The sequence below is a fragment of the Nerophis ophidion genome, linkage group LG13 (assembly GCF_033978795.1).
Source record: "Nerophis ophidion isolate RoL-2023_Sa linkage group LG13, RoL_Noph_v1.0, whole genome shotgun sequence".
NCBI lineage: Eukaryota > Metazoa > Chordata > Actinopteri > Syngnathiformes > Syngnathidae > Nerophis > Nerophis ophidion.
The window spans coordinates 41,537,539-41,671,376 of NC_084623.1; the positions used below are offsets into that span (position 1 = coordinate 41,537,539).

At 39.5% G+C, this 133,838-nt stretch overlaps 3 protein-coding genes and 1 long non-coding RNA gene across 10 annotated transcripts in view; 2 read left to right on the top strand and 2 right to left on the bottom strand.

Moving 5' to 3' along the window:
- The first annotated feature begins 35,607 nt into the window (after positions 1 to 35,607).
- mpzl3 (myelin protein zero-like 3) lies at positions 35,608 to 67,136 on the top strand. Its single transcript, XM_061918973.1, has 6 exons — positions 35,608 to 35,856; positions 41,723 to 41,889; positions 58,481 to 58,694; positions 62,781 to 62,937; positions 65,964 to 66,033; positions 66,372 to 67,136. Exons 1-6 carry the CDS (start codon positions 35,784 to 35,786, stop codon positions 66,450 to 66,452), a joined length of 762 nt encoding a protein of 253 aa, XP_061774957.1. The 5' UTR covers positions 35,608 to 35,783; the 3' UTR covers positions 66,453 to 67,136.
- On the bottom strand, positions 38,342 to 107,459 carry LOC133564583 (uncharacterized). Of its 5 annotated transcripts, XR_009809306.1 has the most exons (7): positions 107,384 to 107,459; positions 107,216 to 107,305; positions 101,034 to 101,143; positions 98,236 to 98,309; positions 97,302 to 97,375; positions 93,867 to 93,922; positions 92,659 to 93,100 (listed from the first exon to the last, which is right to left on the bottom strand). It is a non-coding gene; the product is annotated as an uncharacterized LOC133564583 (long non-coding RNA). The 5 variants fall into 5 exon arrangements; XR_009809302.1 differs by lacking the exons at positions 92,659 to 93,100; positions 97,302 to 97,375 and adding an exon at positions 38,342 to 38,936; XR_009809305.1 differs by lacking the exons at positions 92,659 to 93,100; positions 97,302 to 97,375 and adding an exon at positions 38,342 to 38,936 and having other exon boundaries at positions 100,982 to 101,143.
- Positions 82,930 to 102,269, top strand: gap43 (growth associated protein 43). The gene is made up of 3 exons (XM_061918974.1): positions 82,930 to 83,212; positions 91,394 to 92,012; positions 101,048 to 102,269. The coding sequence occupies exons 1-3, from the start codon at positions 83,183 to 83,185 to the stop codon at positions 101,125 to 101,127; spliced, it is 729 nt and encodes a 242-aa protein (XP_061774958.1). The 5' UTR covers positions 82,930 to 83,182; the 3' UTR covers positions 101,128 to 102,269.
- Positions 107,460 to 120,819: 13,360 nt separating the features above from the next.
- Positions 120,820 to 133,838, bottom strand: part of lsamp (limbic system associated membrane protein) — a 946,135-nt gene continuing 933,116 nt past the window's right edge. For all 3 annotated transcript variants that reach the window (XM_061918977.1, XM_061918976.1, XM_061918975.1), the window contains one exon: positions 120,820 to 131,912. In XM_061918977.1, coding sequence (XP_061774961.1) covers positions 131,815 to 131,912 — 98 coding nt within the window. In that variant the 3' untranslated portion in view covers positions 120,820 to 131,814. The remainder of the gene's footprint in view (positions 131,913 to 133,838) is intronic.

Sequence of the window (133,838 nt, forward strand, 5' to 3'; positions counted from 1 at the left end):
GCACCACTCACGGCTAAAATTCGTCTCTTTTCATCGCATAATTACACGGTATTTTGGACATCTGTGTTGCTGAATCCTTTGCAATTTGTTCAATTAATAATGGAGACTATAAAGAAGAATGCTGTTGGTGGATTGCAGCTGCCGTTAGCAAAACAAACACAGCCGGTGTTTCTTTGTTGTGAAGCTTTACTATGGAGCAGAGCGGTCAAGCGAACATGTTTCTCTACCACATGTCAACCAGCAAGTTTTTGGATGAGAAAATTGTGATATTGAGTCAGATCTTACCGGAGACTTGAGCGGAGTTTGCGTCCTCCTGCAGCAGCTGTCAAAAAGGCAGCTGTGACTTTCTTGGCTCCTCCATGGCTTCCATCAGAGACACTGGCGGTCACCGCAGCCCTCCAACTTTCAGGTATGACTTTATAATCTCACTAAAACACTAGTAACACAATAAGTAGATAAGGGATTTTCCAGAATGATCCTAGTCAATGTGTCTAATAACATCTGAATCGCTCCCACTGCCGTCGCCTTTATTTATTTATTTTTTTCTAGTGCTTCACTCTAACTCTCCTCATCCACGAATCTTTCATCCTCGCTCCAATTAATGGGGAAATCGTCGCTTTCTCGGTCGGAATCACTCTAGCTGCTGGAGGCTATGATTGTAAACAATGTGAGGATGTGAGGAGCTCTACAACCAGTGACGTCACGCGCACATCGTCTGCTAATTCCGATAAAGGCAAGGCTTTTTTATTAGCGACCAAAAGTTGCGAACTTTATCGTTGATGTTCTCTACTAAATCTTTTCAGCAAAAATGTGGCAATATCGCGAAATGAAAGTATGACACATAGAATGGACCTGCTATCCCCGTTTAAATAAGAAAATCTCATTTCAGTAGACCTTTAACATGCTTTTATCAAATCCATCCATTCATTATGTAAGAGAGTCATCTATTTTCAAGCATGAAGTATGCATTATTATCTTTATTACAGTACCTCTGATTGTGTGCTCACGGCCTGCAGGACCCTCACTTGTTTACCCTGTTTAAACTCCTGCTGAAACTACAAATAAGTAACAGGTAAAATGTCAATATTTTGTGCGTGTCAGCATATCTGTGTGCATTGATCAAAGTCTGTGTGCAACTTTAGTTACTGTGTGACCAGACTGAAGAGTGTGTGAACGTGCGGGTTGATAAAAATGGTATCCAAACAACGATTCCCTTGCATGGATTAGAAAACAAGTCTGCAGCACTGATAAAACCAGACAAGGTCTCTAGGTGATGTTGCTTTGTTGCAGAGTCTTAATTGCTTTTTGCTGAGCTTCGATATTTGCTTGCCTGTAGTCCCATCTGAATTCTTAGGGCTTATTTGCAAATGAACAATTGCTAATTATACATGTTCGTTGGTATCGAGGATCGTTCTAGGGATTTTTTTACAAATGAACAATTGCTAATTATACATGTTCGGTGGTATCTAGGATCATCACAATATCAAAAGAAATTATGTCCGGTGTTATCAAGGATCATTCTAGGGAGTATTTACAAATGAACAATTGCTAATTATACATGTTCGGTGGTATCTAGGGTCATCACAATATCGAAAGAAATTCACAAAAATAATTGGTAATAGAGTTCAAATGGTACTATTTTCTTGTTGTACACCAAGGGTGTCAAAAGGCGGCCCAGGGGGCCATTTTTGAAAATACTATTACAAAAAAAATATACAAATGGGAATAAAAGAACAAGCAGGTGTAATGTAAAGAGAAAATGTTGCAATATTGACATTAAAAACACCAGGCAGTTTTTTTGCTTTAAAATTGATTGCAAAATATTTATACATATATATATATATATGTATATATATATATATACATATATATATGTATGTATATGTATATATATATATATATATATACAGTTGTGATCAAAATTATTCAACCCCCACACAATTTTGGTCTTTTAGCAAGTACGACATTTATCCCGTATTTTGTTTATAGTCATATCAAATAAAGATGCATTAAATAGACAAATGCAACTTGAATTACAACATTAGATTTGGTAACGTACCAAACAGTGTCATTTCTCTTAATATCTCATTGACAAAATTATTCAACCCCTTGAAGATCATAACTCTTAAGAACAGAATTTGAATAAGGTCTTTTCAATCAGGTGTTGAAAACACCTATAGATGTGATTAGAACCATAACGAGCAACAATTAAACTGATTGAAAAAGACTGTGACACTCAGCTTATTGTAGATGGTCAATGGTGTATTTGCAACATGGTGAAGTCCAGGGAGTGGTCAAAGAAGTCAAGAGAGGAGGTAATTTCTCTTTATAGGAAAGGATATGGATATAAGAAAATAGCCAAGACATTACACATTCCAAGAGACACAGTTGGGAACATAATTTCCAAGTTTAAAGCTAAAGGCACAGTGGAAACACTACCTGGGCCTGGTAGAAAGAGGATGCTGTCCGGTATTTGAAGCATACAGTGGTGAAAAACCCCCGGGTAACAGCTGAGGAACTACAACAGGACATTGCAGAGGGGGGAACGCAGGTTTCCTCCCAGACAATAAGGCACGCACTACGAGATGAAGGCCTCCATGCCAGAACTCCCAGGCGCAACCCACTTCTGACTACCAGGCACAAGAAAAATATACTCCAGTATGCCAAAAATCATCTGGACAAACCCCAAAGGTTATGGGAAACTCTTCTATGGAGTGATGAGACAAAACTGGAACTCTTTGGGCCTATGAATCAACGTTATGTCTGGAGGAGAAAAAATGAAGCTTACAAAGAGAAGAACACCTTGCCTACTGTTAAGCATGGTAGCGGGTTAATCATGCTCTGGGGCTGTTTCTCTGCCTCAGGTACCGGGAATCTCCAGCGCGTTCAAGGCATTATGAATTCTATTTCCTACCAGGATATATTAGCTGCAAATGTCATGAAGTCAGTGACGAAGCTGAGGCTTGGGAGACGTTGGACCTTCCAACAAGACAACGATCCCAAGCATACCTCCAAATCAACATCAGAGTGGTTGCAGAAGAAGAGCTGGAGACTCTGGAGTGGCCTTCACAGTCGCCAGACCTAAATCCTATAGAAAACCTGTGGTGGGACTTGAAGAAGGCAGTTGCAGCATGCAAGCCCAAGAATATGAATGAACTGGAGGCCTTTGCCCAAGAGGAATGGGCTAAAATACCTGTAGATGGTTGCAAGAAGCTTGTGTCTAGTTATGTATCACGTTTGAAGGATGTAATTACTGCCAAAGGGTGTTCTACTAAGTACTAAAGATGCATGTAACTGGGGGGTTGAATACTTTTGTCAATGAGATATTAAGAAAAATGTCAATTTTTGGTATTTTGTAAAATACTGTGTTACAATTTAAGTTGCATTTGTCTATTTGACACATCTTTATTTGATATGACTATAAACAAAATACGGAATAAATGTCCAACTTGCTAAAACACCAAAATTGTGTGGGGGTTGAATAATTTTGATCACAACTGTATATATATATATATATATATATATATATTTATATATATATATAAACTTATAATCGACGGATAGATCTTTAGTTGATCAAGAGATTCAAGTGTTAAAAGTACAAATAATATATATTGATATGGCCCTGCGATGAGGTGGCGACTTGTCCAGGGTGTAAGCGCCTTCCGCCCGAATGCAGCTGAGAGAGGCTCCAGCACCTCCCGCGACCCCAAAAGGGACAAGCGGTAAAAAATGGATGGATATGCCTTGTGTTTTACACTTCCATAAGTAAGGTCCTTTTATATCCTTGGGACCTTTAGTCTGATTTTAATTATTTTTTTTCAAACTCTATCCATCCATCCATTTTTCTACCGCTTGTCCCGGTCGGGATCGCTGGAGCCTATCTCAGCTGAATTCGGGCGGAAGGTGGTGTACACCCTGGACAAGTCGCCACTCATTGCAGGGCCAACACAGACAGACAGACACTCATTGTTCAAAAATCAATAATGTTCAAAAGCAATGTTTAACTTGTCCCTTCTTAGACTCAAAATGTCGCAAGATTGACATGAATAACACCGGGCAGTTTTTTATATAGATATATAAAACATGTATAATCATAAGAAAGGGCCTTTTAGATCCTTGGTACCTTTAGTTTAGACCTTTTTTCAAACTCATTGTTCAAAAATCAATAATGTTCAAAAGTAATGTTTACCTTGTCCCTTAGACTCAAAATACTTAACATCAAATCTCTAAAAAAACAAAAACAACTTCACATCAAAAAATGTTTTAGGAAAAATATGGCATACTTTGTTTTTGCAATTAAAAAACAGGGTTTTTTGTTAACAAAAGGGCATAAAACATGAAAAGATAAAAAGTTTATGGCGATGTATAGGTCTTAAATTGACTTGTAGATATTTAAGTGTTGAAAGTAAAAAAAAAGTATTAATATATGACTCACTCTTAACACTTTTTGACTGAGGCCTTTTTGGGTCCCAAGGACCTATAAAGGGGAACTTCACTTTTTTATTTTTTTCATTTTGCCTATCATTGACAATCCTTATAAGAGAGACCAGAAGACAAAACGTTTTTTTTCTTATTGCTCTCTAACATGTAAAATCTAATTTGTTCTTGCTGGCTAGCAATTAGGGCTGCGAATCTTTGGGTGTCCCACGATTCGATTCAATATCGATTCTTGGTGGGGTTTTTTTAATTCACAATTTTCGATTCAAAAACGATATTTTCCCGATTTAAAAGGATTCTCTATTCATTCAATACATAGGATTTCAGCAGGTAAATTTGTTTTAAACAAAAATATGACTTATTTTATCTTTGTGAAAACATTGGACACAGTGTGTGTCAAGCTTATGAGATGCGATGCAAGTGTAAGCCACTGTGACACTATTGTTCGTTTTATTATTTTTATAAATGTCTAATGATAATGTCAATGAGGGATTTTTAATCACTGCTATGCTGAAATTTTAACTAATATTGATACTGTTGTTGATAATATTCATTTTTGTTTCACTACTTTTGGTTTGTTCTGTGTCGTGTTTGTGTCTCCTCAATTGCTGTTTATTGCAGTTCAGAGCGTTGCTGGGTCAGGTTCGGTTTTGGAATTGGATTGCATTCTTATGGTATTGCTGTGTATTGTTTTGTTGAATTGATTAAAAAAAATTAGATTTAAAAAAAAAAAAGAGAATCGATTCTGAATCGCACAATGTGAGAATCGCGATTCAAATTCGAATCGATTTTTTCCCACACCCCTACAATTACCCATGTGGGACTCTCATGTTGACAACAGCAGACTTGATGAGTTGATCGACTTAAGACAGGTTGTCGCCATTAATAGGTTCGACTGTAATAGTGTAATGGATGCCAGCTAGTGTGGCTGTGTGATAGTACGTTGCATAAACCTATGGCTGGACAAATGAACAAAAACCGTTATCACGACTATTTTGATTGATATCAAAATCTTGATATTTGAAAACATGAGTATTTGTTAGGCTTCCAACAGACAAACTGCCCCCTTAACAGCGTAGCTGTCACCTCGATGATGTGTCACTGAGTGGCTTCAATATATGACCTCAGTTGGCCATTTTTTGAGCTCCCGCTTTTCTTTATAGTTTTTCTGTGTCGTGTTTGTGTCTCCTCTCAATTGCTCTGTTTATTGCAGTTCTGAGTGTTGCTGGGTCAGGATTGGTTTTGGAATTGGATTGCATTGTTATGTTATTGCTGTGTATTGTTTTGTGGGATTGATAAAAAAAAAAAAAAATAGATTTAAAAAAAAATGAGAATCGATTCCGAATCGCACAACGTGAGAATCGCGATTCAAATTGGAATCGATTTTTTCCCACACCCCTACTAGCAATGCAGCTAATGGGAGCAATTCATTTTACTTCTATATCAGTGGTCCCCAACCACCGGGCTGCGGCTCGATTGGTACCAGGCCGCAGAATAATTTATTAGGGGACGTCGTGGCGCGGTTGGGAGAGTGGCCGTGCCAGCAACCTGAGGGTTCCTGGTTCAATCCCCACCTTCTACCAACCTCGTCACGCCTGTTGTGTCCTTGAGCAAGACACTTCACCCTTGCTCCTGATGGTTCGTGGTTAGGGCCTTGCATGGCAGCTCCCGCCATCAGTGTGTGAATGTGTGTGTGTATGGGTGAATATGGAAATAGTGTCAAAGCGCTTTGAGTACCTTGAAGGTAGAAAAGCGCTATACAAGTATAACCCATTTATTTATTATTATTTAATAATATTTTTTTTCTTATTAAATCAACATAAAAAACACAAGATACACTTACAATTAGTGAAGATACACTTACAATTAGTGCACCAACCCAGAAAACCTCCCTTTTTCACGACAAAAAAAAAATAAAAAATCTCCCCCCACCCCGCCGGGCCACGGGACAAATTATCAAGCGTTGACCGGTCGCAGCTACAAAAAGGTTGGGGACCACTGCTCTATATCATTTTCGAAATGCATTCAAAAACTGCCGAAATATTGTAACCTGTATAATAACCAAACTGTAGTGACATTGTTATTGTAAGAGCAAACACTGAGAAACTATTTTTCTAGTGCGCTAACACATCAATGAGCTACGGTATTAGCCATAAAAACCAACGATGGAAACAGAAAAGCTAGCTTTTACAACAATACGAAACAAGTTTCAGTTCGTAATGCACAACACTGCAACAAGACACCAATCTGCACTGACTGAAAAAAATGGACAATCATATTACAGTATCTGTAAAGTATTGGCCCACATTTCATGTTTTGTTTGTGCACAGCGAGCCACATAGCATATGCTGTCTGTCATAATATCAATTTAAAGTGCGACTCACTTGATGGACAGTGGTCTGTTTGGTCCTGCCAACCGGGGACGTTTTTTCCCGTTTTATTTGGGTCAGCACTCCATTTATGTCGAAATAGCTTGGCTTCAAGTTCCACATTTTGCAGCTTCGATTCACTTTCACCTCACTGTCTTGGCTTCCGTCCGTCTAAAAACAGAAATCCATCCATCCACCGCTTATTCCCTTTGGGGTTGCGGGGGGCGCTGGTGCCTATCTGAGCTACAATCGGGCGGAAGGCGGTGTACACCCTCGACAAGTCGCCACTTCATCGCAGGGCCAACAGATTGACACACAACATTCACACTCACATTCACACACTAGGGCCAATTTAGTGTTGCCAATCAACCTATCCCCAGGTGCATGTTTTTGGAAGTGGGAGAAAGCCGTAGTACCCGGAGGGAACCCACGCAGTCACGGGGAGGACATGCAAACTCCACACAGAAAGATCCCGAGCCCGGGATTGAACCCTGACTACTCAGGACCTTCGTATTGTGAGGCAGACGCACTAACCCCTCTGCCACCGTGAAGCCCAGAAACAGAAATACATTTGCCAAATAATTATTCCTGGCAATATTTAAATGTACCATAATACGGTAAATATTAAACACATATGTGGTCCTCTCCAAGGTTTCTCATAGTCATCATTGTCGACGTCCCACTGGGGTGATTTTTTTCCCTGCCCTTATGTGGGCCCTACCGAGGATGTTGTTGTGGTTTGTGCAGCCCTTTGAGGCACTTGTGATTTAGGGCTATATAAATAAACATTGATTGATTGATTGATTGATTGAAGGCAGTGCCTTTAAGGAATGCCCCCAATATAATTGTCTGGGGGGAAATCGGGAGAATGGTTGTCCCGGGAGATTTTCGGGAGGGGCACTGAAATTTGGGAGTCTCCTGGAAAAATCGGGATGGTTGGCAAGTATGAGGTCTGAGGTCATGTCACTTTTGACAGCGTGTAGTTTTGTAGTGTGGTCATGTGACGGCCAGGCTCCGTTTGATTGGTGGAAGGCAATCAAAACTCAGTGGTGCTTACAATACCTTGGATTGGTGAAACAGAGTGATGTGACAGTAGCCCGCTGGAAGAAGCCTAATTAATATTCCTTTGCAAGCTGTGTTTAATAGATTTAATCGGGTTCCCTCCGGGTACTCCGTCTTCCTCCCACTTCCGAAGACATGCACCTGGGGATAGGTTGATTGGCAACACTAAATTGGCCCTAGTGTGTAAAACGTGAGTGTGAATGTTGTCTGTCTATCTGTGTTGGCACTGTGATGAGGTAGCGACTTGTCTAGGGTGTACCCCACCTTCCGCCCGAATGCAGCTGAGAGAAGCTCCAGCACCCCCACGACCCTGTAAGGGGCAAGCGGTAGAAAATGGATAGATGGATAAATATAATGAGTATAATGAATTGATTAACGTGGACCCCGACTTAAACAAGTTGAAAAACTTATTCGGGTGTTACCATTTAGTGGTCAATTGTACGGAATATGTACTGTACTGTGCAATCTACTAATAAAAGTATCAATCAATCAATCAATCAATGTAAATCACATTAGTAATTAGAAGGAAAATCAATGTACCAGAGTAAAAATAGTGTTTATCTATGTACAGAAATACTCAGGTTAAAGTAAGAAGTATGTTGTACTATGACAAGTACAATTTATCCAAATACCGTACTTTCTGGACTATAAGGCGCACTTCAAATCCTTTTTTTCCCTCAAAACTCGACAGTGCGCCTTATAACCCGGTGCGCCTAATGCAGTGGTCCCCAACCACCTCGATTGGTACCGGGCCGCAGAAGAATTTTATTTTCCATCCATCCATTTTCTACCGCTTATTCCCTTTCGGGGTCGCGGGGGGCGCTGGCGCCTATCTCAGCTACAATCCGGCGGAAGGCGGGGTACACCCTGGACAAGTTGCCACCTCATCGCAGGGCCAACACAGATAGACAGACAACATTCACACTCACATTCACACACTAGGGCCAATTTAGTGTTGCCAATCAACCTATCCCCAGGTGCATATTTTTGGAAGTGGGAAGAAGCCAGAGTACCCGGAGGGAACCCACGCATTCACGGGGAGAACATGCAAACTCCACACAGAAAGATCCCGAGCCTGGATTTGAACCCAAAACTGCAGGAACTTCGTATTGTGAGGCAGACGGAATAACCCTTTTTCCACCGTGAAGCCCGAATTTTTTTTTTTGAATTTTATTTATTTTTTAATTAAATCACCATAAAAAACACAATATACACTTACAATTAGTGCACCTACCCAGAAAACCTCCCTTTTTCATTACTAAAAAAAAAAAAACAACCACCATACCCCCACCCCCACCCCGCCGGGCCGCGGGACAAATGATCGAGCGTTGACCGGTCCGCAGCTAGAAAAAGGTTGGGAACAACTGGCCTAATGTACAGAATAATTCTGGTTTTGCTTACCGGCCTCGAAGCTATTTTATGTGGTACATGGTGTAATGATAAGTGTGACCAGGAGATGGCAGTCAAACATAGGAGATACGTGTAGACTGCAATATGATGGCAGTCACACACAGGAGATCTTAAAAATCTATCAAAATGTTTTAGTACGACTTTGGTAAGCTACGAAGCCACACCGCTTGGTGGATTGTACTGTGCTTCAACATATAAGTATTATTACGGCGTGTGTATAAGGTAAGACATATCTGGCGTTTTGTTTTGCAATATAATGCAAAAGCAACTTTTCTTACCTTTTGGTACATGCTGATCTGTATTTGGGGTCTGCATAAATTCTGAAAAATTGCGCACCTCCGCCTTTGTAGACCGTAGTCGATAAGCTTCTTATTTTTCTCTATCTTGTTATGTGACATTCATCCTCCGCTGTTGCCATTTCTAATATAAAGTAGTGTAAAGTTCTTACTTATATGTGTCAGTAAACTCGCCATGAAAGCGCTAAAACATACCGGTGTAGTGAGTTTACAATATTCACCCAAGGAACTTTAGTTATTACAGTTTCGGTCGGACCTTTTTTCACGAGACACATGTTGTTTTGTCACGTCTTTCACTCCCGTCCTTGTACGCTATACCGCTAACACAAAGATGACGGGGAGAAGACGCTGTTGAAGATGAGCCACGTAAATAAGACCGCCCACAAATCGGCGCTTCCTGGAGCGACTGTCAGAAAGCGGATTTAAGATGTTCTGTAAAACATAATCTATGCAACATTTGACCAAAGAACCACCATTACATGTTATGTAGACCACAAGGAAGTGTTTTCAATTAAAAAAAAAATAAAAAAATATGACTCCTTTAATGCACCCTGTAATCCGGTGCGCCTTATATATGAAATAAGATAGAAACAATAGACCTTTCATTAGCGGTGCGCCTTATAATCTGGTGCGCCCTATAGCCCGGAAAATACGGTCATTACTTCAGTAAATGTGTGCAGGGGTTTCCAAAATATATCCAGCGGGCCAAGTGTGGCCCACCGGCATCTTAAATTTGGCCTTGAAGATGTCAATGAGTTTCAAAAGGAATCTGGCCTGCGGGGTGTTATCCAATTGATTATAAATATATGACGATCCTCTTGCTAAAGATTTGTCACCATATTGTGAACAGTGATACAGGTTATTGACCCTGACTCATGCTTTGATGAGAACACAGCAGAGGATTCATTTTTTATGACCTAATCCAAACAACCTTCCCTATCATGGCTAAAAAAAAACCGCACACATGGTCACACATAAAAAACTTCCAAGCGCCACGATAAAATAAAAATTAAACCCATTTTCATCCATTGCAATGCTTGATGGGAAAATGCAAAACAATCTTTTTACACTTGTCCATGTTTAGCATATATATATATATATATATATATATATATATATATATATATATATATATATATATATATATATATATATATATATATATATATATGTATATATATATATATAGGGGCTTCACAGTGGCAGAGGGGTTAGTGCGTCTGCCTCACAATACGAACGTCCTGAGCAGTCAGGGTTCAATCCCGGGCTCGGGATCTTTCTGTATGGAGTTTGCATGTCCTCCCCGTGACTGCGTGGGTTTCCTCCGGGTACTCCGGCTTCCTCCCACTTCCAAAGACATGCACCTGAGGATAGGTTGATTGGCAACACTAAATTGGCCCTAGTGTGTGAATGTTGTCTGTCTATCTGTGTTGGCCCTGTGATGAGGGCGTGACTTGTCCAGAGTGTACGCCGCCTTCCGCCCGATTGTAGCTTAGATAGGCACCAGCGACCCCAAAGGGAATAAGCGGTAGAAAATGGATGGATATATATATATATATATATATATATATATATATATATATATATATATATATATATATATATATATCCATCCATCCAGGACAACTCAGGACCTTCGTATTGTGAGGCAGATGCACTAACCCCTCCTCCACCGTGCTGTCGGCCCTTGACCAATTTTTTTTCGCCCAATACTGCCCCCAAGTCAACATGTTTGGACACCCCTGTTGTAAAGATCCATCCATTTTCTACCGCCTCTCCCTTTCGTGCTGGAGCCTATCTCAGCTGCATTCGGGCGAAAGGCGGGGTACACCCTGGACAAGTCGCCACCTCATCGCAGGGCCAACACAGATAGACAGACAACATTCACACTCATTCACACACCATTTTAGTGTTGCCAATCAACTTATCCCCAGGTGCATGTCTTTGGAGGTGGGAGGAAGCAGTTTAAGAAAAATAGAAAAAAAAAAATGTTTTCATCTCTAAACCTGTACAGACATTGAACTACTCAAAACGTGTTTTGGCACATCTCAGGCATGCTTTATTTCATTATTGTGCAAAATGACTCATTTGAGAATGAAAGTAACAGAAGTGAGTTAATGGCATGAAAATAGCAAATAGCTCAGTATATGTTTGCCTGGTTTATTTGAACAACTCCCCCAAAACAGTGTAATATTAACATGCCTTTTGAAAAGAAAACAAACTTAAATCATGAATATTTTATTTAAAAAAAACCTAAACAATACAATAGAATGTAGTACAAAAACTACAGTGATTATATAAAGTAATGTAATAATAATGTACGACATTTACCTTGGAGAGTGGACTTCTATGATACCTCCTTCTGCGTCCAACACACCATCAGTAGCTTCTTCATATTTTCATGAATAAATGTCCACCATTTAGATATTAGATTTTAAGCGATAGACTCATTCTGCTTCAGTATACTACAGACTAGCAATGATACGCTCAAATTGTTCCACTAAGTACTTGGTCTTTCTTCTTTTTTTTAATGATTTACTTTTTAAATTCAATTAATATCATTTATTTCTTCTCAGCGCTGTCCTTTCTTTGTTCCTGCGGTTGGAAATTCTAATTCTAGCAAGTAAAATGACCTGAGGAGATTTGTTTGCTTTAATTTTTTAACACACATTTTATAAGTGAAACACATTTTTTGAATCAAACTTAAACTAAATTGTATGCATGTTCTGTACCAAAACAAGGAAACAAAGGAAACAAAACAATATTTTTGTTAAAAAACAAAACAAAACAAAAAAATACTGTCAAATTAAATACATACTGCATGTGTACAATAGCTACTTCAAATAACAATTTTAACAATATTAAAACATGCATTTTTTTCAGCTTTTTAACGCTTCTTTAAGTTCCCAGTACCACCACCCTTGGACTAACGGTGTAAGCCACGGGAGCCAGTGTGACATTAAAGAAAATTATGTCACTATATTTTAACCTATGATGGAGCAGGAAGTGGCTAGGAATACGTGTTTGTTGTAAAATTCAATGTGACGCGTTTTTTCATTTATTAATCGACATTTTACATAATTTTTATACTATTTATAGAATGAAAGATTGCTAATTTTCTCTATAGTCAACAAGCGAGACAGTCATATGGCCATCTCTTGTAGCAAGTCTTCAGATATTTTTTTCGTCTTAATAACCAAACTGCACAATAGTCCAGTAAAAAAAAGGCGCATAAAATCAAGCACTTAGGTATGGAGACTGTTTCTACAAACATTTGTGAAAGAATGGGCCGCTCTCAGGAGCTCAGTGATTTCCGGCGTGCAACTGTCATAGGATGCCACCTGTTCAACAAATCCATTCGTTAAATTTCCTCGCTCCTAAATACTACAAAGTCAACTGTCGGCTTTATTATAAGAAAATGGAAGCGTTTGGGAACGACAGCAACTCAGCCACAAAGTGGTAGGCCACGTAAACTGATGGAAAGGGGTCAGTGGATGCTGAAGCGCATAGTGCAAAGACTTTCTGCACAGTCAGTTGCTACAGAGCTCCAAACTTTATGTGACCTTACAGTCAGCCCACGTACAGTACGCAGAGAGCTTCATGGAATGGCTGCATCTAAGCCATACATCACCAAGTCCAATGCAAAGTATCAGATGCAGTGGTGTGAAACACATGTCCAATGGACTGTAGAGCAGTGGAGATGCCTTCTATGGAGGAATGAATCATGCTTGTCCATCTGGCAATCTGATGGATGAGTCTGGGGTTGGAGGTTGCCAGGCGAACGATACATTTCAGACTGCAGTGTGAAATTTGGTGGAGGAGGAATTATGGTGTGAGGTTGTTTCTCAGTGAAAGGAACTTTGAATGCTTCAGGATACCAAAACATTTATGTACAATTCCATGTTCCCAACCTTGTGGGAACAGTTTGGAGCATGCCCCTTCCTCTTCCAGCATGACTGTGCACCAGTGCACAAAGCAAGGTCCATGAAGACATAGACGACAGAGTCTGGTGTGGATGAACTTGACTGGCCTGCACAGAGTCCTGACCTGAACCCGATAGAACACCTTTAGGATAGATTAGAACGGAGATTGGGAGCCTTCTCGACCAACACAAAACTTCTGGAACAAAGTAATTTGGAGTGATGAGAACAAAATTGAACTTTTTGGCCACTTGACCATGCAGCCCATTTTTCTTAAAGTGCCTCCTTATTGTGCATCTTGAAACAGCCACACCATAATTTTTCAGAGTCCTGTATTTCAGCTTAAGTCTTTGCATCTCGAACAATTTTCCTCGCAGATCCTTTGCCAATTATTTTGCCTTCCCAATGACCCAGAATCCAGAAACATCTGTGCAGCACTAGATGAAAGATGCAATGGTCTGTCAGAAGCCCAGAAACTCACTGACCTTTAATACACAGACATTAATTACAAAGAAACGGGTCACAGGTGAGGATTGAAACCTTGATTAGCCATTCAAACCTGTGTGTGTCAACTTTTGTGCATGTTATCAGATCAAAGTAACTGGAGTGTGTAAACTTTTGATCAGGGTCATTTGGGTACTTTCTTTTGTCATTTTGATTATAAAAAAAGTTGTTTGCAAATAAATAGCTTTACACAACCATTAAGCATGAGTGGAAGAAAGGTTTTTGTATATATATATGTACATATATGTATATATATACATATATGTATGTATGTATATCTGCCACCCTGTCCCTAATTCCGAGTCACCACTGGGCGCTGAGAAATCGAGTCGCTGCTCATATTCTGTTCATGTCTTCCTGCAGTCTGCATTCCACACCTTAGTTTGGGTTGTACCTGGCACACACAGATACATTCCTGTGCACACTCACTTAGGTGCGAGCACGGAAAAACACAAAAGCGTGGGCTTGTCATGTCAGACTGGATGAGGAATCGCTTCACAGCCACACAGGAATGAATGTTACAATGTGACAAACTCTTTAAATGTATCGAAGGGAACACCTTCCTGGTGTTGTTGTTGTGGTGTATGGCAGATAACCTCCTCTTGCCTGTTACATTGTTTTAGGGGGCCACATTTGGCATATGGGGTGGTATAGTTCGGTTGGTAGAGTGGCCGTGCCAGCAACTTGAGGGTTCCAGGTTCGATCCCCGCTTCCGCCATCCTAGTCACTGCCGCTGTGTCCTTGGGCAAGACACTTTACCTACCTGCTCCCAGTGCCACCCACAATGGTTTAAATGTAACTTAGATATTGGGTTTTCACTATGTTAAGTGCTTTGAGTCACTAGAGAAATGCGCTATATAAATATAATTCACTAATTCACATTTCCAAAAAGCTAAGGAGCTTGGGGCCGGACTTCTTAATTCATTATTATTATTATTTTGTATGTTCTGGAGAACCAGCTTCCTCTACTGAAGACATTCAGTTTTCCATTTTCTACCGCTTGTCCCTTTCGGGGTTGTGGGAGACATTTGGTTTTGGTCTATTTATTTTGTGAGAGTTACAGGGGCACTCTGCTGTTTTTAAAGGCCTACTGAAATGCGATTTTCTTATTTAAACGGGGATAGCAGGTCCATTCTATGTGTCATACTTGATAATTTCGCGATATTGCCATAATTTTGCTGAAAGGATTTAGTAGAGAGGAGCCAGATGAGGTGGTTCGGGCATCTGGTCAGGATGCCACCCAAACGCCTCCCTAGGGAGGTGTTTAGGGCACGTCCAACCGGTAGGAGGCCACGGGGTAGACCCAGGACACGTTAGGAAGACTATGTCTCCCGGCTGGCCTGGGAACGCCTCGGGATCCCCCGGGAAGAGCTAGACGAAGTGGTTGGGGAGAGGGAAGTCTGGGTTTCCCTCCTTAGGCTGTTGCCCCCGCGACCCGACCTCGGATAAGCGGAAGAAGATGGATGGATTTAGTAGAGAACATCGACGATAAAGTTCGCAACTTTTGGTGCTGATAAAAAAGCCTTGCCTGTACCGTAAGTAGCAGACGATGTGCGCGTGACGTCACGGGTTGTAGAGCTCCTCACATCCTCACATGGTTTACACTCATGGCCACCAGCAGCGAGAGCGATTCGGACCGAGAAAGCGACGATTTCTCCAATAATTTGAGCGAAGATGAAAAATTCGTGGATGAGGATAGTGAGAGTGAAGGACTAGAAAAAAAAAAAAAAAGAAGACAGGGCAGTGGGAGCGATTCAGATGTTATTAGACACATTTACTAGGATAATTCTGGAAAATCCCTGATCTGCTTATTCTGTTACTAGTGTTGTAGTGAGATTATACTGTTGTACCTGAAAGTCGGAGGGGTGTGGCCACGGGTGTGGTGACGGCCAGTGTCTCCGAGGGAAGCCACGTTTCTCGACGAGGCAAGGCACCCGGGCCGAGATTTTTTTCCCCCCTCCACGATGTAAGCATCTGACGGTCGGTGGCGGCCGGTGGGAGGAGGCAAGAGAGTCCACAGCTGCAGGAGGAACGACGCAAACTCTCCGCTCATGTCTACGGTATGAGCCGCATGTAAACAAGGAAACACCGGCTGTGTTTGTGTTGCTAAAGGCAGCTACAATACACGGCTTCCCACCTAAATCTTTCTTCTTTGCAGTCTCCATTATTAATTGAATAAATTGCAAAAGATTCAGCAACACAGATGTCCAGAATACTGTGTAATTATGCGATTAAAGCAGACTACTTATAGCTGGGATCGGGCTGGAAATAAATGTCCGCTACGATCCGAGACGTCACGCACACGCGTCATCATACCGACGTTTTCGACAGGATACTTCGCACGAAATTTAAAATTGCAATTTAGTAAACTAAAAAGGCCGTATTGGCATGTGTTGCAATGTTAATATTTCATCATTGATATATAAACTATCAGACTGCGTGGTCGGTAGTAGTGGGCTTCAGTAGGCCTCTAAATTTAACTTAGATATTGGGTGTCACTATGTACTACTCAGTGGCCTAGTGGTTAGTGTGTCCGCCTTGAGATCGGTAGGTCGTGAGTTCAAATCCCGACCGAGTCATACCAAAGACTATAAAAATGGGACCCATTACCTCCCTGCTTGACACTCAGCATTAAGGGTTGGAATTGGGGGTTAAATCACCCTAAATGATTCCGGGCACTGCCCACTGCTCCCCTCACCTCCGAGGGGGTGATTAAGGGTGATGGGTCAAATGCAGAGAATAATTTCGCCACATCTAGTATGTGTGTGACAATCATTGGTACTTTAACTTTTAACTTTAGCTTTGAGTCACTAGAGAAAAGCGCTACATAAATATAATTCACTTCACTTTGCTGTACAACAGGAGCCCTCTTGGTGTTTTTAGGAATTTACTGCAATAATGTTGGTCTCCTGGGCCGCCAGCTGAACGGCGCTGCTGTGCATACTCCTTTGGGAGGAACATTACTATCATGTCTCTCAGAGTTGAGGTCATTCATCAGCAAACGTCTAAAAAAACCCGAAGGGTTTTCATTTCCAGACTGATGCTTATATACTGTACGTGTTCCTCCCGAACACCGTTCTTTGTCCACTCTAGTGATGACAACTGAAGAGAAGGTCTCCTGTTGTCAGTTGCCCTGGCAAAAAACAGAATCCCTCAAAGGGAGGAAAAAAAGGCTGAAACTGAAACCGACACACAGAGCGCCACTGTGTTCACACACAATAGATAACAAGATGAGTGTGTACGGAGCATAAAGATTTATTCAGAATAGGAGCAGATTGATTGATATCCTACATAGTACTGTGAATGGCAGTAAAAGTCACTTTTTCAAGGAAAGAAAACGATATCAGCGTGGGAATATCGTTCAAGACAAGGACTTCAAAGTCTTTAGCCCAGTGGTTCTTAACTTTGTTGGAGGTACTGAACCCCACCAGTTTCATAAGCGCATCCACCGAACCCTTCTATAGCGAAAATTAAAATGTTTTTCAAAAATCAAGACAAAGTTATATGATCTTTTACTGGTGCACAACCGTGCATGAACATCACCTTGTTCTAAGAACAAAACCAACACAGTGCATGAACTCGTAACAAATTACACACCTGCAAATCAGTTTGGGTTCTGCTGTTGCCGTATCCCTAATATGCCGGTAGGGAGAAGTTTTAATGTAGCATAAAGATTTATTCTCCAAAAGAGGAGCAGATTGGTTGATATCCTACATATTACTGTGAATGGCAGTAGAAGTCACTTTTTCAAGGAAAGAAAATGATATCAGCGTGGAAATATCGTTCAAGATAAGAACTTCAAAGTCTTTAGCCCAGTGGTTCTTAACCTTGTAGGAGGTACTGAACCCCACCAGTTTCATATGCGCATCCACCGAACCCTTCTTTAGTGAAAAATAAAATGTTTTTCAAAAATCAAGACAAAGTTTTATGATCTTTTACTGGTGCACAACCGTGCATGAACATCACCTTGTTCTAAGAACAAAACCAACACCGTGCATGAACTCGTAACAAATTACACACCTGCAAATCAGTTTGGGTTCTGCTGTTGCCGTATCCCTAATATGCCGATAGGGAGAAGTTTTTATGTACACGATGAGTCGGGTGTGGCTTGAGTGGAGGCTCCACCGAACCCCTGAGTCCAACTCACCGAACCCCTAGAGTTCGATCGAACCCTGGTTAAGAGCCACTGCTTTAGCCTAACATTACCATAACATATCGCTACATAGCATGTATTTGTTCGACCAAACCAAAACAATCCTCACTTCGGCTCCCTCTGCATTGGCAAGGTCACGCTGTAAACACACCCAGTAAGACCGTTGCAGGAAAAAGACACTGTGAACCCCCCCCCCCCTTTCCTTCATGGACACCTGGGATGTTCTGACTCTGTTGGACTAGACCTTGGACGCCTCCACAACCACCAGCCGTGTTATCACGATATTGCTCGGCGGAATAAGGCAAAAGGCAGTGACGCCGATGCTTCTGGACTACTACTATACTAAACTATACTATACTACTATACTATACTATATCAGAAATCAGAAATACTTTAATAATCCCTGAGGGGAAATCAAGATTTTCAGAACAATCCCATTCAAGAGCAGAGAAACATTACAGGGAGACAGAACAGGATCGCCAACGGGTCTGACAACTTCCGGCCCTCCTTACAAAAAAAGGTGGGAAACAGGTAAACTTTAGGGGTGGGTGAGAAAAAAAAATTCAGTCTAAGCCTGAGCCCCTTAAGAGGGGGTCCAGACTGAGACCACGGAAAACAAATACCTCATAGCCGTAGCCCACATAAACATGTGTGTAAGAGGAAAATATCAAAGAACACAAAAGACATTAAAGACATTAAAAGAGCAGAGCTGATGCAACAAGCCACTTCAGAATCAGAATCAGAATCAGCTTTATTGTCATTACGCAGGGCAGGGGCGCCGCTAAGGATTTTGGGCTCCATGAAAAGAATCTTTACAGGGCCCCCAACACATAATTTCACATAATTTCATCATCATTAGGGGCATCTCTGGCCCCCCCTCCATCATGGGCCCCTAGAATCCGTCTCCTTTACCCCCCCTTTTCGGCGCCCCTGACGCAGGATAACGAGATTCTACACAAAGCCACAAAAGTAAAACAACAAAAACAACAAAAACGAAAACACATACACTAGGGTTGTGGGAAAAAATCGATTCGAATTTGAATCGCGATTCTCACGTTGTGCGATTCAGAATTTTTTATTATTTATTTTTATTTTTATTTTTTTTATCAATCCAATAAAACAATACACAGCAATACCATAACAATGCAATCCAATTCCAAAACCAAACCTGACCCAGCAACACTCACAACTGCAATTAACAGAGCAATTGAGAGAAGACACAAACCTGACACAGAACAAACCAAAAGTAGTGAAACAAAAATTAATATTATCAACAACAGTATCAATATTAGTTGTAATTTCAGCATAGCAGTGATTAAAAATCCCTCATTGACATTATCATTAGACATTTATAAAAACAAAACAAAAAGAACAATAGTGTCACAGTGGCTTACACTTGCATCACATCTCATAAGCTTCACAACACACTGTGTCCAATATTTGCACAAAGATAAAATAAGTCATACTTTTGGTTTGTTTAATAGTTAAAACAAATTTACATTATTGCAATCAGTCGATAAAACATTGACCTTTACAATTATAAAAGCTTTTTACAAACATCTACTACTCTGCTTGCATGTCAGCAGACTGGGGTAGATCCTGCTGAAATCCTATGTATTGAATAAATACAGAATCCTTTTAAATAAAAAGTCGTTTTTGAATCGAGAATCGTGTTGAATTGAAAAAAAAAATAGATTTTGAATCGAATCGTGACCCCAAGAATCGATATTGAATCGAATCGTGGGACACCCAAAGATTCGCAGCCCTAACATACACTGTGATGGCCTCTGCGGTGTTCCACACCATCGTCTGCTGGGGTGCGAGGAGCATGGACAGAGACAGGAGCAGACCCAACAAAGCAACCAAGAGAGCCGACTCCACCCTCGGCATTAATTAGGAGACCGAGGTGTCCGATACCTGCTCATTCCGCAGCCCTGTCTCTTCTTTGCATCTCCTCCAGTCTCTCCAAACGGACTCTGGTGTGGCAGCGACCCAGCAGCTGGTCTCCATGGCCAAAAGGCTCCCGGGAGGCAGATCCAGAAGTTCACAAAAAAAAGCATGCTTCCTGGGCGCTTCCTGGGCGCTTCCCAGCTGCACTATTCTTACCTTGTTTTTGAGTATTAAAAAGGTTCCTACCTGCAGGCCATCTCCTATCTCTGCACATCGGTGTTCAAGACCGACAGAATGTAACCCATTTGTCTGATTAATAATAAATCATGTATCAAAGGTGTAAAGTTTGAATTTAAACTTAATTTTTCGAAGATAAACTTAAAGTATCTTTGGTAAAAAGACTAAGACTTATATTTTAAAACATTTATATTTCTAAATGATTAAAATGATTATATTTCATAAAAAAGTTTAATTAAAGGAAACAAGGACAGGCAACAAATGCTATTTTTCAAATGTTTATGGTTGTTAAAATTAAACTTTTAAATAGTTTTTATTAAATTTGCAATCAAACCCGGTGCGCCTAATGTACGGAATAATTCAGGTTTAGCTTACTGACCTCGAAGCAATATTATTTGGTACGTGGTGTAATGATAACTGTGAACAGTAGATGGCAGTCAAACATAAGAGATATGTGTAGACTACCCTATGATGGCAATATGACTCAAGTAAACAACCCAACATTTTTTATGTTCCATTGAAAATATAGAACATTACACACAGCGCTCAAAAATCTATCAACATGTTTTACTACGACTTTAGTAAGCTATGAAGCCGTGCTGCTCCGATGTGTTTCAACATACGGGTATTATTATGGAGTTTATATAAGGCAAGACATATTATCTTGCGTTTTGTTTCACAATATAATGCAAAAGCAACTTTTCTTACCTTCTGGTGCCTGCTGATCTGTATTTGGGATCTGCATAAATCCTGAAAAATGGTGCATGTCCGCATTTGTAGTCCGTGTCGACTCAGTAGTCGATAAGCTTCTTATTTTTCTCTATCTTCTTGTTATGGGACTTTCATCCTCCGCTGTTGCCATTTCTTATGTTAAGTAACGTGAAGTTCTTACTTTTATCCGTCAGTAAACTCGCCATGAAAGCGCTAAAACATACCGGTGTAGTGAGTTTACATTATTCACCCAAGGAACTTTAGTTATTACAGATTTCCAGTTGGACTGTTTTTCACGGCACACATTTCCGGTGTTGTTGTTTCCGGATGAGGTGATGCTGCTCCGTTATTGATCTAAGTAAAGTCTGAATGTCATTAAAACAGTTAGCGCCATCTTTTGACACTTCTTCCACTCCCGTCCTTGCATGCTACACCGCTACATCAAAGATGACGGGGAGAAGACGCTGCCGAAGGCACATTCGGAAGCGACTGTCAGAAAGCGGCTCAAAGATGACCTGTCAAACAAAATCTTTGCAACATTTTGACAAAAGAACCACCATTACATGTTCTATAGACCACAAGGAAGTGTTTTCAATTTAGTAAACGAAAATAATTTTATGACTACTTTAATGCGCCTTATATATGAAAAAAGATCCACAATTGACCATTCATCGGCAGTGCGCCTTATTGTCCAGAAAATACGGTACATTTTATTTCCTGGGGAGGCAAATAGAACCCTACAAAGACTTTTCAATTCTAGATACTACCAAGTACAGTAAATGTGAATCATTTCATGACCATTAAATGTATGCAACACGGCTAAATCATAAAGTACAGTAGGGAAAGCTCCTCTTGCAACACGAACGACTAATGATCCGCACCAAATTGAGACATATATACACACTTCAAAAGAAATTACCGCAGACATGGGAACTGATAAAGTGCTTCAGAACCAGAAAAAAATGCTCAAACCCCAAATACTTCAATCCATTGGAGACAATTAGTAGTAAAGACAGGAGATCGGAGACACGGATAGCAGGCGAGTCCCATCAGGACATCCGATGTTTGGTATTAGAGGGGACTAGCGTGGGAGATAAGGGACAGATTGGAATCTCAGTGGGATCGTAAATGATGTTGAAGGACTTTGAAACCACTAATGGACTGTTTGTGAAAATACACAATAAGTGCACAATGGCACACCTGTACTAGTAAAACAGTGTGGAATTATTTTTCCCAATTTATTTCTACACTCTCAAAAATAGAGGTATGATACAAGAACATTTTTAGGTATGTAATAATTACTGATATGATAAACTGTGGTAAAATTCATACCAGTCTCTAACTGTTAGTTGGTTGGTGTCTGTTTATTTCGAAGATGCATACAATTACGATATGATATATCACATATTTGTAGTTTTGCTTCATTACAGCATGTACGAAAATAAGTAATTCTACCGCTTTTCGTATTTGTAACAGCCTTTAACCTTTTTGATTCTTCTCTATTGTTTCAAACTGTAATTATCGTGAAACCGCTAGCTAGCCAAAAAGTTAGCTAACTAAAATGTAAACATGAATAAAAGACATTTTAAAGTTTTAAAAATAAAACTTGGTTAAAGTGTAATAATGTTGGTCACACTTTCACTCTGATGCGAAATGTACTGTACATATTGTTACATCCCTAGTACCTCTAGGTCATGGGTGTCAAACTCTGGCCCGCGGGCCAAATTTGTCCCGCCGTGTAATTTCATTTGGCCCTTGAGGCAATATCAAATTAACATTAGAGCTGGCCCGCCGGTATTATACAGCGGCGGTGCCGCTGTAACACTGCGTTCACCGCTAATACTCATACTTGCCAACCCTCCCGATTTTCAGTGCCCCTCTCGAAAGTTTCCCAGGGCAAAAATTCTCCCAAATTTCTCCTGAATTTCTCCTGATTTCCACCCGGACAACAATATTGGGGGCGTGCCTTAAAGGCACCGCCTTTAGCGTCCTCTACAATCTGTCGTCACGTCTGCTTTTCATCCATACAAACAGCGTGCCGGCCCGTGTTACATGATATATGCGGCTTCTACACACACATAAGTGAATGCAAGGCAAACTTGATCAACAGCCATACAGCTCACACTGAGGGTGGCCGTATAAACAACTTTAACACTGTTACAAATATGCGCCACACTGTGAACCCACACCAAACAAGAATGAAAAACACATTTCGGTTGAAAATCCGCACATAACACAATGTAAACACAACAGAACAAATACCCAGAAGCCCTTGCAGCACTGACTCTTCCGGGACGCTACAATATACACCCCTAGTTACCACCAAACCCCGCCCACCTGAGCCCCGACATGAATGAACTAGCATCGCAGAAAAGATCCCAGGTATCTGGCTTGGGCACATCAGATTAGATCAGCGTGTCTCAAACTGAACAGTAAAAAGGTCTGAATGGTTGATTTAGTCATTGTTATTTAATTTTCAAATTTATTAGCCTGTAGAAAAAGTTTATGTTGATAGTTACCTCAGAAGGCTGCAAATAGAAAAGAGGCATTACATTTTTTATTTAAATTTTATTTGATATACCTTTTTTTTCTGTTTGTTTTTTGAAAATTGATTTTGCACTAAGTTATATAATCGTTGCTTGTTCCATATTCAGTGTTAAAGCAAATCAGTGTAGCAAACGGAGCAATAATTAATGTTTTATTCATGCACTTTCTCTTGCTACTTCAAGATTTGAATGTTTGATTCATTCATTGTTATTTTTTTTCAAATTTATTATTAGCCTGTGGAAAAAGTTTATTTTGATATTTACCTCAGAAGGATGCAAACAGAAAAGAGGCATTCAATTTTTATTTACATTTTATTTGATATGCCATTGATATTTTATAATTATTATTATTAATATTTGAAACTCGATTTTGCATGTCACTATAAAGTTATATAAGCCTTGCTTGTTCAATATTCAATGCAAAACTTGTTTGGGTCCCTATTAAAAGGTTAATTTGTTCAAGCTCGGCCCGCGGCTTTGTTCACTTTTAAACTTTGGCCCACTCTGTATTTGAGTTTGGCACCCCTGCTTTAGGTACATTTTTAAAAAGATTGTTCTCCCAAAAGTATAATGTTGTTCCTTAACTATTATGAGTAGTATGTTAAATAGGGCATACCAAAAGTAGTATGAATAGGTGAGGCATTAAGGGCCATTTTATTGAAAATAATAACAATGATAATATAATTTTATATTGTTAGCATCTTTCATTATTGCAATAATCTCTATCAATTTCTAGTCATAATTTTTTACATTACCTTTAATGTAAAAACATTACATTTATTGTCAATTTTATCCTATAAGATTTTACCTATTTCAGATACTATTGTACCCTTTTAGGTACACGCTGTTACCTTTATTTTTGAGAGTGTGTATGTTTGTATAGCAATAATGTAGCAGTATTAACAAAAAATACATAAAAAAAAAAAATATATATATATACAAATATATATATACATATATATATATATATATATACATATACACACACACACAAACACACACACACATATATATATATATATATATATATATATATATATACACACACACACATATATATTTATGTGTGTGTGTGTTTATATATATATGTATGTATATATATATATATATATATATATATATATATATATATATATGAAGATAGATAGATGGATAGTACTTTATTGATTCCTTCAGGAGAGTTCCCTCAGGAAAATTAAAATTCCAGCAGCAGTATACAGAATTGAGAAAAAATTTAAAAAGTAAATAATGGGGGTATAAATGGAAATAAAATAGAAAATATAACAATGACAATAAAAATTAAAAAGCAACAATAACAGTAAAAATAAGAATATAACAACAGAAACTAGGCAGTAGTGACCATGTTATGAAAAGGTATTACACTTAAAACAAAATAAAATAAATTATCGTTTTGCATTCCCTGTCATCCTGATACCCACCTCTCACCCCCCAGAAAGGAGTTGTACAGTCCGATGGGACAAATGAGTTTTTGAGTCTATTAGTCCTGCACTTGGGATGATGAATATATATATATATATATATATATATATATATATATATATATATATATATATATATATATATATATATATATATATATATATATATAATATAAATATTAGGGCTGGGCAACGATTAAAAATTTTAATCGAAGTTAATCGCACTATTTCTCTGATTAATCGCGATTAACTGCATTGTATACGCAAAGCCCAATAATGAATTCAAAAGTAGTGTGTAGTGCACCTTTATTGGAATATTCTCCCACATGAACAAAAGCGCCAAAACATTTGTTGTGCAAACACAATTTAAATCAGTCCTTGTTAAACAGTAGCAGTTAAATAGCATATTTTATGAAAATCAACTCAAAAAATGTAAATACAAACATTTAAGCTTATTGCCACTGCCAGGGTATTTAAGTTATCCTGTTTGTTATGGAAAATAAATATAATCTACATACAAATCTCTGAGCCACAATCATAACATCTGAACAGGCAATTTCTGAGGTAAGAGCAGAAACATTTTTTTTTATCAGGGATCTTATGTTTAAAAAACCTATATCATAGCTAGTGGGCTGTTTTAGGGAATTTTTGATCAAATTATCCGTAGTAGCAATATTAATAATGTTGTGTGTATTCTGCGTAGTGCACTTAAAATAATTATGACCATATCTAGGAATTGATATGATGGGAATTTTCCGATTGTTTGATGTTATGAGCCAGGGAATAAAAGAACTACCCTACCCAGCATGCAACAGGAGTGACGAGCATCCGCAGTAGCCCGGTATAGGTTGTGTCGCCATGAGGGCATCTTGTATGTTGTGATATGCACGCTCTGAAAGCAAACGTTAAGAACTCAGCCAACACTCCTCGTCTGCATTATTGATAAATAGACAGACAACACATATACTCCGCTGCTTCACAGGCCGCTGGATGTAGCCGGCAAAGTATTCCCATGCTTGCTAGCCGGTCTAGCAAGCACGCGTCATTCAGTCCAAAACGGGCCGATCCATCCACATCCAGAATTGTCTGGCGGTCGTAAGTGATCCCGGAGTGACCACGATGTAAGCCAGCCATGACATTTGCAGAATTGTCCGCTATTTTTGCCAAATGTTCCATCTTTACCAAGAGCCCCTCGACGCCGGGCGACCCCATCTTGTTAAGAAAAGGCGTTAACAAAATAAAAGCATGTAAACAACATACGCAAATGTGCGATAAAATAATGGTCGGCGTTGATAGATTGATGAGTTAACTCATAATTAACGCATTAATTTGCCCACCCCTAATAAATATATATATAAAAAAAAAAAAAAAAAAAAAAATATATATATATATATATATATATATATATATACATATATATAATATATATAAATCCATCCATTCATTTTCTACATCTTAGAACCTTTGGGGTTGTGGGGGGCGCTGGTGCCTATCTCAGCTACAATCGGGCGGAAGGTGGGGTACACAGCGTACACCCTGGACAATATATATATATATGTAACCCACAATGTCACTGCCTCTCGACACACCCTTGGACTCTGCGTTGTGTTTTTAGTGTTTATAAGGTGGGTTGTTGTGCGGAGAGATTGGACACTGGACACAGTGGTTCTGGATTGTGGATGAGACCTTGTTGCATTTATTTGCTCACAGTAGTGGTCCTCTCTGGCTCTGGTCATTAAGCTTTTCAGTGGAAAAGAAGAACATTGTCAAAGATGGCGCCTAGACTATGGTGTCCACTGAGGGACAAAAAGGTGAGGTTTGCTGAACCCACAGGTAAAAATCAACAGAATAGCGACATCCAGTGCTCATAAAGAGGTACTGTCTTATACATTACCAGGCTACTGCCTTACATCTACCCCTTCTTTATTTGATGGCGTCCCTGCCATCAGATCAAACGTAAACAAAAAGCAAAAACTCCACTCTTTAACCAAAAGTGAGTGAGTGTGTGTGTGTGTGTGTGTGTGTGTGTGTGTGTGTGTGTGTGTGTGTGTTAAACATGCCCTTCTGGTCCTCTTGCTTTGGCCCTTTGCCACAACTTCTTGCCTCTCTCTATCTTCTGTTGTTCTTCATCCGATCTCAGAACTTGCGACTCAAGGCATAGCCTCTTTGGGGGCTGTCGATTTCTCGACGGGTTCCTTCTTGGAGCCACACCCTCTGGAGGTGCTTCGGCACAACTGAGAGGTGTGGCTTCCTCTTCTTTATCACTTATTTGCCCAGCCTCCACATACAATTTCTCCATCCCTGTGTGTTCAACCTGTCCGTTTACTGTCTCTGTATCATCCATCTCACATTCCTCTTCAATATCTTCCTCTGTCTCTCCTCTATCTTGCTCCTCCATTTCCTCTGTATCCGCTCCCTCGTGATCCTCTTCCACATCTGACTCCACATCATTTGTCATCACTTCACCGGCCTGTTCCACTGGCAGAAACATACACTGTGTAAGGAGGTTGCGGTGGACCACTCTCTCTGGTTCACCATCTTCTGGTCGAACTACATACACCGGTATATTGGGTTGCTTCTTCACCACAATGTATGGACGAGACTCCCACTTGTCTCCCAGTTTCTGCCGTCCTTCCACATGACACTTTTTGACCAGGACTCGGTCCCCTGCACTGAAGACTTGACTCTTTGCTTTTCGGTCATAGTATTTTTTCTGCTGATCTTTCGCATGGTGAGAAGCCTGATTAGCCAGGGCATAGGCTTGTGACAGACTGTCATGTAGAGTTTGGACGTACTCACTATATCCTCCTTGCTCATTGGTGGAAGGAAGACCAAAGACCAGGTCGACTGGGAGCCGGGGGTGCCTACCGAACATCAGGTAGTATGGTGCATAACCAGTCGAGTTGTGACGTGTGCAATTGTAGGCATGCGTCATTGCATCCAAGTGCTCATGCCAGCGGGGTTTCAAGTGAGGCTCTAGTGTCCCCAGCATGTCCATGAGGGTCCGGTTGAACCTTTCCGTGCCCCCATTGCCCTGTGGGTGGTAGGGGGTGGTGTGGGTCTTAGTGATGCCCGTACACTTGCACAGTTCCTTCACGATAGCACTTAAAAAATTGCGTCCTTGGTCTGCCAACAATTTCTCACAAAAACCAAACCGGCAGAAGAAGTTTTTCCACAGTACCTTCGCAACTGTGTTGGCCTTCTGGTCTTTAGTGGGATAGGCCTGGGTGTATCGTGAGAAGTGGTCAGTAACAACGAGCACATTTTCAATGCCACCTTTTGACTTCTCCAGTGTCAAAAAGTCCACACACACCAGCTCCATGGGGGCACTGGTGTGAATACTGACCAGGGGAGCCCTGAGGCCTGCAGTTGGGGTCTTTCTGAGGCAGCACCTCTGACACTGTTCACACCAAGTCTTGATTTCCTGGAACATTCTTGGCCAGTAGAATCTCTCCCTTATCATCTGCAAGGTCCTCTCAAATCCTAAATGCCCTGAGTCATCATGCAGAGCAGTCTTGACGGATGCGCGCAGCCGTTCTGGCAGTACCAGCTGCTCTACTACTTCCCTTTGACCATCTCGTACACGGCGGTACATGATACCGTCTCGTATCACTAACCTCCTCCACTCCTTTAAGAGAAGGCACACTTGCCCACCACCACTGATCCTCTCACTGCGACTTGGCTTCTGGTTCAGGCTTTTAGAGTGCAGGACAGGGCCGACGGCAGGATCTTCCTTCTGGGCTGCACGGATCTCCTGTTTTGTCATGGCAGGTAATGACTCTGTTCCCACATCCATATAGGGCTCACTGGGCTTGTGTGATAGAGGTTCTTGGATGTCAGGTTCCTCTGGGGCAGTATTGTTCACATCCGGGGAGCTCTCCTGTCCATGGCTCTCTTGTCCATGGGTGGGCCGGTTCTCTTCATGGCCTAAGTTACTGGCCCTCACCCGCTGGGGACAGGTGTGTAAGACTTGCGTGACCTCCTGGTTGGACATACGGGAGAGTGCGTCAGCATTTGCGTTACTCTTTCCTCTTCTATACTGGATGTCAAAGTCGAACGCCGACAGTCGAGACACCCACCGCTGTCCTGTAGCATCCAGCTTAGCTGAGGACATCACATACTTGAGAGGGTTGTTGTCTGTCTGGACTGAGAATCTACGCCCATAGAGATGGTCGTAGAACTTATCTGTCACTGGCCACTTCAGAGCGAGGAACTCAAGTTTGTGTGCAGGATATCGGGTCTCTGTTGGACTCAAGCCACGGCTGGAGTAGGCTATGACTCTCTCGACTCCACTCTGGACCTGCACCAAGACAGCGCCAAGGCCCTCTCCTGACGCATCAGTTTGAATAGAAAGGGCCGGCTGAAATCTGGATACCCCAGCACTGGAGCAGTTGTCAACTTCTCTTTCAGTGTCTGAAAGGCCTCCTCACACTCATGAGTCCACATGAAGGGTGGGTCAGGACCCGGGCTCTTCTTATGCCCCCTCTTCTTCTTTCTGGGGTCACCGCTAGTGAGGCGGTATAGAGGTGCTGCTATCATGGAGTAGCCGTTCACGTACCGTCTGTAATACCCGGCTAGGCCCAAGAATTGGAGCACTTCTTTCCTATTTGTGGGCCTCACCCAGTCCTTAACCCTGCTGATTTTCTCTGGGTCTGTCCTGATCCCCTCTGCGGACACCAAGTGACCCAAATACTGCACCTCTTGTGTCACAAGCTGGCACTTTGAGGGTTTCAACTTCAAGCCATGCTCCTTGAGTCGATCAAACACCAGCTGCAACCTCTCCAGGTGCTCATCAAAGGTTTTTGAGAATATGATCAGATCATCTAAGTAGATGAGGAGGTGAGTGAAGTTCAGATCTCCAAAGCAGCAGGTCATCAGTCGCTGGAAGGTGGACGGAGCGTTTTGCAGCCCAAAAGGCATTCTGTTTGCCTCAAACAGCCCCATAGGAGTACTGAACGCTGTCTTGTGTTTGTCGTGCTCCGCCACCTCCACCTGCCAGTAACCAGATGTGAGGTCAAGGGTGGAGAAGTACTTCGCTTGCCCCAGGGCCTCCAGAGCTTCCTCTATTCTGGGCAGAGGGAATGCATCTCTGGTGCTGTAGGAGTTCAGCTTTCTGTAGTCCACACAAAGCCTTAGTGACCCATCTTTCTTGGTTACAATCACTACTGGCGAAGCATATGGGATCTTACTAGGCCTGATGACCCCTGTTGCCTCCATGTCCATCAACAACTTCCTCACATCTTGCCACTGTGAGGGGGGAATCTTGCAGTAGGGCAGTCGGAAAGGGGTAGAATCGACAAGGGGAATTTCATGCGTTATGGTTTTTGTGTGGCCATAGTCCATGGAATGCTGGGAGAACACACTTCCATTTTTCTCCACCAGCTCTTTAAGGAGGGACCGCTGGTGCTCATTCTCTACCGCTGCTTCACTGAGGTCCACCCCACCACCTGCCACAACTTGATCCAAACTCAGACAGGCCTCTTCACTCTCAGCCTTATCAGGTTCACCTGGCCTCTTGTCAGGAAACTCTACAACATTTTCCACCACGACTGCATTGGCCAAATGTGTATGGGGCTTTATGGTGATAGCATGTTGAGACAGATTCATCACCCTAACAGGGGTGCAGCCTTTCTTTACATCAGTAAGGACTTTGGAAACCAATAGGTCTTGGGGGAGACGCAGGAAAGGGTGGCCTTCAATGAGGGCTGTGTAAGTCTTTCTTTGTGGGCCAACTTTGATCCTACACTGCAAATCCATCTCCTTCCCTCCAGGGATGCTTATTTTGCGTCCAGCGTACACAACAGGGCCAACTGTGTCATCCGTTACATTATGTTCTGTGTTCAGAATTTCCAGCAGGGCAGTGTACCACTCTGGATGGCTTTGCTTGACACGGTGAATGAACTGCTGGCCATAGGATGCTTGGAGGTGGCTCCTGGAGGCCCGAATGACATTAGTGCCCACAAGCAGAGGAACAGAGGAACGATATTTAGAATCAGGGACCACGAAAGCCGGCACAGCCTCAAACTCTCTCCCCAGCATTTTCAGGTTAATGTGTAAGACACCATGGTAAGGCACATTCTGGCCGGCTGCCCCCTCTATAGGTATTTTAGAAGGCTTCAGCCTTTGTTCCCGAAGGGTGGGGTGGTTGCGCCAGTAGTTGTGAGTAATACTGGTAATCTGGGAGCCAGAGTCTATGAGTGCCTTGCATTTTACCCCATTGACTTCCACCTCCCCCTCATTCCTGGGGCCCACTAGGGGGGTATCCTCTCCTCCATCATCAGTTCCGCTCACCTGTAATGGGGACACTTGCTGCTCACCCATGGTTGCCCCGGTAACCATGGGCTCTAGGCGTTTAAATGTTGTGCTGAGGGAGCTGTGTTTCCCTCCACAGGGGTCACAGGCTGGGGTTGCTGAGCCAAGGACAGGCTGGGATCTGGGAGAGCTGCTCTGCAGACCCGGGCAATGTGTCCTAGTTTCCCACACCGGTAACATGTCACACTGGAGCCCTGTACTGTAGTCCTTGGTGATGACTGGAATCTTTGTGGGGGGGCTGCAGGAGAGACAATGCGTGAGACAGCAGGCGGTACAGTGGGTGAGCCAGCAGGCTGGACAGTGGGTGGGACCAAAATTCTTGATTCGAGGTAAGACAACATGGCCATCTGTTGCTCTTGGCTTAGAGCCAATTTCTGTACAATCTCTCTCAACTCTGACAGTTCTGAGTTCTGTTTCGTTGTCTCCGTCTTCTCATTAGTACCACACTCAGGTGTGCCATGTACCTGGGCATATGCTTTCTTTGTCTTGTGCTGTGGTTGGAACTTCTTCGTTTCTTTTGCTAGATCTCTGAGCTCCTGTTGCAGCTCTCGGAAGCTCAATAGCCGGGGCTTCATTGGCGAAATTCGGGCATACGTCTCCTCATCTTCAAGCCCCCTTAAGAACTGCCGGGTGAGTTTGCTATCACGGTCGGGGAAAGGCCTGCCTCCTCTCTCACTGTCTTCAACAGCTCGCAGTGTTGCCTCCAGTGCTATGACATATGAGCAACAAGACTCTCCAGGCCTCTGGATTCGTTCATAGAAGTCGGCTAGTGGATTTAGAGAGCCATATGTGTCACTGTATTCCGCCCTCAATTCCTCAAATGCTTTCTCAGGGGTTTGGTCATGGGGAGGTAGGTTCAACACCAATCTTCTGGCTTCACCATCCAGGTGTCGCACTACTGTGGAAAAGCGGAGGTGCATGGGAAGCTCTATGGCCTCCAGGAGATACTGCATGTCACGAATCCAGTCCTCCACATGCATCTTGCTATCAGAATGTCCAGTGAAGATTTGGACATTTTTAACCTGATGAGTCTGCAGGAAGCCACCATAGGCAGCGGGAGGACTCGGTTGGGCTTTGGCGCTTCGGCTGTTTGGAGCGAAGAATGGAGGTAGAGGTGTGGATTGGGGGAGTGCATTAGGATACACGTTGACTCTGGGATCAGAAGCAGGTGTCCATGGATGTGCTGGGGCGGGGCCATGGAGAGGGGCTGCATGATCAAGGGTTTGTGTGAGGATAGTGGGGTACATTCTGGCTTGAGGATCTGGAGTTGGCATTTGAAAGTATACTGGGGCAGGGGTGTGAGGGGAAGCTGTATCATAAATAGCTTGTGGGAGGGCATGGGGATACAGACTGGCTTGGGGGTGGGCAGCAGGTGTCTGTAGATGTGCTGGAGCCGAGGCATGGGAGGGGGTTGCGTAACCAACATTTCCATGATTCACATTCATAGGGATAGGGCCTCTTTCGCCAGTTGCAGGCGGGTCATCTCATTGTGGGCCAGGGACTGAGAGTGGTGTTGGACAGGAGGGTTGGTCGAAAGGTTCATTTGGGTGTTTCGAGAATTCGGCATAGGGAGCTGGGGTGCATGGGTGGAATCTGAATTACTGGTGTAGGTCATGGGGCTAGGATGAGCAGCCTGGATTTGGGCGGGAGTTGGGAGTCTGTAGCCTGACCTGCCGATCTGGTGGCGCGGCAATGTGGACACATTAGCTGGGGTATGCGGTGACAGAGTTGGGGGTGGCGGCGTAAGCTGCCAGCCCTGCCCTGAGTACTGAGTTTGGTGCTGCTGCTGAGGGCTAGGGGAGCTGAGGAACATGTTTGTATGCTTTGGCCGCGCCGACTCTGCTGCTGCTTCACTGTACTGGCATCAGCCGTTGCTCCTTCATCCTGAATATGGAATTGTGTGGTATGGGGAGGGTCATGGCTGGTTGTATGGCCTGTGCCCTCCAGGCCAGTGTAGTCACTCCACATCTTCAGTTAGTTTAACTGGGGCCAAGGGCTTGGGCAGTGAAATAGGTGGTATGTCTGTGTATGTTGTAGGTGTATAGTGAAGTGCAATGAAAACAATAAAAAGAAAAAGAGGACAAACAACAACAATAGTAACAAATATCAATCTGTGCATAAAATTCACATTAACCAAACAATTAGTCAGTACACAGCTCTGTGTGTCTAACTCAAGGCATATGAACCAAGTAGACAACAAATAATACTCATATAGTTGTCACTTCAATATTCTCTCACAGAATATAGCATTTTTTTTTCTTTTCTTGTTCTTTCTCAATTCATTAAGCTGTTCAGTTTATAGGATACCATATAAAGTCATTCAATGAAAATAACTTTCATAGCACTGAAAGGATATGTTGAAGGTGGATAATCTTCTCATACAGCTCAGTAGTAGCTCAGTCCACCACATGGACCGATCCATTCACAGAGGATACAGTTCAGTTTAGCAGCACGTCTGGGGATGCTACTGTCAGTCTCTCTTCGGTCTTAGAATTACCACAATCCGGGTCACGGCACCAAAGATGTAACCCACAATGTCACTGCCTCTCGACACACCCTTGGACTCTGCGTTGTGTTTTTAGTGTTTATAAGGTGGGTTGTTGTGCGGAGAGATTGGACACTGGACACAGTGGTTCTGGATTGTGGATGAGACCTTGTTGCATTTATTTGCTCACAGTAGTGGTCCTCTCTGGCTCTGGTCATTAAGCTTTTCAGTGGAAAAGAAGAACATTGTCAAAGATGGCGCCTAGACTATGGTGTCCACTGAGGGACAAAAAGGTGAGGTTTGCTGAACCCACAGGTAAAAATCAACAGAATAGCGACATCCAGTGCTCATAAAGAGGTACTGTCTTATACATTACCAGGCTACTGCCTTACATCTATATATATATATATATATATATATATATATATATATATATATATATATATATATATATATATATATATATATATATATATATATATATATATATATATATATATATATATATATATATATATATATATATATATATATATATATATTGGCTTCACGGTGGCAGAGGGGTTAGTGCGTCTGCCTCACAATACGAAGGTCCTGCAGTCCTGGGTTCAAATCCAGGCTAGGGATCTTTCTGTGTGGAGTTTGCATGTCCTTACCGTGAATGCGTGGGTTCCCTCCGGGTACTGCGGCTTCCTCCCACTTCCAAAGACATGCACCTGGGGATAGGTTGATTGGCAACACTAAAAATTGGCCCTAGTGTATGAATGTGAGTGTGAATGTTGTCTGTCTATCTGTGTTGGCCCTGCGATGAGGTGGTGACTTGTCCAGGATGTACCCCGCCTTCCGCCCGATTGTAGCTGAGATAGGCGGCAGCGCCCCCCGCGACCCCAAAAGGGAATAAGCGGTAGGAAATGGATGGATGGATATATATATATATACACACACACACACACACACACACACACACACAGTGTGTGAATGTGAGTGTGAATGTTGTCTATCTGTGTTGGCCCTGCGATGAGGTAGCGACTTGTACCCCACCTTCCCCCCCTATTGTAGCTGACCGCGACCCCAAAAGGGAATAAGCGGTAGAAAATGGATGGACATATATATATAGATAGATATATGTATATATATATATAGGTATATATATATATGTGTATATATATATATATATGTATATATATATATATATATATATATATATATATATATATATCATATATATATATATATATATATATATATATATATATATATATATATATATATATATGCATATATTGTAGCTGACCGCGACCCCAAAAGGGAATAAGCGGTAGAAAATGGATGGACATATATATATAGATAGATATATGTATATATATATATATATATGTATATATATATATATATATATATATATATATATATATATATATATATATATACCGGTATTTTTTTTTTCAAAACTATCTTTGGTATCGACATTGGGGTCGACCCGCTTATCCAGTGTCATGTCCATACAATTCCAGCTTTTGCAACAGTGGCCTCTAGCGGAGAATCTCGCAAGATGCCGAACAAACAAACCATATGTTAAATATGAAATTAATTTGAACCATAAAGAAATACAAATATCCAGTGTATGTTAGCTTGTTGATTTTTAACACTGTATATTTTTAACTATTGACAAACCAGCAAAAGCAAGCACGTAGAATATATCATTAACAGTGAAGAAGAAACAATGAATAAAAAAGGACAAGGTTTGCTCTTTATACACATAAAATCTAGTAATAATGTGACTTTAAACAAACATATTTTATTTCCTAACTATTTAAAGATCCATCAGCTGCACTTCCTGATACACCTGTTTGTCAGGTAGTCTTCCTTCTGCGACGCAACGCGGACTTTGAGTCACGACCAACGAAACAATGGATGTACATTTTGTATATTTTTGACGCATTTTTGTTAAATTTTTGTTTACATTTTGAATTTACTAGCAGTGGATGTTTTTTTTTTAAACTCCAAAAATGTGTCGATTAATGTGCCACAGGAATTACTCACTGGAAGTCGTGTTGCTGCTTTATTTGCTAGCTTGTTTCGGTGAGTAAACACGCCATACTTCGTCTTATTATTAGCATTTTAAGCACTTTTAAGAGTTGTTCCACCCACGGTTATGTAAGTTATTTCTGTTGTTCATTTTAGAAATGACCAAATATGTTTCCGAAAAAACATCGAAGGTGGGCGGCACACATTTCGTAGTCTTACACAGTACATCATAATATTTTCAGAACTACACTCCCACTTCTACAACTACATACAAAACACAGTTTTTCACATTTATTTATTGTTAAAGTACAAATATATATACAACCCAACAGGCATTGACAGTCGGTCAGGGGTGTCCAAAGTGCATTTTCATTGTACTTAGGCACATTTGTAAAAACAAACAATAATACATAAAAACACAAGGGAATAAGCGGTCGAAAATGGATGGACAGACAACACAAATGAAGGAAAAAGAGCTAAAAGGCGTAATCAATCAATCAATGTTTATTTATATAGCACAAAATCACAAGTGTCTAAAAGGGCTGCACAAACCACAACCACATCCTCGGTAGGGCCCACATAAGGGCAAGGAAAAACTCACCCCAGTGGGACATCGACAACCACAGCAGTGGTTCTCAAATGGGGGTACACGTACCCCTGGGGGTACTTGAAGGTATGCCAAGGGGTATGTGAGATTATTTAAAAATATTCTAAAAATGGCAACAATTCATAAATCCTTTATAAATATATTTATTGAATTATACCTCAACAAAATATGAATGTAAGTTCATAAACTGTGAAAAGAAATACAACAATGCAATATTCAGTGTTGACAGCTAGATTTTTTGTGGACATGTTCCATAAACATTGATGTTAAAGATTGATTTGATTGTAGCTGAGATAGGCACCAACGCCCCCCGCATCCCCAAAGGGAATAAGTGGGAGACAATGGATGGATGGATGTTTAGAATTAAGTTCATGAATCCAGATGGATCTCTATTACAATCCCCAAAGAGGGCACTTTAAGTTGATGATTGCTTCTATGTGTAGAAATCTTTATTTTTAATTGAATCACTTGTTTGATTTTCAACAAGTTTTTTGTTATTTTTATATCTTTGTTTCCAAATAGTTCAAGAAAGACCACTACAAATGAGCAATATTTTGCACTGTTATACAAGTTAATAAATCAGAAACTGATGACATAGTGCTGTATTTTACTTCTTTATCTCTTTTTTTCCCCAACCAAAAATGCTTTGCTCTGATTAGGGAGTACTTGAATTAAAAAAAAATTTCACAGGTGGTACATCACTGAAAAAAGGTTGAAAAATACTGCCCTAGGGAACCGAAAGCAATGGATGTCGAGCGGATCTAACATGATATTGTGAAAGCCCAATCCATAGTGGATCTAACATAACCGTGAGAATCCAGTCCAAAGTGGATCCAATATAGTAGCGAGAGTCAAGTCCAAAATGGAGCCAGCAGGAGACAATCTCAAGCGGAGGCGGATCAGCAGCGCAGAGATGTCCCCAACAGATACACAGGCGAGTGGTCCATCCTGGGTCCCGACTCTGGACAGCCAGTACTTCATTCATGGCCACCGAACCGAACCCCCTCCACAAGGGAGGGGGGGACATAGGAGAGAAAGAAAAGAAACGGCAGATCAACTGTTCTAAAAAGGGGGTCTATTTAAAGGCTAGAGTATACAAATAAGTTTTACGATTAGACTTAAATGCTTCAACTGAGGTAGCCTCTCAAACTGTTACCGGGAGGGCATTCCAGAGTACTGGAGCCCAAATAGAAAACGCTCCATAGCCCGCAGACTTTTTTTGGGCTCTGGGAATCACTAATAAGCCGGAGTCCTTTGAACGCAGATTTCTTGCCGGGACATACGGTACAATACAATCGCCAAGATAGGCTGGAGCTAGACTGTGTAGTATTTTATACGTAAGTAGTAAAACCTTAAAGTCACATCTTAAGTGCACAGGAAGCTAGTGCAGGTGAGCCAGTATAGGCGTAATATGATCAAAATTTATTGTTCTTGTCAAAAGTCTAGCAGCCGCATTTTGTACCAACTGTAATCGTTTATTGCTAGACATGGGGAGACCCAAAAATAATATGTCACAGTAATCGAGACGAGACAAACTTATGGATAATGGATAAATTAAGGAAAAAGAGTTAAAAGGCGTAATGTAAGGAGCAAAAGTTTGGATGGTGATATTAATAACACAGAGTGACATGTAGGTTGTTTTTGTTGACAAATATTTACTTGAGTTAATTTTTGTGTTTTCTTATGAAATGTAAACATTTTAAAATGCCCCCGCATCTTTTGATGTTTAAGTATGTTTCAGGTTCCATAATGGCACCAGTGCTCATATAAACACAGGTAAAAGACCAAAACAAGTAGATATCAGTGCTTCTTTTTGGTGTTAAATTAATAGGATAGGATATCATTTATTAACTTCCCAATGGGGAAATTCTGTGGTTGCAGTTAGGGCTGGGCGATATGGCCTTTTTTTAATATCTCGATATTTTTAGACCATATCGCGATACACGATATATATCTCGATATTTAGCCTATGCCATGAATTAACACTTGATACATATAATCACAGCAATGTGATGATTCTATATGTCTACATTAAAACATTCTTGTTCATACTGCAATAATGCTCGTTTTAAACTTTCATGCAGAGGGAAATCACAAGTAAGTCATTTGACCAAAGATGTATTTGTTAAAAAGTTTTTAAGCGGTGCCACAAACATTCATGTCATTTCAAAACAGAAAGTGCAAGATTGTCAGGGACATTTTAAAACAAGTTTAGTGCACTTTTGTGCATGATGTCACTAAGATGACAACAACAACACGGCCGGAGACGGAAACAGACCCAACAAAGCAACCAAGAGAGCTGACTCCGTTCTAGGCTGCCCACTCGCTCTCGGCCAATGTCAGGTCCGCGCCAATGATCAAGAATCCGCCCAGGGAGACCGAAGTGTTAGACATGTGCCCATTCAGCCAGGTCTCCGTAACGTTCAACGCTAGCTCCGCAACCCTGTCTCTTCCTCTGCATGTCCTCCAGTGTGGCAGAGAGCTAGGAGCTGACCAGTGATAGCCAAAAGGCTCCCCCGAGGCAGATCTAAAAAAAAAAAGCACAGTAGAAGTCACGAAAGTACCCCTTGTTGCGCAGTCCCAAAAGGTTCCTGTCCCAAAAGGCAAAAAACACATGAAAACAAAAGGGCAACATCAAGGACATAAAGGAGGAAACAAGAGACCAGAGCTCCTGCAACCAGCAGCCACTACAGTGCCGTCTTGCAAAGAAAAAACAAGTGCTTGAAAGTGATATTGTGTTAGTAGTTATGCTGCGTTTCATATACCTTGGAAATTGGAAGTCGGAGCTAAGTTATCAACGTTCCAGTTACGAGGTCAGAAATCGAGATGGCCCCATCCACAAAAGCGTTTGCACTTGCCTTGTAAGAATATGAACAACTAATGGGGAAATATGCACTGTTTCTGCATTAACTTTAGAATTTGAGGCAAGCAACACGTGACAAAGAAGTTGGGAAAGGTGGCAATAAATACTGATAAAGTCCAGGAATGCTCATCAAACATTTATTTGGAGCATCCCACAGGTGAGTAGGCTAATTGGGAACAGGTGGGTGCCATAATTGGGTATAAAAACAGCTTCCCAAAAAATGCTCAGTCTTTCACAACAAAGGATGGGGCGAGGTACACCCCTTTGTCCACAACTGCATGAGCAAATAGTCAAACAGTTTAAGAACAACGTTTCTGAAAGTGCAATTGCAAGGAATTTAGGGATTTCAACATCTACGGTCCATAATATCATCAAAAGGTTCAGAGAATCTGGAGAAATTACTCCAACGTAAGCTGCATGGCCGGAAACCAACAATGAAAGACCGTGACCTTCGATCCCTCAGACGGCACTGTATCAAAAACCGTCATCAATCTCTAAATGATATCACCACATGGGCTCAGGAACACTTCAGAAATCCACTGTCACTAAATACAGTTTGTCGCTACATCCGTAGGTGCAAGTTAAATCTCTACCTTGCAAAGCGAAAGCCATTTATCAACAACATCCAGAAACTCCGCCGGCTTCTTCATTGTTTCTTCCAACAATGAAGAAAAACTTTTTTTTCCATCAAATAATTTTTGTTCTTTATCGATTTTGTTTATCGCAACATTTATTGATATCGTTTTATCTGCCAGCCCTTGCTGTGTCTTGCATTTATCTTTCTGATTGTATAAGGGCATATTTCCCATATAGTTCCAAATGGTGATTAATCATGATGAAATAATTAAAATGTATGTAATTGAATAGAAATTATTAAACTAAAGTAAATAATAAATTAGTACAAGAAAGACATTAGGAGCACATACATAAAAATATATAGATCAGGGCCAATTTTCACTCACTTAGGGTACTTTTCTCCTGTTGGCGCCTCAGTTCAGTTCAGTTTCTGTTTATTTTGAAAATGCACACAATATAATGTAATGCATCACATATTTCCAGTTGTTTCATTACAGCATGTCCGAAAAGGAGTGGGAACAAGCACAGCTTATTTAATCCTACCCCTTTTAATATCATAGCAATTTTATCCTATTGTCTACACGTTTGAAGTTATACATCTTATTCGTATTCTCCAATTCAGAATGCGGACATGCCAACTCCGCGTGAAGGAGACAAATACACACGCGTGACTTGTAAATGAAGGTGCGGATAATTTAATTACTGAGGAAGCCTTTGCCTACACACCTTTTGTGGCTGTGTGAAAATAATGAAACATGGACTTTTCGTAACTTACCATTGAAATGGGTAATTAGAAAATGTACAATTTAAAACCGGGTAAAAAATCTGTGAAGTGATGACCGTGAAAAAGATAGCACTTTAAATTTGAATAGACCATATCCATCCAGGCTGCAGTTGTCTGGGTGGGTGTTGTCATTGTGATGTAGTGTGTGCATGCACGTTACAACAGCATTTTCTTCCTGGCTGGATGTGAATAGTAATCCGTAAATGAAATTTTGCTTCACTTGTTATTTAGTGTAGCCACCCTGATGTTATTATGTGTGATAAGAGTTTTGTCAAAGCGGCTTGCACTGACAGCTGTTCTGTGTGCGGTTCCCAGAGTTGACAACTGACAACTGTCCAAAAACAATTAAATTATGATAAAACATGTTTTGATAATCTGCTTGCTACATTTTTGCTGATCTGCTCAGTAAATCAATTGTTGATGATCACCTACTTGTCCTCGTTAGAGTGTCTGATACAGTACAGTATGTATGTATTGCCATTTAAATAGTCACAACGTTCAATGATGACTTCAAGGTTTATCCAAAATTGTATGCATTTAAAGTCGGTTAACCCAATATCCAAACGCGGCCGATTTGCGTCGTCGACTCCTGACGTGGTTGCGTTCTCCTTTCCTACTCACACAGAAACACGGCCAGGTAAATAATGTGCATTTTAATTTTTGATAGGTAATTTAGAGTGGTATCATGGTGCTTTTATATTCCTCTCATTAGATGTTTTCAGCTATCTCAATTGAGGTAATCAGAACAGATTTTATAGTTTTCTGAAAGTTTATTTTACTATTTTACTATGGGTGGTGTACACTGTCTCCAAACTTCAAGTGCAATATAATGATTCACCTTCCTGGGACGCCTCACTTATAGCTGCCTCAGAAGTGTGTTGACTAGAGGCAAAAGTATTTAAGTCAACGAGAGAATACACCAAAGGCCAGCTTTCACAGTGAACGGTCACATTTCAGGGATGCACCAACCAATGCGCAGGTGACAGAGCAGAAGCCGCGTTTATGCCCACCATTTTCCACTAAAGCGCACAGGAGAATATGGCCTTTGAATGAAGTTGCTTGACATTGCTCTATCTGCTCCTTTTCGCAGCTCTTTCTCGTGTTTCTTCCATCACTGTGAGTTCTCCAGCTGAGCTCCATGCATCCACAGGGGACACCGTCTCACTGTCCTGCACTTTCAGTTCTATTAGCCGGCCGACCAGCAAGATGATGATCGACTGGTCGTACCGACCTCAGACTGGGGGACCGCCAGAGACAGTGAGTGAAGATTACATAAATGCAAATACAATGTTCACATACTGAGGAAAATAAAACTTGTACTCACAATGATCTAAAACTTTTACTATATACACAAAATATCTATTCCTCTAAATCTGTGTTAGTGAGCATTTCTTCTTTGCCAAAATAATCCACCCCACTTCACAGTGATGGCATATCAAGATGCTGATTAAACAGCATGTTCATTGCACAGCCGTGCCATAAGCTTCCCACAATAAAAGGCCACTCTGAAATGTGCAGTTTTATCTCAGCATGAGGCCACAGATGTCGCAGGTTTTGAGGTTGGCCTGCTGACTGCAGGAATGTCCACCAGAGCTGTTGCCATTGAATTTAATGTTCATTTCTCTACCATAAGGCATTTCCAAATGCGTTACAATTTGGCAATACATCTAACTGGCCTCACAACTACACCAGCCTAGGACCTAAACACCAAGTGCCCCTCCATGATCGTTTTAGACCAGCCACTTGGACAGCTGTTGCAACAATTGGTTTACATAACCAAATAAATTCTGCACAAACTGATAGAAACCGCCTCACAAAGCTCATCTGTATGCTTGTTGTCCTCACCGGGGTCTCGACGTGACTGCAGTTTGTCTTTGTAACCGACTTAGTGGGAAAATGCTTACATTTAATGGCGTCTGGCACATTGGAGAGGTGTTCTCTTCACTGATAAATCCCGGTTTTCACTATTCAGGGAAGATGGCAGACAGCGTGTGTGGCGTCGTGCAGGAGAGCTGTTTGCTGATGTCAACGTTGTGAATCGAGTGGCCCATGGTGGGGTTGGGGCTAGTATATGGGCAGGCGTATGTTATGGACAGCGAACTCAAGTGCATTTTATCTATGGCATTTTGACTGCACAGAGATACATTGACAAGATCCTTAGGCCCATTGTTGTGCCCCCAGACCATCACCTCATGTTGCAGCATGACAATGCATGGCCCCATGTTTCAAGGATCTGTAAACAATTCCTGGAAGCTGAAAACATCCCAGTTCTTGCATGGCCAACATACTCACCGTAAATGTCACCCATTGAGCTTGTTTGAGATGCTGTGGATCGGCATATACGACAGCTTGTTCCAGTTATTGCCAATATCTAGCAACTTCGCACAGCCACTGAAGAGTGGAACAACAATCCACAGGACACAATTAACAACCTGATCGACTCCATGCAAAGGAGATTTGTTGCGCTGCATGAGGCAAATTGCAGTTCCTCTCTAAGTCCAGTCTAGGTGTACTTGGAAGCAAAATGTGCCACCAGCTCCCTCACTCAACTTTGCACACCGTATTCCACGCTGCCTTTCAGGTAACAACCTGCGGGTAAGATAAATTGCAATATTCATCTGCGTTTATACCTAATTAAATGCTGCGGTATTTTTTGTCATTATTCTCGTGTTAATTTGTTACATTCGACAGCCCTAGTGTATTTAGGGCGATATATAAATGATAAATGGGTTGTACTTGTATAGCGCTTTTCTACCTTCAAGGTACTCAAAGCGCTTTGACATTACTTCCACATTTACCCATTCACACACACATTCACACACTGATGGAGGGAGCTGCCATGCAAGGCGCTAACCAGCACCCATCAGGAGCAAGGGTGAAGTGTCTTGCTCAGGACACAACGGACGTGACGAGGTTGGTACTAGGTGGGATTTGAACCAGTGACCCTCGGGTTGCGCACGGCCACTCTTCCACTGCGCCACGCCGTCCCTACATGTCCCTATATGTATTTACGAACCCTATACGTCCCTATATGTATTTACGAACCCTTCTATTTGTGAATTTTTCGGTTTACAAACTTTTAGATTGCGCCAAAGCCTCTGTGTGTGAAATAGATGTAGGGGAAATAATCGATCTTTAGATGCATTGTAATTGGGACAAGAACAATTAGTTAACATTGACGATAGATGTATTTATTGTAAATAAAGCAATACAGGCAGTTCTAAAATTTGGCTGACTGCTGCGAGCCACCTCACCGAGAGATCCAACCAGCTCCTTTATTATAGGGCTCTTATGTTCCACTTTTGCACACATTTCCATTAATTTAACCAATGTGGAAATTAATTGTATTGTTTCTTATTACAAATGCGCTGTTTTTTAAAGTTGTAAGTAATAAACGCTTATCCAGTGAAACGAAAATAAATGTAAAAGTGCATCAATATATATGTATATATAAATTAAAGCTGTATTGATAATTGATTTTCAATTGACTCGTAGCTCCTGAATTGTAGTCCTAATGGAATCGGGAGGTGCCCAATGATTCCTATTACTAGTGTGAACCATGTCTCTATGTACGAATGCTTCTTTCATTAATTTTGTGCCCCGCTGAAAAACATTTTGTGCTTGCTCGTATTGAAGAGATTGAGATACCGCAGCAGGTTTTTTATTGTGATGAGAACAGACTTCTCTAAAAAAAAAGAAATGCCAAAGCAGACTTATTTTGAAGTGGTATAGAAGACACTACCTCTTTCTCAGCGCCGCCTCTTCCTAAAGCACATGTACACACAAACACACAGGGACATTTGTCCATGCTGGAACCCATTATTCATATTTACAATGTTTATCGAGAAATTTCTAAAAGTGTCAAATATTTGAAATAAAAGTAATTCTGGGATCCTTCATGTAGCTAATAGGTGTGACATTTTTCAAGCTGGGTAACAATTTCTCCCTCAATGTTACAGAGATGAGCTGCTGCCTGCTCTTCTATAAGTATTATATAGGTTTCCTGTTTGTTAAAAGTGTGGATTTTTGGCTGAGATATATTTCCTTTCATCTTCATGTACATCCGTCCCTCTAGCGTTATTTGATTTAATCAAAGAACATAAAAACTTGCCATTCTCCTTTTAACGAGCTCATGCACACTGCGAGTGTTGGGGATGGAGCCTTGTCGTGCATCGTGCTATCGCTGCGGTAGCGAACACACAAAACGTGTGGAAGAAGGAAATAAAGAAGGATGGAACGCTAGAAAAGAATGACAAAAACTGGAATTCCCGGCAAAAAAATGGAAGTTCTTGTAAGCAGAGAAGACTTGCTGTCGGTGATCCGCACTCCAAGGACAGAGAGAGGTTGTGTGCTGGGCAGAGTAGTGGGGGGTGGGCGGTTCGTCTGACTACCGCAGCGTAGTTGAAAAGAGTACTCGTTATTATTAATAAATTACGCTCTACTTATCACTATTGTTTTTTGATGGTAAATACTGGTATCGTATGTGCATTTATTGTACCTGCTGATATACAGTATTTCTGTTGTTCTTGTTAAAAGACATAAAAAAAAAATCTGCAAATACTGATAAAAGAAGGCCGATATTGATATACCTCATAATGCCAAATATTGGCGCTGATAATCAGTCGATCACTAATATATATTATAATCATATAAAATTACCTATTTCGGGATGTATATTTTTGTCCCTATGGCATTTAAGTAACCTCCAATATGCGTTTAACTGTGCTAACATTAACATATGACTTAACGTCAATATGGTACCACAAAAACAAGAGCCTTTTTTTTTTAACCAAGCCTAATATGTTAAATCTATGTTGGTCAAACCAAACATTTTAATAGACTTTTTATAACTACATTATGTTGAAAACATGACCATTCACTTAGATAACTTTTTTTAAAGTGAGTTGATCCCTTGTGGATCAATAAAGCTTGTCTAATGTTTCAACCAATATTATTTACATCCAAACCTTGTCAGTTTAAGATTATCTGATCATTTATGTACTCAAACACAGTTCAGCCCACCCTCAATCGTTTTCAGAGGTTTCCCCGGAGACCTCATATGAACAGCAACCTAAATTCCTTTCTTCTGAGGTGGCATTGTGGTCTTTTCCTAAATGTCATCCACGTTTCCATTCCAGCCCATATCAGCACTCAATCCTCTTACCGTGTTCAATCAGAGTTGAGCCTCAGTTACCAGTCCGCTAAAAAGCACCACATAATTTAAGCAGTTCCATTTGGACTTGAAGATAGCCATCAAATGTGGTTCTGTGTAATTGCATTTGGCCCACCGGAATCCATACTGTGGTAGTTGCAACTCTATATGCCATCATTTCCTATAGGAGCACTCAGAGTGAAGTGAAGGCTAATGTTTTGTGGCTCATCTAATATGAAGTAGTGTTGGTTTAGTCATTAAGCCAAAGTTGCCTGGCTGCAAAGTGCACAGGAACATGAGAAGAAAAATCCCTAAAATGATGGTATTATTCTGTTAGTATGCACAAAGTTGTGTGTATTAAATCAACATTTCATAACCTCACAAATCTGTGAAGTGTTAAATAAAGGTGTGCCCGCCACACATATTTCTTTAGCCCCAACAGTTTAATTTATTTAATTGTCATCATCATGTTGGCCGCTTGTATGCTGGAGCTAATCCAGGTTGACTTTATAGGAGAAGCAGGGTAGACCCTGAAATGGTCATCATGCAGGGTACATTGAGAATAACGACCATTTTCACACACAAGTCTTATAGAGTCCCCAATTATCCCAACACGCGTGATTTTGGGAGTTATGAGGAAACTGAGTACAGGGAAAACAAGCAAAGTCTACACAGAAAGGTCTGAGCCAAGATTCCAAACCCAACCCAGCTGTGAGGAATGCTACTTTGTTGAATGTATCACAAATAGATAATGCGTGGCAGTCTGATTCGGCCCATGGATGGGACCAAGTGTGGATGTTTCAAATTTCTATTTCCAAGCCAGTATTTACTCTCCATCCAATTTCATTAGCTGCATTTGGCAGTTTTATTTGTCTGTGTATCCCTGGTTGTATATCACAGTGGGCCAGACCATGAATACGCATGTGAAAACCGCCATCATAAATACAATTCTTCAGCCAAAGCAATCAGAATTTGCCACAGTGCTTCAGTGTCCCACATATTTAACTCGGGGCCCAATGAGAATTAATTTGATTGAAGACAGAAGACAAGTTAGATCAGTCAAATAACAGTGAATGCTCACAGTAAATTGGAACAGTCACCATATGAATTATATTTGTTATTTCTAATTGAGAATTATTTTAAGAATAGATCACCAACTTGTATATTATAAACCAGCATGCTTGCTCCTTCTGGGTTCAAATGGTCAGCTAAAAAAAAGAATAAATATCAGACCACAAAAGGCTGTCTGTCTACCTTGCCGACAATCAGTCTATAAACACAGCTGTAAAAACATAAAGTTCTATCAGTATCAGTAGTTGTTCAGACACTGATAATGTGTTTGACTTATTTGTCTTAGCTTTTAGAGGAGTCATATAACTCTTGACATTACTGACACTGTGCCAAGTCTGCAAATATACAACTGTTTTTCTTTTTAAAATGTTAAACGCAAACTCTGTTTAAAGTGTGTGCTTTATTTGTTGCAACAAACTCTACACATTTAAAAAAAAAAAAAAAATCTGTACAATGTCAACACAAGAAATCACTGTCGCTGGTCCAACTCTCATTTTGTTTAGATTTATGAGTTAAATAAGAACCTATGGAAAGGTTTGTTATTTATATTATTGCCATACTTTCCAACCTTCAGGTGGGAGGTGGGGGTTTGAGGTGAGAGGGGTTGGTTGGGGGGCAAGGATTGGTGGTAGCGGGGGGTTATATTGTAGTGTCCTGGAAGAGTTAGTGCTGCAAGGGGTTCTGGGTATTTCTTCTGTTGTGTTTATGTTGTGTTACGGTGAAAAGTTTCTCCCAAAATGTGTTTGTCATTCTTGTTTGGTGTGGGTTCACAGTGTGGCGCATATTTGTAACAGTGTTAAACTTGTTTATACGGCCACCCTCCGTATGACCTGTATGGCTGTTGATCAAGTATGATTGCATTCACTTGTGTGTGTGTGTGTGTGTGTGTGTGTGTGTAAAAGCTGCATATATTATGTGATTGGGCCTGCACGCTGTATGTATAGAGGAGAACCGGATGTGACGACAGGTTCTAGAGGACGTTAAAGGCAGTGCCTTTAAGGCACGCCCCCAATATTGTTGTCCAAGTGGAAATTGGGAGAAATTCGGGAGAATGGTTGCCCCGTGAGATTTTCAGGAGGGGCACTGAAATTCGGGAGGGTTGGCAAGTATGATTAATTCAGCCTTTATTCAGTGATGCGCAAGCTACTTGGAAAATACTTGGAAAATGTAGTACGCCAAGCTCCAAGTTACAATCCATGAAAATGAAGCCAAGCTATTCCCGGAGAATTCTAGCAAGCTATGCTACAAGCTACACAGCAAAAGTAGCTTGCTGCATCAAAGCTACATTTAAACAGCATTTATATCTAGGGGGCCGCATGTATGACATCAATGTTAATGTAACTGAGAGTGTACAAATGGACCCAATAATGGTCTATTACTATTAACTATGTCATTTAGCTGGGGACACCCCACAACTACGTCTAGGGGTCCCCACACCCTACGTTTTTTTTTTTTTTAAGTGGTCAGTTTGAAGTGTCTCTCTGTCTCCGACTCCCTCGTCGTCATGTGAGATGAGTGCATAATTTTGCTTACTAGTTTGGATGACCCACCCTATCTTGCCTCTGATTGGCCAGTCCTTAATTTTTTGCCCTGACCTTACCCAATTGAGACTCATTACACGAACACTAACCAATCATCATAGATTTTCTCTGTTTGTATGGATGTACTCATTAATCCAGGTCATTGTATTTTCGCCATATTTTTTTGGCCTGGATTTTCAGTCCATTTTCTGTTGTTGTAGCCTGTTCCTTTGATGTAAGCTACCTAGCTACATGGGTCTAAAAGTAGCTAAGCTACAGGACAAGCTACCTGTTTAAAAAGTAGCTAGGCTAACTTCAAGCTACTGGAAAATGTAGTTAAGGTACGTAGCTTAGCTACATGTAGCTTGTTACTGCTCATCACTGCCTTTATTAAAAAGGCTGTTTACAAATGCTACGTGGCTCTAACTTTACAGATTTCCGGCCCTCTTCCGGCCCTACGTATCTAGAGATGGGCACCGAAATCTGGTTCAATGAAAGTATCTGTGCCAATTGGTCGTATGGAGACCGGAAAAAAGAATGCTAAATGACAGATACACAGAGTCTGACGCTCATTTTGGATTTATTACTACCCTTAACACGTCAACAGCAACCCTCATAACAACGCAAGTACCGCAGCCCTAGGCTACCTAGTAGCCACAACAACAACAACAACAGAGACCTTCTCTTGCACCAATGACGGTTACAGCGAGCAAGGTTGCATTCACAAATCCCTGGAATTATGAGCATAAATTTTACATAAGTAGCTCTGTTCACATTCTTTATGTTCTATATTGCGGCATTAATTTGTTGTAGATTTTATTATATTATTTTTGAATTTATTACTTATAATTGTATATATGTAATTTAAGTACTTCAATTTCTAGTATGTTCAACTTGAATATATAAAAAAAATATATTTTTTTTTTTACAAAAATAAGCATTTTTCTATTTTATTAGTATCGTTTCAGGCACCATTTAAACACCTAGTATCGTGTTAAATGTAAACAATTCCTAGCCCTACAACACACGCACATTAGCTTTGTGTGTTGACAGCTAATGATAGCGATTTTGCAGCGTTTAGCTACTATTGTTGGCTATCATTGAATGTATATCTACAAAGAGGCGATGTTTTAAGTAATGTTGTAACATTCTTAACCGCCATACAAACATAAACGTAAGCATGGTGGATTTGATTGGTGGAGTGACAGCAGTGAGGGAGATTACAACTCAGGATGTAACATTTTAGACTGTCATACACTCAAAGACTAAATTAACACTGCTAATTTTTTCTATACATGTAATACTTTTTTTAATATTACACTAAGTCTCTTCTAACTAACATTAACACTGGAGAACTACAGGAAAAGGAATGGTGAAGCATGCCATGCTTACGCACGCACGCGCAGGCACATACACACGCACGCGCACACGCACACACAGTACGTGTCCATGCACTGAATTAGTCCGATTTCTCAAATAGTTTGGCTCTAAATAAGCCTCCCACAGCCCATGGAAACACCTTGATACGATCATGTTCAGTTTTTGAAAAGTCGGACTAACACACATGGATTATGCGATTGAAAACCAAATCTCTGTATGCGCCAGTCTCAAGGCAATGGATTTAACCTGGGAGCAGATACTGTACCTTTCAATAAAAACTTAGCAACATTTGTCATGAATAAGAGCCTGTTTATGTGTTTCACAAATTTAAAGAACAAAACATTTTGAAGTGCATCAATGGTAGAGAAAAAGAAACAGAGATTTATTTAAGAAAGTAGCTAGGGAAATGTCCGGTTTAATTCGGACTCGCCAACAAAATATAAATGAGATGAAAGATAATGAAGCAGGTATATTAAAGGCGAACAGCCTACTGATTAACTCTGCGCACATCGGGCAAGATAGTTCAGAACAAAAGCAACCTTCATCTGGAACAGTATCAGTCGGGCCATGAACGATAATTTCCTTCAGATTGAAAACTCTTTCCATCAATCCACACAGCCTTTTGAATGAACTTTGAGACATTCAAAAGTTTTGTTTCCATGATTTTCATTTGAAAATTCCTTCGAAAAAAACTCTTCCGCCAGTCTTTATGTGCATCCGACCCAAAACATTCTTTGTAGTAGTGTCATGTTCATAGCGCAATCCAAGATCATTTCTTGATGATGTCTGCTATTTAACATCAGCATAGCAATTACATACGTAATATTTTTAATCTGTGCCAATATTACTGCGGGAATCAGTTTAAACAAGTTGTAAGGATCTGCAGATGGCAACCGCAAAAATAGCTTTCGTGGTTGGGGCCTTCTTGATTTCTGACCTCGTAACTAGAACGCTCACAACTCTGCTGTGATGTCATTCTGAACACCTACTTCCCACTGGAACGCAGTATAAGTCTCTGGTTACAGGCTGGCTTTGAGGGCAAAACCCAAAGGATTTAAACTGGAGCCAATAATTATTTTTGCTTTTGTTTATTGTGCACTAGCCACTTAATTTTATTAACAAAATTTGTATACAGCATTCAATACCACAAATTTAATACATCATCTGATTTACAACAATCCCACGACCCCGACAGTGACTAGCGGTAGAAAATTCTAAATTTATTAATAAAAGATTAATACAAATTGGTTACAGGGTTTACTTTAGTTACTTTCTATAAAACATTTTCAGTTGTATAATCTGTTTTCAAAGTACTGGATCAGGACTTTAAATCGGATCAGGATCGGAGGCCTACAATGTTTATGTGGGCATCCCTAAATTTTACTCAAAAATAATTGGTTGTATCCTGAATTTTACAGCATTATAGACATTTATTTGGCTACCTGTGATAGCAACATGCAATCTTCACTGAGCCACACAATTTTACAAATTAGAGTAAAATATTTTTTATCTGATGTATTTAACTTAAGTAGTCTAATCCATCTAATTTCTGGAGCTTTGCATTTGCAAGTTGTTAATGGAATGAGTACTTACACAGCATCCTGTCAGCTGACTTTCCCTTTTATGCCAATGCTTTTCAGTAGCCAAGATTCATAATGTAATGTACGTTAAAGCTTTTGCAATGGTCGTTATTGAACCCTAAAATTATGTCCTCTTTGCAATTTTAAGACATGTGTTTTCCTCACTCTTTTAGTGAAATGTGAGCAACTGTATGAATTGATTGAATTGGAAATGTATCCAAGTTGTCTTAAGAAGAAATCAATAAACTTCTGTGTGATTTGCTTTGAGAGTACAGATGATGGCCCTTGGGAGTGAATCTTATGTGTCAAATATTCTAAAAGCTTATGGATGATTTAATGTTTACCATCTAACTTGACTTGCTGCCGGTGGGGAAGAACACAATACGACTGCTTTTATAACCCAAATATAAATCAGTTGTAAAGATGTCTTAATGATGGACATTCTTCTTTGGTGTATGAACATACTCTAACCGCAGTTTGTTTAACAAGCCAGGTAGATTTTCTCTCAAGATGGGGGTGTGTTAGATTTTGTACAAGTACAAGCTTGTAAACAACCAACTTATTTTCTTTCAACTTTGACTGTTTTGTTTTGCTTACCATTGCTTAACGACTATCCACGTTCTCTCACTCTTACACGCACACCACACAAACCAACTTAAATATATTAGGCTTGAAATGTTTCCATGGGAACAATATTTCAAAATATGCAGCTCAAAATGCTTTTTAGCTTTCATGGGGATGTAAAAACTAAAATGTAAAACGATAAGGGTGTAAGGGTACACAAAAATTTCGGTTCGGTACGTACCTCGGTTTAGAGGTCACAGTTCGGTTCATTTTAGGTACAGTAAGAAAACAACAAAATATAAATTTTTGGGTTATTTATTTACCAAATTTGTAAAAAATGGCTTTATCCTTTTAACATTTGGAACACTATAATAATTAATCCACATTAAACTGCCTGAAGTTTTTGCTTGGATTAAATAAAATGACAAAACTTTTCTTCTACATATAAAAAGTGCAACATTAAACAGTTTCAAGTCAACTCATCATGCTTAATTTATTACAGCATCTGGGAAGCCTGTAGTTGATTTTTGTTATGTAAATGTTATATTTTTATCAACATGTGATAGCAGGGACCCTGCCATTCAAAATTAGGCTGCAACATTACTAATGATTAATGTAACTATTGTTACATTAAAATAGTACAATAGCAATAGGAGAGACTATTTATCCCTGAACCCCGTGGAGTTCATGTAGGCTTTATGATGCACTTACATTATTATATCAACTATCAGAGACAGAAACTCTTCATTTAACATCTTGTCCTTTTTTGCTGTTTCAACACAGCTCAATCAACACTGTCTGTAACATGCACGCACGCACGCACGCACACACACACACACACACACACAAACCGCAAAATGAGCTAACATTACGCTAAAAGCTAATTAGTCTTCCCCTCGAGCCAGAACTGCGAGTGAGCTGAGCTGCAGTTTGTTTCTAGAACGTCAAGGGGCTCATAGTCATGATACTAGTAGTTGACTGAGAGGTGTTTATTATAATTTGGGGAGAGTACGCTGCATTATGCTCACCTGCTAAACACCTTTCTGCTCGACGCTGAAGCGCTGACTACATGCGCTCTAAATACGCACTGCTGATTGGTTGTTACTGCTCTGAATACGCACTGCTGATTGGCTGTTACCGCTATGGTTGCTGGGTGCTGTGTAGGAGACAGAGGCAGAAAGCACAGCAGCTTGTTAAGACTCTAGCTTAAGCGGCTACTTCATATGTTCGTGTGGAAACTCGTTCGGTACACCTCTGTACCGTACTGAAACGGTTCAATACAAATACACGTACCGATACACCCATATAAAATGATAAGTACAGTGCTAATAGCTAGGTGGCAACTCGTCCGCAAATTGATATCTGGCAGCTAGTCTGCAAATAGCTTAATGGCAACTAAAGCGCTAATCACTAGCCGGCAACTGGCACACTAATCACTACCTGAAAATTACAGCACTAATCACTAGCTGGTAACTTTAGCGTTAATGGCTAGCTGGCAACTACAGCGCTAATCGTTAGCTGTCAACGAGAGTGTTAATCGCTCGAGCTCTTAAATGCTAACATGAAAACAATAATAAAGTGGTCTTATGTTTAGTGCAGGGTAATAAGTCTTATAAAGAAAACTGCAGTGTGTTAGATCAATGTTACTGTGATTTAAATAGAAAATTTGTGAAAAAATTATATATATGAAAAAGTCTAATCAACTAAATATTTAACAACCCACCTTGCAGTACCTCTGCGGGCCCCCTGGGGGTCACCATGAACCCCTGTTGAAGACTTTTGATTTAATCAATAAATTCCTCGGTTACAAAAGTAATTGATAGCTCCAGCCCTAAAATGTTAACATGTGACTCTCAACCTTTTACATTGTCAGTCACACTAATTTGGACTTTGACACAGGTATGTGTTTCAGTGCATATTATTACTTTGCCATATATCTACTTGGCCCACAGGATTTGTGCCCATATTTCTCAGACTGCACATTCGGCTTGCTTCACTATGCTTGTCCCACCGCCATCTGTCTCGCCACCTGTTGCCTGACATGTTGCTTTTTGACAAGAGTGAATTTGTCTAATTAATAGTGATTAGTTTTCTTATGGTTTGTGAAACATCTTATCCTAAAGGGGAACTACACTTTTTGGGGGGAATTTTGTCAATCATTCACAATCCTTATATGAAACAAGAACATAGTGCTTTTTCTTTTCTGTGCATTTACAGTAGGGAAAAACTGCCAGCAAGAGGCGGCTAACAATGCAGGTCACTAAGAGTCCGCTATTCGGCTTATAAAGCCTGTAGAAAAACCAAAAAATGCTAACAACGCTGAATTTATCATCCATATATTCAGGGTAGGGCTGGGCGATATATCGATATACTCGATATATCGCGGGTTTGTCTCTGTGCGATATAGAAAATGACTATATCGTGATATACGAGTATTAAGTTCTCACGCAGTTGCTTTTAGCTGCTGGCATTACACTACAGGCTCTTCTCGCTCTTTGTTATCTCTCCTTCTCACAGACAGCAAGCACAACTTCTTACATATGTCACATGCAACGTCATACACCCTCGCGGAGCAGAGAGGTAGCAACATGGGTAACGTTAGCTGTGGTGCGAGTGGTAATACGAGAGAAAGAAGGTGCGAATCTGGTAACAAATGGAGGAATACTTAACTCCAAAGAAAAACAGCATTTCGTCTAGCAGTGGTCTGCAGTGGGAATATGTCGAACAGACAACCGTAATTTGTCAAGTGGGGGGCAAAATCGTTTCTACAAAAAGTAGCATTACTGCTAATATGTAGCATCATTTGAAAAGCCACCTGCTAGAGAATGAAGAGTGCTTACTCCGCATGTCAACATCTCGGCCGGTGCCTCACCAACAAAATGCCAAGGCAACCATTTCCACATCAACACCATATGAAAAAAATAGTGAACAACATCAGGAGATAACGTCCGCAGTAACCCACCACATAGCGATTTGATTTCTTATTATGCAGCTCATTTTTATTTGACAGTTATTGAAATATCTTGTGTGACATCATGCACAAAAGTGCACTTTAAGTGTTTTATCTTGTAGTGGAATTCTGTACAAAAAGTGCCCTTTGATTTAGTGTTGTTTTGATGTATCATCTTAGTGACATCATGCACAAAAGTGCACTAATAGCTTGTTTTAAAATGTCTCCGACAATCTTGGACTTTCTGTTTTGAAATGACATGAATGTTTGTGCCACTTCTTAATAACTGTTTAATAAATACAGTTTTGGTCAACTGACTTAGTTGTGATTTCTCTCTCTGCATGAAAGAGAGAAAATGAGCATATATTAATGCAGTATGAACAAGAATATTTTAATGTAGACACTTATAATCATCATACTGCTGTGATTATATGCATCAAGTCTTTATTCAAGATTAAGTCAAAATATCGAGATATATATCGTGTATCGTGACATGGCCTAAAAATATCAAGATATTAAAAAAAGGCCATATCGCCCAGCCATAATTCAGGGTATAAAATCCAAGGTTTTGGAACCTCATTTGTCCCAAACTAGTCGTTGTTGTTCCTCACAAAGTCTGCCATGATTAGTGGTAGCATGATCTCCGTGCTGTTGTTGTTGACGGCAGTAGTGATCGTTGATATGCGTCCATATAATATGTTTGGGCAAAGCTTAAAATATCTAAAATACTGTAAATATTACATGTTATCATGAATGTGCAGATTACATATCCACTCTCATAAATATATACAGCATGAATATAACATTTTAGAGATTTTCAGAGGGCTTTATAGGTGAAATAGGTCAGTCCCCATTACCCTTTATTGTTAGCCGCTTCTTGCTAGCACTTTTTCACTATTTAGAAGGCAGAGAAAAGAGAAAGACAAGTGTGTTCTTGTCTACCATAGGGATTGTGGATACAATTCCCCTCAAAAAGTGCAGTTACCCTTTAACCTGGATTTACTGTAAGTATTATTTCTAAGAAGTTCTTTAGTTTTCTAATTAATCACACAATTTTACAAAATATCTATGTGAAATATAAGTATGGACGACCAAAAGTAGTTGTGCCAGATTTGAGCCCAGCTAGGCATTTTGTAGCATCCTAATTTCTATTAAACACGTGTCTTATTTTTTATATTTCCCCAGAGAAAAATATACAGAGAAAATCAATCAAGAATAAATGTCCGTCTTTCAGATTCGAAGATGACCACTCCACTTTTTCACAAGTCATGGCTGTCACTTGACTTGAATTATAGTGAAGGACAGATGTGCAGCTCGTCACCCTCACACTCTCGTTACTGCCTATCTGGATCCAGTAGCCAGACGTAGTCAAGACGGCTGGAGACAGGTCAGGATGTAGAGATGGGTGTAATAGCTCTGGGAAGGTAGTCGGATCTTGAGGGGCCGTTCCTTCTAAGAAGACTTATTATAGTTATTTTTTTAAATTAAGGAAACAATCACTAGAATCAATTATGCGATAATATGTATACCAGAATAATTTATTTTACACAAATACTACCCTATTGGTGGGAATGATTCTGAAATATTGGCTATAATTGTATTTTTGGTTGTGTTTTAATTGTAAACATACCATACCATTTCACAGTATCATGTTAGACCTGCTCGACATCTATTGCTTTCGGTCCCCTAGAGCGGAGGGGGTTGCCCACATATGCGGTCCTCTCCAAGGTTTTCCATACTCATCATTGTCACCGACGTCCCACTACGTGTGAGTTTTCCTTGCCCTTATGTGGGCTTTACCGAGGATGTCGTTGTGTGGTGGTTTGTGCAGCCTTTTGAGACACTAGTGATTTAGAGCTATATAAATAATCATTGATTGATTGATTGATAAGGCGATCTCATATTTATGTCCTATGGCAGTGACATCACTAGTTTGAATTTCCCCTTACAAAAAAAATGTAGCATTTTAACAATGTAGAAAAAAATACATAATACGTAAGAATGGAATACATTGATAATTAACCAAAAAGTGAATTGAAATGAGAATCAATAATTACATTAAATGAAAAAAATAAATAAATAAACACTATATATCGATGTATGTATTTAATATATATATATATATATATATATATATATATATATATATATATATATATATATATATACAAATATATATCCATATATACACACACACACACATATATATATATATATATATATATGTATGTATGTATGTGTGTGTGTGTGTGTGTGTATATATATGTGTGTGTGTGTGTGTGTGTATATATATATATATATATACATCCATATATACACACACATATATATATATATATATATATACACACACACACATATATCCATATATGTATATACACACATATATAGATATATTTAATGTATATGTGTGTGTATATATATATATATATATATACACAGTATATGTGTGTGTGTGTGTATACATATGTGTATATATGTATGTGTCTATATATGGATTTGTATATATATATATGTTTGTGTCTATGTATGTATGTATGTATGTATGTATGTATATATGTGTATAAATGTATGTATGTATATATGTATGTGTGTATATATATGTGTGTGTGTATATGTGTGTGAGTGTATTTATATGTGTATATATATTTATGTATATTTATGTATATGTGTGTATTTATATATATATATATATATATGTGTATATACACGTGTATATGTATACACATGTGTGTATATATATATACACATGTGTGTATATATATATACACATGTGTGTGTATATATATATATATATACACGTGTATATATATATATATATATATATACATGTATGTATACGTGTATACATATGTATAAACAATATATATATTTTTAAGTTAATCGAAATACTGCTGTTTTCTTTAACTGACTAATTTTCTAGACCAGTTGCCAGTCAAGTGCACGTGCACAGTGGGCAATTGTCGACGCTAAATTTGCATGTGTATAAAAAAACGGCTTCTAAACAAACAGGTCACAACTGGGAGACTTGATTTGTTTGTGAACGTCACATCCCCATCAGAATGACATGCAATGGATGTCCAGCAATATCCTTTCATGTATCACCGCGCTTCTGTCACACCCCATGACACATTGCTAAGGTCCGCCTCGCCGGCTGCTGAACCAGTCTGGTGGTTGTTTTTCCCATTGTTAGGTAGTCGTTGATGACTCTTAACCATTTTTAGCTAGTTAATTTCAGCCGTAAGTACGCTGTTTTTCATTTCTGAGTGCTCTTGTTGAAAAATAATACAGGAGTAAATGCAAATCAGTCGCATAAACATGGGTATGTTCACAGACACAAGATGGAGGAGAGTGAAGTCACGACAAATCATTCGTAACATTCACTCTGTTGATTTACTAATATTAGAATGCTCTAAAGTAGTAACCGGGTGTTGCTATGGCAATGGCACAAATACTATTCTTCTTACCCTGTGTTGCATTAAAATGGTTTAGCTGTTACTCCATAGCAACATTACATTGCAGTGTTGTCTTTACTGCATATATTTTCTTCCTATATACTGATCTTCATCACACCTCACGTATCTGTGTTGCGAATTAGTAATATCTGCCTCTTCTTTTCTGCTCCCCTCAGATCTTCCACTTCTCTTCTCGTGCCTTCCCTCCTTCAGTGGGTCAGTTCAGTGGGCGTATTAAGTGGCGAGGAAGCCCAGCGAGGGGGGAAGCCTCTATCTTGCTGATCAATTCTACATTGAACGATAACGGAACCTACACATGCTCAGTCAGAAATCCCCCAGATGTCCACGGGAGCCCAAATTCCCACACAGTACTCACTGTCATTCCAAAGGGTAAGAAGCTAAATGTTTGTTGGTATGTCACTTTCCATGTCTGGGCTTTAACAGTGGCAATATGAGCATGGTAGTGAATGGTTTTATTCCACTGCCAGCAACATGCTGGGTGACTCACCCATAATTTTACAGGTGTTATGTACACCAAGGGTCACCAACCTTTTTGAATCCAAGAGCTACTTGGGTACTGATCAATGCGAAGGGCTACCAGTTTGATACACATTTAAATAAATGGCCAGAAATAGCCAATTTGCTCAATTTACCTTATAATAAATATATATATACATATATATATATATATATATATATATATATATAAAATGGGTATTTCTGTCTGTCATTCCGTCGTCCATTTTTTTTCCTTTTACGGAAGGTTTTTTGTAGAGAATAAATGATGAAAAAACACTTAATTAAACGGTTAAAAAGAGGAGAAAACAGGAAAAAAAATTTAAATTTTGAAAGTTTATCTGCAATTTCGACACTTTAAAATTCAAAATTCAACAGAAAAAAAGAACAGAAAAACTAGATAATTCGAATCTTTTTGAAAAAAAAAAATATATAGAACATCCTTAGTAATTTTTCCTGATTAAGATTAATTTTAGAATTTTGATGACAGGTTTTAAATGGGTTAAAATCCAATCTGCATTTATATAATAAGTTGGACCAATCTTTATTTCTAACAAAGACAAATCATTATTTTATCTAGATTTTCCAGAACAAAAATTTTAAAAGAAATTTAAAAGACTTTGAAATAAGATTTAAATTTGATTCTAAAGATTCGGTGGCAAGGCCCCAGGGGTGGACGAGATCCGCCCGGAGTTCCTCAAGGCTCTGGATGCTGTGGGGCTGTCTTGGTTGACAAGACTTTGCAGCATCGCGTGGACATCGGGGGCGGTACCTCTGGATTGGCAGACCAGGGTGGTGGTTCCTCTCTTTAAGAAGGGGGACCGGAGGGTGTGTTCCAACTATCGTGGGATCACACTCCTCAGCCTTCCCGGTAAGGTTTATTCAGGTGTACTGGAGAGGAGGCTACGTCGGATAGTCGAACCTCGGATTCAGGAGGAACAGTGTGGTTTTCGTCCTGGTCGTGGAACTGTGGACCAGCTCTATACTCTCGGCAGGGTTCTTGAGGGTGCATGGGAGTTCGCCCAACCAGTCTACATGTGCTTTGTGGACTTGGAGAAGGCATTCGACCGTGTCCCTCGGGAAGTCCTGTGGGGAGTGCTCAGAGAGTACGAGGTATCGGACTGTCTTATTGTGGCGGTCCGCTCCCTGTACGATCAGTGCCAGAGCTTGGTCCGCATTGCCGGCAGTAAGTCGAACACATTTCCAGTGAGGGTTGGACTCCGCCAAGGCTGTCCTTTGTCACCGATTCTGTTCATAACTTTTATGGACAGAATTTCTAGGCGCAGTCAAGGCGTTGAGGGGTTCCGGTTTGGTAACCGCAGGATTAGGTCTCTGCTTTTTGCAGATGATGTGGTCCTGATGGCTTCATCTGACCGGGATCTTCAGCTCTCGCTGGATCGTTTCGCAGCCGAGTGTGAAGCGACCGGAATGAGAATCAGCACCTCCAAGTCCGAGTCCATGGTTCTCGCCCGGAAAAGGGTGGAGTGCCATCTCCGGGTTGGGGAGGAGACCCTGCCCCAAGTGGAGGAGTTCAAGTACCTAGGAGTCTTGTTCACGAGTGAGGGAAGAGTGGATCGTGAGATCGACAGGCGGATCGGTGCGGCGTCTTCAGTAATGCGGACGTTGTACCGGTCCGTTGTGGTGAAGAAGGAGCTGAGCCGGAAGGTAAAGCTCTCAATTTACCGGTCGATCTACGTTCCCATCCTCACCTATGGTCATGAGCTTTGGGTCATGACCGAAAGGATAAGATCACGGGTACAAGCGGCCGAAATGAGTTTCCTCCGCCGTGTGGCGGGGCTCTCCCTTAGAGATAGGGTGAGAAGCTCTGCCATCCGGGAGGAACTCAAAGTAAAGCCGCTGCTCCTTCACATCGAGAGGAGCCAGATGAGGTGGTTCGGGCATCTGGTCAGGATGCCACCCGAACGCCTCCCTAGGGAGGTGTTTAGGGCACGTCCAACCGGTAGGAGGCCACGGGGAAGACCCAGGACACGTTGGGAAGACTATGTCTCCCGGCTGGCCTGGGAACGCCTCGGGATCCCCCGGGAAGAGCTAGACGAAGTGGCTGGGGAGAGGGAAGTCTGGGTTTCCCTGCTTAGGCTGTTGCCCCCGCGACCCGACCTCGGATAAGCGGAAGATGATGGATGGAAGATTTTCTAAATTTGCCGGAGTAATTTTTTTGAATTTTAATCATAAAGTTTGAAGAAATATTTCACAAATATTCTTTGTCGAAAAAACAGAAGCTAAAATGAAGAATTAAATTAAAATGTATTTATTATTCTTTACAATAAAAAAAAAAAAAATTACTTGAACATTGATTTAAATTGTTAGGAAAGAAGAGGAAGGAATTTAAAAGGTAAAAAGGTATATGTGTTTAAAAATCCTAAAATCATTTTTAAGGTTGTATTTTTTCTCTAAAATTGTCTTTCTGAAAGTTATAAGAAGCAAAGTAAAAAAATAAATGAATTTATCTAAACAAGTGAAGACCAAGTCTTTAAAATATTTTCTTGGATTTTCAAATTCTATTTGAGTTTTGTCTCTCTTAGAATTAGAATTAAAAATGTCAAGCAAAGCGAGACCAGCTTGCTAGTAAATATATAAAATTAAAAAAAATAGAGGCAGCTCACTGGTAAGTGCTGCTATTTTTAGAACAGGCCAGCGGGCTACTCATCTGGTCCTTACGGGCTACCTGGTGCCCGCGGGCACCGCGTTGGTGACCCCTGATGTACACTGACCCGTACACTATATCAGTTATATGTAAGTTACTAAGAAAATAATAAAGCAAAAAGTCTTGTGGAATTGGCGTGTGCAATTAGGATTGTGCAATACAGATGACATACAATAAAAATAATATACAATTTGTCCCACCATTGCGCTTTTATTACTATTGTGATAATGCATGTTGTTGACACATTCTAGGCGTGTCTGCAAAGGTGACAACAGCAACAAGCAAACGACCACCTTCTTAACGCAATGTTGCGTTCTAGCTGGCGGCTAACGTCCTTTTGCAGTGCAGAGCCACTTCTAGTCAGTAATACTCGCCTCCATGACGGCAAATTAACTGTTTCTTACAAGTATCATTATCACCGGAAAACGAGGAATAGATAAACTTGCTATTGCTACACTACACACTGTAGGAGGGTAAACTAATCACAAACCCCAAATTAGAACTCTTGAACGTAAACAAAGGTGGGCCGGTCAATACAAATATAGACAGTAGCAATACCAAGTATACTATCATTATTTGGTCGATACTAGAGTGGTTAGATAATTTTTTTCTTCATCTTTGTCAAAAATATATTTTGTTGTTATTGTTTACAAACTCAGGAAAAAAGTCCCTGTACAAAAGATTTAAATATTGAATTGATATTGTTACACAGCCATCCTATGTTTTTCTGTTTAGAATTGTGATAAAAATGTAATCATTCAATTATCTTAAAAAATTGAAGTATCAATATCAACATTCATGTAACAAGTACTCTCCCCTGTTACTACTTCGTATTGGATCAATGCCCAGATTTGTAATACCGCCAAAAACTAATGTAAAGTATCTAAACAACTGAACAATAGGTGTTTATTACATTTTAACAGAAGTATAAATAGAACTATGTAACCAAGCAAACAGATATTAGCAATAAATTGGTGAGTAGATTAATTATAGCTTTTTTGAGAAAATAATGGAAGTGGATATAACACAATATGTAACCGCAAATGTTGCCATCCAAATTTGGACCCTCTGTAACTTGTTTTGAAACCAATTATCATTTACACTCCAAATACTACATGGTCATATATATTGTTATTGCGGGAAGCAGCATTATATATGGTAATAGATATTAGGCCATATCGCATGTCCCTATGTACAATGTATGATTGGTAACAGTCCAGTCTAGCCAAGGGTTAGCTCCGAAGCAGCTTGTTGATATGTTCTCTAAGGCATGTGTGTCATCGTTTTCTCCTCAGCACCAAGCATTCGTTTCTCCGATGTTGCGGTCCTCCTGTTTCTCATCCTTATCCCTTCCACTATCCTCACCCTGCTTCTGATTGGACGGATGTTTTGCCCCAGGAGACAGCACAGCCAATCTAAAGGCTACAGATCAGCCATAGAGATCACAGAAGGGTGAGTATCTTGGTTCAACCAATCATTGGAGTGAGTCTCCTGAGGGTTGCCCAGGCATTTGGTTGTATAGAGTAGCCTCTGAACTGCTTATTTGCTAAAGGTTAAAGAATAATCAAAGTTTCAGGTAGGGATGGACCGCTGAGTAAATTCCCTTGGTTAATTCATTTTTAAAATTAACTATCAATTAAAAACAACTCGTATTTTTCTTTAATTCTACGTAGTCTGCGGAAAATACTAACAAGTCCTAACCGTCAACAATACACAAATTCAAACTACAAAAGACAACGGAATAGCAGTGGATTCTGAGCCTCCAGGCTAAACCTTATCACATTGAAATGCACGAATGTAACTGCAGAATACTAATTCTTATTGAGAAATGAGAGCAGTCTAGAGACAGTCTTTCTAGTAGCTGAACACATGCTCGGAACAAACGAAAGCAGTACAATGCACACGTACTGACAAATGTTCTAGCCTTTCCGTACACAAAACCTCTGTTCCCTAGTTTACATTATAAGTATACACTTATCGCAATACAGAAGTACCTTGGTTTTGTACAACCCACTTTTTGTATGATTCGGATTTGGCGAAATATTTACCTCAATCTTCGTACGCTGTACGCCAAACATTGCACGTAAAAACTAGTCTGTTTTCTGGAATCTAATGTCTAAACAAAGAATCCCTTTTGTTGTTAAAGCAGTGGATAGTAGTCTGGGGTACATACCATAGACAAGGAGTTACTTGATCGAATGTATTATGTGTGTGCATATTTGTTCATACAATGGTCAAAGAACGAGGAACTCTGTGTCTGTCTCATTTCTTCCTCTTACCAAGCAATTTGCCATCTGAGCTGTAACAGCACACTGTGTAACACTGCCGGTATTAAGTGAATAAATACACGTTTAGGCAGCCTTTTATGGAGTATAACTGGAACATAACCCACCATGGGGACAAAAAACACTAGCTAACTCCTAGCAAAATACAAATTTATTGTCTGTTACAATAACTTGATTAGAGCTGGGAAAAATATATAATTTTTGATGCGTCACGATTGGAACGTGGAATATTCATTAAAGGGGAACTGCACTTGTTTTGGGAATTTTGCCTATCACTTACAATCTTTATGTGAGACGAGCACACACGTTTTTTATGTACTCTAACTCATAAATAAATGTTAGCAAAAGTCAGCTAAAAATGTAGCCTGTCCTATGAAAGTCGCTCTATTCCGCCTATAAAGTACTCTAAAAAACATCCAAAAGCCTCCATCAATGTTTTATATACAAACCCCGTTTCCATGAGTTGGGAAATTGCGTTAGATTTAAATATAAACGGAATACAATGATTTAAAAATCCTTTTCAACCCATATTCAATTGAATGCACTACAAAGACAAGATATTTGATGTTCAAACTCATAAACTTTATTTATTTTTTTGCAAATAATAATTAACTTAGGATTTCATGGCTGCAACACGTGCCAAAGTAGTTGGGAAAGGGCATGTTCACCACTGCGTTACATCATCTTTTCTTTTAACAACACTCAATAAACATTTGGGAACTCAGGAAACTAATTGTTGAAGCTATGAAAGTGGAATTTTTTCCCATTCTTGTTTTATGTAGAGTTTCACTCGTTCAACAGTCCGGGGTCTCATCTGTCGTATTTTACGCTTCATAATGTGCCACACATTTTCGATGGGAGACAGGTCTGGACTGCAGGCTTGGCATTGTGTTGCTAAAATAAGCAGGGGCGTCCATGAAAAAGAAGCCGCTTAGATGGCAGCATATGTTGTTCCTAAACCTGTATGTACCTTTCAGCATTAATAGTGCCTTCACAGATGTGTAAGTTATCCATGCCTAGGGCACTAATGCAACCCCACACCATCACAGATGCTGGCTTTTGAACTTTGCGTCGATGACAGTCTGGATGGTTCGCTTCCCCTTTGGTCCGTATGACACGATGTCGAATATTTCCCCCCAAAATTTGAAATGTGGACTCGTCAGACCACAGAACACTTTTCCACTTTGCATCAGTCCATCTTAGATGATCTCGGGCCCAGAGAAGCCAGTGGCGTTTCTGGATGTTGTTGATAAATGGCTTTCGCTTTGGATAGTAGAGCTTTAACTTTCATTTTCAGATGTAGCAACGAACTGTATTTAGTGACAGTGGTTTTCTGAAGTGTTCCTGAGCCCATGTGGTGATATCCTTTAGAGATTGACGTCGGTTTTTGATACAGTGCAGTCTGAGGGATCGAAGGTCACGGTCATTCAATGTTGGTTTCCGATCATGCCGCTTACGTGGAGTGGTTTCTCCAGATTCTCTGAACCTTTCGATGATATTATGGACCGTAGATGTTGAAATCCCTAAATTTCTTGCAATTGCACTTTGAGAAACGTTGTTCTTAAACTGTTTGACTATTTGCTCACGCAGTTGTGGACAAAAGAGTGTACCTTGGCCCATCCTTTCTTGTGAAAGACTGAGCATTTTTTGGAAGCAGTTTTTATACCCAATCATGGCACCCAAATGTTCCCAATTAGCCTGCACACCTGTGGGATGTTCCAAATAAGTGTTTGATGAGCATTCGTCAATTTTATCAGTATTTATTGCCGCCTTTCCCAACTTGTTTGTCACGTGTTGCTGGCATCAAATTCTAAAGTTAATGATTATTTGCAAAAAAAACACAAAAAAATGATTATCAGTTTGAACATCAAATATGTTATCTTTGTACCATATTCAACTGAATATGGGTTGAAAATGATTTGCATTCAGCACCTGTTAATTTGAAAAGTGATATGTATGTATGTGTGTATATGTATATATATATATATATATATATATATATATATATATATATATATATATATATATATATACCATTGTCTTAAATGTTCCTTAAAAGGGGCAACATTTGATATAATTATGTAAAGCTTGACATGACCCTATCTTTCTCGCTCTGTTGGTGCTATGATTGAAATTGTAACAATATTAGTAACTCTTACGGCGACTGACTCTTGACCCTTCTACACTCATCAGAGAGGAGGAAGACATTTACCCAGCAGGAGGAAAGCCGACGGGTTGCACATGCTGCGACCTATATCTGACGGTACAGTACACACAGCAGGGAAGGGATTCATGTGGCCCCATTCTTGGGTGGATCTCCCACAGGAGGAGGAGGGGGTTAATCATTTGGCAATGCAGTCTGCTGAAATGAAAGTTGGAATCGCCACAAAACACACCATCTGGCGACTAACGTGGATAGTTCACCCTCTCAATTTGTCACGGTTCATGTGTCAGGTAAACAGCGAAAAATGGGCCCATATGAATCCCCTCAGCCTTTACCCTTCTGCCAGGTCTCTTTCACACGTCTAATTTTGCATGCCAAGACTGTTGACCTTAGTAGTCTTCCGTCATGTCATGTTTTCCAAATGTCTTTGTGTCCAGGACTCTGAGAGTGAGAACGATTACATGGACATGAAAACGAATACGCCAATTCATGAAGATTATGCCGAGTCTCAGTGCTAGAGATTCCTGCTGGCTCACTCGTTGCGACCTGCTGAATGGAAATCAATGCTGAATTAATGCACGTGTCAACCCTTCAGGTCAGTTTAGCATACACGTGCATGTAATATTATGAAGGTTTATATTCTCTAATTTATTGCCTGTGTCATAGGTTTCTTTTTTTGTTGTATTTTCCCCTTTTTTTGGATACGGTATGATTCATGTCTGGGAGTGAAATATCAATACTGATTTAGATGCCCTAATAATGTTATGACTGCACATAGTGTATACTGTCTATACAGGATTGAAGTTAGGAAAAAGTCCCAATATATGTTTTAGAAACTCATTTGCTGAAGTCAATTTTGACGACTAGATTAATTTGCGTTAATGAAGAGACAAGCGTGACATGAGAGACAGACTTTGTCAAGATAATGCAAACAATTTGTGGCTAGTACAGTATGTCTCTTGGCGAAGCTGATTGCATACAGCCACAATGTTCATCCCCTTTCTGTTTGCTCTGCTGAACTATTCATGAATGGAACTCGTTCAGTATTTATGAATGTTCTTGAATATTCCTTTAAAAACTCCCAAGGACAGGCTGGAACATTTGGCACTTTCCCGTAGAATCTGTCACGCAGTTGCGGTGTTTGAGAGTGATTAAAACACTTAATAAAAGCCTGTAGGAATAATAAAAGAGTCAAAAAGCAATGAGTCCTCATTCTGTCTCTTTTTCAATTTCTTACAGAGCTGGTTCTCAGTCCTTAGGCTTGAATAATGCAAACATAGCTGTGCTGTAACAATTATCGTGCCTGCTTCATCGTGAACTACCATGGCAACAGCTTACTAATGGCAGGAAGAAACAATATTCAAAAAACTGCAACTTTTGAAAGGGCCTGTTGCTTACCAGCTTTTGGGCTCAGTGTGTCCACAACCATTTTATTAGGGAGGTGCTCTAAATCAAATTAGTATGTTATATTTTACATAGGAGTGTCCTGATACCACCAAATAAATCTGATTTATGGCTGGGCCCTAAGCCTGGAAACTGTATCGCGATATAAGTGTTTCATATTGGTCGATACAGCTGATTATTGATATTTGTATGACCTATCAAAAATAAGGAGGAGGAGAAAAATATTAAATGTAAACATTTTTATTTAAAACATAACCTTCCTTTGATTATAATCGTTTCAACTATCAAGGCAAAAGTCAACACAACCTTGGAAAACACTCAACAAATCAGGGAAATCAAAATTCTAAAATCACATTGATTTAGATAGAAATATGTAAGAAGTGATTAATAAACAGCAACAAAATGTTGCAAAATGTAAACAGAGAAACATGATAAATATTTTTTGCAGGTTTATTGCTAGGTGATCCAAATTGGTCAAACCAAGTTCTGTTTTTTTTTTTTAATCTCAAAAACTGCCATACTGTTAAGTTGACTTTTCCTGTTTTTGTGACAATTTATTCGCTCCCTGCAGCACTCATTTTTAGTTTCTCTTCTCACCCCATGCAAAGATTTAAAGGCCTACTGAAATTAGATTTTCTTATTTAAAAGGGGATAGCAGGTTCATTCTATGTGTCATACTTGATCATTTCGCGATATTGCCATATTTTTGCTGAAAGGATTTAGTAGAGAACATCGACGATAAAGTTCGCAACTTTTGGTCGCTAATAAAAATGCCTTGCCTGGACCGGAAGTATGTGCGTGTGACGTCACCGGTGTGAGGGCTCCTCACATCCTCACATTGTTTATAATGTGAGCCACCAGCAGTAAGAGCAATTCGGACCGAGAAAGTGACAATTTCCACATTAGATCGAGGATGAAAGATTTCTGGATGAGGATATTGATAGTGAAGGACTAGAAAATAAAATAAAAAATAAATTAAAATAAAAAGCGACAGCTCCGGGCAGTTGGCAGTGTGAGCGTTTCAGATATAATTATACACATTTACTAGGATAATTCTGGAAGCTCCCTTATCTGCTTATTGTTTTAATAGTGTTTTAGTGAGATTGTAAAGACATACCTCAAAGTCGGATGGCTGCAGTGAACACGCCAGTGTCTCAGAGAGGAGCCAAGCTCACAGCTGCCTTCTTTGACAGCTACTACAGGAGGATGCATAATCCACTGATGTCTCCGGTAAGATATATATCACAATTTTCCCATCCCAAAACATGCTGGTTGACGCAGAGAAACATGTTAGCTTGGCCGCTCTGTGTTAAAGCTTTACAACAAACAAAGAAACACCGGCTGTGTCTCGGTGCTAAAGACAGCTGCAATACACCGCTTTCCACCAACAGCATTGTTTTTTATAGTGTCCATTATTAATTGAACAAATTGCAAAAGATTCAGCAACACTGATTTCCAGAATACTGTGTAATTATGCGATGAAAAGAGACGACTTTTAGCCGTAAGTGGTGCTGAGCTAATATTTCCCCTCCAACCAATAACGTCACAAACACACGTCATCATACGCGTCGTCATTCCGCGACGTTTTCAACAAGAAACTCCGCGGGAAATAAAAAATTGTAATTTAGTCAACTTAACTGTTGCAATATTAATATTTCATCATTGATATATAAACTATCAGACTGCGTGGTCGGTAGTTGTGGGTTTCAGTAGGCCTTTAACTGTGAGACAACAAGATGGCACAACCAAACAGTGATAGTTGATACTGTTGCCTGATTGGCTGCTAGCATGTCAGTGAGCGAGTGCCTTTGTTCATGCAACCTACCTTGCATGTAACTATCCAATGTCTTTTTGAACACATTTTTTATTGATATCAATTACGTGTCAATCAGAATATATATTGATATAGTTTTAATTGCCATGCCCTGATCAGATTATAGTAATCCCTTGCAACATCGTGCTTCAAATATTCTGTCTTCACTCCTTTGTGGATATAAAAAAAATTTTTTGTAAAATAAATAAAAAATAAATCTAGACATTTTTTGTTGCATAAACTAAGTTTTATTTATGTACTATATGCATTACAGTGCATTTATGTCTTATTTTCTATTATATTGTCGCAATCAATAAAGATATCCACCGATTTGCGGTTTCAAGGGTGAACAATGCTCACAGGCAGCTAATCTTGATGCTATTTTAATCGCAACAATCTCAATCTTTACTTTTGGATGGACTTCCACCTTCAACTCCTGCCTCATCAATAACATGTTTCCACATTGGTGAGACTTTAATGCCAGCAATTTCAAAAGACAAAGACGTGAGACCGACCCGACTCGGAATGCCATTATTGTTAACAAGTTGTTTGAAAAAGCTAGTTTTAACTAAATGAAGTCAATAACTAGTTTGATAGTGCATGTGAACACACCGAGGGGTGGGGCGGGGGCTCTTAAGGACTTTAACAATAGTAATAGTAAGTAATATCAAAGGCTGAAATTGGACCATAAAAAACAAGAACCAGCCCTGCTTACTAGATGTGGGGAGGCTTGTAACCTGAATGTTTGCTTGCAATTTGAAGCATAACAATTACAGGGGTTCCCCAGGTCATTAAATGTTTATTTTTAACGAAAATTAAGGCTTTAAATGGTATTAAATTTGATGTCCGGAGGCATTGACAAATTAATACAAGTGTAGGTCAATAAGTCAGGTAATGGAGCGATAAATGAAATCAGCTAGATAACTTTGCCGTCATCAATAAATTGCTACGTCTGTTTCTTTCTTCGTCTCTGACCATCAAACTGGTTACAAGAGGTCTCACTCTGCATCACATTCAGCACCTATTAATTTGAAAGTGGAATTACATCAACAGAGTAAGCTTCTCGTCAGTCATTCACAATCTTTGTTTTGGTGTGAGCAGACGTGCATGTTTTCCTGAGTGTGGTGGTGCTAGCGACACTATCAGTAATGTTGGAGCTGGAACTAATCACAGTCACAATGTTGCTTCAAAACCGTAGGACAGATCGTTGGTGAAGGTGGGCTTTATGAACCCCAGAAATTATGTCGTAACCAGCTGACCAATCACTGCTCTTTTTTTCCCCTCTAACTTTATTTCAATAACAATTTGACATACAAACATTTATGGAGGTTAATTTGTGTCTTTATTACAAATGCTTTTTTTGGACACTGAATTTATGTAACTCTATTTTTATTATAATTTTTTTTTACACATCAAATTATGTGGACAATTTCATTGAAAAACAATTCAATGTTAAAAAATTCGGTGCTAAAAAATTTAATGTCGAAAAATTTGCTGCTTCAGAAAGTAAGACTCATATCTGGTGAATTTAAGTCTGAAGCAATCGATCCTGTCTCAGAACGAGCCAATGAGTTGTTAAGTTTAAAGTCACGTGACACGGGTCTTGCAAAACAGCATAAAAAGGCAGGTAACTGGGCTACTTTGGCATAATACAACTTGATTAACATTTCAACGCGGCCCGCTGGAAATATTCAAACTATAGAATTGATTTGAACGTTTAAAATCTGCACTTTTGATTGACTTACGGGTTACTAGTCATAATTTGCATTTATATATATATATGAAAACATATTTATATACATAAATATATATTTATTTATACAGTGGGGCAAAAAAGTATTTAGTCAGCCACCGATTGTGCAAGTTCTCCCACTTAAAAGGATGACAGAGGTCTGTAATTTTCATCATAGGTACACTTCAACTGTGAAAGACAGAATGTGAAAAAAAAATCCAGGAATTCACGTTGTAGGAATTTTAAAGAATTTATTTGTAAATTATGGTGGAAAATAAGTATTTGATCAACCATTCAAAGCTCCAACTGAGGGAAGGAGGTTTGGCTCAAAATCTCACGATACATGGCCCGAATAATTCTTTCCTTAACACTTAATCCCCTTAGCAGAAAAACAGCCCCAAATGTTTCCACCCCCATGCTTCACAGTAGGTATGGTGTTTTTGGGATGCACCTCAGTATTCTTCTTCCTCCAAACACGACGAGTTGAGTTTATACCAAAATGGATACATGGATGATACAGCAGAGGATTGGGAGAATGTCATGTGGTCAGATGAAACCAAAATAGAACTTTTTTGTATAAACTCAACTCATCAATGCGGTGAAATCACACATGCTATTTAGCCAATCACAATTCGCCCATTAAAGGCAGGCAGCAGGTAACAGAGTCAAACTTCTTTGGCAGGACCAACAAAGCAACGTAACTAAACAGTCATCTGAGCCAGTTGTAATTTGCGAGAGAGTACCAGTTAATGTTTACTTTTTAACCCTTCAAAATTATCATTGTCAAATGCTGACAATTTTGTCTATCCAGGCAATTGTAGGCTTTTGACTGTATATCATAACTATCTGCAGTAGGACATGGGCATTAAAATTATTTTAAGTAGCATTAAAAAGCATTAAATTAGACTTGCTTATACCTGCAGAAACCATGAATTAACAAAAAGGCAGCTGGTATCCCCTAAACCAGTAATCAGAGTACCTGGAACAATTTAAAATGAAGATTAGACAAAACGTGTATGGATAATAGTCGACATCTTGAACACCAACGATCACAACGTTCCCACTAACCACACACACGTGTGTAACACTGGCGTGTGATTTAAACGTTGAATTAAGTCCGACTTCACCTTGAGGCACACTTGAGTGACATTGTGGACAGGTGTTTGTGTCGTGTCAGGTTCAATTTGATCCAATTAAGGATGACGGGAAAATGAACGCTGCTCTTACGGGTAATTGTACTCTGAGTTCCAAGATCAAACATTTGGTATAGGATGATTGAGAGGGTGATGTGTCAAGACACCACACAGCCTGCCTGCCTACATTGGTTCTCAGTCATTGGGGACCACAGACCCCTCACAGGACATTTTCCCAAAGAAATCTGGGATTTGTACTAGATGCTAGGGCTGGACAGTTAATCACATTTTGATTTCGATTATGGCTTGCCACGATCATGAAAACCTAATAATCGTTAAAAACGGTTAACCTCTAAAGGCCTTAGTGGCCACATGCGTGGACAGCACTTTTTAGGTCTTATTTCCAAATTTGTGTACACTACTGAATTGGGGTCTTATGTCGACATATGGACACTTATACTGCTATCTGGTGGTGTCAGAAGAGTATAACATACAATGGAATTTGAAAAAAAAAAAATGCACAAATAAAAATTTGCATTTCACTACACATGAAGTACACGTTTGTTACTTATGGACTAAGTACATTATAAAGATGATTTTTAGTTTTTATTCTAATTAGGGTCCAATAAGCCCAAATAGCAAAGGAAAAAAAAAAACATGTAAACAAACAGTTTAAGCCTTAAAGGCCTACTGAAATGAGATTTTCTTTTTTAAACGGGGATAGCAGGTCCATTCTATGTGTCATACTTGATCATTTCGCAATATTGCCATATTTTTGCTGAAAGGATTTAGTAGAGAACATCGACGATAAAGTTTGCAACTTTTGGTCGCTAACAGAAGTTGCAGACGATGACGTCACCCGTTGATGGCTCCTCACATCCTCACATTGTTTTTAAAGGGAGACTCCAACAAAAAGAGCTATTCGGAGCGAGAAAACGACAATTTCCCCATTAATTTGAGCGAGGATGAAAGATTTGTGTTTTAGGATAGCGACGGACTAGAAAAAACAACAACAAAAAAAATATGATTGCATTGGGACGGATTCAGATGTTTTTAGACACATTTACTAGGATAATTCTGGTAAATCCCTTATCTTTCTATTGTGTTGCTAGTGTTTTAGTGAGTTTAATAGTACCTGATAGTCGGAAGGGTGTCTCCACGGGTGTTAAAGTGCGGTAGTGGAAAAAAATATGGAATAAAAATAAATCACACAAGTAGTACTAAAGGTTAAAAAAAATAAGAATTGAAATAAACAGACTTGCCAATAAAAACAATAAGCAATCCTGTAAAATATACAAAATACTATACAATATACAGAACAAAACAAGAGTACCAGAGTAATAAAGTAATAACATTTAGTGTCGGACGTATTGCACTCAAAAGGGTAATATTGCACAATGAGGTATTAGGGTAGGATATTGTATACTGTATATTGTATAAATGAGTGAAAAACAATCATGTCTACTAGAAGTTTGGGATCTCACAGTGGTTGCTGCTTATTATTTGACACATAGCCAGTATGTCTAATCAATAATCAGTAAACTCAACAACAAATAATAATAAGGCATATGATTTCTGCGTTGATGTGACAGCGAACAGTCACATAATTGGCCAATGGAAAGGAAATCCGCTGTTAAATGCAGAATATCACGGAAATTGGCTTAAACGTGAGTGAAATATTGTCATTGTGAGAAGAAACATTTTTCTGGGAAAATAATGTGTTCAGGGTAATTTAAGTTAATGTGTAGAAATCTTTATTTATAATTAATTCACTTGTGTAGAAATCTTTATTTATAATTGAATCACTTGTTTATTTTTCAACAAGTTTTTAGTTATTTTTATATATTTTTTTCCAAATAGTTCAAGAAAGACCACTACAAATGTGCAATATTTTGCACTGTTATACAATTTAAAAAATCAAAAACTGTTGACATAGTGCTATATTTTACATCTTTATCTCTTTTTTTTCAATCAAAAATGCTTTGGGGGGTAGACTGATCCCAGACCAGTGAGGCCACAACACAAGGGTTTTCCATTAAAAAAAACCCATATGTGTAATGGGATCAACGTTTAATTAATTGGTTATGTGCATAATGAAGAAAAAAAGAAGTCTGCAGTCATCTACGTGACTCCGGTTGATTGAAAGGGCGAATGGATGGTGTTGGCAAAAGGGAATGAAAAAGATAATGATGTTGAGTCTTCATCTTAATCATGGATCAAAGTAAAAGACCAAAGAAGCCATCAGATGCTCAGTTTAGAAAAAGTAGTAAAGAAGATGATAAACGGACACAAAATGAAGGTATGCTGATTTCTATGAGTGACAGGAGGTTATGTTGCTATTAGCCACAGAATATGACTAGATTTATTTTTTATTTTTGCTGAACTAGCAACTATAAGAATGGAGGCTTAATGTCATGCAACTTATTTCACCCATAGGCAACCTCGTCTACTTTGTGTTTGCAACATAACAAGTGCTAATTCACACAGACGTCCTGACTGTGGATAATGATATATATATATATATATACACACACACACATATACACACACTTTAAATAACTTGTAATATACATGGACATGGCATTTTGTAAGCAGCCTAAACAGGATGAAAGAAGAGGTTGAAAAAGCTGCTCCAGTCTGAGCCTAAAGTCACAATTATCTTCTGTGTCTATGTACAAAACTGGTGTGTTATCATAAATGGAGCTGTTCAAATAACATTACGACGATGCAAAACTTAATTCGTATGTATAATTTGAAATAGTGTACTGCAGGACTTTTTTCAATGCTCCATAGAACAGTTTTTTGTTACCTTTTTTAAAGGACTTTCAAGCATTGTTATTAGATCCTGTGATGGAAGGATTTGTGAAATGTACATTGGTGTTTATATACTGTATTTGTAGGGGTGTAACGGTACGTGTATTTGTATTGAACCGTTTGATACGGGGGTTCTGGTTCAGTGCGGAGGAGTACCGAATGAGTTCCACACAAACATATGAAGTAGCCGCCTATGATAAAGTCTTAACAGGCTGCTCCGCTCCGTTCTGCCTCCGTCTCCTGCACAGCACCCTGCATTGTCCCACCCACACAATCATCTGATTGGTTACAACTGTAGGGGTACAAGCCAATCAGCAGTGCGTATTCAGAGCGCATCTAGTCAGCGCTTCAGCGTCGAACAGATAAGCGTTTAGCAGGTGAGCAGCGGACTCTCCCCAAATTATACTAAACACTTCCAAGTCAACTACTTTCTAAACATCACTATGAGCCCAGCCCGTTGACCTTCTAAAAAAATAACTTCAGCTCAGCTCACTCGCAGTCCTGGCTTAAGGTGAAGGCTAATTAGCTTTTAGCATAACGTTAGTTCATGTTGTGGTGTGTGTGTGTGTTACGGACAGTGTTGATTGAGCTGTGTTGAAGCAGCAAAAAAGGACAAGATGTTAAATGAAGAGTTTCTGTCTCTGATAGTGTATATAATAATGTAAGTGCATCGTAAAGCCTACTTGAACTCCATGGTGTTCAGGGATGAATAGTCTCTCCTATATCTATTGTACTATTTTTCAGCTATAGTTACATTAACCATTAGTAATGTAGCAGCCTAGTTTTGAATGGCAGGGTCCCTGCTATCACATATTGATACAAATATAACATTTACATAATAAAAAATCAACTGCTGTAATAAATTAAGCATGATGAGTTGACTTGAAACTGTTTAATGTTGCACTTTTTATATGTAGAAGAAAAGTTGTCATTTTATTTAATCTAAGCAACAACTTGAGGCAGTTTAATGTGGATTAACGTGGTCAGAATTATTAAAGTGTTCCCAATGTTGAAAAGATCAAGCTATTGTTTACAAATTTGGTAAATAAATAACCCAAAAATGTATATTTTGTTGTTTTCTTACTGTACCGAAAATGAACCGAACCGTGACCTCTAAACCGAGGTACGTACCGAACCGAAATTTCTGTGTACCGTTACACCCCTATGTATTTGCTTATGTTTTTTTCTCTGTTCATGTTACCCTTTTGTATTCAAGATTTGATAATAAAATAATTCAATATATTGGTGTTGGTGGCGGGGTTTGGCGATAAGCTTTTTCTGTTTATTCTCAGTGCAGTGGTTCCTCAATTTAAGAGTGTTCTGGGATAAGAGCTGTGTCCCTGCTAATTGTTATGCTTTAGGTTGCAAGATAAAAAAAAGCCACAACTCTCTATCCTGGACTAGCCTGAACAAAAAAACAAGATACTTAGGCAGACTTCCAGAGTTGCAAACGATCCACCATCTTCCTGCCGCTCCACCTTAAATAATGAGACGATGGATTGATTATGCAAAGAAGGTGTGGGTCGTGGCTCCGACCATCTCTAGTAACTTTGGAAACAAAAAACCAAATTAGAATCATCAAAAAGAAGACCAAGGAGTTGATTGGCATGGAAAGAGTGACAGACACCACCTGGCAGCTCACTTCCCTTGTCGGGAAACATACCGTGAAAGTCAGCCAGACGAGAGGAGTCGAGAATGAGCGCTCGAGATCCCCTTTGAGCGCTCTTCGAAGTTGTGGCCTTCCCAGTCGAGCAGATACTGGCAACGCCTGCTCCTCCTTCTAACATTAAGTAGGATGGACATCAACCAGGAAAGGCAGAGGAGGAGGAGCAGGTGGTGGGACAATGAAGAGGAACACATGGAAGACTTTTTTTTTGATTGATTGATACTTTTAGGAGTAGATTGCACAGTTCAGTACATATTCCGTACAATTGACCACTAAATGGTAACACCCGAATACGTTTTTCAACGTTAATCAATTCATAGACAGGATGGATCTTCAGAGACGCCAGGAGTCTGAGCCTGACTGCTGCTGGATTGACAATCCGCTCTACTTTTAAGGGACTCACGTTGCTTCTAATCGCCAGAGGCAAGTCCTGAGCAGATAACCAGACCTTCAGGGGGTTCGAATACGGTGGAAGTCGGCCATTTTTTGGTTGCCAACTGCTGTGCGGCCAAGGCCTGCTCGGTCGCTCGGGTTGGCTTGAAGGGTATGGAGGATTGCCTCTCCTGACAAGGGAAGACGGCTGGTTGAAAGGTGGTGGGGAATGTTGACCGGTCACTTCCCTTGTCGGGTAACATACGGTAAAAGTCAGCCAGAGAGGGGTCGAGAGTGAACGCTCAAGATCCCTTTTGAGCGCTCTTCGAAGTTGTGGCCTATCCAGTCGACCAGGTATTGGCAACGCCTGCTCCTCCTTCTAACCTGAAGTATGCAGCCGACCAAATAAGCAGGATGGACGTCAACCAGGCAAGGCAGAGGAGGGACACATGTAAGACAGGATGGATCTTCAGAGACGCCGGGTGTCTGAGCCTGACTGCTGCTGGATTGACAATCCGCTCTACTTTGAAGGGACTCACATTGCGAGGAGCCAACTTCCTGGACCTGATCGCCAGAGGTAAGTGCCGAGGAGACAACCAGACCTTCAGACATAAGCGGGGGTTCGGGACATGGTGGCGGTCGGCCATCTTCTGGTTGCCGACTGCTGTGCGGCCCAGGGCCACTCAGGTTGGCTCTAAGGGTATGGAAGATTGCCTATCCTGACAAGGGAAGGCAGCTGGTTGAAAGGCAGTGTGGAATGTCACCGGTCTGTGGCAGAACTAACCAAGGTGTTTTGGCCGTATCCCAGCCAAGGGAGGTAAGTAGACCAAAACACAGGGTACTGATGGCAAAAATCGAATAGCGGCCTTTAAGTCCAGGTTGAGGTGCTCAGTCTGCCTGTTAGACTGGGGATGGTATCCCAACGACAGTCGAGCTGTCGCTCCCAGAGACTTGCAGAAGGACCTCAACGCAGCCAGAGCAAACTGCAGACCTCTGTCAGAGACCAGGACGGACAGTATGCCACAGAGATGAAACACGTGGAGTACCACAAGTTTGGCAGTCTCCTGTGAACCCTGAAGTGGGCCATTTAGAAAACCTGTCGACCACGGTGAGTATGACCCATCACGAAGTCAAGGGCAACGTGAGACCAAGGGCAGACCTTTGTATTGGTACAGCATTGTGTGTAAGTGTCATTAAGATGGTAATTGACCTCGGCTCGCCTACATCTCATTTACTCATTACAACAAATCAGCTGCCTAATCAACACCAGTCTAAGAAGACCACATTGTTGAAGGATGATGTGTCTACATTTGCATGAGCTTTAAACAGAACTCACTATTTTCCAAACACCTGGAAAATAATAGGGCTACATTAAAAAAAAAGTGTTCTGCACTGTGCCTCCATCCTTACAGTAACTGCAGCTTTGTTTAAAAGTATTTGCAAAAAGTAGGACAAAGGAGAAAGCACACACACACACACACACACACACACACACCTATATATATATATATATATATACATATATCCATCCATTTTCTACCGCTTATTCCCTTTTGGGGTCGCGGGGGGCGCTGGCGCCTATCTCAGCTACAAGCGGGCGGAAGGCGGGGTACACCCTGGACAAGTCGCCACCTCATTGCAGGGCCAATATATATATATATATATATATATATATATATATATATATATATATATATTACTGTATGTGTGTGTATGTGCTAATGATGTAGGCTCCTAAAGGGTAAAATTGGGTGGAATGCAAAAAATTCCATTGTAAACGTTGGTGTTCTACTTTAATTCATTTGTTGATATAGTATATGATTATAGATGATACATACAGTAAAATTAATTATTTATGCTTATTCTCCACTCCCATCTTGAGAGGATTTATCTTCTTCAGAGTCAGAGATTATTTCAAACATCCTGAACAAATTCCCAATAATTAACAAACTGTAATACAGTATGGGCAACAGTGGTACTCAGTTGTAATACACTTTTCCACCACTTGTGGCAGTAATGTCAAGCAAGTCTGAAGCTCAAGTCATCAAGATTCTTAAGCGCAAAAAATATGACTAAAGTAGTGAAGCTGTATTTTAATTTGCACTTTGTTTTATTGACAGTTTAGAAAACATATTCAAAATTAATTTAGGTTATTTATTTTTACGCAACATAATTGTTTGTAAATATTTTTTTTATTTGAGTCCTTTCTTATGCAGTTAATTTGGTTGGTACAAATATTTTTCTAATCAGCACAAACTAAGCCCAAGTATTAAATATGTTTTTACACCATTTGACATGTTGTAAACTGTAAAGTAGGTTAGATATAATTTTTTAATACCATTAAAATCGAGAGTAAAATTACTAAATTAGTGTTAATATTTGAGTGGGCTCCGGGCCCCCCAGTAAATGGGTGAAGGTTGGGTCAAACAGGTTAGGAACCCCATCCTGTAATACACTGTGTACTGTGATTCCACTTTGCACACTTTTATATATCCCAAAGAAGAGTGTGAAAACAAGTATATTTTATTTATTCCTACCTCTTCTCCATCAAAACTGATAAACTGTTCCCTTCCTGATATCACTTACAATAACAAAATTATTAAATAACAATAGACATAGGTAGCTAAGTAAGGAAAACAATGATTAATAAACTAATGCAAGAATATACATTATTATAAGTATTAGTTAATAAAGAGTCAGTGCTTACAGAACAATAATGAATGAGTAGATGCAAACATATTCTTAATAACTTAGTAAATACAGGTATAGTCAGCAGAAATGTTAAAAACCTACTTTTTGGTCGATTTCTTTGTCTGTAACCTAATCAGTTGCATATACAGGTGTAAAAAATGAATAATTGATCATTTAGTTATAATTGTTTAATTTTTATTGCTCATCAGTTTACTATAAAGTTAAGAGCCAGTTAACCTCCAAATGCCCTCCAATAAGCACCCAAGGTCGGTCTTCTATTTTAGTCATCTACAAAAGGTAAAAATGGCAGGCTATAGGCTACTAGGAGCTAGCAGCCACACAACAGCAAAGCACACAAGTAAAGAAAACAATGATTGTTATACGTTTCCTTAAATGAACAATATTGTAGTCTGAAAACTGACATTTGTAAATGTAAACAAGTATCAAATAATTCCTATTGTACATTACTTATTAGAAAGTATCTAGTAAATAAAGTGTCCGCATCAACTTACTGCATTTGCTGAATGAATTTTGTGGCCATTAAGTGTCGCCCCCCAAAAAATTACCAGTCTACTTTTACTTGAAGACAGCATAATAAATAGGTTACTGTTGTTTATACCTGTCGTTATTTTCTACTTGACCAAGCCTTTTTAACATTTTCTAGGCTCAACAGCCAATACTGAATCCTGACATCGCCAGCAAACATTGGTGGACAACTGGGATAGTTGTAGCTAAATAATGAGACAAAATATGGACTCCATATAAACAACTGCAGAAATAATTGAGATATTTTTGCAGTGCAGGACTGGACTGTGCTCCTCGTCTCCTTTTTGCACTATTTTTCTTTTTCTTTCCTTCCTATGTTTTGCATATTTCTAGACTGTCGCACTGATACCGGAGTTGCTTTTAATCTCATTGTACCCGTGTATAGTGACAATAAGGCATTCTATTCTAATAGCAACTGGTAGCCTTTTTTTTTATTAGAAAAGCCGCTCATTTCGACAGAACACTGGCACCGTTTTAAATTTGGCGCCAGTATGGGACAATATGGACAACGGTACCAAGCCCAAGACTCTTATTTATAATTGTAGTATAACCTACTGTGACCTACTCAGTGGCCTACATTGCAAAAAGTCAGTGTTCAAAAACAGGAAAAAAAAATACAAAAATGAGGGGTATTTTTATTTGAATTAAGCAAAATTATCGGCCAATAGAACAAGAAAATTCAGCTTGTCAAGACTTTCCAAAACAAGTAAAATTAGCTTACCTCAATGAACCCCAAAATACCTTAAAATAAGTATATCCTCATTAATAACAAGTGCATTTTTCTTGGAAGAAAAAAATGAGACCTTTTTGCTCAATATGTTGAAAAATATTCTTAAATTTAGTAAATGCTAGTGCCTTTGTCTTGACATAATGATATGCTTATGATTTTCTTTTCATGCTTGAAGTAAGAAATTATTACATTAAAAAAGTAGTTTTATACTTGTGAGTGTTAATGACACAGCTTTGCATCAGTTGATATTCTAGTTTCAAGCATGTTTTACTCAATATAGGTCATCAAATCTCTGCAACAAGCTGTAATATCTTACGGAGATCATTTAGGACCCAAAACCTCAAAACAGGTAAAACACTAACATAAAATCTGCTTAGTGAGAATAATTATCTTATCAGACAGAAAATAAGCAAATATCACCCTTATTTGAAATATTTCATCTTACTTAGATTTCAGTTTTTGCAGTGTAGTGGTTAGAGTGTCTGCTCTGAGATCGGTAGGTTGTGAGTTCAAACCCCGGCCGAGTTATACCAAAGACTACAAAAATGGGACCCATTACCTCCCTGCTTGGCACTCAGCATCAAGGATTGGAATTGGGGGTTAAATCCGCATCAAGGGTTGGAATTGGGGGTTAAATCACCAAAAATAATTCCCGGGCGTGGCACCGCTGCTGCCCACTGCTCCCCTCACCTCCCAGGGGGTGATCAAGGGGATGGGTCATATTCAGAGGAAACATTTCACCACACCTAGTGTGTGTGTGACAATCATTGGTACCATCCATCCATTTTCTACCGCTTTTTTCCTTTGGGGGCGCTGGTGCCTATCTCAGCTACAATCGGGCGGAAGGCGGGGTACACCCTGGACAAGTCGCCATTAACTTTAATATATTTACTCATAGAATCTATCATTTTCAGACCGTTTCTAGCGAAAAACGGTCTTTTCCATTGTCCGTGCTTGTCTACAAGTGAAGTTGGCCACTGCTGGGAAACAGCACAACGTGGAGTACAGTATCTGATGTCATACTCTTTTCTAAAGCGTGTGACGGGGTGATGATGTATTCCAGCCATGTGACGGCCGGTCAGTGCCACAGCAGCGATCAGGAAGGCTGCGGCTCGGGGGCGCAGGTCAATAATTTCCCCGTAGTGAAGTGCGTCAGTAACAATCCCGTAACAGAAACGAATAGCACGACTCTTTCTCCCTCTCCGTCCACTCCCCCTGTTTGTCCGTCCATCCCTTTTTCCCTCTCATGTGTGTCCTTATAGCATCTGCTTATACTCGCTGGCGTGGGGAGCGGGGGTGGGGGCTCCTGTGACACCACGCCGTGTATTTGTGTGTTCGGAGAGACAAACGAGAGTGTGGGTGTTTGCCTGCCGTACTGTACGCTAATGATTACAATGTGGGGGATAAATGCGCGCGTGTTAAACGAGCGGGAGAAAAGACGGGGGAGGGAGGGGCAGAGGAAGCATGCCACACCCGGCCTTCTTGCTTCCTTCTACCTTCATCCCTTCCTCTCTCCCTCACACACAAACTCACTCCTCCTCCTCTGCTCTCCAAGTCTATCTGCTAGTGTTTCCATGAGAACAGAGCGCTGGGCATAGGGGGGGTGGGGGGGGGTGACGTGTCCTAAGAGTGCTGTCTGTATGCAAGCACGCATGCATGCGCCATCATCATTGCTCGCTTTCACACCTTCCTACCCGGCCAGTGCCAGGAAACACACTTTCGGCAGGGCTTTGGCAATTTGGACGTTGGATCGTAACACTAATGGCAGAGTACGTAGAGCACGGTCTGAGAGGAAGACGTTTGATAGTTGGGGAAAAGGACTTGTGCTACAACAAAAATTGTCTAGGAAAAGAATGGCCTGTCTTTAGGCCTTGGGTGGGGTCGAGGGGTTTTTGCAACAGCCCATATATATATTAAAAAAAGCAGAGTGCTGATTTAAAATAGGTGGTGGGGGATCATCTGTATGAGTGTGTGTGTGAGGTGTGTGTGCGTGCGGGGAGGGGGGGGGTAGTGTGAAAAGGGTTGAGGGGGCAAGGCAAAGGGTGGGGTTTTTAAAGGGCGGGCTGTAGGCATTGTCAGGCAAAGAGAGAGAGAGAGAGAGGTGCAACCAGGCAGACTTACTGAAGAGAGTGCAGACTGGGATGAGTAAATGCACTGGGCAGCGTAGCTGTTGATACAGCCAACGAGCGAGCGAAAGAGAGAGAGAGAGAGAGAGAGAGTGTGTGTGTGTGTGTGCACGAAAGCGAGCGAGAGAGCGTGCACGAGAGAGAGAGAGAGGAAAAGAGAAAAGGAAAAATAGGAAAGAAAGAAGCAGAGAAGAAAAAGGGAGGATACTACGACAACAACTATGCTGTGCTGCATAAGAAGAACCAAACCGGTAAACTGCTCTTTTTTTCCCCCTGCCTTTTCCATTTCAAACAGGTGCAACTTTGAACTTTGCCGGCGTCCCTTTGCCGTCAGCCAGACGTTAGAGAAGACGTCGGTGTAATTTACTTTGACTTGCGGCCGGGGGTCCCGGTTTGTCTTCATAGACACGCCTCGTTGATGTGATTAGCCTGCATGAATGGACCCCCGCTACCGTGCCTCCCCAGACCTCACGCCGTGTATTCGCGGACCGCCTCAAGACTGTAACTTGATCCGGAGCCGCCGGGCATCCCCGCTCGTATCGATCAAGCACTTATAAAAAGTGAACGGTTATCGAAAGACACCTGATCCTCGGCCATCCGCCTTTGTTTGTGTTAATTGCAGCAAACTTTCGCCGGTTGCGAAGCGCTGTCTCGACAAGAGGGGTTAAATCGTTCTATTGTCTCGGGCAAAAAAAGTGGGTAACAGAAGAAAGTACATTTCCTCAGTGAGGAGGAGAGAGGAAAAAAAGGGTGGGGTGCAGAGTGAGTGAGCAGCACCATCATGCCAGCGGCCTCGAGGGATTACAATAGGAATAAATGACTCTAAATAGATTACCATAGCCCTCCAGCTTTATGAGTGGATAATGCCGGGAGTGGCTACAATGGAGTGTGCACTCATTTAAAGGGTGTGAAAGGGTGCTAGTTTGCAGAGAATTCGCAAAAGGCAGACAAGGTGCTGCGTGGAAGCGGGTGGCTCCAAATAATGGAGAAGCCATAAACGCTTCAGTATTTTAATAGCTGATTCTGTCGTCCTAAATCAAACATGATTATGTCCGACTCGTGACGTGCTGGGTTTTGATTGCACTTGATCGCTTGATTAATTCCTGGATGAGTCATATTAACTGTGGCAGGCTGGAGATGACAGCTGAAAGACGAGCAGAAGACAGTAGCTGGAGCCCGGGGATGGACGTTCCCAGTGCATGGGAGGAGGGGAGGAAAAGGTGCAGGTAAAACAATGATTTGAATGAGACTATGGGGGGGAGGGAGGGAGAATGTGCATGAAGGCAGGGAAGGAAATGAAGCTGGATGGTGGCGGAACGACGGATGACGGTTGGAGGAGGTGTGGAAGAAGGGGCGGAAACAAGGAGAGAGAGAGAGAAAAAAAATGCCGGCACGCTGCACACTGCACACTGCAGCCATGTGGGTGAGGCAGCGGCTCTTTAGCCACAGAAGGCTGCTTCAAGCATGAGTGCCGCCAAATATCCATCTGGGACTTGAAACACTTAAAGTATTTTCCTGCACTGCTTTGGCCCAGACTGTGTTCCTCGGAGAAAAGAGCCTCGTGTTTTCTGCTGAGGACACAAAAAGCCGGCATGTAAGATAGTGAGAACTATACGGGGAGGGGCTGCAAGCTTATGTGAGTGTTTGGATGGAAAAATCAGGATTAGGTCCCTAGGTCCGTATCCAGCCCGAGTTCTTCTCCCTTTTTGACGAAAAGAATAACCTTAATCTAATTCGACATAATAGCTTCTCTTCAGCTCCGCCCTGCCACCATGTCTAGTGTTAATCCTCAAACCATGAACATACCTGCCTGTCATAGTGTCTCCTCTTAAACTGTGCTTCATGTTTTAGATACCACATAAGCCCACACCGGCACACCACACATCGTCCATCCGGCTCTTCTCCTCCCCCACTTTCCTCTTCCCTCGCCCCCTGTCAGATCAGTGGCGATTGTAGAGCCTTTGTTCAGACAGAGGGTCTGTGTAATTGAATTAAAGGCTGTTAGAGAGGATGCGATGGTGCCGGCGCATCGGCCGCCAAGGATCCCTCGTGCTAAAAGAAACATCGCTGGCTGATTGAGGGGAGAAGGGGCTGCCGGCGCCTGAGCCGCTCTTGACTCATCTGCAGGAGATAGCTGACTAAAAGGGTGTGGTGCTCTGCTGAGTCTGCCTGGGTGAGCGAGACAGGAAGAGGAGAGAGAGCGAGGATAGCTGAAGACAGCATGGAGGAGATATTCACCAGTGGTCTGTGCTGCTGCTGTGTGTCTGAATCATTTTTCCACCCCTCAGCATTTGCAGGGGGGAGGGGAGGTCGTTGATATGAACTTTGATAATTACTTATGCAGAAAACTCTAAACATCTGAAATGCAGTAATTTCGATGAATTGATTTATGGATCCCCCAAGATCAAAGAGCACTGTGAATGTGTTTTAACGATTCCCTGTGTGCATTCCACTGCATTGCGCTGCGTGGCGAGGTGCATAAAGTCGAGCTACCTGTCTGCTGTGTTCATTTTTGACAGAAGCGCTTGTGCGGTGGGTCGATCATCACTCAGCCCGACACTTAACTGTCCTGCTGCCCAACCACCCGCTTCCTGAAACAAGTCCCTAATGGCACTAGCAATGAGAAGGTGGCGGGTTGACACTATGTCACCGTTGGGGGTTGCGGGGTGTATGTGCACGTTTATAGATCCTTCGCTTCGGCCAATGGCTCTTTGGGTGTGGCTCTCGCAACAGCTGGTGTCCACCCCAAGGGCAGAGACAGACCGTGAGGGAGCGACAGACTGCAGCTGTAACATCCAGTGGTCAGACACTGTACAGAACACACTCTGACATGGACGTTCATCACATGACTGAGTCCGATCAATCTTTCCGGCATTAAGACTCTTGAGGTTGACAGTTCATTTAATAATCTTAAAATGATGTTACATAATGGCATCTTAATGAAAATCCACAAACACATAGTCCTTAGTCCTACATCTGGTTTGAAATGATTAACATAATGCATTTTTTTCTGTTCTTGGGAAAAACTGCAGGCACATTTTTGTTATTCCTTTGATTAACCGGAAGATGCAAATATGTTATCTTCCCGTGAAGTCATCAGGGTATATTTCTAGTCTATTTTGGCCTAAAGGGAGTGGTCTCCCCTCTACCTTTGGGAAGAGCAGTTGGATTTGTGAATGAAAACGTGTGCCGCACTGACACAGAGGGGAATCGAGCCTGCAGGAAGGTACGTGACCAGGGTTCAATTAACAGTCACCGTCTCTCAGAGGCAGATTTGCAGTGAGAGACTGAAGTATGTCTCTGAAAGAACTATAGCGGTTAAAGATCAGGTTTTAAATGTATAGAAGGCGTACGGATCATTGTCTCTGCATTAGCCGGTTTGACCATAAACCCTGCAGCAAATCTTTAAAAGTGCTTCAAAGTTGGTGTCGTGCATTTTGGAACGGAAACAAACATACATGATCAATAATGCAGACGGTGATGCCATGGATGCATCAGGACAATGAACCCCCCCTTTGTCTTTATAAATTCATATGAGATCACTGCTGGCACGTTATTACATTTGCACTCACGCACCTTAATCTCTAAAGTAGTTGACACCCCACCCTCCGGTCCAAAAATGATGTCATAGCACGATATTCCCAGACACCCTCATCCGTTGCTGTCTTGTTCTCTCCTTGGCTGATTCATTGTATGCAGCCGGTAAGTAATTCTATTTAGAGTTAAGTGCTTGGGTCCAATTTTTGGCAATTGTAAGCACCAATGGGATTCAATGTAATAAAAGGCCCAATAAGTCACCAGGAAGCATGCATGCTACACACAGGGTTTGCTTGTGGTTATTTTCTATTGGGTTACATGTGTGGTATGGCTTACTGTTATGTGCTTTTGGACTTTAAAATACAAATGAATATTACCAGTCTGTGCTGTTTCTGATCTTATGTCACTAAGAGCCTGATTTACTAAGATCCAAACACCACGTGGTAAACAGCGTGTGCAATCTATAAAATTGCGTGTGGTCTTAGTGGGCGGGGCGCGTGCCATTTATTAAAACTACGTATGCAATTGTAAAATGGTGCAGACCGCCTTATCTAAATGAGGACTTTACGTGTACTATACCGGGCAACACCATGGAAACACTCATTTACTGCACATTCATGTTATCATGCTTCTATCTGTGGCGTTTTGCTATGTTTTCAAACATGCAAGAGACTTGCACCACACTATGGCCGTCTTAGCAGCAATCCTGCAGTATGAAACCACTTTTTATCGTATTTTTACCACTCAAGGTGCACTAATTGGTGAGAGGCTACACGAACTCTGCACGAGACGCAAAAAAATGCATACTTAAGAAGTTATTTTCTTCATATAAGAAATATTTTAACAATCTATATCAGCCCCTTAAGTCAGCTATACAATTATAAAATGATGTTGCTGAATAGACATTATTTGCCTATCATTTTTTTCATTTCTGACCGTCTAAAATGTTGACCCCCGCTCGTAAGACAAGGAATTCTCGCCTGTCCATCGTCCGTGTGTGTTCAGCACAAGCACTGATTCTGCAGCCGTGTGTAAAACTGTCAGTTTGCAAACTAGAGCTTGCAAAACGGTGATAGTTGTTGATGTATCACATTGCTTGTGCTAAATAATTATTTTTGCATTTTCTCCTCCTAATTTGATGATGAGCATTTATTTTGCATATTAACGAAGACAGAGACGCAAAATGGAATGCAAACCTTATCCTACCCACCCAACAGACGCCATCCACTTTGAACACATTTAGTAGATCAGTTTTGCATGTGCTATTATGTTTGCACGTGTTTTAGTACACGCAAAGTCGCAAACCTTTTGTAAATCAGGCCCTAAGTTGCTTGAGATGGTATACTTGTGTCTGTTAATATACTGAAGGAGATTTACAGGCTCTGAACCTTTGGGCTCCAATGTGAATATACTACAGCTGCACCTTGGCTTCGCTGGTGCAATATTGAGCTGACACAGTGACCCTGAAGATGACGTGTGGGTTTTAGGACCGGCAGCTCCTAAATCACGCCTAACAGATGGGACGTCGCACTTTAAAGCCCCATAGCCAATGAATCAGGAAAGTGAGCTGATGCATTTAGACATCCTAGTCTCTTGACTGACTTAAACAAGGCTCGTGAAACTGATTTTAAATAAAGGAAGTTGCACTCTGACCTTACGTTGCACAGAACACCTACTTAGCCGAGTGCGCCACTCCCCGTTTTACGAGCACCTATTTGCAGCTGAGGGGTCAGGTGCACTGCCAATCATGGTACTCTTTCATTGCACCAACCAACAGAGAGCACTGGGATGAGTTAGCACTCTGGTTGTCAAGGTAACCTTTGATAGTTGGGAGGGGTATGGTAGTGAATGCTGAAGAGACTGAAGCATGCGGCTGGTTCCCTAGCAGCCGGATGAGAGGAAGCTTCTGTGCAAATCCTTATTGAGGGGAAAAATATTGACCATATTGGATGGTGTTTCCGTTTACAGAACAGCAAGCGTTGTATGCAACTATTGTACTAAATCATCTTCGGACCATCAACAAACCGTGCAACAAATCACGGAAGCAATCAACCCAGGGGCATGTGTCCCTCCATCTTTTTTCATGATTCACAAAGGCACTAAATATCCCCTCCACAGCCCATGAACTCGTCAAATCAGTGACTCACACCTTGCAAATCATTGCTAACTGGACAGACTTGAATCAATCCAAAGAAAATAACAACAACCACAAAAACACGTCAGTTGTGCCCTTTTATCATTCCCTCTTATTAATGTTGCATCACTTGCATGCTCAATTTGTGTTTGCTCCATGTTCACATTTATTCAAAGTGTGCATTAGAGGCTGTGGATTGCCTGAAATAATATGTTTGTGTGAATGCTGATTGATGTTGGATTTTTTTCCTCATTTATTTTGAATGTACTAAGTCATTTTGTTTGCACTTTTCAGTGTTTATCATTTTCTTTATTTGATTTGATTTCTTTTCATTAGATTTAAATGACTCATAAAACAACCCCCTATTTGATGGACAGCTTTGGATCCAGTTACCAAAGGTAATATAAAAGACCCCTTTTAATGACTCCTTGTATACGTCCTACTCCTAACTGTATGTTCCTCATCCCTTCTTACACATACAGTACATAGAGCATATCCTAAAACTAGAGCCTTCACCTAGCTTGTCCAGCACTTCTGCATTAGACTTCCAGTATGTTCCTAACCCAGTAATAGCCTACTGTTCCTCCTCTAACCTTTCTGCTCCATCCATTATTTCATTATTAGTAAAAAATAAAATAAACATGCATGGAATACGATGATTGTCAACCTACATGCTTCTTTTTCCATGCTGCTCAGCAGGTACGGTGCATCCGGAAAGTATTAACAACACTTTACTTTTTCTACAATTTGTTATGTTGCAGCGTTATTCCAAAATATAATAAATTAAATCATCTCCTGAAATCTCTACAGACAATACCCCATAATGACAATGTAAAGTTTTTATTAATTTAGCTATATATCCATCCATCCATTTTCTACCGCTTATTCCCTTTTGGGGTCGCGGGGAGCGCTGGCGCCTATCTCAACTACAATCGGGCGGAAGGTGGTGTACACCCTGGACAAGTCGCCACCTCATTGCAGGGCTTAGCTATATATATACATAAATATATATATATATATATGTATATATATACACATACATACATACATATATATAGTGCATACATATATATATATAGTGCATACATATTTGTACACATATGTGTATATATATATATGTATATATTCGTATGTGTGTGTGTGTATATATATACATATACACATATGTATATATATACCCACATAGATACATGCACATACACATTTATGTACGTATATATATATATATATATATATATATATATATGCAGTATATATACATATACACACACCCACTATAATATATATATATATACATATATATAGTATATACATATATATATACAGTATATACACATATACATATATACACACATATATATATATATATACACACATATATATATATTCACACATATATATGTATATATACATACATACATATATATAGTGCATACATATGTGTATATATATATATATGTATATATTTGTATGTGTGTGTGTGTGTATATATACATATACACATATGTATATATATACCCACATAGATACATGCACATACACATTTATGTACGTATATATATATATATGCAGTATATATACATATACACACACCCTCTATAATATATATATATATATATATATATATATATATATACACACACATATGTCGTGGTGGTTTGTGCAGCCCTTTGAGACACTAGTGATTTAGGGCTTTATAAGTAAACATTGATTGATTGATGATTGATATATATATATTCACACATATATATATATATATACACATATAGATATACACACATATATATACACATATATACATATATATAGTATATACATATATATACACAGTATATACACATATACATATACACATATATACACACACATATATATATATACACACATATATATACACACACATATATATTCGCACACATATATATATATACACACACATATATATACACATATAGATATACACACACACATATATACACATATAGATATACACACACATCACATATATATACATATACATATATACATACACACACACATATATATATATATATATATATATATATATATATATATATATATATATATATATATATATATAATTACATGAATATAAGTACTAACAGAATTTTCCCAATACAATATTTCATTGATGCATCTTTGGCAACAATTACAGCCTCAAGTCCTGACATTCAAGCCAAAGAGTTCAAACTTTGTCTCATCAGACAAGATCATTTTGTTTCTCATGACCTGAGAGTCTGTCAGGTGCATTATGGCAAACTTTTAACTAAGAAATGGCTTCTGTCTGGCCACTATACCACACAGGCCTGGTTGCTCGATTGCTGCAACGATGGTTGTCCTTCTGGAAGGTTCTCCTCTCTCCAAAGAGGAATGCTGGAGCTCTTTTGCGAGACTAAGATAAATACAGCTATGTACAGGTGTGCCCAGCTTGTGGCATTGTGTTTAAAAAGACTTGAGTCTGTAATTGCTGCCAAAGGTGCATCAACAAAGTATTGAGCAAAGGCTGTGAATACTTATGTACATTTGTAGTTTTAATACATTTGCAAAACTACAAATAAAATGTTGACATTGTCATTATGGAATATTGTTTGCGGACTTTTGAGAAAACTGGTTTATTCCATTTTGGAATAAGGCTGTAACATAATATGGAAACGTGGAAAAGGTGAAATGCTGTGAATACTTTCCGGATGCACTATATGTTTGCGTGAGATATTAATGTACTTCCTATTTTGGCAACAAGGTGGAGAAGAATGAGGATGGGGACCAGAAGATTGAGCAGGATGGCACCACCAACAAACCTGAAGACAAGGCCCACAAGGCTGCCACTAAAATACAGGCTAGCTTCCGTGGACACATAACTCGGAAAAAGATGAAAGATGGAGAAGAAGAGAAGGATGGAGACAGTCCTGCTGCTGCAGATGAAGCAACAGAGGGCGGAGAAGAGGCAAAGAAAACAGCGGGGTCCCCGGTTAAGGAGGAGAATACTGCAGAAGAGGAGGGGAAAAAGCAGGAGGAAATGAGCCAAGCCAAAAGCCCGGTGGCAGAAAAGCCTGCTAACTCGCCAGCTGCTGCTGCTCCTTCTCCGGCAGGAGCAGCGACGTCTCCTTTAGCGCCGGCACTTGCTGCTCTCTCTCTTTCAGCGCCTTCCGAGGCCCCCAAAGAGGAGCCAAAGGCGGCGGAAAAAGCTGAAGAGAAGCCCAAAGAGGTGGAGGCTGCGGCGGCCAAGAGTCCCATCACAGCTGAGAAAAAGGTGGAGGAGAAGGCTGAGGAGAAAAAGGAGGAGGCCAGACAAGCCGATGTGCCTGCTGCTGTCAGCCCGACAGCCGAGAAGGAGGAGCCTGACCAAACAAAAGATAAAGGTAGGGATGCTTGTCGCAGTAACACAGTTTTAAAATTAAAGCGATTGAGTTCAGAGACAAAAATGATATTTGCACATTCAAGATTCAAACAAAAAATGATGTGCTTTCCTAAAAATCCTTAATGTGTGAAGGGGATTCATATGGCCCCATTTGTCACACTTTACCTGACACATAAGACGTGATGACTTAGGGCAGTGGTTCTCAAATGGGGGTACGTGTACCCCTGGTGTACTTGAAGGTATGTCAAGGGGTATGTCAGATTTTTTTTTAATATTCTAAAAATAGCAACAATTAAAAAATCCTTTATACATATATTTATTGAATAATACTTCAACAAAATATGAATGTAAGTTCATAAACTGTGAAAAGAAATACAACAATGCAATATTCAGTGTTGACAGCTGGATTTTTTGTGGACATGTTCCATAAATATTGATGTTAAAGATTTCTTTTTTTGTGAAGAAATGTTTAGAATTAAGTTCATGAATCCTGAGGGATCTCTATTCCAATCCCCAAAGAGGGCTCTTTAAGTTGATGATTACTTCTATGTGTAGAAATCTTTATTTAATTGAAACGGTTATTTTTCAAAAAGTTTTTAGTTATTTTTATATCTTTTTTTCCAAATAGTTCAAGAATGACCACTACCAATGAGCAATATTTTGCACTGTTATAGAATTTAATAAATCAGAAACTGATAACATAGTGCTGTATTTTACTTCTTTATCTCTTTTCTTTCAACCAAAAATGCTTTGCTCTGATTAGGGGGTACTGGAATTAAAAAAATGTTCACAGGGGTCACAGGGGTACAAAGATTGAGATCCACTGACTTAGGGGGTTGAACAAACCACTTCAGCAGCCAGATAGCAGTAGTGTTGAATATCCTAAAATATGTTTTGTGGCAATTCCAACATTGACCACAGTGTCACTTGCTATATAGAGTGGCACTATCCATCATTTTCAGCATTTCAAAAAGGGAGATCCACCTAGGACTGGGCTCATATGAATCCCTCTGCTAATGTAGCAAGCGCCACATGGTGTAGCTACGTGCCTTGAAGATTTACAGATGATTGGCAGGCCTCCAGCGTCGACTGGTTAACACAGACATCACAGCTGTCTATTAGATTAAACCTCATCCTGCAAGATGCAACCTCCAGACAGATAAGGCACACAGACCTTGGTGGTCGTAGCAAATATTCAAACAAGAACTTTACGAATAAGAGGATCATCTTTTGTCACATACACTCATATCACATTAGAATTAGAATACACAGTAGTGAATGGTGCCGTTTTATAAAGACGCAACCGAATTACAGCCATGCCCTTTGCAATTTGTAAATCAATAATAGTGAAACTACATACGGTATTGATCTCACTAATAACGTTTTACATATCCGCAACAACCTTCTAACAGTCTGATGCCCCTTTAATAATCACATCTCAAGCGGTAGAACATGGATGAATGGATCTCTCCACCAATATAACAGTCACATGCGATCAGGGAGAGACAGGAGACAGAGCCATCATAAAAAAACAATAACGATCTACCAACTGTGTTACACATGTATTTCAATATGATTGTCACCATTTTGACTTTACTTATGAAAAAATCACTGAATTTGCACATTTCCTAGTCAAATACAGGGCAGAAACCGGAGAGCCTATCGCGTGATTGCACAATTCTGCATAAACTGGGTTTGACGGCGCGTTCCCGTTTTGTGTCACCTTGTCGCCAATAGAATGTTTGCAGAAGCATTTATTATGTGCCATGATTTTTGAAAGCTTGTGTAATGTTTTGAATGTAAGTGTTACATTTTTCTTGCTAATCATACATAAAAACACAGTACTTTGGCTCACCGTGAAGGCCGCTGAGTGTACATGAGATGACAGCGACATACGTTGCTACCATCTTCCTGCAGAGAGGAAAAGCAAAAGTAATAGTTAATTAATAAAGGGGAATTTAACAACAAAATAACAGAGATTTTCCTGGAGAGGGATAGCTCCGTGGTCGAATCGTTGGACATTAATCGGTTGTCTTAGAGCCCACCACGGCGAGCCTCGGGTGGGCCGAAGTCACCTGTCAACCCTTGTGGGACTCGCTGGAAATTAAACTTGGTGCACGTCGACGGGGTGTACGTTCGACCAGTTATGTCAGGCAGAAGCCTTCCTCCCTGCACCTCTCTGGCAACCGTAATGATTATTCCACGGGTTCTATCAAGGTTTACTTACATAGCCCTTAATCACAAATGTTTCAAAGAGGTGCAAAAACCACAACAACAACGACATCCTCGACTCAGATCCCACATTAGGGCAAGAAAAAAACCCCAACCCGAACAACAAGAAACCTTGGAAGGGACCGCAGATGTGGGGATTCCCCCCTTGGGTGACCGGTGCAATGAATGCTGAATGGATACGGTTAATAATGTGAGAGTCCAGTCCATAGTAGACGGAAACCTCATTATGACATTTATTTCCCAGTCAAATTTACACCAAGCTCACCCACCCTGGCAGGTCCGGTGTGAGGATCTCACTAAACTATCCAATCTGGATTTCTTTGTTTATCTGACTGTTTTAGCCCTTTTCAGCTGGAAAAGGTTGCAAATGAGGTATGTTTATTTGTGGGGCCTCTCATTAGATGTGCTCTTGCTAACAATCATGCTAGAATACAAGTAAAACATTTAGCAAAATCGATTCAGACTCAACTGCATGAAAATCTTAAATTGAAGACAGTCCTAGTTTTTAACACATCTGTATTTCACATGTTTACTTTAAAAGTGCCTGCAACAATTTTAATAACTAACACTGTTACGCCACAGATACAGTAGTAGCCCGTACATGGTTTCTCAGATTTATCATTGAAAAAAGGGAAGTACTTGAAAACGACATTCACACAATGTGGATTATTCTATTATTTTCTCTTTTCCAAGGAGTGTCAAACCAAATGTTCTGGTAGGCCGCACCACAGTTACGGCTGCCCTGACAGGGTGGCTTGTGACTGCGAAACCATAAAAATATATGATTGCTTCATGGTATTACAGTATTGGCCCCACATTTGATTATTATCATTATTTACCAACACGCTGCTTTTGAAACAGAAGTCAAAATGAGAAGCAGATATTAAAGTTGAGTGTGTAACAGCTTGATGCATCAAATAATATTGGTTAAGGCAGTGCTTCTCAATTATTTTCTGTCACGCAGCCCACAGGAAGAAAAAAATATTTTGCGCCCTCCCTACTCTCCAACACGACTATAAATAGTATAATGTGTCTATAAAATTGTAAGAAATATACCGCTGCATAACATTGTAAGCTTAAAAGAAACAAGACGTCAGTATTTCCTTGTCTCCCACCATGGTTACAGTTAAGCAAAGTGCTACATATGCTTCATCATATTCTGGTTCACATCCCTGATGTGGGATCTGAACCGAGGATGTCGTTGTGGCTTGTGCAGCCCTTTGAGACACTGGTGATTTAGGGCTATATAAATTAACACTGATTGATTGATAGATTGGTACATCACAAAAAGCATGTTCCCCGAAGTCACACACTCCATCGCACCGCGCCCCCTAGGGGTGTAACGGTACACAAACATTTCGGTTCGGTAGTAGCTCGGTTCAAAGGTCACGGTTCGGTTCATTTTCGGTACAGTAAAAAAAAAAAATATATAAATATTTTGGTAATTTATTTACCAAATTTGCAAAATCTTCCACCAAAAATATTTTTCTTAGTGGAATATGTGATGTGAAGTAATCGGAACCTTGGATAGGTCAATAATTCATAATAACATTGATTTTGATTCAATATCATGTTTTGAGCAATGACAGTTTTAATTAGTAGTCAACGTTGCAACTTTTTCTAAATTACATTTAGCCTTTAAGCTTTTCTATTTCACTTTTGTTTATGTTTTTATTTTAATAGTATTTTTAGAAGGTGCCTTGGGCCTTTAAAACATTAGAGGTGAGCCGCAAATGGCTTCCGAGGCACCCTTTTGACACCCCTGCTATAGACAATAAAAAATTAAATCTGATAAATCTATGGATAAAAAGCTGGCGACGCATGCGCGTTTATCATAACTCTCTCGCTCTCTCTGTCTCTGCCCCTCCCTCACGAATGCTGCTGCGTGCACAATCTGTATTGTTTTTAACCCCTTCTTAACCCTGAACGTACATTGAAAATACACGCAACCCTAACTTAAAATGCCGGACATTTGAGGCATTTAAGACACTCCACCCAGACAGCCCCGCAAAAGAGGACATATCCGGTGAAAAGAGGAGGTACGTTCAGTCTATCGTAGCCCGGTCGCTGCCAGCATGCCTTGTGTTACGCCTCGGTGTGCATTGTTTACACAACGTGCGGTACGCTACTTAATATGTCCCTGTGGAAACTCGTTCGGTGCACCTCCGAACCAAACCGAAACGGTTCAATACAAATACACGTAGCATTACACCCCTAGCGCACTCCCATGGGGGTCCGCCCCACTATTTGAGAAGGACTGTGTTAAGGAGATGTATTGTATATGGTGCAATCTTATTGTTTCGAAATTGAAACACATTTAGCAAGAAAGACGAAGTCGCTTATTGAAAAACATTATTGCCAGGCTTTCCCGTCCTCATCAAATTATGCCGTGAGTTTGATGCCTGTGTCTAATCCTCTTAACAATCAACCTGTATTAATATGAATTTGACCACAAGGATTTAAAGTTTAAAAAAATAAGCCAATGCCTTACCAGCCATGAACTTCATTCAGTTCACACCACTGCTTATAACCATTTCACAATGGCAATAAAAATGCTGAGATTATATTTGCTGTTAGTGACCCATAGGCCAATAAACAGGACATGTTCAGTACCAGCCATGCCCAGCAGGCTGTTTGAATGCCAAACTCAGGGCTGAACCAACAGCATTGTAGAGATTAATTCTACATTATTTTCCACAATTGCACTCTCAGTTGAATAGAACATATTGTACATATTGGCAGGAAAGAAAAACAGTGACGCCACCCTGCCCTAATGTAATAACACGCTCACACAAAAGTGATTTTTGTGGTCCAGGGATTTTCAAGTGTGGGTCAGACAGGTACAGTGGCTGGAGCATGCTCCATCTTAGAATAGGTGGGGGCCGAGAGGGAAACACACACACACACCGACACCAACCGAGCTGCACTAAATCTAGGTCACGGAGAGGCACTGTCTCTGCGTTGTCATAGTTACCACCTCCATGGGAAAGCTGGCCTGCATAGAGCAGAGCGCAGATAACAGGTGTTCTGATTCAAATGAATGATTAATGATCCTTACCGGTCACGATCTGCACTGGGGACGTCTGTCACACACACGAAGAACCGTTGGGCCCAATATGCTTAATTAACATACTGTAACATAGAGAAATTAATTATCGTAACTTTAGTTCTAATCGGATAAGGTGGGTGCATTTATACAGTCCTAGTCTAATTTTAATTAAAAAAAAGTACCTAAAGATATCACAAAAACATTACCATTGCACATTTATTTTTCATACACAACTAAATAAAAAAATTTAAAATTGGTTACATTTAGGCCCTCTCTAGAAATTAAAGAGATGATACGCTAAATGGTCTCTAATGTGTGAATGTTAGTGTGAATGTTGTCTATCTGTGTTGGCCCTGCGATGAGGTTGTGACTTGTCCAGGCAGGTCTACCCCGCCTCTCGCATAAATGCAGCTGGGATAGGCTCCAGCACCCCCTGCGACTCCAAAAAGGGACAAGTGGTATAGAAATGGATGGATGGATATTTGACAAGCATGTTTGCAGTAAATCCTTTCAAGAGTGTGGTTGTTATACATAGAGTTTGACTGTACGACTTTGACCAATATGAACATATTCCTTCTTTAAATTTAGGACCGCATTGGCAATATTGATGAAAAAAAAAAACAACTACCCAAAATCGTAAGCTACTAAAGGAAAAGCTGCTTATGTTACGACATACACTGACAAAAAGCTAGTGGTTTCAAGATGGAGCTTTGCGGTACTCCATATCTATCAATTACAATGTACTGTTTATAATTATTTTCCAGACAAAAAAAGTTATTGGGCTTATATGAATAAAACTGGATTAAATAAAAGATACACCATCCAAATGCATCGCAGGAAATAAAAGTTTTAAAAAAGTAAACATTTTTACTGTGCTGAAAAAACAGTTCCATATTAAATGACTAATATAATGACTGTACAAAAAGACTCTAATGTCCCTTACTTTGTCAGTTCTGTGATCAGCCTCTTCTTATCTCACCCTGAGTAAACTGGGACAGGCTCCAGCTTGTCAGTAACCTGAAACAAAAAGTGTTTTAAAATGATAATGATGATTTTTACTGGCAGCTTGAAAAAACAAAAAAAACAAAGACCACATTCCGAAACAAGGGTGATTTCATCTCCAGTACGTCCACAAAATAATTGATTGCAGTTGAGCCAAGCTGTGTTTACATTACAATGACTCAGACGCTTCTCATATATACTGATTACACTTAACCTGTAAGCATGCTATGACTCATGAGTCATATCTACTCATACATTAATGCAGAAGCACTCACACGTTTTAGTCCGGTTCTCGTTTGTGCTCACATACACGCTGAAGAACACACACAATGATGTCATCCCTCAATGTCTCATATTTCTATTAAAAGAGTGTGAGGTCATTGTACAGTATGACTTCAACAGCATGTTCTCAGGGGGCTTGAAAAAAATGGAGGTGCTATCAGAAACTACCAACTACCAACCAAGAAATCACCGCTGGATGTTTTTCTTACTGCTATACCCTGTGGCCATCACATGATATCAGATATGACAGGTTGGGATACTTTCACTTTAAATATTTCATGGGCCCATTAGGAGCACTCGTCCTCTTCATTATTTACAGTCGGTGTGTATAAGTACACTGCATGGATCCAGGGTATATGAAAAAATCATATGTAGAAACATAATATGGGAACTCTTTAAGGCTTGGTACGGTGGCACATAATATATGTTTTCTATAGTTTTTGTTGCGTGATGAGATAATGACAGTTTAAACGACATACAATTGCATGCAATTTATTTAGTTTTTTTGTTCTAAACACACGAGTCAAATTGGCCACATTTGGCCCAACACATAATTTTATGTGGCCCCGTCACTAAAGTACTTTATTTTCTCTTATTAAATGTGTTAATTCTTCCCATTTTGTCAGAAAAAATGCATGTACTGCATGCAATCACATATCTTTTAAACTTCAATATGATCTAATAGAGCAACAAATATTAGATTAAAATACATTAAATTTTTTTTTTTAATACAGTGGGGCAAAAAAGTATTTAGTCAGCCACTGATTGTGCAAGTTCTCCCACTTAAAATGATGACGGAGGTCTGTAATTTTCATCATAGGTACACTTCAACTGTGAGAGACAGAATGTGGAAAAACATCCAGGAATTCACATTGTAGGAATTTTAAAGAATTTATTTGTAAATTATGGTAGAAAATAAGTATTTGGTCAACCATTCAAAGCTCTCACTGATGGAAGGAGGTTTTGGCTCAAAACCTCACGATACATGGCCCCATTCATTCTTTCCTTAACACGGATCAATCTTCCTGTCAGCTTAGCAGAAAAACAGCCCCAAAGCATGATGTTTCCACCCCCATGCTTCACAGTAGGTGTGGTGTTCTTGGGATGCAACTCAGTATTCTTCTTCCTCCAAACACGACAAGTTGAGTTTATACCAAAAAGTTATATTTTGGTTTCATCTGACCACATGACATTCTCCCAATCCTCTGCTGTTTCTTCCATGTATCCATTTTGGTATAAACTCAACTCATCGTGTTTGGAGGAAGAAGAATACTGAGTTGCATCCCAAGAACACCACACCTACTGTGAAGCATGGGGGTGGAAACATCATGCTTGGGGGCTGTTTTTCCTGCCAAGGGGACAGGATGATTGATCCGTGTTAAGGAGAGAATGAATGGGGCCATGTATCGTGAGATTTTGAGCCAAAACCTTCTTCCATCAGTGAGAGCTTGGAATGGTTGACCAAATACTTATTTTCCACCATAATTTACAAATAAATTCTTTAAAATTCCTACAATGTGAATTCCTGGATTTTTTTTCACGTTCTGTCTCTCACAGTTGAAGTGTACCTATGATGAAAATTACAGACCTCTGTATTGTTGTGGGAGAACTTGCACAATCGGTGGCTGACTAAATAATGTTTTGCCCCACTGTATACTTAAATATCTGCTTAACTTATGATTTCAAAGCACAGTAAAAATGACAATAAATTTTACACAAAAAAACTGACAGGTCAGACACTTTTGCAATAACCATAGATTTTATGGTAAAAATAAAAAGTTTTAAAGTTAAAAATGCTGTAAAAACCACTGTACATTTTTTATATATTTTTTCAGTGTACATAGAAATATACATAATAATAAGTCATTGGCAATCGTGTGATAATATCATGAGGCAAACCCTTTTACACTCATATTGTGTTTTCTCTGTAACAGGTGGCCCTCCGAGGGCAACCATAACTGCAACGTCACACCCTGTTCTAAAGGACCGAATCGTACGAAAAACTGAAGCATTTTTTCCCCATAAAAAATAATGCTAATTTAATTAATCTGTTACAGACTCCCAACCATACAACCACAAAACATATTTTGTAGAGCATGATTATAGTTTTACATGTAAAAAAATAGGTGTAAATAACACATTACATTCATAACACAACATGTAATAATTGTTACCTATTTTTGAAAACTCTTTTTGGAGAGGACAGGAATGAGCGGAGAGAAGAGGGCAGGGAAGATTGAGTTGCCAACGCAAGGGATTCTTTGCTTGCGGAATTGATTCTGCGAAATGATACGTGGGATACGAAAACTTGGGAGAAAATTTTGAAAAAAAATGTTTAATCGAAAACCGAGTGTGTGATTCAAAAGGAGTTTTATCACTCTGGGCCGTGATGTGAAAAGTCTTACGCTAGCTTATCATTTTCTTTCATCTTTTCCATCCCACTCCTTCACTTCCTACTTTTCTTTCTCCAGATGCTGCAGAGGAGTCTAAAGCAGAGGATGACACCCCAGCAGATGCAGCTGCAGAGGCTACCGAGTCCAAGGATGACTGAGGCGACGTCTACTCTCCTAGAAGCAGAATGAAGAAAAACAAAAATCAACAAAGGTTGCTCTTTGCCTTCCCGGCGCGAAGGCAGCCCGTTTTTATTTGTTTGTCATTTTTTGTGTGGCAATGATTTTTCTCATGTTGGGGGAGTTTCCAGCGTGACGTTTTTTGGCTCAAGCTAATATATGATAACGTGGTGATGATGTTGTTGTTGTTGATGATGATGCTGAAATATGATTGTTAAGCTGACGAGGTGGATTTCATTTCTAACATCTTTTACTATGTATTGTAAGGGATCTGGTCGTGGATTTAAAAAAAAACAACAACCTCCCAACTGGATATATACACATTTAAAATGCATCGCAAATACATTCATTTGCTTTGCATTACTCTATCACGACATACTCGTTGCAAGTAACCTTCTTCGGCCAGTGCACGCACAAAAAAGCTGGTTTTACAATGCAACTCCAGTTTTCATTATCTTACAAGTGTATTGAAAACGCCAACATATGATATGACAAGAATGTATCAATAAATGTGTACCATTTCCAGTTGGAGAGCTGTATAGTACACTTCAAAAACCAACATATAGGACAATAATATTACTTTCCCTCTACTGTGCTTGATTCGATTCAAGCTTCTTTTACTCTACACCCCTTTTACAAACAGTCTGCACATTCGTTGGCAGAAATAGGACCTGATGTGATCATAGAATAAACTTAAGAAATCTGCTAAAGTATTTATGTCTCCACAAGACAATTTATATCCTGACAACCAAATATGAGAGCAGTAGCATGAACCATCGAACCAGATGCATGATGGGAACTCTCCCTCTGAGGGGAACGTTTTTCGCAGTTATGAAAATTAAAGAGGTGTGGCGGCTTCTTTTTGATGTCTTTGATGTTGTTATGACAGTTTATATGAATTGGAATAATACTCTTGCACAATTGTCAAGAAAAAAAACATATATATAAAAAGAAAAAGAATCACAAATGACCGAACAACGAAAAAAAAACTTTTCCTATGTTCCAGTGAGTGCAATGTCCAATTTTAACCTATCAAAGAGTTCCAACTTGTGAGGGAAAAAAAGAAAAATGGTTTCAATGTCTGTTTTCAAAATAAAGCAAATGTGCCAATTATCATCATCAACTGTGGTGTTTGTGTCAAGACAGGGGAGGTGGAAAATAATATTTCATATTTTGTGGAATGCTCGGGATCTTTCTGTGTGGAGTTTGCATGTTCTCCCCGTGAATGCGTGGGTTCCCTCCGGGTACTCCGGCTTCCTCCCACTTCCAAAGACATGCACCTGGGGATAGGTTAATTGGCAACACTAAACTGGCCCTAGTGTGTGAATGTTGTCTGTCTATCTGTGTTGGCCCTGCGATGAGGTGGCGACTTGTCCAGGGTGTACCCTGCCTTCCGCCCGATTGTAGCTGAGATAGGTGCCAGCGCCCCCCCGTGACCCCGAAAGGGAATAAGCGGTAGAAAAAGGATGGATGTGGAATTGTTCTAGATCAGGGGTGTCAAACTAGTTTTCATTTAAGGCCACATTGCAGTTATGGCTGCCATCAGAGGGCTGCTTGTAACAGTGAATAACAAATGAATTTGATTGTTATATATATATATATATATATATATACACATATATATATATATATATTTTTTTTTTTTTACAAATATAGATTTTTTCCATTTTATTGTATTTTTTTAACAGTACAAAACTGGCAATTCAGACACCAGAATTTTACTGTAACACATACAACATATTGTAAATGGAAGAACAGTGCAACTATTTTTTTTAAATTCTGGCAACTGATCTGCCAGTTTTTTTTACTGTAAACAAAAATGTAGTACCGTTTTTCAATTTCCAAAATATACCATAACAACAGCAATTGTACATTTAAAGTAAAAAAACTGGCAATTCAGTTGAGACAAAATTTTACCGTAAACACAGTGGTACAGTTTTTTTTAAATTTACAGTGATAAGCCATTAAAACACCGTAAGTTTTACCTTTAAATCTGTTGTAATATTTACAGTGTACAATTTGATGGATATATTGCTTTGAAATCATAAGTCTGGCAGATGTTTAAGAATTTATTTATTTTGACAAAACAATTATAAAGTATACAAATATATTCGTTGCAATACTGGACAATATTTAAGCTTAAAATATATACAAATATCATGCAGTACATATATTGTTTATGTCTAAATAGAAAGCATGAATACATTTAGTAAGAAAAGATCGAGTACTTTAGTGACGCATATTGTTTTTAGGCGTTCCTGGGTCACATAAAATTATGTGGTGGGACCTAAGTTGGACATCTGTGTTCTACATTAGTGTTTTTCAACCTTTTTTGAGCCAATGCACATTTTTTTTATTTAAAAAATCTCGAGGCACACTAGCCAAAAACATTAGAAAATTAAACTCAGCAGCCGATATTGACAGTAAAAAGTCGTTCTCGCAATAGTTGGACATACAGTAAATCCAAATCATAACCAACCATGCATCACTATAGCTCGTCTCAAAGTAGGTGTACTGTCATGACCTGTCACATCATGCCGTGACTTATTTTGAGTTTTTGGGTGTTTTCCTGTGTGTAGTGTTTTAGTTCTTGTCTTGTGCTCCTATTTTGTTGTTGATTGTCATGTCATGTACGGATGTACTTTGTGGACGCCGTCTGCTGCTCCACACGCTGTAAGTCTTTGCTGTCGTCCAGCATTCTGTTTTTGTTTACTTTGCAGCCAGTTTCGTTTTACATTGCCATCCCTTGGCGTCAATACCTTTTGTTTATTTTTGGTTGAAGCATTAGATACCTTTTTACCTGCACACTGCCTACCATTGTCATCTGCATATTGTGATCACGACAAATCATGTTCTTGACGTCTCCAAAGCAATTAGCTACCTGCTGCCACCTACTGATATGGAAGAGTATTACAGTTACTCTGCCGAGCTCTTGACAGCTCAGATTGCTGGTTTGCAAATAATATTATTAACCCAGGTAGGTGAAATAATATAATTTCCCAATATCTCACGGTACACTAGTATGCTGCGGCACAGTGGTTGAAAAACACTATTCTAGATGATCGTTGTTCAACAAAGCTGAACAGCAGTTCTTTATGGTAGTCTTGCACTTGATAACCACCCAGTTTTAAAAGAAGATTAAGTAGGTGTCTGCTTGCATCGCTCAAGTTCACAGTGTCAGAATGAGTAGACAAGGAAATGATCTGGGAAAAATTAACTCAATTATAGAAAATGGATGAATGGATGGATAATTAAATGGAAGACGTCCTCTCGTGGTGACGGCAATTACTGCGACAGTGGCAATTTAAATTTTACATGTGGGCAGTATTTGGTTGCGTCGCTCTAAATCAGGCCTGGGCAATTATTTTGACTCGGGGGCCACATTTAGAGAAAAAAATGTGTCTGGGGGGCCAGTATATCCATTTTTATGTACACTAATACAAAACCTCACAATAATGTCGGATTGAATGCTAAACACGTCATTACAGACCGCCTTAAAAAACATAATGGAATTTTACATTTTTCTATGAAGGATAAAACACTGAATATTGACAATATATGAACGTCACACCCCATTTCGATCGACACATTTTACAGTCAAGTGAAACACAACAAAAATGCAACAGCCAGTGAAATATGAACGCGAAGGGTACAAAATAAACCAACTTACAATCTGAGATATCAGATACATCGCTAAGCTTTAGGACAGGGCTCTCAAACTCACTTTACCCGGGGGCCACTGGATGCAGATTCCTAAAAAAAAATGTTGCATTCTCCTCAGCATGTCTAGTTGTAAAATGACGTTTCAAATTGTATCCCTTGTGCACCGCAACTTTCTCTGTGCAAATAAGACACGTCGGGGTGCCCCTGTGCTCAACAAATATATATTGCATCTCCCACTTTTCCTGGAATTTTCTTTGCACATCACTAATCTTTCTCTTCACTGCAGACTTCGAAAAAGACATGTTTGGAGTTGTGGAATATATTTGTATTTTGCCAACGCACGGAGAATAATGTTACTTCCGCAATGTGTGTCGTTCAACTTTTCCTCCCTACCGCAACACGGCGGTCGGCGGATAAAAGCCGGGAAAGTACCGGGATAGCGAGTGCAAAAAAGTGACGGTGTCATATAGTTAATGATATTTATTAATGATATAGAAATATATGTAGTGTTCATCGTGTGAGGAAATGCAAATTAAACAATAAAAAAAAACAAATAACGGTTTGAATTGGTCCAGGTTATCGGGGACTGTTATTACTGACGGGCAGGTGTTGCGGTGTGACTGTATCCGGGCACGTAAGAAAACCCTCATTTCCACGGCAATGTCTCTTTCGCTTTCACTCACTTGCCGCTTTTCCACTAACGCAGGGGTAGGCAACCCAGAACGTTGAAAAAGACATTTTAGAGCCAAATAACACAACGCGCCATTCATATAAAACTTGCGGGCCGCCCTAACATAAACTTTCATATTAAGGTGGGGGCCACAAAATAACGTCTCGCGTGCCGCAATTGGCCCGCGGGCCGCGTGTCTGAGACCCCTGCTTTAAAACTTTGTTGTGAAAACCTCCTTCCGCATCTGTGGAAACGCTCCCCACCCACAGTGCTTGCTGCCTCGTCTGAGCTGCTGTCACTTACATTACCATAGTAACTAACTAGATGACCATAGTAACTAATTAGTAGCTACACCGATGCATTGGCGCATGCGTCAAGCTCATACAGCAAACCCTGTGTCGGTGCGCGTACCGCTTTTAGAAAGTCACGTGACCGATCATGAGCTGTTTCGCAAACTGTGTCGAACTGACGCCTGCGCGCCAAACTGTGTTTATAAGGAAGCGCATCTGTCAACGAGATGCTGCTGCCAACAGAATCGCCGCACTTCTGTCGTTGGTCATTTGTATGTAATCGTCGTCGGAGATAATGGAGCAGCCTCAGGCAAAAAGAAAGATTTCCGCCGTGAAATAATAACTAAGAAGAGAAATCGTCTAAAATTTAATACGTAGGCAGCTGCGACTTTCTTGGCTCCTCCGTGGCTCCCCTCAGAGACACTGGCGGTCACCACCCCCCTCCGACTTTCAGGTATGACTATGTAATCTCACTAAAACACTAGTAACACAATAAGCAGATAAGGCTTGGTACGGTGGCACATAATATATGTTTTCTATAGTTTTTGTTGCGTGATGAGATAATGACAGTTTAAACGACATACAATTGCATGCAATTTATTTAGTTTTTTTGTTCTAAACACACGAGTCAAATTGGCCACATTTGGCCCAACACATAATTTTATGTGGCCCCGTCACTAAAGTACTTTATTTTCTCTTATTAAATGTGTTAATTCTTCCCATTTTGTCAGAAAAAATGCATGTACTGCATGCAATCACATATCTTTCTTGGCTCCTCCGTGGCTCCCCTCAGAGACACTGGCGGTCACCACCCCCCTCCGACTTTCAGGTATGACTATGTAATCTCACTAAAACACTAGTAACACAATAAGCAGATAAGGGATTTTCCAGAATTATCCTAGTAAACGTGTCTAATAACATCTGAATCGCTCCCACTGCCCACGTCTTTTTTTTCTTCTTCTAGTCCTTCACTCTCACTAGCCTCATCCCCAAATCTTTCATCCTCGCTCAAATTAATGGGGAAATTGTCGCTTCCTCGGTCCGAATCGCTCTAGCTGCTGGTGGCCATGATTGTAAACAATGTGCGGATGTGAGGAGCTCCACAACCAGTGACGTCACGCGCACATCGTCTGCCAGGCAAGGCTTTTTTATTAGCGACCAAAAGTTGCAAACTTTATCGTCGATGTTCTCTACTAAATCCTTTCAGCAAAAATATAGCAATATCTAAAATGATCAAGTATGACACATAGAATGGACCTGCTATCCTCGTTTAAATAAGAAGATCTCATTTCAGTAGGCCTTTAATTTGCCCAGTTCTGCTCTAAATCGTCCGGGTAGAACATTGCATCGCAATAATTGGTTTGTAGGGTGTAACATATTGTAGTTATTGCATTTCATTGCATTGTTTGCTGTATTTCGCAGGGCATAGTTGTATTTGAACTTTACCCGGAGAGCTGCTGTATGATGGATGCTTGGGTTCGAAAAAGCCGCGTTTATTGTGAACCTCCCTCTTCCTGGTTCCAAAAAGATACCCTCCTAAGAACACGAAATGAGAGAAAATAAGGACGCCAAGTCACAAGAGCTGAGTGTGGAGTGGTTTATGATCTCGCTTACCTGTTTGCCGGCAACACGGCGGCCATAGCATCTGTTTTTTTTAAATCCCGAATTCGTAGTGAAGAGCTCTCCTGGGGTGGTCACGTGATTTTGGCAAGCCCACGTGACAAACAAGCCTTGATTGACAGCCACGATAGCCAATCAAATTGAACATTGTGTGACTTGATTTAATAAATGGCAAATATAGACATTTGTTTGTTAAATATGTTCTCTTCAATAACTATTGGTAATATTCTAGGCCTTTTTTGGTGTTCTTTTCTTTTTTGGTTTGATAAAGGGTACTCTTTGGCTGGTGACCTAGAGCAGCTTTGACAATTATAGATTAAACCAGTGGTTCTCAAATGGGGGTACGCGTACCCCTGGGGGTACTTGAAGGTATTCCAAGGGCTACGTGAGATTTTTTTGAAATATCCTAAAAATAGCAACAATTAAAAAATCCTTTATAAATATATTTATTGAACAATACTATGAAGTATTGTTCAATTGTTCAATATTGTTCATTGTTGTATTTCTTTTCACAGTTTTTTAACTGTGAAAAGAAATGCAACAATGCAACATTCAGTGTTGACAGCTAGATTTTTTGTGGACATGTTCCATAAATATTCATGTTAAAGATTTCTTTTTTTGTGAAGAAATGTTTAGAATTAAGTTCATGAATCCAGATGGATCTCTATTACGATCCCCTAAAAGGGCACTTTAAGTTGCTGATTACTTCTATGTGTAGAAATCTTTATTTATAATTGAATCACTTGTTTATTTTTCAACAAGTTTTTTAGTTATTTGTACATCTTTTTTCCAAATAGTTCAAGAAAAACATCTACAAATGAGCAATATTTTACACTGTTATACAATTTAATAAATCAGAAACTGATAACATAGTGCTGTACTTTACTTCTTGATCTCTTTTTTTCAACCAAAAATGCTTTGTTCTGATTAGGGGGTACTTGAATTAAAAAAATGTTCACAGGGGGAACATCACTGAAAAAAGTTTGAGAACCACTGGATTACACAATTAAAATCAGCTGAGACAGGTAGTTATATTGATTGATTGTTTGATTGATTTATATAAACTTGTATTAGTAGATTGCAAAGGAAGAGAATACATTATATGAAACAGTACAGTTTACACAGTACAGTACATATTCCGTACAATTGACAAACGGTAATACCCGAATAAGTTTTTCATCTGTTTAAGTCGTGGTCCACGTTAATCAATTCATGGTAACTATATAACTATATACCAGGTAAACAGCCTGTTTCTATGCTCTGCATAATAAATGTATGTTCCGGGTTCTGGAGAGCGCACAGTTTCAGAAAAAAACATTAATAATATAGAAAAGGTATAGGATTAGTTTAAGCATTATGTAATAGATTTTGCATGCAGTTGCAATTCCGACTAATAGTGGTGTGATATCGTAGCCAGGAAGTAGTCTTTGCCATCAAATGGGAACTGCACTTTTTGGGGGTAATTTTATCATGATCCGCTGCTCGGATCATATTTAGATTTAGATTTTTGAGTCTTTTTGTGTTTTCTGTTAGTCTTGGACTCCTTCGGCTCTTGTTTGTGCACCTCTCAGTTTGGTTTCCATGGTTACTCATTATTTTCACCTGCCGCCTGTTACGAACGTGCACCTGTCTTGTGATTGCTGTCTTTATTTAAGCCTGCCTTCTCCGTTCATTCGACCTTGCTTCCTACTGTAACGAGTTGCTCGCATGTTGATGCAGGTTGCGTTCTCCCAGGGATACAGACGGGCTTCGGACATAGCGTGCAGGTAGGAAAAATTATTTATTTAAAATATAAATCAGACTGAGACAAAACTAAAAGATCTAGCGTGGGAGCTAGAAAACAAAATAGCCTAGCGTGGAAGCTAGCGGGCAGTGAGCAGGAAACAAAATGTCGTTACTTGTTGTGCAAAGACAAATTAGGAAGCAAGACCTAATGAACGGAGAAGTCAGGCTTAAATAAAGACAGCAATCACAAGAGAGGTGCACGTTCAGAACAGGCGGCAGGTGAAAATAATGAGTAACCATGGAAACCAAACTGAGAGGTGCACAAACAAGAGTCGAAGGAGTCCAAGACTAACAGAAAACACAAAAAGACTCAAAAATCTAAATCCAAATATGATCCGGGGAGCGGATCATACAAATTTTGCCTATCTTGCACAATCCTTATACAGTATAAGACAAGAACACATATGTTTTCCTTTTTTCAATTCATTCTAAATAGTAAATAAATGCGACCAAGATACTCGCAATTGTTGGATATAAATTCAAACCATAACCAACCATGCATCACTATAGCTCGTCTCAAAGTAGGTGTACTGTCATGGCCTGTCACATCACGCCGTGACTTATTTTGAGTTTTGTGGTGTTTTCCTGTGTGTAGTGTTTTAGTTCTTGTCTTGTGCTCGTATTATGTTGTTGAGTGTCATGTCATGTACAGATGTACTTTGTGGACGCCGTCTGCTGCTCCACACGCTGTAAGTCTTTGCTGTTGTATGCTTCGTATTATAAATGTATGTTCCGGGTTCTGGAGAGCACACAGTTTTAGAAAAAAACTAACAATATAGTAAGGTATAGGATTAGTTTGAGCATTAAGTAGTATATTTTGCATGCAGTTGCAATTCCGACTGATAGCCAGGAAGTAGTCTTTGCCATCAAAGGGGAACTGCAATTTTTGGGGGGAATTTTAACAATTCACAATCCTTATATAGGACAAGAAACCATTTGTTTTCCTTTTTTAAATGCATTCTAAATAGTAAATACATGCGATCAAGAGTCCGCTTGAAATGGAGCCTTGGGGAGTCGTTCTATTCCACCTATAAAAGCTTGTTGGAATTTGTTGTTGTCCATCTATCCAGGGGAGAGGCATGATTTATGATCTACAATAATCTTCCACAAGCAAGGAAAGGAGGAAGCAGCTTACCACTCGATGTCAACATTGGCAAACAAGTTTGTGATCACGGCGCCGCTATGAATAGTTTGTCTGCGTTTGTGCTTAATAATAACAAAATCACTAATACTTGGTCAATATTCAGGTCACGAAATGTGAATGGAGGATTGTTGGCGGTTTTTGGATGGTTTTGTATATTGGGTTTTATGGGCGTAATAGAGGACCTCCCATTGGCACCGTTGTAAGCTGACTTTTGTTTACGTTTATTTACGAGTTAGAATGCATTAAGTAAATTCATATTGATTGTGAACGAAAGGCTAAATAAAAAAAAAAAGCATATTCGCTCTAAGTTGAATGTGTCAGTCTTTTCTTCTGTTGAGCCCTACAAAGTGATTTTACTGTAATAATTGTACCTATTTCACACCTGCTGTTTTATTGTAACGTGCATCCTAGTTGTTGTTTTACTTACAAAATTAGCAGGTGTCAAAATCGCCATGTAAAATTCCTTCCATCTTCTTCCGCTTATCCGAGGTCGGGTCACGGGGGCAGCAGCCTAAGCAGAAAAGCCCAAACTTCCTTTTCTCCAGCCACTTCGTCCACCTTTTGCCGGGGGATCCCGAGGCGTTCAAAGGCCAGCCGGGAGACATTGTCTTCCTAACGTGTCCTGGGTCTTCCCCGTGGCCTTCTACCTGTCGGACGTGCCCTAAAAACCTCCCGAGGGAGACATTCGAGTGGCACCCTCACCAGATGCCTGAACCACCTCATCTGGCTCCTCTCGATGCGGAGGAGCAGTGGCTTTACTTTGAGCTCCTCCCAGATGATGGAGCTTCTCACCCTGTCTCTACCCGGCAGAGGAAATTCATTTCGGCCGCTTGTACCCGTGATCTGGTCCTTTCGGTCATAACCCAACGCTCATGACCGTAGATGAGGATGGGAACGTAGATTCACTGGTAAATTGAGAGCTTTGCCTTCCGGCTCAGCTCCTTCTTCACCACAATGGATCGATACAGCGTCCGCATTACTAAAGACGCCGCACCGATCGATCTCACGATCCACTCTTCCCTCACTCGTGAACAAGACTCCGAGGTACTTGAACTCCTCCACATGGGGCAAGGTCTCCTACCCAACCCGGGGATGGCACTCCACCCTTTTCCGGGCGAGAACCATGGACTGGGGCTCACTGATTCTCATCACAGTCGCTTCACACTCAGCTGCGAACCGATCCAATGAGAGCTGAAGATCCTGGCCAGATGAAGCCATCAGGACCACATCATCTGCACAAAGCAGAGACCTAATCCGGCAGCCACCAAACCGGATCCCCTCAACGCCCTGACTGCGCCTAGAAATTCTGTCCATTAAAGTTATGAACAGAATCAGTGACAAAGGTCATGTAAAATTGTTAATGCTAATCAAAAACACGTCTATGTCAAATCTAATTAGCATTGATCTAGAATTTTTGGAGAAATTTGAGTGTTACCATATTTTTTAGCTTGGAAAATTGTTTTGTAGCCAAGTGCTTGAGTCGATGCCGACGTGACTTCTCGTCCAACAAAGGTACCAGTCAGGACTGTGAATCAGGTTTTGTGTTTGATCATGTTATGTTTTATTTTTTGGACTCTTGTTTCCCGTTTTGCACTTCCTGGTTTTATTTGTTTCCATAGTAACCCATTAGTTTCCACCTCGCCCCGGTCCTCAGCTCTCACACCTGTTTCCAATTACCACAGCTAGTATTTAAGCCATTTGTTTTCTGTTCCTCGGCCTGGGAACTTCACCTACCTACCGGACTTTGTATTGAACCCTCATGACCGCGCACCTACCTTTCCTTGCCGACCTTCATGCCTTGCCACGCTGTTTATTGTTTGACCACGCCACGTAAGACCTTTTCTATTAATGCCTCTGTGCAAGTTTTTGTTTCGCTTTGTGCCATAGATAGTATCTTTACTTTATTTGTATATAGCTATGCCATTGTGCTGTTTTTTTTGTTTTTGAGTATAGCCTCGTTTAATATCCGCCGTTGTGCGCGCCCTTTGTTTTCCTGTTTTTGTATTGTAGTGTTTAAATAAATGAATCATGTTCTTACACTCACGTCTCGCTCGTGCAAATCATCCTTTGCGTAGAAGAAGCAAAACAAATCCAAGTCACTGTCCTGACTATCAAAATATGGCACAAAATGCAGGTATATTATAATATATTGTATTGTTGCTGGGAGTATTTTCTTTTTCCCAGCATGCTTTGTCAATAAATGTTAAATGTTTTGGAGGAGCTGCATGTAAGTTATGCTGCAGATTTACTGGCAAAACAGCGCCCTCAAATGGCTGTAGGGAAGCAATGCACACATCAGCCTCAGAGCAGGATGCATGTATAAAAAAGTACCAATGATTGTCACACACACACTAGGTCTGGTGAGATTATCCTCTGCTCTGCATTTGACCCATCACCCTCACCCCCTGGGAGGTGAGGGGAGCAGTGAGCAGCAGTGGTGGCCCTGCCCGGGAATCATTTTTGGTGAATCAATCCCCAATTCCAACCCTTGATGCTGAGTGCCAAGCAGGGAGGCAATGGGTCCTATTTTTATAGTCTTTGGTATGACTCGACCAGGGTTTGAACTCACAACCTACCGACAAAGGGTTCAAATGATACATAACGAGATTTTGGGGAATATTGACCGTGCAAATAATTACCATACGTTCCTCATTTTGAAAGCCTTACTTTTTGCAGGCTGAAGCATTTTATACATTTGTTCGCCTTCAAAGTCATATGCAAATGTTTACGCAAAAATGCATCACATGTTTATGTATGTGGCTCCTGTATTTTGCAAAGTCATGGCACCTCGCAGAAAAAAACCATGCAACATTGACAGGACTTGGCAAAGACAAAACATCTGCGTAATGATTTTCGCCCGCATCCGCTTCAAGAGGACAAAAAGTCACCATAAGATAAACAAAACCGCTCCCTCTCTTTCTGAGAACAAACATATCTGCCACAATATCAACACATATATCCTTTTATTAGCATGATACATGGTCATAAACACAACAGTCTCATGTCAGATTCTGTGTTCCAAGCTGCCAAAATAATAAAATAAAAAAGAAGTTATGGGACATCGCTAGTCATATTCACAAAACATTGATTTATTTGAATATTCTATTTGTTACACACATTTTTTAATGAGGAAACGTTCACCTTATACTATAAAAAAGGCAAGTGAAACTGAGAAAAGAAGAGGGACTTAATGCTTGATCAATTCTTAAGTACTAGTGTTTATCGTTACATTTTTAGGTTGAATTTGCTGATTTTTTTTTTTTTTTTTGCAACATTCTTCCGTAAAAAAACATCTCACTTTATGTACAAACTGAAGATGGCTGTGGCACTGCACTCTTTGCTTGCTCCCTATTTAATCCAACATACACACACAGGACATTTTAAAGGCCTACTAAAATGCGATTTTCTTATTTAAACGGGGATAGCAGGTCCATTCTATGTGTCATACTTGATCATGTCGCGATATCGCCATATTTTTGCTGAAATGATTTAGTAGAGAACATCGAAGATAAAGTTCGCAACTTTTGGTCGCTAATAAAAAAGCCCTACCTTTACCGGAAGTCGCAGACGATGACGTCACAAGTGTGAGGGCTCCTCACATCCTCACATTGTTTATAATGGGAGCCTCCAGCAGCAAGAGCTATTCGGACCGAGAAAACGACAATTTCCCCATTAATTTGAGCGAGGATGAAAGATTTGTGGATGATGATGACAGATTCAGATGTTTTTAGACAGATTTACTAGGATAATTCTGGGAAATCCCTTATCTTTCTATTGTGTTGCTAGTGTTTTAGTGAGATCAAATAGTACCTGATTGTGGGGTGTGTCCACGGGTGTCTTGAGGCCAGTGTCTCAGAGAGGTCACGGCAGATACAAGGATGGCGCAAACTCCACAGATCTCCGGTAAGAGGCGACTTTTTAACACAATTTTCTCACCGAAACCTGCCGATTGACAAGTGGTCAGGAACCATGTTCGCTTGACCGCTCTGATCCATAGTAAAGCTTCACCTCCCGGAATTTTAAACAAGCAATCCCTGTGTGTTTGTCTGGCTAAAGGCTAAAGCTTCCCAACTCCATCTTTCTACTTTGACTTCTCCATTATTAATTGAATAAATTGCAAAAGATTCAGCAACACAAATGTCCAGAATACTGTTTAATAGCGCGATGTCAAGAGACGACTTTTAGCCGCAAATGGTGCTGCGCTAATATTTCCTGACAGTCCGTGACGTCACGCGCACGTGTCATCATTCCGCGATGTTTTCAACAAGAAATTCCACGGGAAATTTAAAATTGCAATTTAGTAAACTAAACCGGCCATATTGGCATGTGTTGCAATGTTAATATTTCATATTAGTTGATATATAAACTATCAGACTGCGTGGTGGGTAGTAGTTGGTTTCAGTAGGCCTTTAATCATTGTAAAAACCAGGACCTGTTCCCATGTGCATGTACTGAAATGGCCCCTCTAATGCTGACAACGTTGACTTTTATTTCACAGTTCTGGACCTAAAAATGACAAATATGCAATTCCTCTCAAGTTTCAGTTTCAGTTTGGTTTCCAACTACATACGGCATATTTATTTTGGAATGCCCACTTCTAGCTGCTGCTGATGTCACCTACAAAATAAACTGGGGGCAGTTTCATGTGTTTTAGCAGGATCTTCGCCCCGAATCCCGTCTGCCAGATGCCTTGTTGCAGGGTGCAGCAATACAACTAAAGGAGGGGTCAGCCTGCATACATTTCCAAATGATGGGAATTTGGGTCTATCAAGACAAATTGGACCGACCAAGTGAGAGGAGTGTAATTTTTTTAGCCATCATTTTACTGATTCCGTTTTGACAGTTTTGGTTAGAGTTTGGGATGGACAAAGTATACAAGCATTAGGCCAAATGCGATCCTGATAATCAGGAACATCCTTGAGGAAAGAAAGACTGCGGAAAAACAAAAAAGAACAGAACAAAAAAGAAGTTAAAGTATTTTACGTCCTCTTCTACTGATATTTTTCTCAAGCAGGCTGTAAGAGCACGAGGATATGACGTCTATGGAAGAGGAAGTAGCAATTATTTTATATTTGTTTTGTGCTCATATTGTTAACCGTACCACTGTTATCATAGTCCTCCAGGGCGAAAAACACGCGCAGTTAAGTGATCAGAATAATGATTTTACATGTCTTTATCCACACTCACTGCATTTCCATGCCTTAAATCAGGGGCGCTCACACTTTTTCTGCAGGTGAGCTACTTTTCAATTGACCAAGTCGAGGAGATCTACCTCATTCCTATTTATAATTTATATTTATTTATTTATGAAAGAGACATTTTTGTTAACAAGTTAATGGTGTTTAATGATAATACAAGCATGTTTAACACACATAGATTCCTTTCTTTCATGAAGACAAGAATATAAGTTGGTGTATTTGATTCTGATGACTTGCATTGATTGGAATTAGACAGTGGTGCTGATAACGTCCGCATTTTCAAACGGAGGAAAAAAAAAAATCCTCCTTTCTGTCCAATACGACATGAAAGTGGTTGGATTTGGCATCTCATTTGTCCAACTTGCATACTCGTTTTTAAACACTTTGTTATGAGAGTAGCATATGTGTGTGGCCCTTTAATGTCTGGCAGCAGGTGAGTGACGTCAGTGAGTGTGCGGGTGGGCAAGCAAGTGAGAAAGCGGTCGCTGAGGGCGGGGGAGAAATACATTGGCATCAAACTCCGTAGCTTGCTAGCTTGTGCACGCTAGCTTTCTGAGACTCTTATTTTGTTAGCACAGGCAGGATGAAACAGGTCTTTTATGGTGAAGACAGGAACTGTGCTGTCGGTCTTTAGAGTTTTGACAGTAGGTACGGAGTCTCTAGAAATAAAATGTGTTTCTCTGAGTCCGCCCTGTTAGTGATTTTTTTCTTAAATATGAGCTCGCAGCAGCCAGCGTCATCTCACAAGATCCTCGGGTGCCGAGAATGTCAAACAACTGACGAAAGTGAAGTCTTGGTATGATTGATGATTGCTCGGAAATTGAGAGCCCTCTCGACCAAAATCAGTATGTGACCTCATCGAAAATTCCTATAAACACACTCCGCAACCTTCCCAGAGTAGAAGAGTTGAAGCTGTAGTAGCTGCAAAAGGTGGACACCTATCATATTGAACCCTATGGGTTAGGAATGGGATGGCACTTCAAGTTCATAAGTGAGTCAAGGCAGGTGGCCAAATACTTTTGGCAATATAGTGTATCATGTTGTTGTTTCATAAGTCAGCCACCATCTACTGGATAAAAAAGCTATTACATTCGACCTGCAAAAAAACGAATAATTTACGAATATAATTGTGTTTTTTAAAAAGCGCTTCTTGATTAACAAAGTTTGGCGCTTCACAGTCAAACGACACAGCAACTGTACTTTTTTTTTGTCATAAAGTGACACACACATGGAGGTGTTGAGGGTAACAGCATCACTTTGTGTGTTTCATAAGGCATCGAGAATTTTAGTATTTTCTGACCATCACTACTGTTTACATTTTGTTGTGTTTGTGCATATTTGTGTTAGTCCTTATTCCAACTGTACTTTACTTTTTAAAAAAAGTTACAATTCATACTGAAGTGTGTGGGAAAAAATATCAATAGAGCAATATGATTTTTTAACATTATCATTTTTAATGCTTTAATATACTTTTTTTTTTAGTTTATTCATTACATTTTATTTATTATGCATTTTCCTAGTCATGTTTTGGGCTGATTGTAACTCAGACATTGATTTTTGACTCAGTTTGTCAAAGGAATTATTACCCTTACCTCACAAAACACTTGGCTCTCCAAGTACCACCATAATGACCTACATTAAAATATTGTAGCGTAGTAGGCCTAAACATGTATCAAAAACAAGGCAGAGGTTTATATATTTAATATTTTTGTAACATTACACACAGTTTGAACAGTAACACTGTGTTTGAATATTTAATTAAGTGATTCTTTGGCATGCCACCAGATCGAAACCACAGTTTAAGAATCACTGTTCCAGAGTACATACTGTATACACAACATGTATTTTAAGCTACATTATGATAACATTTCACAATATCACCAAACTGTATCGTATTGTGACTCAACATGTATCATATCGAGAACTCCTTGCCTATTCCCAGCCCTAATTAGTCCCTGGGTTTTTAACTCAGTACTGTTACTACCCCTTATTAAAAATTTGAAATATTCCACCAGTCACATGGTCCACAGGAAGTTGCATCATTTAGATCATATGAAGGTCTTTGCCTTGGAAAGACCGAAAGTAAATTTACTCAATTATTTTTCTGTATATTCAATATATAAACTATCACTACACTAGAGGACTTATAATTTCAGCACATTCCTTTCATCTAAATCAAGGGTGTCGAAACTTTTTCCACTGAGGGCCGCACACTGAAAAATCAAAGCAAGCGGGGGCCGTTTTCATAATTGTTATTTTAAAAACACAAAATATGCAATATTTTCACCCAATAAATTTTTTTTAGGTGGAATATTTGAGATTATATAATAATTGGAGCCTTAATTTTGGATTTTGATTCGTTATTATTTTTTGAGCAACGACACTTAAAAACAAATCATAGTAAAATAATTGGGGATCCAAAAGTGTCCTACTCATTAAAGTGTCCAAAAAAAAATTATATATATTTTTTACCGTTTACTTTTAGCACAATAATCTCGAGATCAACTTCAGATCCATCCGTCAATTAATAGTTTTATTGTTGTTCATGTTTTTTGTTTGTTTTAGGCCTTTCTTTAAAAAAAAAAAACACAAAATATGCAACATTTTCCCCCAAAAATATTTCAAAGCGGAATATTTAATGTGACGTAATTGGTCAATTACTCAAAAAGACATCGATTTTGATTTATTATTTTTTTTTAAAGAAAGAAACAGCCTGCATGGCAGCTTTGTGATATAAGAGTAAGCATTGCAACAATTTATTGTTACATTTCACCTATTTGCTCTTTTATACCACTTTTTATGTTTTACATTTTTTTCAATTGTATTCTTAAAATGTGTTGTGGGGCCGTTAAAAAACCCGTGGGCCGCACTTTGGACACCCCTGGTCTAAATAATTTTTCCCCCTAAGTATTATTTTTTGTTGATATACAGTATTAGTATCAACACCTGCATGTATTTGCTAACTCTACGCACGAATCTCACTCCTTTTAATTTCAGTCTTGTTTCTCAAATAGGTCGTCTTCCACTTAGGAACCTTGTACAAAAATAAAATACACTTAGATAAGCCAATAAACATTTTAAGTGGCATTATTATATTTGACACATTTTTTTTTCTTCTAAATGACAGCGATTTGGTGGAACGGCCCATTTATCACATTATCTTGGACCAATTTTAAAGTTGCAGAAAAAATTATAGCTTTTTGATGAATATTTATTAGTTTCTGTTTCACAAAAAGATAAGAGCTTATCTGCTCAGAATAACAATGGGCACAAAATGAAAGCATTCAACATATCATTAACATTGTCAACACTTCATTTTTGTGAACTGCAGTACACAACAAAGAAAAAAAAATATTGGAAATCTTTTAGTATGGCAGGGCTAAAAAGGTAGAGTGGCCTTTGAGCACCTTTTGAGTGCTGGTTCGACTCCCGTGAGACTTGTGAAAGGCTCCTTAAAGACGTTATACCCAATTGTTTCTGATGTTCTGCTCTGTAACTGAGAATACTAATTACATTTTGAATTCTTTGGTAGTCTGTTGGGGTCTCATGCGGATGCACCTGTAAAACACGAGAAAGTACCGCATTTTCCGGACTATAAACTGCTACTTTTTCCTGCACTTTACACCCTGCGGCTTATAAAACGGCTCGGCCATAATGTTTTGTTTTCAACAAAACGTTTTCATAAAACACAGACATAGGTGTTGAAAAGGTGTTATTGCTTGTGCTATGGCGCCATCTTTTGGACGAGTTTGTTCATTGTAGGTACTGCGGGTTGAACGTAGATAGTATTTCCTTCTGTTTAGTGCCTAAAACCGTTCCGTCTACAAATCGGCCATAGCGTTCCTACTTATATGGTTTCTTCATTCAAGCAACGTTTGTAAGTTTTACGATATAACTAAAATAATTCATACTTACTAAACCGTCACGTTTGATAGTAGTGTTTTCATACATATTTGTATGTGCTATTGAAATGTAATCAAGATAGTGTTGTTAGCATTAGCTAATATGCTTGAACTTTTATGAGTGTCTGTGTTAGTTAGCATTATCTGATTACAGTGGGATTATTTTTGTATTGTTTCAATTTCGTAAATTCACCAAAACACCACCGCAGAGTTAATGAGTCTGTTTGGCTGATTGGAGAGTTAGCTTCCGCAGCTAGTGGGTTCCATGACCATGACTTCTGTTGTGTTTGATCAGCCGTTTTACTGCCGCGTTACAGGCACCATTTGGAAACAACAAAGGTATGTAAATAAGCATTTACACATTTTTTTCTCTGTAAATAATTTGTTTCGCAACCTATATATATTGTCAGGCTTGTCCCTGACAGTTCGAATATGTTTTAGTTTTTTCCTCTGCATTTGTCTTTGTTTCCTCTGTGTGTGTAGTGTTTCCTGTCAGCGCTCTTATTTTGTCTGTTTCCTGTTTTTTGACTCTGAGCGCTGTTTCCCCTCAGCTGCGGCTGATTGGCACCTGGCCACACCTGGTGTCAATCAGTCGAGTGCTGGATTATTGTCATGTATTGTCGCTTCTGTATTGTCGCTCCTGTCGTGTCGTGTCAATATCAGTTCTACTTGTCGTTCCTACTGGGCTTATCATTGCAGGGTAGCGGTAAGCTATATTTGTTAGATGTTTGTAGCTTACTGTTTTTTGTTCCCTCCTTCCAGTTTGTTTTCATATTACAAGTACGACTTCTGTTTCCTGCTCGATACCGACTAGCTTCCACGCTAGGCTCGTTATCTTCTAGCGCCCATGCTAGCTCTTTTAGTTTGTTATCCGCCTCTTGCGCGTCCTTTGTTAGTACCTTTTTGTTTGTTCTTATTCTATTTTAATTAAATCATGTTTTCTCACTCCATACCTGCCTCCTTCTCTGCATCTTGGGGTTCGTCACAAACTAACTTTGACAGAATAATCCAGCACTCGACTGGAGGACAAAACAGGTTGAAATAGGAGCGGGCTGATTGACACCAGGTGTGACCAGGTGCCGATCAGCCGTAGCTGAGGGGAAACAGCGCTCAGGGAAAAAAACAGGAAACAGACAAAATAATAGCGCTGACAGGAAACACTACACACACAGAGGAAACAAAGATAAATGCAGAGGAAAAAACTAAAACATAGTCAAACTGTCAGGGACAAGCCAGACATATATGGTGCTTATAGTCTGGTGCGGCTAATATACGGAAAAATATTTTATATTTTAAAATTTATGTGCGGCTTATAGTCCGGAAAATACGGTACATGATGCGAATATTGTAAAATAAGCGTATTTTACAGCTTGGTCAAAAATACATAAAGAAATTCACAAACACATTGAAAACAACTCTTATTTTTGGAGATGTGTTATGCAGACGTATAAATGCTCATATGAATTGAAAACTGGATCAGACAGCTTTACCAACTCTCCAATATCACACAGTCATAGGGAAAGATATTTTCAATAGTACTACTACTACTGTACACAAGTGTTTTACAGTACTGTAATCCCCCCAAGCAATGCAAATAATACCAGCAAGCAATGGACCTGAGCTGAACACTTGGTTCTGTGGAAGAAATGCAATGTCAGCTGTTTGTTTACAGATCCTGTCAAATTTCCCGAATAATAATAATAATAATAATAATAAAAAAAAAATCAATACTCAGCTTTTGTGTTGCAGGGTGTATCATAACAGTAAAACACATTCATTTTCGCAGGTCTCATTTTGAATTTCTCAAACTGTGGATTGACATTCCATTTTTCTCAAAGGCAGGTAAAACAACACCCACACAATACTTGATCTTGCAATTGGGGGGGGGGTGGGGGGGGATGATTTATCTGGATCACAGGTGTAGGGAATCTACAAGAGTGAGAAACAGGACACGTGAAATGATCTTATATAAGGACATTGGATTCAAGTATGTATAATTGAAATCAATGAGGTGTGGAAAACAGACACATACCTCATTATCACTAATATAGTATCATAATATAGTATCATACATGTTCGGTATAATTGCTTTAGAAAACACACAGTTCTTTGAAAGTTAGAAGTCATTCATTGGTGTCTTACATGTTCATCCAAACTGCAACATTGGAGGAAGTTATGAGCACGAAGCAGGTTGAGTGTACTTCGGTGTACTGTACTGTACTGTAGTGTACTGTACTGGAGTACTGCATGGAGTGTGCAAGCTGCCTGGAAGTGGAGGCCAACAAGGTTGTTGATGCACTGCAACAAGTTACCGATGGGGTTCTCTAACGGTGCAATACCAAATGTCATTATGTATGTACATTAACTTATATCATGACATTCTTAGTTTGTACTATCATAATAATTTTGTCGGATTCTACGGATTGGTAGAAAGTATACATTTGGAAGGGTACAATCATGCTTCGAAGATTGCGGCTTTGTACATTTTTTTTTAAGCATTATCTATGTATTTTTGGCCTAAATTCAATATTTAAAAATGGCTAAATTAATTACAAATATTGTACAGTAGACGAGCTCAAACAAATCGGGGCATGCTCTTCAGTATTGGCTCCGCCTAAAGCGGCATTACTATGATAGATTAAACATATCTAGAGGGTTGTCATAATATTAAAAAGGTCATAAACATTTTTTTTAATTCTGTAGATATCAAAATATTTGATTTATTAATGAAAAATCTATACTTTACCACGGTCAGGCCAGGAAAAAAAATTACAGCAACAAATGAGTGTTTACTGTAATTCTTTTTATCTATGTAAAACTTTAGTTATTCTTTATCAAAATGGGTTTTTTGTCAATACTTCTGGGTGCCTGGAACAGATGACTGTAAATTACTACTTATGCGGATTTTTTATTTTAAATTTTTTGTCTACTGTAAAACAAATCATATATAGCAGGGGTCACCAACGCGGTGCCCGCGAGCACCTGGTAGCTCATAAGGACCAGATAGGTAGCCTGTTCTAAAAATAGCTCAAAAAGCAGCACTTACCAGTGAGCTGCTTCTATTTTTTACATTTTATTTATTTACTAGCAAGCTGGTCTCGCTTTGCTAGACATTTTTAATTCTAAAAGAACAGAACTCAAATAGAATTTGAAAATCCAAGAAAATATTTTAAAGACTTGGTCTTCACTTGTTTAAATAAATACTTTTTTTTTTTTTTACTTTGCTTCCTATAAAATTCAGAAAGACAATTTTAGAGAAAAAATACAACCATAAAAATGATTTTTGGATTTTTAAACACATATACCTTTTTACCTTTTAAATTCCTTCCTCTTCTTTCCTGACAATTTAAATCAGTGTTCAAGTTTTTTTTTTATTGGAAAGAATAATAAATACATTTTAATTTTATTCTTAATTTTAGCTTCTTTTTTTTCGACAAAGAATATTTGTGAAATATTTTTTAAAATTTATCATGATTAAAATTCCCCAAAAATATTCTGGCAAATCTAGAAAATCTGTAGAATCAAATTTTTTTTCAAAGTCTTTTGAATTTCTTTTAAAATGTTTGTTCTGGAAAATCTAGAACAAATAATGATTTGTCTTTGTTAGAAATATAGCTTGGTCCAATTTGTTCTATATTATAACAAAGTTCAGATTGGATTTTAACCTATTTAAAACATGTCATCAAAATTATAAAATTAATCTTAATCAGGAAAAATTACAAATGATGTTCCATAAATTATTTTTTCAAAAAGATTCGAATTTGTTAGTTTTTTTTAATTTTTTTTTTTCGGTTGAATTTTGAAAATTAAAGAGTCGAAATTGAAGATAAACTATGTTTCAAAATTAAATTTTAATTTTTTTTCCTGTTTTCTACTTTTTTAAACCTTTCAATTAAGTGTTTTTTCATCATTAATTCTCTACAAAAAACCTTCCTGAAAAGGGAAAAAAATGTAAGACGGAATGACACAGAAATACCCTTTTATATATATATATATATATATATATATATATATATATATATATATATATATATATATATATATATTTATTTATTTATTAAAGGTAAATCTAGCAAATTGGCTATTTCTGGCAAATTATTTAAGTGTGTATCAAACTGGTAGCCCTTTGCATTAATCAGTACCCAAGAAGTAGCTCTTGGTTTCAAAAAGGTTGGTGACCCCTGATATATAGGTTGTACAGTAAAAAAAACAAAAAAACTGTGTTTTATTTACCAAATTACTGTGAATTGAAAAACGGTACCACTGTTATTTTGTACAGTAAAATTCTGGCGACTGAGTTTCTGTTTTTTCCCCCTGCAAGATCTACTGTGCATTACTGTAAATGAAAAAAAAAAAAAAAATAGTACCACTGTTATTTTTGGGCAAAAATTCTGGCGACTGAGCTGCCTTTTTTTTTTAGCGTGAAAATCTATGGCCGTTTTAACAGTGCATTATTGTAAATGGAAAAACTGTTATATTTACGGTAAAATTCTGGCAACTGAGCTATTAGTTGTTTTTATTGTGATAGGAACTTTAACTTTTTTTTTTTACAGTGTATGATTCAGTTTTCGCCAGAACTTTTAGAACGGATCACTAACGAAAAACCGAGGTACCACCATCGTTCAAAGAAAAAATATTGCGTATGGTAAGTGTCTGCATGTCTGCATTTGGAGCTGAAATGTGTAAACAAACAACATATTTTTTTCTGAAAAAGTTTCACAAACATCCCCACACATACAGACTTGGCAAAAGATGCACATTATTATGCATGCCAGGCCACTAGAGGGCAATGTGTCCTTAAGCGTATAAAAGAATATGTACAAATATTGACACACCCGCGAACCAAAAGCACATTGAATGAATACGACATAACAGTTCATATTTTCTGTAGGTTTACTGTAACTAAGAGGGACAGAACATCAACAAAATAATCCTGGAAATACTTTTTTTTTTGTATTTTAGTGAGTGAAATTAGTATTTGATTCCATAACAACCAACAACAAAACCTATTGTCCCTTCAGCAAGAAATTTGTCAAAAAATGTGCCGCTTTTGGCACAATAATTGGAAAATAGAAGACATTTTACTAGATCTCAATCGCATGCGGAACTCCACGCAAGATCTCAATTGGTGAGTAAAAACGATTCTTAGAAAGGTGAAAAACTAGCCAAGAACCATTTGGGGGGAGTTACTGAATGATCTTATTAAAGTTACCGGGACAAACAGGGCCAAGAACCGTTGAACCTTGATAATTCATGTCAGCTTAAGGGTTAACTACGAAATGTAGTGATTGTTATCATTAAACGGAAAATAAGCTATAAAAAGTGAACTTCACATGGTTCAGAAGCCACTGTTGCGTTAGCTATGGTTGTCATGATGAGCGATTCTAAAATAACAAAAGTAAGCATGGCTAATGTAAATTCCAAAAGTAGTTTAATAATTCACGAAATGCGGTAAATTGCAGTGAAGAACGTTTGCTGCGAGTGTTATAGTGTAATAGCCCCAGCCGCGTTGGCTAGCATGTATGATTTTCAAATGCTAACATTTTTAAAATATTGCTAATTTAAATTCATTATTGTCTAATCATTGATGAAATGTATTAAAATGTAGCAAAGTTTGTTTGCTGCTAATATGATAAGCAATTTTTAATAAAAACTCTACATTTTAAACATGGCTATTGTAAATTCTAATATGAAATGTAATACATTGTAAAAACTCTATTTGCTACCAGCCGCGTTCGCTAGATTGTATGACTATCAATTTTAAATTAAAATACAAAATTACAATGTAAATCTTCATAGTAGATTAGCTTTCTAATCATTACTGAAATTGTGTGAATTGTAGTGAAGTTTGATGCTAGTCTGTCATTGTAGTTTACTAGCTCCAGTCAGGTCAGCTAATTGTATGTAGGGTTGTACGGTATACCGGTATCGGTATAGTACCACGATACTAATGAATCATATACGGTACTACACCGCCTCTAAAAAGTACCGTTCTTGAATGTAAACAAATGCCATGGGTGGATCTACACCTAACATCCACTGTAATTATACCAAGTACAGGAGAGTACGACTATGATTACATTGATATTTTTTAGCATCGCAAAAATGGATGGATTATGTTTATAAACTCAGGAACTATGTACCAGGACACATGAGAACTTTGAATATGACCAATGTATGATCCTGTAACTACTTGGTATCGAATTGATGCACACATTTGTGGTATCATCCAAAAATAATGTAAAGTATCAAACAACAGAAGAATAAGTGATTATTACATTTTAATAGAAGTGTAGATAGAACATTTTAAAAGAGAAGGTAAGCAGATGTTAACAGTAAATGAACAAGTAGATTAATAATTCATTTTCTACCACTTGTCCTTAATAATTTTGACAATATAATAGAATGGAAAACGACACAATATGTTACTGCATATGTCAGCAGACTAAATTAGGAGCCTTTGTTTGCATGCTTACTCATAAAAGACATGTTTTCGTGTGTTTAGTATTTTATTTAAAGATAAACTTGGAATAAGAAACATATGTTTAATGTACCGTAAGATGTTTTGGTAAAATAAAGCCAATAATGAAATTTTTTGTGGTCCCCTTTATTTAGAAAAGTACCAAAAAGTATCGAAATACATTGTGGTACCGGTACCAAAATATTGGTATGGGGACAACACGACTTGTATAACGAGCAATTTTAAAATAATGAAAAAAAGAAACATTTTTTTTAAGCTACAAAATATTTTAAAACAAAAAACAATATTTAAAAATAGCAATATTTACCTGGAACAGCAAAGGATTAAATATCTGATTAAACACAAGTGTTATAACAATAAAAATCAATACAGTATCGTTACTTCCATTTATGTGCTTTCTGTTCAGCTTTCTTCTCATAAGACTTGGTTGCAAATGTGGTAGAGAGCCAACTATGCACACTTAGTTCTTAACCTTAAAAAACTAATTACCCGACGTAAACGCGCAAAACAGAGGACAGAGGACTAAGACAAAACGTTAGGGGGAAATCAGCCTTAGTTCACTCAATCAAATACACGCTAATACTGCATATACATCTTTAGTTTCATATATTTAATTAATTTTTTTGATGATATTCTGTCTCTCTTTGTTAAAACATGCTGTTCATGTCTGGTCAGGGGGTAAACCAACGAAATTTACTTACGTGGGTTTATAATTTGACTTAGACTATGTCTACACTAAGCCGGATAACTCCTTAAAGGGGAACATTATCACCAGACCTATGTAAGCGTCAATATATACCTTGATGTTGCAGAAAAAAGACCATATATTTTTTTTTTACCGATTTCCAAACTCTAAATGGGCGAATTTTGGCGAATTAAACGCCTTTCTGTTTATGCCTCTCTGAGCGACGACGTCAGAACGTGACTTCACATCGGTACTCAACGCCATTTTCCCCTACACATCAGACGTATCGAGTCAAATCAGCTCTGTTATTTTCCGTTTTTTCGACTGTTTTCCCATACCTTGGTGACATCATGCCTCGTCGGTGTGTTGTCGGAGGGTGTAACAACACAATCAGGGACGTCAGTTGATTTATGTAGAATGTGCATCGATTAGCACGGCATGCTAATCGATGCTAACACGCTATTTAGGCTAGCTGTGTGTACATATTGCAGCATTATGCCTCATTTGTAGCTATATTTACGTCTAGCCTTTCCCTCCATCCACGTTTAATGCCAAACAAACACTTAGCAATCGACGGATTAAAATTGCTCCGGTGTCAAGAGATGCAAAAGTCCCCCATTTGGTTTTTATCGGCGATGCTACGACAGAGATGGCAAAAATGTCTGGGTATCCTGCGACACTCAAAGCAGATGCATTCCCAACGATAAAGTCAACGAAATCACAAAGGTGAGTGTTGTTGTTGTTGTTGACTTATGTGCTAATCAAACATATTTGGTCGCGGCATGACTGTCAGCTAATCGATGTTAACATGCTATTTAGGCTACCTGTATGTACATTTGAAACTATATTTACATCCAGCGTTTCCTTCCACCGACATTTAATGCGAAACACACACTTACCAATCTACGGATTTAAGTTGATCCCGTGTCAATGCGAAAGTCCTGATTGGTTGGTCTGCACATTTTACCGCCGATGCTAACGTAAAGATGGCCGAATAGCGTCAATAGCTATTCGCTCAATAGCTTCAGTTTCTTCTTCAATTTCGTTTTCGCTCACTGCCTCCATACTCCAACCATCTGTTTCAATACATGCGTAATCTGTTGAATCGCTTAAGCCGCTGAAATCCAAGTCTGAATCCGAGCTAATGTCGCTATATCTTGCTGTGCTATTTGCCATTGTTTGTATTGGAATCGCTATGTGACGTCACAGGGAAATGGACAGAGGCTTAAGCAAATAGCGAAAATCAAGCACTTTAAAGCTTTTTTTAGGGATATTCCGGGACAGGTAAAATTTTGAAAAGAATTTCCAAAAATAAAATAAGCCACTGGGAACTGATTTTTATTGGTTTTAACCCTTCTGAAATTGTGAGAATGTTCCCCTTTAAACAAGTAATTATTTAGCCTAAGCCCTGTTTCAGCACACTAAACCATCGTTGAAGGCCCCCCAACTTGGATAATTTTTTACACGGGTAAGTGCGCTGTGTATTTCTCGAATCTCCGGCTCTTAGCTTTGAATGGACTCATTGATCGTTTACAAACTGAGTTCGGGGAGGAAGTGACGTCAGAAAGAATGCGCCACAGCCAGCTTCATAACAACCCGAACTAACCACTGGAAAGATGGAGGCGAGTCATCCAGACATGCCCGTGTTTCGCATTCTTCTTGTGGAAATCACACATGGATACCTTAGGAGAAGAAAACGCAAGATTGCAGCTATTTTGGATACAACACATCTTAGATGGCAAGAGAACTTTCGAATGATTCTACTTACCGAAAAACTTTGTCCATTTGTCGGAGGAGAGACAACGAGAATGCGGGCTACCTTGGATGTGATTAAAAAAAGGTAGCGTGTGCCTTGTATTACCTGGCTGACGAGGGAAGACTACGGAAAACCTCGAATGCATTTGGACTGGCAAAGCAGACCGTATCAGTTATGTCGTGGACTCAATGCCTAGGTCCAGAGTATATAAAGTCACCAAAAAAACGACTGGACAATGAAGGTGAAGGCAAAAGAGTGAGGAGTTTCCTGACAAGATATCTATATCCCTAGATTGATTGAGTAAAATGTTCTTTATCACATTGTTTATTTTCACGTGTCTAATAAAGATTTGATTAATTTATAATGTCTCAGGTGTGATTCACTATAATAGGGCCCCTCAACACACTGGATTCCAGTGTGTTGTGGACGGAGGGGGGGAAGAGGGTCTCAAACGACCATTGTGTGTGTGTGTGTGGACAAGGATACGGTTAGGTGGGATTTACCCTGGATAACCATAGCCGGCTAAGTGTAGAAGAGGCCTTAGACCAGGGGTGTCAAACGTACGGCACGTGGTCCAGATTAGGCTCCCGAACAGGTTTTATCCGGCCCGCGGGATGAGTGTAAAAATGAGCCCACATTTTTCAATGAGAGAAACTGCTGTTTTAAATGTGTCCACTAGTGTAGATGATGCTTAATGTTAAAAAAGTAAATAAACCACATATTCGTACACCAGTTGAGAAAAATTAGAACACTACATAAATAACATCCTGTAATTTGATTTTGATATTATTTTTTTATCTTAATAGATTGAAAATTAACACTAATGAATTGACTGATGAACATTATCACCTAATTTATTCTGAAAGTATAAATAACGACAAATAAAGGTAGACTACTATTAACCGCAACATGTAAGTGCAAAAAACCCCTAAGGACATTATGATTTGTACATTTTCAGAATGTGCTTGTTTTATGTTCAAACAAACAAAACATTCTGAAGTTGTCTTTATTTCTAAGTCATCGTGCCGTGATTTTACGGCCCACTTGGGAGTAGATTTTTCTCCATGTGGCCCCCGATCTAAAATGAGTTTGACTAAAATCTAAAATGCCTTAGACTATGTAACTAAAGCATTGCCGATGGTGCAGGACAGAAACTTTGCCAGAGAAGTTCATTATCTTGATCAGCATCTTTGTTGTTTGAGTTGTAAAGGACCCTTAAAGGGGAACATTATCACAATTTCAAAAGGGCTAAAAACAATAAAAATCAGTTCCCAGGGGCTTGTTGTATTTTTAAAAGTTTTTTTCAAAATGTTACCGGGCCCGGAATATCCCTAAAAAAAGCTTTAAAGTGCCTTTTTTTCGCTCTCTGCCAAGACACTGTTCATTTTCCTGTGACGTCATACAGTGCTGCCAATACAAACAAACAATGGCAAATACCACAGCAAGATATAGCGACATTATCTTGGATTCGGACTCGGATTTCATCAGTTTACGTGATTCAACAGATTACGCATATATTGAAACAGATGGTTGGAGTATGAAAGTATTGAAGAAGAAACTGAAGCTATTGACGCTATTCACAGCCATAGCATGGCCGAATAGTTGCGTTAGCATCGCCGGTAAAATGTGCGGACCAAACGATCAGGACTTTCGCATCTTGTGACACTGGCAACTTAAATACCTCGATTGGTAAGTGTTTTTTTCGCATTAAATGTGGGTGGAAGGAAAAGTAATATAGTTGCAAATGCATCTGCAGGTTATCCATACATCTCTGTGTCATGTCTGCTTTAGCTCCGCCGGTAAATAGCATGTTAGCATCGATTAGCGTAGCATGTTAGCATCAATTAGCTGGCTGTCACGCCGCAACCAAATATGTCTGATTGGCACATAAGTCAACAACATCAACAAATCTCACCTTTGTGATTTCGTTTACTTTATCGTTGCAAATGCATCTGCAGGTTATCCATACATCTCTGTGCCATGTCTGTCATCGCCGGTAAAATGTGGCGACACTCCGGCACCTTCAATGGGGGTCTGGCGGCAGATTTCTTGCCACTTTCGCATCTTCGGGCCAGTGGTGCAACTAGAATCCCTCCCTGTTAGTGTTGTTACACCCTCCGACAACACACCGACGAGGCATGATGTCTCCAAGGCATGATGTCTCCAAGGTTCCAAAAAATAGTCGAAAAAACGGAAAATAACAGAGCTGAGACCCGGTGTTTGAAATGTGTTGAAAATGGCAGCTGTATTACCTCGGTGACGTCACGTTCTGACGTCTTCGCCATAGAGCGATAAACAGAAAGACGTTTAATTTGCCAAAATTCACCCATTAAGAGTTCGGAAATCGGTTAAAAAAATATATGGTCTTTTTTCTGCACCATCAAGGTATATATTGACACTTACATAGGTCTGGTGATAATGTTCCCCTTTAATCCACTTTAACACACATCCCCATTTTCAGCACTGACAAAAACGACAACATAGGCTTTTTCAAAAACGAATAGCCGAATAAAGTGGAAAGAAGACGATACAGTGGTACCTTGGGTTTTCGTATACCCTACTTTTCCTATAATTCGGTCTTGGATGAAAACACCGCACCTAAGAAGCCGTGTCTTTTCTGATCATATTTGTGGGTGTCTGGATGATTTCTTAGGGCAACAACTACTTCGGTTATTGTCTGACCTTTTGAAAGAGATTGCTAAATAAACAAAAACAAATGTAGTTCTTTTTGACCTAAAATGTGACCCATCTGTGCGACTCATGTTGCTTGGAAATAGACCCTAGTTTTTATTTGCCATGACAATAATGTGCACAATCGTTAAAGACCCGGTGCAGAAAAAAAAAATTGAATTATTTTGTTGTTGTCCGTATCTACTGGAGCTCCATGTGAAAAATTGAATGCTACATCCAGAAACAATTTGATCCTACTTTGACTTTCTCTTTGTGTTTTATTTGGCAGATTCATACACCTTAATAACGCACTGGATAGCGATAAAATATTATATTTCATTTCTAATAACGCAGCTCTGGGAGTATTCTAAAGACAAATGATTGTTGGCATCCTCCTAAGTGGGGCACCTTTGTGTTCAATTCCATAAGACATAGAAGTACAACAAACCCTAAACCTCACCCAGACCTCACAGACAAGATATATAGCAGAAACAAAGAAGTGCATACATATTAAAAAGAGCAACACATTTTTTTTTGAAAGAGCACTGTTTGCTTGTTCTGTCCTTCATATCTGTATTTTTTTTTTTCTTGCTTCTATAGCGTTTTACTCATGACCCGACACATAATATCTTTAAGCAGTGTTTGACAGCACATAAGGTTTTTTTTGTTATAATGCAAACAGTCTGGGGGCTGTAAGGTCGGTGATCAGGTAGCGATAAGGATGTCGGTGAGTAGGAGAGCACAAGGAAGGGAAGGTCGAAAGGCCGAGTGGAAGGAAAGAGGCGGAGGAGACAAGGAGAAGTATTAACACTTGAAGAGAAGGCAGGCAAAGCAGGCCAGGAACAGCCACAGTGATTGAGAGACGCAGGCAGAGCCGTTGATATCTCGGCCTGTTCCGGGTCCTGTACACAGAAAAAAGGAGAGAATCAGATGAGAGTCCCATATTTACCTTTATGGGTTGAATTGGATAAATGGCAGCTAGAAGCGCTCCTCTCATGCTGACAACATTAGCACTCATTTCATATTCCTGGACCTGAAAATGATGTCTACAGGTAAAATAGACACAGTAGTGATTTTAGACTTGTTTTCTAACGAGTTTTAGCACTTTTAGTAACAACATACAACAATTCTTCAAAAAAAAAAAAGAGGAGAAATATAATCTAGGAGAAAAATGTTATTTAAAACATTTGTACACTTAAGTGTTGTACGTGTTTATAGTCTTTATCGGAATACATATTTTTAATTATATTGATTTTACAGACAATGTGACATTGACAAAACCACTTAAAGGCCTACTGAAACCCACTACTACAGACCACGCAGTCTGATAGTTTATATATCAATGATGAAATCTTAACATTGCAACACATGCCAATACGGCCGGTTTAGTTTACTAAATTGCAATTTTAAATTTCCAGCGGAGTTTCATGTTGAAAACGTCGCAGAATGATGACGTGTATTTGTGACGTTATTGGTTGGAGGGGACGTATTAGCTCAGCACCACTTACGGCTAAAAGTCGTCTCTTTTCATCACATAACTACACAGTAATTTGGACATCTGTGTTGCTGAATCTTTTGCAATTTGTTCAATTAAAAATGGAGACTATAATGAACAATACTGTTAGTGGAAAGCGGTGTATTGCAGCTGTCTTTAGCACCGAGACACAGCCGGTGTTTCTTTGTTTGTTGTAAGGCTTTAACACAGAGCGGTCAACCGAACATGTTTCTCTACGTCAACCAGCATGTTTTTGGATGGGGAAATTGTGATATATATCTGACCGGAGACATTAGTGGATTATGCATCCTCCTGCAGTAGCTGTTAATAAGGCAGCTGTGAGCTTGGCTCCTCGGCTTTTCTCTGAGACACTGGCGTGCTCACCGCAGTCATCCGACTTTCAGGTATGTCTTTACAATCTCACTAAAACATTATTAAAACAATAAGCAGATAAGGGAGCTTCCAGAATTATCCTAGTAAATGTGTCTAATTACATCTGAAACGCTCACACTGCCAACCGCCCAGAGCCGTCGCTTTTTATTTTTATAATTTTTTTTATTTTCTAGTCCTTCACTATCAATATCCTCATCCACAAATCTGTCATCCTCGCTCAAATTAATGGGGAAATTGTTGCTTTCTCGGTCCGAATTGCTCTTACTGCTGGTGGCTCACATTATAAACAATGTGAGAATGTGAGGAGCCCTCACACCGGTGACGTCACGCGCACATACTTCCGGTAAAGGCAAGGCTTTTTTATTAGCTACCAAAAGTTGCAAACTTTATCGTCAATGTTCTCTACTAAATCCTTTCAGCAAAAATATGGCAATATCGCAAAATGATCAAGTATGACACATAGAATGGACCTGCTATCCCCATTTAAATAAGATAATCTCATTTCAGTAGGCCTTTAAGTGAAAAACCCTAGGTCTTGTCTTGGAGGTTGGGACTTCATCTATTCCCTCCAAAAACTAACATATCTGGAGCATATTTTTATCCAGAGTATTGTAGACTCCTGTTTGCACACTCACTGTAGGAGTTTAAAATTGCAACAATTCTTTCTTGTATGAGTTATTGTTTTTTTTTTTAATATAAAAGTATTTAAGTGATTGTAGCTTTTAATTTGCACCGTTTTGGTCACACAACACTGAATTTATATTTCTATGAAAAACAACACAATACTGTACTGTTTGTACCTGTTTATGTTATGACATCATAGACATCACTATTTTTGTACACTGTACCTAGAGACATCTTTTGGAAAACTACATTAAAGTAAATAGTTATGATTATTTTAAAATCCATAAAATACTAAATTATTTTCTTCACATTGTGC

Excerpts from the sequence above, each read along its gene's own strand:
- mpzl3 (XM_061918973.1), top strand. The coding sequence starts at position 35,784 with ATGTGTCGATTAATGTGCCACAGGAATTACTCACTGGAAGTCGTGTTG. Across the intron at positions 58,695-62,780 it reads ACTCACTGTCATTCCAAAGG|CACCAAGCATTCGTTTCTCC; the intron begins GTAAGAAGCTAA and ends TTTTCTCCTCAG. Across the intron at positions 62,938-65,963 it reads GCCATAGAGATCACAGAAGG|AGAGGAGGAAGACATTTACC; the intron begins GTGAGTATCTTG and ends TACACTCATCAG.
- gap43 (XM_061918974.1), top strand. The coding sequence starts at position 83,183 with ATGCTGTGCTGCATAAGAAGAACCAAACCG. Across the intron at positions 83,213-91,393 it reads GCATAAGAAGAACCAAACCG|GTGGAGAAGAATGAGGATGG; the intron begins GTAAACTGCTCT and ends TTTGGCAACAAG. Across the intron at positions 92,013-101,047 it reads TGACCAAACAAAAGATAAAG|ATGCTGCAGAGGAGTCTAAA; the intron begins GTAGGGATGCTT and ends TTCTTTCTCCAG.